The sequence below is a fragment of the Scomber japonicus genome, chromosome 1 (genome assembly GCF_027409825.1).
Source record: "Scomber japonicus isolate fScoJap1 chromosome 1, fScoJap1.pri, whole genome shotgun sequence".
NCBI lineage: Eukaryota > Metazoa > Chordata > Actinopteri > Scombriformes > Scombridae > Scomber > Scomber japonicus.
Window position 1 is genome coordinate 19,319,963 of NC_070578.1, and position 144,179 is coordinate 19,464,141.

At 39.1% G+C, this 144,179-nt stretch overlaps 2 protein-coding genes across 4 annotated transcripts; both read left to right on the forward strand.

The window, feature by feature from the left end:
* The first annotated feature begins 10,452 nt into the window (after nucleotides 1–10,452).
* syt9a (synaptotagmin IXa) lies at nucleotides 10,453–32,030 on the forward strand. 3 transcript variants are annotated; one of them, XM_053318043.1, is made up of 8 exons: nucleotides 10,453–10,600; nucleotides 16,184–16,417; nucleotides 16,478–16,667; nucleotides 16,806–17,361; nucleotides 28,868–28,988; nucleotides 29,087–29,258; nucleotides 29,492–29,621; nucleotides 31,962–32,030. In XM_053318043.1, the coding sequence occupies exons 1-8, from the start codon at nucleotides 10,453–10,455 to the stop codon at nucleotides 32,028–32,030; spliced, it is 1,620 nt and encodes a 539-aa protein (XP_053174018.1). The 3 variants fall into 3 exon arrangements, with proteins under 3 accessions (XP_053174018.1, XP_053174024.1, XP_053174010.1); XM_053318049.1 differs by having other exon boundaries at nucleotides 16,184–16,325; nucleotides 16,446–16,667; XM_053318035.1 differs by having other exon boundaries at nucleotides 16,184–16,679.
* A 25,093-nt stretch (nucleotides 32,031–57,123) lies between these two features.
* Nucleotides 57,124–73,244, forward strand: ppfibp2a (PPFIA binding protein 2a). Its single transcript, XM_053318413.1, has 22 exons — nucleotides 57,124–57,273; nucleotides 59,069–59,155; nucleotides 59,875–59,988; nucleotides 61,787–61,918; nucleotides 64,221–64,517; nucleotides 64,840–64,932; nucleotides 66,336–66,447; nucleotides 67,328–67,389; nucleotides 68,054–68,132; nucleotides 68,300–68,424; nucleotides 68,521–68,588; nucleotides 68,676–68,747; nucleotides 68,970–69,097; nucleotides 69,947–70,088; nucleotides 70,621–70,749; nucleotides 71,071–71,221; nucleotides 71,332–71,443; nucleotides 71,755–71,843; nucleotides 72,023–72,145; nucleotides 72,504–72,629; nucleotides 72,738–72,926; nucleotides 73,023–73,244. Exons 1-22 carry the CDS (start codon nucleotides 57,226–57,228, stop codon nucleotides 73,242–73,244), a joined length of 2,700 nt encoding a protein of 899 aa, XP_053174388.1. The 5' UTR covers nucleotides 57,124–57,225.
* Nucleotides 73,245–144,179: the final 70,935 nt, after the last annotated feature.

Consider the following 144,179-nt stretch of genomic DNA (forward strand, 5'->3'; position numbering starts at 1 on the left):
GAACATAGAATGCTCATTCAGTTGCAGATCTATTATTAAGACGGTTTGATGCATTTTTTTCACTTTCAGGACTTATGAATTGATTACAGCTCAGTTACCTCATAGATTTGCTGTTAATAAATTGTTCAAATTATGTCTTTAGACACATATTTCTCTGACATTTATTATTCTAAGAAAGCCCACCATGAGACCCCTCGAGGGACATTTTACATGGGGGCCTCTTAAGTTACATTGGCTGTAACTGCAGATTAAGTTAGCTAATTGGTCCCATCCAGGGCTAGTTTAAACCAGTGTTGTTTGTGGTGTTGTTGGACTGCTATTTGGTACACCTCCTAATGTATATGTTCACTGAATTGCCAGTGTAGTGAACTGCATCATCTTGTGAAGCATTCATCTGATTTTTACAATTACAATTGAAAAACTACTATCCCTTGGAGTTTTGCCCATACATAGTCTTAACATGTGACAAGAGATTTGACACCCAAATTATCTCACTTTTTGCTCCTGCTCGCTTTTGAGCAACAATACTCACCCAAATAACTGTATGCATGTATATATTTGTGAGTATGGTTGTCAAAAATGTGTTTCAGCCTTAAAACTGTGTCAGCTACCTTTCTTGTCATTGTTTGACAACTGTGGTAATGATGGTTAATAAGGTTCTTGTACCTCTTTTCACTTTCTTGGGAGTCTTGGGAGTTTGTCCTTATTTACAGATTGTATCATGTGCACATAAAGTAAAACAAATCAGTGCTGTGGAAAGGAATACAGCTAAACGGCAATCTTTCTTCACAGCATATGAACTAATTTCATGTCATCAAACCTACATGAACAATCACAGTCGAGCTACTGTAAATGGAAAATGTCTCCACGATGAAAATCAGTACATAGATTTGGTGCATCACTGGAAGATAATGAAATTCAAAAAGCAGATGGTGAAAGAGTAATATCTAATATCTAATTCTATTTAATTCAATTCTCTCTGGTTACAGAGACAGGGATGGGCCTCTGTGGCTATGTTTAGCATCATTCAGACGCTTTGAATTCAGACATGCAGAGATGTATGTGGCTATTCATACATTCAGTTATTACTGATTTGATGCGTTTGCTGAAATTAATTGCCAATTTTGAATTAGCAGATGTTTTGTATGTCCTTCCCTTATACTTCACCCCCACTTATCTTCAGATGATTAGATTTTTTAAAAACATTTTTAATGGGCCCTTTGTTGCACACTTGGGAGTACACACATCCGATTGATGTACACATAATGGCACAGAGCTGTGGACATGATGTGGCTGATGCTGCTTCGACAACTCTTGGCCTGTTTTACAACTCTGCATTTTCCATGTACCATTAGTGGACTATTGTAAATAATGGCCACACGTCATATAGATATCAAGTCAAAATACACATCCGTCAGTCATTTCTAAAGTCTCTTAAGCAAGTGTCCATAATTAGACAGGCCCCAGTATGTGAGCACAGCAACAGAAATATATACAAAGGCATTTCAACAAATATTATGCATAAATGTGACACAATTCAACAATTAAAAGAAAAAAAAACAAATTACTGTGTGTGCCTCTTGAACCGTGCAGAATATTGTTAATTAGCCATACACTTTTCCTCTGCAGCCACATTGGCTCTTTTCTCTGCAGGTATGTGGTTTCTCTCTCTGCTGTCATATTGGTTCTGACCCATAATGCAACAGGTGCGCCCTTCACTGAACTCATTTGGCCTGTGACACTCAACATCAAATACACTTGCAATCAAGAGCACTGGATTTTTAACAAAAAGTTAAGTTAGTCAAATTCTAAATCAAAGTTACCCCTTTAAACACCTTATTTATTACATTTTAACCCCTTTTTAATTACTGTATGAATTCAAATATTGATGATATCATCACTAAAAATATAAAATAAACATCTTAATTAAATCAGTCCCTCTAACAGTTACAGTAGCACTACTGTAGGTAGCATTACATTGGACAGTCTTCTGGGATAAAAAAAAACTGTATGCCAAAGAAATGGCACAAAAATAACCTTTAACTCAGTAAGTGTTGTCATACATTATGAAAATACAACATTTCATCAAATGTGATAAGTATTTGAGCACCTGTTTGAACAATAGTCTTTAATCATTACTACTTGAGTACTAATACAATAATTAATAACTTCTGTAAAATTCAGGGTCAATAACATAATTACCTTTTGCTGATTAATTCCTAGACAGTTTGATACTTACAGCACAGTGGTCACTCTGGAGACTCAGTACCTGTATTCTGAAAACATCAGACCAGCCTGATTGCCAGTGGCTATTTATCTTTTCTTAACCCCAGGATGACCACAAAAAGATTAGAAATGAATAGAAACTTGATTCATTTAGTCAACTGCTTTGCATTATACAGAATAGTGCAACATGCCCACTGACACAATTTTTGCAATGTACAAATCACAGCTGAGAGTAGTACTGCTATCACTGTTTTTTGCTCTCGATTGATTTGTCATCATCTTTGCTTAATTTCAGAGGGCAAATACTGCAGCACAATAACCCGAAGCACTCGTATCCAATGCAAATTACTCACTTTGTGGGCCAGCACGGCACATCAGCCCATTACACGTAATTGTCAGAAAGAAATGTATGTCTTTGTGTTTTGCCCTGTACAAGTTAGTTGGATAATTTAGTCACTAGCAATTGGCTACCACCTGGAAAAAGCTGAGCTCAGTCTTATATTTCTCGCTTTATCTGCAGGCCTTAGCAAGCCACAAAACAAAAGAAAAAACTGAGACTTTTTGTCTTAACTCAGCAGTATGCCAAGGGATAGTAAGCTGATACCTGGAGGCTAAGTGTAGGAGTGTCATATCACTGAATACCAGATGGTGGAAAGCTCTTTGTTTCGGAGCAAACTGAGGTATCTTTATAAAGCATCCTGCTTTACAGCCATGATCTCTGGGTCACAATCCGGTCACAGACAATTTCTACACAGTCACTCTTATACCTCTCTATAAACAAACAGAGTGAAGACACACAACTGTTCAATTTGTGTCACATACAAAACTAAAATATGCTTTAAATTGGGTCAAAGCCATTGAAACAATTTGGGCATGTTAATCAAAGGGCCAGAGCAGATTGCTTGTCTATAAAATATCCAATTAAAATGATTTTCATGCTTTTGGAAGATGGAAGGAAACCAGAGCACACAATTCACTTGGAGACATGAACATAATTGAGGAAACAAAAACAAATTAATCCTGTATTTGGAAATACAGCTACATTGTCACACATGAGAATCACTTTTTTTCCTGCTGTTCGAATTACTTTTCTGTAAAGCTCAACATTATGGTTATAGTAAACCAAGAAAGTTAAATTAGCGATTTCTCCAGTGAAATGTAGTAGGCTGTTCACTACCAAAGAAAAATGCCTTAAGGCAGTCATATTAACTAATGCTGAAGTGTGACTGAAATTAATGTTAGCTTTGCCAGAACAAGTTTTCTGGATTGGATGAAAAGCAGAAATTATATGGTCATACTGTGGAGGCAAGCAATGTTTTGTCCTTACTGTCCAGTTCTCTTCATTTAACTGCTAAGCCAAAATGAATGAATATATATGGGCCTTTGAAAAAGGGAATAATTACAAAGCTTAGGGTATAAACCTGCTAGCCCCACAAGATTGGGAATGGAAGACTTTACACTCAGTGCCGGTACTGATGAAGTCTGTCTTGTGTTCCCATCACAGCTGGAGTGCGTTTTCTTCTCATCTTCCCTCTAGATAGACATCACATTTATAAAGCATTTGGGGGGCTCATTTGGGATACTTTCTTTTTATCTCCCTCTGCAGCATCCACGTGTCCATGCACCATGAGTTTTCTTGTCACTTCAGAATTTGTGTCTTCTTGTAAATCAGTTCTATGCATTCTACATTTTTAACCATGCCATAAGTTTGATGATGATAAAGAGGGTGCTTAACTTATAGTTTAGCAGATAATGATGAGTAACTAGAGAATATACTGGAAGATATTATATAATGGTCTTAGATCGAACTGTAAAAACGTGTGCTGACAACTCGTGGAGCTTTGGTGACCAAAGATAGCCAAAGGCTGATAGTGTCAGAAATCTAAAATCAAATTCTCATAATGTGCCTGCTGCCAAGACCCAGTATGACACAAAATGACACAGAATACAATGGCTGGCATGACATTTTGTAAGATGATTTTTAAGAAAATAAAGTTTAGGGATAAAACCCATTCATCCATTTTAATATGTTCATGGTACACAAAAAACAAATTGATGGAGGTGAAACAAAAAATAACTTAGTGGGACTTCAGTGCAGATGGATGATGCAAGCTAATGCCATGTCTCAACAAAGATTTTATCATAGGCATCTTGTACAACATGACACGCAACGTACACAATTGTTGTTGTCGCACAGCCTGATAGCACCTTACGTCTGTTTTGTGTTATTTTCAGGTTTGGCTTCCTCTCTCTTGCCCACTAGGCCTCTATGGAAAGTTTTCTGCTCACACACACCTGCTTCCCATCACCTGATTACCCCTGTGATCTGCTGCTTCCTTACACAGCTGTGCCTCACCAGCTCATTATGTTGCCTCTAACTTTATACAGACATCTCTTTCCTGAGGGAATTGTCACATCATCTAAGCTGCCTTAGTGTTTGAGCCATTCTAATTACCTTGCATGTTATCTGCTTATGTGATTGCATGTTGCCTGTGGTCTGCTTTCCTGCTGAATTGACTGAGCTATGTTTGTCTCATCCTGCCCACTGTTTCACTGCAAACCTGCCAACTGATAGATGAGTCAAGTGCCATTTAACTTGCCATTATTTTTCCTGTCTCACAAGTCTGATTTTGGATCCAATTTTTACCTTTCTGTATTGCCTAATGTGTGTTATTCTACTGTATTAGCATCTAAACAGCTCTATATAAGTTTGATATACATAATAAAAAGTACCATGAGAATGTTTTATGTATTACTACTATAAACATATAGTAGTGAAAGGGTCATGTTGGAAGGCAGAGAAAAACAGACAACAAAAATATCTTCATATGAGCTTTTCCTGTTTTTCTGGTGTACAAATCCCCTCTCTCAGTCTAGCTCAGATGTTAAAGCACTGTACAACTATGAAACTATGCTTCGAGTCTGGTTCAGCCACTGAAAGAGGAGCATAATGCACTGATACCACAGACCTGAGGTTTTTAATAGGGTCAAGATGACCAACTTTTAAAAAACTGATTGACATGTTTTACTCACTCATAAAAAGAGAACAATTGGTAAGCATACAAATTAAAGTCTAATTTTGGAATGCGTTTGTGATATATTAAGAGGGAAAATCCTAAAAGACTTTGTGGTTCCAGGACCAAATGATAACAGAATCCCCCAACTAAACTCTGCCTGAGCTTTTAAAGACCAATTAAACATCAACTTATTGATTTGTGATTAATGTTTGCCTACATCAGGGTAAAACAATATAAAGGATGCAATTTACCGGTTTCTGTCTGACTTGTAAAGAAACCATGTGAATATGCCAAAAATCTCCCCAATGTATCCAAATGCACTGTACGATTCCTTAGTTCTAACATTTCAAGTTGTTGGAGCAGCATTGTCATCCATGGATGGTAAATGTATAGCACATGAATCTGCATCTGTGAAACCTCAATTTGCTGTACAATGAATATGTCACTCTATATTGCCTGAGTGCATTTTTTTCTCTTACATACATTTTTTCCTTCTTATCCCCTCCCCCTACACACAATAACACCCTACATTATTCTGTGTTCTGTTCTTCAGACACAGCTAGATCTTTCTCTTGTGCCCTCACTATCTCTTACCCACTCTGTCTCTTGCACACAAACACATACCAAAATATCTTGCATTGGCTTTGCCTTTGTGTCTTTGTATTTTGAGACCCGTTGCTCATGCCCTCAAGGCCTCTCTTATTTGCCATAGAGGAAAAAAAGAGGCAGAGAAAGAGCAATTGAGATGAGAGAGAATTCCATTCCAGCCTCCGCCTCCTCCTCTCTGCACAGTTCCCCTACGAAACCACACTTTGTTTGATTCAAAGAATGCTGGAGAAGGCCCGGACAGCAGATGTGAGATTTTGCAGGAAATAAGCAGTAATGAATCTTTTCAATCAGCTGTCCTCACAAGAAAAATTACAGTATGGGTCTAAAAATCAGCTGGCAAAACTGTCCTTACATTTATGCCATCTAGCGGCTGTAGTAACTATGGCCTAGGGAAGTGAGACAGTTCAAATGTCACCAACATCTAATTTGCCTTATTAGGAGGAAGCAGAGTTAATGGCTACATAGCTAGATGGCAAAGAGGGGACTTAGCTACAGGAGACTGCTGTTCACTTCCTGTTTCCAACTATGAGAATCATGTTTTGAAACTTCGAGTTGGGACATTTTTAAAAACCGTAATGATTATCATGGTGTTTAGTATTTCAAGTTGGTATTTTAACCCAAACCCTGATAATTCCCTAACCAAGTGGTTTTTGTGCGTAAACCACAACCACAGTGTTGTCACACCATAAAACATCATTATTTTTAACAGTGATTTGTGACAGTTTTGGAAAGTGGCATATTACACTCCTATTTTGGAAAGTGGCATATTACACTCCTATGAGTCGTTCTGGAGTGCAGGTACAATCCACCTGTGTCGTTGTTTAATTATGAGGATGTGATGCTTCAACACTCATCTAATCACATACTGTATGTGCTGGTCTCCCCTGACTGTGGTTGATGGATCCATTTGTCAAAGTGATGCCTCTCAGTTTCCCTCTTATGTATGCCCTTAAAAAGACAATTCAGAAAGCTGCATCTATACCTTTTTTTTATAATCATAACACATGCTTCACATTTATAAAGCTTTTGACTTTGTATTTTAAGAGAATTCTGTTTACAGTCTGATTTGAACAGGAGTGAATTCACACAATGGAATTGGGAGATTAATTGTTTTACATGATAGTGTTCCTCTTTATGTTGAACATATAAAAAAGAAAAAGGACACATGTTTAATATCTCCATCTTGGGAGTGAAACACATGTTAGGCCCTGAAACAAATGAATTGAATTCTGCAGCAGCAGATACAAGCCATAGTTGTATTGAGATAATCTCTTCAGCATTGCAAAGCCAGAGGCAGAAACTCCTACCATTCATATAGCCACAGAAAAAGGGGATGAAAGAGAGATCAATAAAACAATAACTACTTCTCATTACAGAAGGTCCTCAGTCAATTAGGATTTATTTAGGCATAAGCCAAGGGAACCAGCTAATTTACATATAAACGAACATTGATGCAAACTGGAGGTCCCCAAATCCCTTTTCCAACCTGTAACTGAATATACAGTAACAAAAAACTGAAAACACCTCCTTACCACATCTTGTTAATAACGTTTTAGTTTTTATTTAATTTTTGTAGACATGTGTTTAATATTTGATCAAACTCTATTTCTATAAAATCAATTAAGCCTTTACAAAAGTAGGTTTTGGGAGATACTGCATAAAAAACCCTTGTTCACCATGTGTAGATATGTGTGCACACTTTGAGTCTTGAGTCCTGAAATTACAAATGTAGTCTCAAGGGTCCAAACCAATCATGGTTCAAGACAGCACACTGACAGAAACAGCCAGACACAGCTGGAACAGCTGGCCTATTCTCAGTTCTGATACTGATTGAACTCACAGTCTTTGACACACTGAACAATCAGACTTTTCTACCTGTATTAGGTATCAGCATGGCATCACTTGCTCATGACAGGTGATATGATAAGGACCCAGTCCAGCCTCACAGCTGTCCAGCTGTCAGTTGGATATTTCCTTTTCTACACCTGTATGTTATAATTTTATATGGTTTCTATAACACAGACTTACAGTATTTCTTCTTTTCCTTTTGAAACTGAGGTGGCATTGTAACTGTCTACATGTCTGGAAGATGTTGATTAGACTACTGGATGACAGCTCACCACCAAACCAAGAATAAACTACTTCTCATCCCAGGAAAGGGCTTTGTTGTCTCTAATGTCTATAATTCACAGGAGAAAGGCATGGGCTCCAAATGATTAATTAATTGATTGCCTGTTTAACTGTTGAATCAAATTAGGCAGTTGATTGGGAATACACTCTGTCTTGGGCACAATAAATGAATGATTTAATGTCTGATGGCAATTCAGAAAAGAACGTATCACCTTTGGATCCCCATTCCACTGAACCAGGGTTAGGAGTAGTGGCAGTGTCAAGAGTGTCTGCAGGCATTTTTCTTAATGGCTTTTTATCACCCTGGGAGCACTGCCTGAATTGCAGTTGATCTGATGAGCCACTAGCACGGGAAAAAAACCCAAAACAACAACAACAAAAAACCAAAACAACCAAACCTAAATGAAAAAAAGCCCATGAGTTTATGACCAAAAGAAAATGAGTTGGCGAGAATGAGAAACTGAAAAATGTAGAAGAAACAAGAAGTACTCTACAATGAAATAAGTATAGGCAGAAATATTTTAAAATTAGAAAGGGGGGTTGTAAAAATGCTGGAACATTAAAGAGCGATATGGTTGTGTGGTATAGGGCTTCCTGTCTTTTCAGTTGCCATGGACACCAAGACAGCTGACTTACTGCTGTGTGAAAATTTTGAATGGAAAATACACACACACACACACACACACACATCACTGCCATCATAGCTGCATCATCTACTTCTCTCTCCACTCACAAAACTCCCACTTCCGTGATTGTTTGTGAATGTGGTTTGAATGCTAGTCATGTAAAACACACTTAGACAAGTGCGTACTCTTATGTGATGATAAAGTTTTTCAGGATGCCTGCCAGGCATCTCGTTATTACAAGGTGGGAAAGCACGACGTACGCTGTTTGTAAGACAGCAGAGCGACAAGATAAACGCACGCAGGGCACAGCTCATTAGAAGTGGTGTTTATCTTTGATGGTAGATGACTGCTGGGCTCTTTATTCTTGGTGGAACAAGCATGAAAATCACTAACACAGCAGGCCCATTTATCTGTCATTTCTTTGCTATCCTTCATCGCCTCTGTCTTAGTAACGCTCCTGCTTGTCTCTTTTGAAATTACAAGTGACTGTAGAATACCCTGAAGCTCTGATATATTAATTAAAAGTATTTAGATGAGGAATTTCTTTATGGCATTCCCTCTATTGGCACCGTCTTTGAACTTTCATCTCCAATAATCGTATTAATGATTGCTACAAATCCTTGTTACATCAAAGTATACATTGTAAGTCATCATATAAGAGGTTATTTCTCAGTGAATATATATATATATATATATATATATATATATATATATATATATATATATTATACCATTTGGTGCCGCTTTTAATGTGAATAAACACTAAATCTGTGGTATAATTACTATTACTTGTCAGTCACTGAAATTAATTCAGTGAAGGTGAAATTGACTGTGTGCCTTCAAAAAGACTACTGATCCGTTGAGTACGTGCATAACAAAAGTGACAGCACAACAGTAACGTCCATTGAAATATTGACATTGATTGTCCCTTGAAAAATATACGGAGCTGTTGATTATAATTATGCCCCGGGCACTGTAGAAACGATTAGGAGCGATAAAAAAAGACAAGAAGATAGGCTAGATATACGCCTACTCTCGATCTCCAATTAATTAAGTCTACGGCAAGACAATTTCATTGTAAATGAATCCAAAGCTGCAGGTTATAAAGAGCCTGCTGGGGGAAAAAATGGCATTTACACAGAACCCAGGCTACGTAATAAGTATATGTGGCTTATAAGGGTTACCTTGCTTGTTGCACATTGAAAAAATAAACTAATATAACAAAAAAGAAGGGTTAGGATTAGAAAAATCACGTAATTCCCTGATTGGCCACGTGCAGGCACGTAAAACCACACCACGTCCGCCGTAGCGGAGAAGTGATCAGCGATTGCCACAGGTAGTGCTCTCAAAAAACTGCCTTTTCTTCTTATAGTAAAATGCTACTCAACTTTCCAGAGCTTTTCGTTGCCTGAACGCGTAGAGACATTAAGCAAAAAGACAACGGAGCCTCGTGAGAAGACTCCCTGTAGAAAGAGTCCGGCTTTGACGCGCGCGCGCATTTCAGCACCTTGGACAGCGCGCGGCGCCGCAGTGGCAATGCGTGAATTCAACCGGTGGCTTTCAACCAGAGCAGCAGTGTGAGGGGACCAATTGACTGAATGTTACATAAAACTCTTTGTGTTGCAAATGTGGGAAAGGCAATATGCTCACTGAATCACTTGGACTTGTGTTTTTTCGATCTTTCTAATACACGTCGTTTCCATCGTACGGGTAGGCGTGCCGCTGGAAGAGTGGTTGACTCCAGGAACCGTGCTGAGCAGCGTGGAATAACTCACAGGCGGGCGCACTGGTGTAGTGGTGGTGGTGCCTAAGATACCCTCCATTTATAAGGATGCTGGTGGGAAATGCCTGGAGACAGAGATGACGAGATTTGTCAAAAGGCACTTGAACTCCTGTCAGATCTTTGTTCGAAAGGGGAAGTGCAGAACGATAACTGCCTGGATTTTATCTACTATTTCCGAGACCTTGCCAGGCCACGATACACGGATTCAGGTGAGGCATCATTTGATTCAAACATTACATTGAATTCAGAGAAAGGGAGACTTCTTTCATTAAACAGTTTGCGTCTAACATTTGTGTTTTTCCAGCAGCCTTCCAGTGTTTTAAAATTCGGCAAGCCAGCACCATTTCCCCTAATTATTTAATTGTGTAAAATGCACTTGCACTGACACAGCCTCTCATTCTCACTGAAAGCCAAATGCGAGGTAAGAAATTCTAAATTCTGATTTACAATCTGAACAGCCCAGTTCATTCTTGACTCTCGTACATACAGGTGCTGGTATAGTGTCATCGCGAAGTCACACAACGACACACATCATTGTGCATTGCATTCTCTCCCCTGAATGAGTTTTGAGCCTGCGCCCGTGCTCACCAGTGACAGTTAGTTGAACGCTTTTTTTACATTCTGCTTCTGCAAAAGTTTACTTCAGATTACATTTTATCGTTTAACACAAAACCTGTATCTGAAACATTCACCAAATTGACTTATTGAACTTGCTGAGGTACTGCAGAAAAGGGATTTGTGTATTATCTAAAAACCAGCCACATGAAAAATGAATGTGAAAATGAATCAAAATGAATGTGACACCATATAGAGTCACGCTTCCTCATTACCAATACGCAGGCTCGTCACCTTCATGCGATTCGCTTGTGTGTGTGTGTGTGTGTGTGTGTGTGTGTGTGTGTGTGTGTGTGTGTGTGTGTGTGTGTGTGTGTGTGAAGAAGGCAGATAAAAGCGCATGACATAATGTGAAGGAGTGCGAAAGCATAGTATGTGCAGTTCTCCACATACCAGTCCATTCATTCTTCTTTCATTAGTTTGAATTATTATTCATTTGTATTCAACACACAAAGCCCTTTGAATGTTTCCTTCAGCATTTTCCTACTTATTTTCCCCATTCCCTAATCTACTCCAATCCTCTCTCCCCTCATTCATCATACAACCAGTCTTGTCTTTTTCATTGTAGTGACACTTCCAAAAGTGGAACTGCTATTGTAGGTAGTGGGGTTAGCCATCAGGATGGCTTGCCTATGACGTTTAATTTCACTTCTAGCTGGCATGTGTCATCCAGCATGATGGCAGCACCCATAATAGAATGTCAAGGGAAGTAGATAAAAGAGAAAAGGCGGGTCCAATACCTTGTGCCCGAGAGTTCAGGGTTAAATACAGAACAGAGCTGTTTGGGGTTCAGTGTCTTCCCTCTGGAGGGACAATATAGGTTTTTAATGGAATTGTTTGTTGATGGGGTTTACGCCCTGGAATATTTCTTGGCTGGGTGCAATGATTTCTCAGCCAATTCTTGGCTGGGTGCAATGATTTCTCAGCCAAGAAATCATCCTGACCACTGTAAAAACAACTTGACATTTTCACAGTTCATTTTTATATAGATTAAACAAACAATATAATGTGTTAATCCATATGCTTTAGGTGGACTGTGTTACTGCTGTACAAAACCAAGCTGTTTCCCCGTTGATATGTTAAGCTAAGCTAACCGGCTGCAGGTATCCGCTTTGTATTTGCCATAAAGGCTTGATAGTGGTATTGATCTTCTCTTTTAACTCTTGGCAAGCAAGCAAACTATTCTTTTGAGGGTTTAGCATGTGCACACTTAGAGGTGGTTCTGAAATCAGAACTCTGTAATTGCCCATAAGGGACAAAATAATTGTTTTGACTAGAATTGAACATAAAATATAATGTGGTGAACTCTTTCTTGGCCAGTTTCTGCAGTCTCTGCTGGTTGCCTGGCCACCACACAATGACCCAGAATAAGACCCAAAGTGCAACAGTTTTTAATTGTAGCCATTTAATTAGTGAAACATCAAACACCAGGTCCTATGAGGATAGAAACTGGCATTCTGGGCCGTTGAGAACTACAGTACCAATCGCAGCCACTCACTTGTGTATTATGCTATGTTGTGTTCTGTGTATGGGTATTAACTTTACTAAACGAGGAGAAGTGTGCAATTTCCAATAATTGTTTGCTTTGTTTCATAAAGAGGTATGTTTGAGGCAAATACCATCTAATGAGGTCCATATATTGCTTTTTCAGCACTTGCTTGCCTCCTACAGTATTGCACCTTTGAAGGTCCTGCGCTCTAAAATTGGCCTGCTCTCTTTGTTGTGATACAGTCTCTGAATCCTTCCAGATGTCTATAGATTTTTCTCTGCCAGGCAGCACTCTGGCGGCCTGCCAACCTGACTGTGGGCTCAGTGTCCTCAGATGGCAAGTCACTCAGTTTCTCCACATTATTCTCCCAAATCACACATACTCTGGTATTCACAGAATCTCAGAGCACAGAAAGGACAGTTTGTCTGAGTTCCTGTGTGAGGTCTCATGACAGCACCCACACACTGTGTTAGTGTGGTTCTCTATTAGGCTGTCCCTTTGGTTTTGAAGGCAAAATGTCAAAATATAATGCAAAGCTATTATTGTCAAACCTATGATGGAAATATATACCACATTTTACAGCTCTTTTTAGTTGATATTTACAGTGTTATCTTTAAGCAACTAATAGCGTGTCAGCACAAAAACTGGGCATGAGTCTGTATCATTGCCCTCGCACAGAACGAGGCACAGCGAGCCAATAATAAGCATAGTCAGGATGATACAGCAGACTGAAGCTATTATAAAAACCCTACAAGAGACTGCACTCAAAAATAGATTTACCTCAAGTAATGCCTCAAACTAAAACATTTCAATACAGTAAATTAAAGCAAACATTACAGCAGGTATAGGCGTGGCTGAGAAATTAATCAGCAAAGTAACTACCTCTAGATAAGTATACACAGAATGATTAGAAGAGGTCTGCAGTGCACACAGAAGTGTCTCATTATGTACTGCATCAACAAATTACACATGCCACAGTAAGACTTAGTTATGTAGATCAGCAATATATAAACTGGACATCTTTTTTTCTACAAATGGGATGCACTCTAACATAAAATGTCTGTCTTCCATCTTTACAACAGTTTTTGCTGGGCAACAGTTCACTCTGGCACATATAAATGAACATTATAGTAAAGCAGTATCAATTGTTAATGAACAGGGTAATTTCTAATGTAATTGTATGTAACATTATAACAGAGTATAGAAAAACTACCAATATGTTATTTAAGTAACAATATGCAACATTTTCACTATAGGTCAATACGTCAATACATGTGACAATTTAACAGTAATTCTGTATGTCAAAATGTAACTTAGTAATGCACCGCGACACTGGTCATGTTTGAACAAGTATTATGTGAACATCTACCATAAACGGCAGATGTATTGGTATTAGTATTAATTTCAGGTTTCTGATATGAGATTATTAATGAATTTGACTGTGGGGGGACTGATAGATATTAAAGAAAAGGTTCACATTTTAAAAAAAGTCTATCTTAACACAGTACTTACATGCTTCGTGTTGTTTGGATTGGAAGTGAAGTGATCACGCCCTAGCACAACTCTATTGTAAGAAATTAAGTTAAAAATCCACTGTCCTCTGTGCAAACCTGCATTAAATAGATCAGACAAAGCTAATATGAGAGTTCAGCAGGCTGACTTAGTGTCTTTAGTTAGAGCCTTTATAAGGGATAATTGCCTCTTTGTGTTTCTAACCTTCTGCCACAGCTCTTAGAGGAAGCACAGTCTTGGGAAACCCAAAGACGGAATGAAAGACTGTAATTTTGGAAGATGCAATATTCTATTTGATTAACTCAGACTGGTGAGGTGTTAATATTAATATCACCTGAACTTTCAGTTGCATTATGCACAGAATGAGGAACACTTTACAGCCAGTTTGGAGAGGTGGTGTACATATGAACATGTAAGTAACATATACTTGAGGAAAATTGGGACCTTGGGAGTTAAGAGAAGAAGAAGGCAAAATTTTACTTCCATCAATTGCTCTATTTTTATATATCAAGCACTGAGATTGCAGGACGAGGCAATTCATCTAAGCTTTGCTCCCAAAGGCTATCAAATGGACTGGAATGGTATTAAAGCACTTTAAAGTTTAGATGTAAGCTAGTATTTTACCACTATCCATTTACTTTACAATTATCACCATCTGCTAATTGCAACACGTCCTGTCTTTTATATGTTACCCTCCACTGGATACATACTATATGACAGGTACTGTGCAGATATTAGATTTAATTAAGATGCATTGAGTGGAAATCTCTAAGATACCATATCATTCATGTGCAGACTACGTTTTGAATAAGATAACAATTAATTATGTTGTGAACTGCATTCAGTTATGTTTTTGTTGAGTGATTAAGGTAATCTTCACTTAAACTTCTTTTTTTTTTTGCTTCATAAAAATCCAAGCTTGGGTGCACAGAGAATGAGTGGGTGCAGTACAGTAGATTGTGAATACCTGTGATCACAGAAATGCATTCAACCCTCAATGTAACTAACTTTAACTTCTACTGATAGAACACACACTACAATCAACATCAAAATATTTTAAAGCAAAATTTCACAGCAAAGCACAGTGAAGACTTTATTTTTGTGGCTCTAATTAGTGGGATTTATTTCCCATCATATTCTCTGTTCAGGCTGTTTTGTAAACCAAAGAGCTTATGTTAAATGCTTTGTGTGTTCACTTATATAAAGAGTATAAAGTAGTACAAAGAGTATAAAGCTATGAAGCCAAGATGATTCAGAAATCCCTTGATGACTCTGTCAGTTCATTCCTCACCTCCCTTTCCATGGTGACTCGTCATCCTTTCAAACCCTAACTCTTACTTGACAGACAGTTTGGTGTGATGCTCCTGTGAAACCTTTATGCAACTACTGCTTATTTACTGGAACATGTTAAGCTACACCTACAGAAGACTTTGTGGGTCTGGGTGGGTTGTATTACATGGTCAAACAATAACAACCAAACTGTTATCTTTAAATGGAAGTTGAAGTAGACTCTGTAATTTGCTGTTTCATTGGCAGGAGAGATAGAGCTGCAGTTTATAAAGCAGGCAGGGATTTTTGATTGGTTTCAATTCTTCTACTTTAACATTTTAAATGGTTGTAACTAGCTGTTCAAACCTTGACAGTGCCATAGTATAACAATGTGAGTTTATGAACAAGCATTGCAGCTGCTTTTGTTTTTCAACACATGCTATTACTCCTCTGTTATCAGCAAAGGACTGGAAATTACAGCTTAGGGTACATCCCACTTGGGGGAGGTGCAGACATGAGGCCCCAGAGAATAATTAATTAATCCTAATTAATTTTGTCGAGGGTTCTTAGCAACAATGTAGAAAACAAAAGCAGTAAATTCCATTGAAAAATAACTCCACTGTTGAAGGTTTTCATAAAGTAGTGCTTAGTAGCGTGATTTGTTCAAAGACATTCTAAAGAAAAACGATCTACCTTAAACATCACATAACCTGAGTAATGTTTTAGTAACATTATTATTACAGTACATTATTACAGTAATATTTTGAGATTCAAAACTACTTAATACATAAAGGATGCTAATGATGGTGATGGTTAATGAAGAAAAGAATGGTGTGCCTGTAATAAAACTTCAGAGAGCAAACAGAACTCACTGTCTGATTCTCATTTTGTTTTCTCAAATTCTCAGATATATCGGTGAGTCTGCTGTCACTGGTAGTGACTGCCTGTGGCTTAGCCCTGTTTGGGGTGTCCCTCTTTGTCTCCTGGAAACTCTGCTGGATACCATGGAGGGAGCGTGGGCTGTCCCCCACAATCAAGGAAGTCCATGGGCACCTCAACCCCACCATGAGCCCTCTGCCATCACAGCTCGCACCCAGACAGCCAGTTTATACCGCCGTGGACCCCCCCTCACACAACCGCCGTGAGTCATCGCAATGCTCCATCGCCAGAGAGCCCACTCCAGTGGCGTCTGTGGTCTCAGTGGAGGCTCCAGTGACACCCGTATCGCCACCACCTGTGGTTATGGCCACACCAGAGGCAGCTATGAAGATCAGTCACACATCTCCAGACATTCCACTGGATGCCCAGAAAAAAAGCAGGGAAAATGGGGTTCATACTAACCCTCGTATGCAGAGACAGACGACTGAACCCCCACCCTCTGGCCGCTCAATGTCTGAAATTGGGTCAGTTTGAAACCCTTGCTAATTTTTTTCGTTTTTTTACCTAATTACTTATTTTCCTTGCAAAATTGTGATTATGCCTGTTGATGTTTTGCTGTGATATTGGTTGTTGATTTCTTTTATTTACAGACAAGGGACCATTCGCAGACATATGAACCTGTCCAACCCAGACTTCAATGTGGCCCAATTCCAAAGGCAGGATTCCCTCACTGGAATGGGGCTGGGCCTTGGCCGCCTCAAACCTGAGCTCTACAAACAGCGCTCCCTTGAAGGGGATGAAGGTGGTCGCAGGGGTGGAGGCTGTGGACGTCTCCACTTCATCCTAAAATTTGACTGTGACCTGGAACAGTTGATTGTTAAGATTCACAAAGCAGAGGACCTCCCAGCCAAGGACTTCTCTGGTACCTCTGACCCTTACGTTAAGATCTATCTGCTGCCTGATCGGAAGACCAAGCACCAGACCAAGGTGCACCGCAAGACGCTGAACCCTGTATTTGATGAGGTCTTCCTATTTCCTGTGGCCTACTCAGAGCTTCCCACACGTAAGCTGCACTTCAGTGTCTATGACTTTGATCGCTTTTCACGCCATGACATTATTGGCCAAGTGGTTGTGGACAACTTCCTGGATCTGGCAGATTTCCCCAGGGAGACAAAACTCTGCCGGCAAATCCAGTACGTCTCGTCGGTGAGTCAACATTATTTAAATCATAGATGTAAAACAGAAGAGAGTTTTATTAGTTTACATTGCAGATTTTTTACAACTTCACTGGGAGATGAACATTTAGATGTTTTTGTTTCAGCATAGTGTGTCTCACAAAGACAGTATAAAGAGTGAAATAAAAATGAGTTGTCAACTTTGAATAAACGGGAGAAGAATCAGTTGGTAGATAAGGTGAATAGGTCTCACTTTGAAAAATATTTCTCTTGACTTTTCTCTTCCTCTTCCCCCTAATGAAATTCAGTCTTGTAGCATTTAGTAAAGTAGTTGATCAATAACAGACATGGTATTTTGGAGACAAGGCTTAAAAACAAAAAAAGAAGCTTCTTTAGTGTATTTTTCCCCCATTATGCAGTAGATGCCTATTTTATGCCTTACTTGACTAACAATACATCTCAGGCATCTGTGCTGATATGTTGTGCTTTTATACACTTGCTTCATTGCCTTATCATTTTTGAAGAACACTTTATAACACTTTTAAAAAAAGAAGAGATTAAGCATTTTTCCTCTAACAAAATGTGTATTCCTTTCTGTCATAACATTCATTATAATTGTACACAGCCACTTGACATGGGTGAAGGACAGTTAGGCATTTTCATTAGGAAACACATTTACTGCATCTACCACCACTTATCTAAATTCACTGTCCTCTGCTGGGAACACCCATTTTTCAAACAGATGTAAATGAAATGCGACGTGAGACTGCCTAAGGTCAATGGGATTTACAGTCCCTTGCCATGTTAAATTACTAACACTGTGTGTGTGTGTGTGTGTGTGTGTGTGTGTGTTTGTGTGTATGAGTGAGTCTGTCTATGTAAAACCGGACTTGCACATGAGGGTCATACTTATGTATTAGGTCACCCATGCTTTACCAGCTCTCTTACATGTTGTCATTGTATGCACAAGTCAGAGATATTAATCATGATTTTGACTGCTCTCTGTTAGTGATGCCCTGATGAAATATATATCTGACAATCTATAGTGTCATAAACAATATATGCAAATATTAATGGGTATAAGCCTCTAGTGATTGCTTCATTGACAAGCTTTAGTTGCATTCATAAAATTGCCATTGATTGCTCAAAGTCAGTGATGAAAGATCAATGAGGCACAGATATTTAAAGACAGATTCAAGTTTTAGCTCTGGTCTTCAGTTGTACTCATCAAAGTAACAGATGAGATCTTGGAATGAGGCGACGTTGCTAAAAATAGATCCGGCAGGTCAAGAAACAAGGTTGGGCGGTCTGTAAACTGAGGGGGATGTTTGCAGGAGTTAGTTTGGATCATAATTTTAGTGTTCACATTTGTCTTTCAAATAATTTGACTGACCTGGACCTGGAGGTCTGAATACAGCTGTCTGCCCCATCATGTTTGTTGCCCAGCTAGATCTGTTTTCAGGGAGGTTGCAGATTTTCAAGATCTCAGCAATTATTTTGTTGAGTGCGATGTTACCAATAGCATGAGCCTGTCTCTTGTGCCTGCCTCCGCTGGTATCCAGGTTTGTCTCCTGCAGCTCTACTCCTCACAGCATATGCAAATGACTTATCTGCACTGCAGCCATTTCAGTTTAATGAGCTTTGTATCTGTGTGCCTTGCTGATCCATTGATCCCCCAGTCAATCCAGGCTAAATACAATAGAATAATGTGGTGTATGAAATTGAGCCAGGTAAAGCAAACAAACAAACAAACAAACAAAAAATGTTTTCAAATCTTGAAACTTATTAACATGTTTCTCTGCTTTGACTTCACACATGAGAGATCTGAATAATTCAATTTTCATATGAATTTTGAAAATTGCATGTGCTGTAACCACTCAGCTACAATTGTTAAGTATTTTTGTGTAGGTATCTTATATCTGCCAGTTGGTAGTCTTGTTTTACAAGAATGTGAATGCACCTGAAAAGCATCTGTTGAAAATGTATTATTGTTGGCGAATCAATGTAAAAGCCATATTATCATCTAAGATAGGAATAAGTTATTTTTCCTATAAATATAGTTCCCATATTAAATGTATATTAAACTAGGAAATGCATTTCCTGTGGAAAATGCATGTGAATGCTGACAGCTGCAATAAGTCACAAAGCATTGTGGAAAATGCTACAGACTTGTTCAGCATCAACATCTGTACAGCTTTGCAGAATTTGGTTATCATGGAATATGGTGGCTAATAAGCAGTATGGTAATATTCCACTAATGACATAAGGCGGGGCTATTGGTGCCGTGATTCAGTATGTCATGCAGATTCTCATGGAGAAGTTGTGTACCAAGTTACATTTTATTAAAGACAACAGAATTGCAGACATATTAGGTTATGATGTTACTTCAGCATTCCCTGTGGGTAGAATTATATGGAATGTTACATACTTGTACATTGAGGCTGTATGTACAACATTAACAAATTTGGTTGCAATGCAATAAAGTGTTGAAGAGTTATGGCCCATTAAGTGCATCAGGCCACACTTTCTAAATTGTGGTAACCATAACATACCAACGGTAAGTGATACCCCAAAACAAACTCATATAATAATAATAATAATAATAATAATCATCATAATAATACATTTTATTTGTATAGCTCTTTTTTGACACTCAAAGATGCTTTACAGAAGCACAATGTATGTATGTATTGTTTGGGGTCATCTAAATGTAAAGTTGAAGATTAGATGGAATATGTGCCAACAGAAACAAAATATGTGTTTACAAAAAAATTCAAAATGGTGGAAAAGGTGCAAATGGCGTGGTCTATATTAGTCGAATTGGCATCGTCCAAAGAACACGCTATGCAAATATTGTTTTGATTGGCCTCAGGGTTTGTGGGTTATTAGCCAAAATGTAAAACATGTTATAAGTGATCAAATGGTGGCGCTATTGATACCATGTTTCATATAGGACACCTTTTCATGAAGTATGAATACTTTTAGTTTTTGAGATATAAACTTTTAAACATTCTTCCCATAGAGTTTCCCATGTACATTTTTAACATTAAAGAAAAACTATATAAAATCACTGAAATATTCTAGAAAGACCTAAAGTTATGACAATCATGTCTTTAAAGAGCTGAACGTTTTGATATCAGAAGAAGTTAGTGATCAAAAACGTATTGAAGAAGAAAAGATTTCATTGATGAAACAAATTACATTGTGACAATTTCTTTCCACAAGCTGACAGGCTTAAAACATCAACCACAATCATAATAAGACTGATGTGGTTTTATTTATTTATTTTTGTACTTGAATATTCAATGGGGATGAGATGTGCACTAACTGACAATTTGAATTATTCATTTATATTTAAATGCAATCATAGAGTTTGGAACTGGAGTTTGAGTTTGTAATAGATAGAAAAACTTGATTACCTCTACCCAACGTAGAAAAAAGTCTGAAATCAAATTTAAATCTGAAGGGTCATGGAAATAACTGGCACAGGGAAATTGTGTTCCCTTTTGTTCTCTCAGGCTGCACCTCACTAGCACACCCCTGGAAACAACAAGTTATGTGTAAGCTTCACTTGTATAGGTCAGTTTAAATGAACAGCTTGCTAACCTTGCAGTGGATTCTCTTATTGATTAAATGTAACATATTTGTCCTATGGTACTCTATGACAGAGAAACACATCCATAGAGAATATACCCCTTACATTTGGCCATTTCACTAGACGTGCTAGAGGCATTCTTTTCAAAAATGCTCTGTGGTAGATTGTACGTTTTTGTTTTAAAAGCACACAATGAAATGTTATACAGTTTAACAAATGTCAAATTATAATAAAGGTAGATGATAGGTCAAACTTGCTGCCCACTTTTATGGGCAGAAAGTCCATATATATGTATGTATGTATGTATATATAGGGAGCTAAGGAGTAGTAGGCAACTGCAGGTAAGCCACAGATCAGACAGGCAGCTGTGACGGCAGTCAAGCACAAAATATTCCCTGTTTATGTGGTACATAAAGCTATGACAAATATACAGTGTATCTCAGTTGGTACAATAACAAGTGGTGGTACAAAAAATGTCTAATAATAATCTCAATATCACTGATATTGTGCAAGGTTCAACACACATATATATATACATATATATATATATATATATATATATATATATATGTATATATATATTTATCTGAAACTTTTTTGTGTGTGTGACTTCAATGAGGTGCACAATTTGGGGCTATCTGTCGATTCTCTTTTACCAATTACAACAGATATCAGTTTGCTAAAATATGGCAACTGTTTAAAGTAATGGCAATGGTTTACTGCAGAAAGTCTTATTCCATTCACTTATATGACCATTAACAGCTTCCTACTCATGCCCTCTAAAAATACTTATGCTTCTCTCTCTCTCTCTCTATCTCTCACGCGCACACACACACACGCACACACACACACACACACACACACACACACACACACACACACACACACACACACACACACACACACACACACACACACACACACACAGTGTACACCTGCTATCGTCTTCGTGGGCTTGACCATACTAACTGTAGAACAGTGCACTGAAATTCTGATACATAGTTGCTTGGCTAAACAGGAAAAGAGTGGCTCTTCACACCATACAAGCTGTATGTAAGGCCCTCATTACCCTACTTGGCATCCACAAATACGCCAGCTGTGCTCCACTTTCATGATACATTTAAATTCTAACTGGGTTTTGAGTATGTAAAAGAGACAAAAATATTAAGCAACCCTAGATTTTTGAGTAGTGTTAATATACATGACTGCCTCACAATACACAACACAGTTGATGCAAAATACATTACAGGTAAAATCATGGTTTGTTACCTGGCTGTATGTGCTGATAAAAAAAATCCAGTGTTCATACACAGCACTGGCTCTGCAAATGGGCATGTAAACCCAGTGGCTTGGAGCAAACCACACAACATTATTCTGGCCAATCAGCAGCAGGGGGCGTTCATGCTCATGCACAGGACAGGAGTCATCAGAGCAGCTGTCTGTGTGAGGACAGTCTTCCATCTCCAGCACCTGTTGAATGATAAAGGAGGGCTGGTGAACTGGAAAGCAAAGGGCCGTGGCCAGGAATCGTACAAAAGACACCCTGCACACGTTTCAGGTGGACTACACCTGACATTCACATCTCAATTTTCAAAAGCCCTGATTTGCCGCTGCAAGCACAGACCTGGAAAACTGTTATGTCAAGAGATAGAACCTTTCAAACTGACAAGGCATAGACCAGGACACTGCCGCGCATATGTCCTCAACACTCATCCCACTGAATAAAGCTGTTGATGCTGCTCAACACGTGTGAACTGCTTTTGGGCCATGGTGAGGGGGGTCCTTACCCACCTGCCTGTGGGCTTCGGAAATGCACTCACAAAGCCAACCAGCTGGGCACATCTTGGATAGGGCTTTACCAGCCACTCCCTCTCAAGAGTGCATGCACAGTTTTTCAGTATGCCTAAAGGGGGCTGTATGTTCAACCTAACATGCCAATGTACATGCTGGGCACAATAGATTCAATTCTGCCTCCTTTACATTTGCATAGGGTGAAGGACAAAATGCTTCTAGCTAAATAATTCTTGACCTAATTGAGCTCCTTGTGTTCTTAGGAACAAAGGAGTAGATTGGTCTGAGAGTAGCACTGCTGAAGTCACAACAAAGCAGCAGGCAGCTGGGGAGAACCAACAGGGCACACAGCTTGGACATTGTCTCATAACCCCCTGTAACCCCCCTCATGATAGGAGAAAATCGTTATTGCATACAGTAACAGTGGAAGGAGACCGCTCCTTTTTCACCAGATACTATAGAATATGACAGGGGGTCTAATAAGTTACCCTTAGCCCAGGGCTGGGATGCCAACATCTGGGTCATCTCTGTTTACCACAGTGCTGAATAGTGGACAGGAGCTGTCAGGATGACCAACAACCACTCACAACATGTCAACACCCCTGTTTTTCAGACTCAGAATGTGAAGGGCACTTATAGACAGGACGTGTCCTGAAACCCACAACAACAGGTATCTGCCATCTTCAACTGGGCTGCAGATTGTACTTGCCAAGCCTGGTGATGCTGTTGACGAGTTGTCTGTTCTCATCAACATGACTCCCCTGAAGTTGGATCAGGAAGTGTTGGACAACCAAGAGCACCACCTGAAGTTCAAGGAAGCTGATGTGTTCCAGAACCCTTGCCTGCTCCAGTAGATACTCTGGCTATAGAACACTGTTCTTCCAGCTGTAGTGAAACTGAACCAGATTAGATGCATCACCAACTTGGCTGTGTGGGAAAATGGTCTATCCCCTGAGTTTATGAGGTCATCTAAGTAGAACAAGACCCTCATACTCTGGTTGAAATGGTAGCCTGTTGTACATGTAGGGTGTCCCCTGAAAGACAAAATGCAGGAACTTCCTGTGTGTCGGTGCTACCTTGACATGAAAATATTAGGGATGCAACGTTAGTCTGTAAAATATTGAACTGTTCGGTCCGCTCTGCACGGAACAATATGACCTTATGGACCGCAGACTTTCGGTTTTGCAATTCATTTAGCATTGATGCTTTACAGGCCACTGTGTGTGTGTGCCTGTCCAGGCAGGTAAAAAGCCCTCCCCACGAGTTAATGTCCAATCACTGTTGTGCCTCCACACACTCACCCCTTCTCACACTGTTGTAACTGGTGCTGGGTTCAAAGGGCAGCTCGCACACAGAAGCGGAAAAAAGAAAGCAAAGAGGCATGGCTAGCACTAGCAGAGGAGTTGAGAGAGAGAGAAAAGTTTGAAGAAGCACCGGCTTCATACTGGAATTGTTTACTGTGAAATACAGTTTTTGCTGACAAGCAACATATAGAGATCATTTTGGGAGAAAAAAAGTTATTCTCTTTACGCACAAAACATGTACCAAAACCGTGGCCCAAAAACCGAGGTACAGACCGTACAGTGTACCGTACCGTTGCACCCCTAGAAAATATACATCTTTCAAGTGATGGTGGAGAAGAGTTCAAAAGTTCAAGCACTGTTTCAGAATGTGGACAACCAAAATGGATTTAAAACCTCCCATCTTCTTTGGAATCAGGAAGTACAGAGTACAGCCCCCTCTGTCTCCTGCGAGTGGGAACGATCAAGAAGGCCTGTTGTAGCAACAGATCCTGGATCTCCTGCCTATTAATGCCATTCCTCATAAAACTGTGTCACAGGGTGGACGGTCACTTGGGGGGCAGCAGGAAGAAAGCTGTGGTGCTCCGATTTAGCTCTTCCCACCGTCAAACCTTCCATAAACGGAAGATCGGCCTATGGGGGGCTGAGGCAATGATGTGGTCTGTGAACACGTCACCATTGGCTGACCAACACAACGTTTGATGATGTGTCTGTTCCCCTCCAACAGAAATAACCAGAGTGGAGCAGAGCAGATGTGATGGCTCCTTTCCTTGGCTCGTGGGCAGGCCTGGGCCATTACTCTCTACGGAGGAAGTTATGCTACTGGCTGCAATATCATTAACCAGACAGATAAGCCATGTATACCAGCCCCATGAAAGCTAGCGGCGAAAACAGGTGACAGTAAACAGACATGAAGAGCCCAAGTCAAGTTATTGTGTAGGACTCCTACACAATAACTTGACTTGGGAGAGGACTACAGTAGGAGAAACATTATTCCTCAGTAGGGATAGAATGCTGCTTGCTGCATCACCCATTGCCAGGGAGACGAACTATGCTGGCTGGTCCAATAGATAATGGCACCAGTGACCAGAGACAGATCTGTTGCTATGTTGGGCGGGATGTGTTTTTTTCTCACAACATCGCACCTAACATAACATGAGTGGGTTCAGCACTGAGCTTTTTTTTTGTGGCTAGCACAGACTGCAACTGAATGAGGCTGCCCGCGGTCGGTTTCACTAACTGAGGGAAGTGAAGCAGTGGTGCCAGCCGAGTCATAGAGGCTGCTTTCTGCATTACGCAGTGACCAGCTGGATGAAGAAGTCAGGGTCACTATCATGACAGTGTCATAGAGGGCTGAAGAAGCAGGAGACATTTTTGACGAAAATGTAATTTGTTTTATTACATTATATTACATTTTCAACACAGCAGAAAAAATGAACATGACCAGTGGCAGGAGGGGGCAGTGCCCTATGCCGACACATCCAGGTGGACTGACATGTCGGCATGGGCAAGGTTGCACAGTTGCAAAAGGCTTACAGCCTTAATGTGGCTTGCTACCTGTTTTGGGCGCTATAGGTGGGGCAGTGTGAGCTCAAGCTTCAGGTCACTCTCATCACAGTAGAGAAAGATGTCACATTGCTGAAAATGGTCACACTTTTGCTAGTGTTGAAATGAGGAATTCCTCTGCAGTAAATGCAGGGCATTGGCTACATCATGCCGTTCTCTGTGTGGTCCTGACAGAGGCAAAAGCAGAAGAAATGTCCGTCAGCAGTGGCGTAGAAGCCAGGACGAGTAGGAATGAGTTCGTTGGTGTGGCAAGATCAGTGAGCAGATTCGTCCAGACGCATTCTGATTGGCTAGCTATGTCAATGCAGATTTTAATGGATCATTGTTTGTGTGTGTGATTGGAGGAGAGTATTACTTATAGGACTTATAGGGTCCAGTAGAGGGTGGAGCCTGTATGAAATAGCACATGAAAATGGGCTGAGCAAATACATACATATTTCAGTGTGCTCTGCAGTTAAGAGAGGTCTCACCAGTAAAGTTAATTAAAGGGCAAAAATAAATAAAATATAATGATGTTCAGTTATAGTTGCAGTTGCCATTGAACAACAGAATCCCTTACAAAAAAGTAATTGTCCTGCACTATATATATACTATTCTTAATTGGTCTTTATTTGATCTTTCTACATTTATCATGAGATATTTTTTTGGTTTTGACTGGCAAAAAGTAATAAAAACAGACCAATAATAAGTGAGAAGGAGAGGCTGATAAAAATGACCTTTGTGTCAGTGCATCAGATGGAGACTTCAAGGGAATATTGATATTGACAAAAGTATTGATATTTTTCGTAAACTCTCAACATATGGTTGTTTTCTAGGGCAGTGCTGATACTTCTGCCCTTTTAATATTGATTGTTAATCAGTGTTACCCAGCTAGAATAGAATGTTATGTGACAGGTGGTAATGGGCATCAGAGTTTCACAGCATCTGGCATACTTTATTCTCACACTGTTCAGTTTTGTTTTGGGTTTTTTCCCCCCAATTTTGCACACACAGCCTCTTGCACTCACTTGTTCTCATTTGCGCACATACTCATGCCCCAACACAAACAGCCTCATAAGAAAGCCAATCACCATAGGACACTGGTACAGAGGAAAGACATTTTAAAACTGATACAGTGTAGCCAATTTGTCATAATCACTTTAAAGAGTCATTGCCTCATTTGATAGAAACGACAGGATTATCATTAAGTCATGATTGCTGGTGGGACTGACCATATGGTTCATTTGTTCGTTTGCCAGATTTTTCTTGTTTTGCTATTCAATAAAAGCAGATTGTTTTTTTCATCATTTTAAAATGACAAAGGCAATATACTATTAAATTATGTATGGTACTATTAAACTTTTAGTATGCTACTGTATGACATACACAAGTACAGGGACATAGCCCGATTATCCTAGACTTGCAGTATAACATTCCACCTGACGGTATTAAATGTCATGTTAAGCGCCTAAGAGGGATTCAGGAGCACTTGAAACACGACACAAATCTCTCTATTCCCACCCGTATCTCAATTTGTTCATAGACCATGGTCTATGAAGCAAGCCCATAGGATTCATCTGGGGTGTGGAATGCATTTTCTGGAGGTGTTGTCAGTTAATCCATCACGCAAATTAAAATGGCTTATTCCATAGCCTTGTTGATCCTGATAGTAATAAAAGATCCACATCAAGACACAAGGCAATTTAGTTCTCAGGAGAGGAGACTTGTCTCTCTGTCTCTCTCACACCCTCTCTATTTCTCAGTCTCTCTCCCTTGCGTTCTCTTTCTCACATCCATACACTCACATTCACAGACACACCACAGATAAAAACAAGTGCCATGTCACAGAAAAGGACATTCGTGCTTAGCAGTGCTGACAAATGATAGAGACAAATTGACTCCTTTTTTATAAAGAAAGGAGAGAGTATGTGTTTGGAAGGGAGAAAAAAAATGGAATTGTAATCATTTTGATTATTTTCATTATGAACAATGAAAATATGTACAATAAGATTCAATAATAGAATGTTGGCATTGTGAATTTCTGCAAACCACAGAAATCTTAAATCTCTGCTTTTCAATAAATTTAAAACATAGCACATTAACATTTCTACAATACGTATCAAAGGGAAGTGACAAAGTTCAGATGACATCTATATGAGGTTACTTTATGGGTTGGGTAGTTGGCTAGAGAGTAAGTTGCATGGCAGAAAGTTGCAAAAGCATCAAAGCATCAACTGACATAACTGGGTATTTTCAGTGAGACATCAGGACATTTGCAGCCATTTATCAACAGAACAACAAAACTGAGTTTTCTAACCCAAATCATGATCTTTTCCTAACTCTAACAAAGTGGGTAAGGGGCTTGTGCCTAAACCTAACCAGACCTTAACCACAGCATTGTCATACCATAAAACAGACAACTGACAATAGCCATTTAATGCAGTGTTGAATGACACACCAGAAGCTTAAAATGTGATCAAGATTCAAATGTAGAGATTAAAATGTAGAGATTCAGTTTATCTGATTTGCAGAAAACTACAATACTAATCTTTTAAAGTGGCTATTGTGTCATTGACCAAGCCAAAACCATGTCTCAGAAGGTAACTACATTTTCAGACAGGTGTTTTTCATGATTATTTTTTGTTCAATGAAGCTTAATTGACCAAAATCAACCCTGTTACGGTTAACAGAGCAACTCTACAATTTCAATATGATTTCACAGACTTTCAGGTTTTTTGTTTTCACACACTGATTTAACTCATTGAAGCTTCCTTCACAAATCATTAAACCAAACGTTAACAGCAGATGACACCGGAATCAGCATACTAACACAGTCTTCCTGGCATACCAGCAGATCAGTAAGAGATTGTACTGTAGGAGTTGTTGTCTTCACCAGACACGTTTGTGTGCTTTCGTAGTTCTCACTTCTTTAGCAGAGTTATTTTAAGAGCAAGTGATAAGTGAGCTTCTGCCTTTATGCAGCTGAACAGAAGTCTGTCTCTGGTGAAATGGGGGAGGTTTTTATTAGAGCGATGTGACAGAAGGGAGTATTCCTTAATAGAAACCTGTTTCAATTCTGTAACCAAATGTCAGATGGCCAACCCATTATTCTACACCCCAACTCCAGCAATAAAAGCAGGAGTACTAGAAATAATGTCATTATCACTGACATCAGACATAAAAGTAACATTGCCTTTATAGTAAGATGATAGTGTGACAAAACCTGAATAATATATCTTGAAAACATTTCTTTATTTCACATTAGAGCTTAATGTACCATAAATGTCTTCTGTTTTATCTTATAGGATAATGTGGACCTCGGGGATCTGATGTTTTCACTCTGTTACCTGCCTACTGCAGGCAGATTGACCATTACAATGATAAAGGCTCGCAATCTCAAGGCCATGGATATCACCGGTGCATCTGGTAATTAAACACTGATACTGTGTGGATAACTACAAAGCCTCACTGGTAACCTGAATATAAATGAATGTATTTCACTTCTGGTTCTCCCATCTTCACAGATCCATACGTAAAGGTTTCACTAATGTGTGATGGTCGCAGGCTGAAGAAAAGGAAGACATCAACCAAGAGGAACACTTTGAATCCAGTGTATAATGAGGCCATTGTTTTTGATGTCCCTCCAGAAAACATAGAGCAGATCAGCCTTTTGATTGCAGTGATGGATTACGACCGGTGAGGAACTTCTAACAAGCTTTATAAGTCATACAGTATTTAGCTCTTTTGCATAAATCACTTTTGATTTATACTTGCTGCAGAACATTAAGGAATAAATATTTTTGTGCATTTTAATGATTTTGTAAATGAGGTTGACATTTTAATTTTTCTCAACCCCTTATGCATCATTATTTTCACATTGCAGAGCAGGCTGTGATTAAATGTTTTCTCTTTCCCTATTGCACCTACAGTGTAGGCCATAATGAGGTCATTGGTGTGTGTCGGGTTGGCAATGATGCAGACAGCCTCGGTCGAGACCACTGGAGTGAAATGCTCACATATCCTCGAAAACCTGTCGCCCACTGGCATCCTATAGTTGAGGTGAAGACTTTACTTGGTTCTGACGTGTGTCTCTCCATGCATGTATAAGGAATAACTATATTTGACCAGAGGAATGACTAGGTTTTTAACATGAAGACAATGTTATTTGCCACTAACACTATGAAAAAAGTAAAGTTTTATGTACTGTAGCTTAACAGCAGTAGGTTTCAGAGGCTGAATCTAACTATGATCTACTTTTGTCAGACTCTCAGACTTTTAAAAGACCGGTGTAATAAACTATTTTCAGTCAGGAGATAATTGCTGTATAATTCTAATGTACGCAATTGCATGATGGAATAGCATATGAGGTAGCAATTTCTATGCCAACCACCCCATATAAGATACAGGAAATGAACTCCTGCCAGGTGTGGTGGCTGCTACCAATATCATGTTAAGACATAATGTAATTTCATTTTTTTAGTTCATATAGGGAGGATTTGTTAGATATATTCCAATATGTATAATTTTCTATAGCCTACATTTACAGAAAATTTGATTATGTTAATAAATAAAGCTTTTTAACTTTATTGTATATAGATAATTGCAATAGTAATCAAAATAAAATTAAATATATACAATATAAAATAGTATGCCACCAACGTTATTTGAAGTGAAAAGTAAAGGCAAAATAATAAAACTATGGGGAAATAAACTGATAACTCTTATTATAATGAGAAACATCAAAGGATCTTTCGAGCCCACCGGTATTCTTACTTCTTCACTTTGTGGAAATTTCCACATAAAGTGAAGAAGCAAGAATACCAGTGATCCTTTCAAGTTTAAAGATAATTGCATACTCTTAGAACCTGGAGTAACATGGATAACAGTTGATGTTCAACATTAATAAAAAGTATTCCATGTATGGGAAACATGAACGATTTTAAAGCAAGAAAATTCATGTTTGCTATTAAGCCAAGGCTAAAGAGAGCTGCTGGAAGAAAAAACTTGGAGTAAGTGTAAATGAATAAGCGATTAAGCTTATCACTGCTCTGTCATTAAGGCTCAGTGGGCTCATTAGTATTTACTGATACAGTTTGTTGCTACAATGAGGCTACAAAACGATTTTTGGCCAGCATTAATGCGAAATTGGCTGTAAGCTATTGGATCGAAATTATAAAAAAATAAAATAAAAAATCAATGACAGAGTTTACAAGTCACCTGGAATCATTTATATAAATAAAAAAGCAATAACTAACTTCATAATCTTCAGTGAAAGTAAAGTGGTTCATTCCAAAAAGTCCACAGAGTTTGTCTAAAAGTATATATCTGGATATGATAGCAGAAACATAACTTTCTCTGGATCAGATCTTTAGCCAAAGGTATTAAGGCAATGTACAGTGCCTGGTCTAAAACCCCAACTTATAAGACTGTCAGCTCTCTATAAAGGACAGGCCCTCACCTCTGATAGTGTGCCAGTCCACTCACTCTTAATTGTTAATTGAAACCAGGGAAGGAGAAAGAGTAGACAGCCTTGATGTGATTTGGCCTCAGGCATGAAGGGCTAGATGTGGTTGCAGAGGAGAGCCAATCAGCTCTCTGTGGACAGTTATCATGTGATAAAAGAAAGAAAAGTAAAAGAGAATGGGGAAGGGCCATAGAGCTATATAACTGATATTCTTACAGAGAGGAAAAAGTCTTACTGAGAATTTGAAGGATGCTATTACTGACCTATACACTCAGTCTGGAGTAATGGTTTTATTGTGTGTATTTGTGTGCACATCAAAGGTCTGCACCTGCAAAACACAAAGAGACAGCAAGAGACAGAACATGGGAAATTGAGCTAGTTATGTTTCGTTCGAGGCTATTCGTGTATGTAGTACTTAGAAATCTCCATTGAAGCCTCAAGAAACCACGTTCATTATTTACTTCCTCCCAAGTCATTTCAGTCTAAGTTATTCTGTCTCCTCGAGCCCTTCATCTTCTTCTATGCCACTCCAAAAACTGCAAAGTAGTCCTAATACGCCAATAGGTTTTCAAACACTGGTCTGTTTACATGTTTGCCTGCCAAGTAAGTCACGTTCCTCTTGCAAAAGCTTTTATCATTTTGCTTGCTGTTGGCAAACAAAACAATCACAGCAGCAAAATGTATTCCAATAAAAATAACTGAGTGCATAAATAAACTGACCACAAAAATCTAAAATAAAAAGGGAGACAATAACTCTTTGTTTTTCTGCCCAGTTCATAACCCGGTACCGTGAACAAATGCGTTTGGAGGTTTCCAAGAGTTTCAAAATGTGGCTCTTTTTTTGTTTTTGTTTTAATGACTGTACATCTGCTTATATCACTATATTCAGAACTCTAACTGTTGTTACATTATTTCTGCTTGAATTGTCTTTGCAGTACCAGGGTACCACAGGTAGTAGCCAGGGAGGATCCTGTAATTCTCTGAAGACACCTCCTTCTCCGTAGCCAATAAAAATATTGATCAACCTGGAGCCTTGGCTGACCCTTTGGACAGTGGTGGCACTGAGTGCAACACACACATGGTCCTAAAAGAAGAATACAGACATCCATAATAATATGGAGTATTGAAAAGAGAGACACAAACTGTCTTGAGCTCTGCTCAACTGGATCAGTTGCATGTTGAATGACCGCAAAGATGAATGTTTTTTTTTTAATGATGTTCCATAAGAAAAACAACGGGTGTATGCAGACATTTTACGTCTGTGCTATTCCTGAGTTTATACAGTAGTTCCTGTTTTTTACATAGTCTTGTTACTTGTTTTAATGAGGTGAGTCTGTATTTGCACAATGTACAACCAGTCAAACTGCCATTCTGTTTTTTTTAATATTTGGTGGTGAATTGGTGCATGAGGTCATGATTTGATGGGATATCCACTTCTCTTTCTGTTTCTACTTTGGGAATACGATGTGTTGTTCTGTCAGTTGAAGTGCAGTGGCAGTTAATTTTTAGACAACGTATCTGTAAGTAAATATGTTAAATGTTATCAATAAATATTATTCCATAAAACACAACCATTGTTGATCTTTGCCAAGTTCAGTTTGTGTGCAATATAACTGCTAATCAATTTCTCTCCATTTTCAGTTGTAACTTTATTTTATTTGATCTTTTTCTTATTTTCAAGAATCTTTTTTGAAAATAAATCACTCTTTGTATTTCTGAGTGAGACAACCACAACATCTGTGAAATTATAAAATATGGAAATTAAAACCTAAAAAGAGTTTTAATGATTACATCATGAGAATGTTGTGACTTATTTTGCAGCATGTATTCATGTTAAAGATAAATGTGTAAGAAAAAAAAGGTAGCCAAACAGATTTCTTTAACAGGCAAGAAAGGCTGCTTGTGTAAGCAGATTATGAATGCCTGTAGGCACAGCGCACAAATCAAAGTTTGCCAAATTAGCAACGACTCTAAAGCAGTTCAGGGGCAAAAACTTGGAAATACATTATCACAGCACACATTTGCAATGGTTTCCCTGGTCGTGAGGATTGGATGATCATGGGAAACACTCATATGTATTTCTCATAATTTGGCAAATTGGTGGTCAACAGTGAACTCAATAGCTCAATAGCTGTTGTCTGTATGCAAATGGGCAGTGTTTAAGTTTGATATACTCTTATTGCATCCAGGAGTTTATCTGACTCTGGGTGAGTAAGAAAAGTAGTCTCCCCAAACTGCATTGTCCCCTGTCCACTGTTTTAATACTGTTTTTGAATCATATCCCAAAATCCATTTCTTTTTCTTTCGCCTATTCTTCCAATTTAAAACAGTCAAATCCCTTCATTCTCATTTCTCATTTCACTTGCTTTAAAGGCTTAAGATCAGCACTTCTCTCTACTGTGCCTATTTTGATGTTACATTTAGGCTTATGCTGTTCTATTTGCCTTGTGTATTGAGGAGAGGCCAGTCCTGGTAGTGAGTGGAATTCACAATAATTTTTTGTCACTGCAATAAATGTCTTTTACTTGTTATTACATGCACAAACTATATCCTTCAGGCTACACACATTACAGTGCTGTTTAAATGGAGAATTGAAAACTGCAGGAAGCACAATCTTCAGACCAATTGTGATAATCGTCAAAATAGCCAGAAGGACATTTAAAACTGTAAGCCATTTGACATTTATAATGCCTTTTCATCACAGTATTACACCCATATACACAAATAGCATTCTTTGCGTTAACAATGTGATGCACACCTTTAGTGTAATGCTCTTAGAATCTAGGTTAAAAGCAATTGTTAAAATGTATACAAATTGGAACATTTGGATCTTTCATTCATTTGTATTATGATAACATAAAATATAAGGCCTAGCAAGAAGAGCACCAGTAAAATACAAAATTACAAAATATTAATAAGGGTTTGAGAAAGAGAAGCCAAGAAAAAGCATTGCGTAAAGGGAGTTCCATGTAGAAAAAAAATAAAAATGACATGGCTTATTGAAAGTAACATTCCTTGAAATACCATGTAAAAGAGATATTAAGACTGACAGAAGTGACTGTCTGATTTACATTACCCCAGTGTGGGCTTGGGCTACTGCTGACTTATAATAATATAGGAATCCAGTGCAAGGAAGCTGCACTAAGATGGAGGTGTATTGTCTCTTTTCTTTGCCTCCTTTAAGAGCTGATCTGCTCTACTGTGTGAAAACTGCAACAAGGAGAATGTGACTGGCTCCAGACAGTAACTGTCATCTAAACAAGACAAAATGAAGGCATGATTGGAACTTCAGCTTTGTAGTGCAGTATATAAAAAATATTTTATTCATTCAAAACTTAATTCAAAGGCTATGAAAATAAAATGAAAATCTGCCGGTTAATTTATTTTAACTGTAGAACGTTATATAATTTCTATTACTTGATGTTGTTTAAGTTATATAAGCGGTAGAAAACAAGATTCAAATATGGGATATTACATTTCTGTGCTAGCCAAATTTTCATCATTGTGTTTGATCATTGTTTATCTAGTGTATCTAACAGTATGCATGAACAGAATGTACAATTACAAATACACTTCCATATCATAATATGATTATAGTTAGATAGCCACTTGAAATAAATGTTATTATAATCAGTTAAATACTTTCTTGTCATTGTCATATCAAGCTGATTGAAGTACATGAATCTGCTGCATAGTGCTGTATCAAGCATCCTCATATCTGTAGAGCACAGGATGAACTGTAAGGATCAAGATTTTTTATTTCTCAAAAGCTCATGCTCATGCTGGTATTCTTTGGTCGTACATAAGAAAATTAGTATAAGTAGTACTAGTATTGAATTATTACAATTTCAGTTTTTTACATATGGAGTTTTATATACCTGCTTACAACTACATTGATGTGTTGTAAACCTGTTAATATACTACTAATAAATGCTAAATTGGGTAACAAAACCACCAACATGGAGATATCCAAATTCAATTTGTGTGATTGTTGATTTTTCTAATATGGGTCAAGGTCCAAAAATGCTAAATTAATCAACTCACACAATGCAACTTGACAATGTCTTTTGTTATGTTTGTTGTGTGCGTTATATGTTTTGAAAATGATTGCAAAAGTGTGAACCTAAAATCTAACTGATGGAAAGTGTATGGCAGGAGGACAGTGAAATTTCACAAGGACATTGTATGGATGAATACTGTCAATGATTCTACCAAGTTAAAACACCATCTCCACTGAAAAATATATCTAAAAATATATGTCTTCTTGCTCTGTCAGTTGGATGTTTGAGCTTCTGTGCAGAATGATGTATGTGCAGAGTCTGACACCTGAAGACTGTTCTCACATTCACTGCTGAAAGTGGAAATGCTCTCAGAGCTCACTGAAAATCTGACTGTCAGGGGCTGGCCACATTTAGCTGAATTTACACCAGTGTGATGTGGAAACTTTAAAGGTGAACGAGTATATGCTATTTTAAAGTGGTAATTATACTTTTAGTTGATAAGCCACATCAGACAATTATTATTTAAAGCAGAGTATTTTATATGTCTTAAAACATGTCTGGATGGGGATCTTTAAAGAGGCAATTTTACCTGGAAAACATATATTTCAAATATGAATTATCTACTGGGACATGGAAACAAGCGTCTCCTTAATGGAACTTATTAAGCATTAACAAACTTGTCTTAAGCCATATTTTCTTTTCATGCTATTTACAAAGTCTTTAGGGAGTTTATAATGTGAAGCAAGCAGAGAAGATAATGTTTTTAATGAATCAGCACTCAGCACTGTTTATCACATACACTTGTTTGTGTCCTTGTTCACATAATTAGATGCATTTCAACTGGAAAAGAAACTGAAGATGGGTACAAAGGTGTGTGTGCATGCAGTTTTAATATAAGGTGAACATTTTCATATACCAAACAACAAGTGGATCATTGTTAAAGAAGGCTGTACTCTATCTATGTTGTGTGTTTTGAATTAAGAAATCAACCTTTATTTAGATGAGAATAATATAACATGAAGCGCTGGTCTCATCTTGTCTTGATTTTTTTTTCTTTTATAAACTATGAACAGGTGTGCCATTGTTTTGTAGGCTATGGTCATATTTCAACTTTTGTATGACCTCCTCAGACTCAGTGAGTGTGGTCTACCAACAGCATAAGCCTGTAATGCAGTGACCGGAAAAATGGTACTTCGCTAAAGCAAAAAAATGGCCCCTTTAATCACAGACAATTTCTACACAAGACTGCAGTCCTGGAGTCCAAAATTCACCAGTAAAAAGAACCATGTGGGAATGCCACAACTTTGCCATTTTCTGTAAAAGCTGCTAGAAGCATGTGCAGTCAAAACACCAAAAAAGTCTGTTTTCCACAGGATGCTCTGACATGACAAAGACTCCTGCATATCATGGCTGCACATCCAACTGTGAAAAACATAATCTTGCACAAAGGGACCAATGATATTTTGAAATGATACTTTATTGTTGTGTTGAACCCAGTCAGCTTTCTGAATGCTGAGGTGTTTTTCAGTGGCCCTCAACCTCAAGCCAGAGGAGGAGTTGAGAGATTCAGCAGATTGTTGGCAATTTCAACCTTTTCTGGGATCAAAGACATCTTTTAAAGGTAGATCTATTTTGCCTTAACAAGTCAGGAGTAAAATTGTTCACCTCTAACCTATTTTACTTCCTGCATCACCCATCTATTCCCACAGTCAAGAACAAGAGACAGGAGAAATCAAACAGGAGAAAGAAAGCAGATACTTTATGCAAATTTTGCTTAGTTGCTTCTCGAATATGTGGCTCTTCAGCTGTTCCTCCTCTCAAGCTATATTCCTAAATACCCAGATGCCTCCCTCTTCACTGACAAAATCCAGAAAATTAGACAAGCAGTCAGTGCCTCCATATCAGGTAAAGGACATGTATTGTCCACTGAAATACAATTCAAATAACATGACACAATTTGATCCCATCGACCATAAAAAGTTGGAGGGCATTACACAACATCAACATCCTCCTTCAGTTCTATTCTGCCAACAGTTTTTTCCAAAAATGTTGCTAACTGCATGGCCTCTGATCTTAATTGTCAGCACCTCTCTTCCCTCAGGCCATGTAATGCCCTCATTAAGCTGCTCTTAAGGCAAGGCAAGGCAAGGCAAGGCAAGGCAAGGCAGTTTTATTTATATAGCACATTTCATACACAATGGCAACTCAATGTGCTTTACATAAAACAGAAAAACATGTAATTTGAGAAACATTAAAACAACCCCAACCCTCCACCCCCCACATTAATAATAAAAACAAAGTACAGAAAAATAGAAAGAGAGAAATAAAATACTAGAATAGAGCATTAAATATAAGATTGCCGCATAAAATTATGATTTGCTTTAAAATTATTAAAAGGACATAGAGTGCAAATGAAATATTAAAATGTAAAGTGCTTTAAAAGAGCTCAATCATAAGCACAGGAGAAGAGAAGAGTTTTTAACCTTGATTTAAAAATGTTCACAGTTGGGGCTGATTTCAGTTCTGCTGGTAGTTTGTTCCAGTTGTGTGCAGCATAACTTAACTGCTTAATAAAGAATATTCTAGACACATCACTAACAATTATAGACCCATGTCAAACCTCCCATTTTTAAGACAAATCATTGAAAAAGCTACTTTTCAACAGCTGAACAACTTCTTGGCAGTAAGCAGCTGTTTTTATTTCTCCAGCCAGGATTTCTTAGACAGCTCTTGTTAAGATATTCAATGACATTCTTTCAATGACACTTAAACACAGACTGTGGCAAACTGTGTGGGGACTTTCTGGCACTGTACTAAATTGCTCTGCATCCTAATTAAAGAACAGCCACTACTTTGTATCTATGGATAATTACACATCTGAGTGGACAAAATGACCTGTGGAGTTTCTCAAGGCTCAATTTTGGGGCCTCTTCTATTCGACATCTACATTCATCCACTGGTTGAAATTATATAAAACTAAATATGTTACCATAATTATGCAGATGACACACAAATCTACATAACCATGTTGCCAGGGGACTATTGTCAAATCAAGCACAGAGTAAGTGCATTAAATAAATCACAGATTAGATCTGCCTGGATTTTGTTCAATTAAACCAAGACAAAACTGAGAAAATAGTTTTTGGAGCTAAGGAACAATGATTAAAAGTCAGCTCAGCTTCAGTCTCATCAATGTTAAAAAACACAAACCAAGCCAGAAATCTTGGTGCAGTCAACAGCCACATTAAGACAATTACAAATTCAGCATCTTATCACTTTAAGAATATATCAAATATTAAAGGGCCTACTGTATGTCTCAGTAGGATTTTGAAAAATGTGTCCAATCATTTATCTTCAGTAGACTGAACTACTGAAACAGTGTTTTTACGGGTCTCTCTAAAAAAATCAATAAGATAGCTGCAGCTGATTTAGAATGCTGCTACTCGAGTCCTCACCTAGATCAAGAAAGTGAATCACATCACTCCAGTTCTCAGATCTTTAAACTGGCCTCCTGTCTGTCAAAGAATTGATTTCAAACTACAGTTGTTGGTTTATAAAGCATTGAATGGTTCAGGGACAAAATACATTTCTGATCTTCTGCTACATTATGAACCATCCAGATCATCTGGGACAGGTTTGCTTTCTGTTCCCAGAGTCAAAAGTAAACATGGAGAAGCAGAATTCAGTTTTAATGCACACACATCAGAATAAACTCCCAGAACAATGCAGGTCTGCTGCAACTCTGTTATTTTAAATGAAGACTGAAGACGTTTCAGTTTGCTTTTACTTTGATTAAATCAATATATTATGAATTTCTTACACAACACTGTTACTTTTAATAAAAGCACTTTGAGTTCCCTTGCAGCTGAAATGTGCTTTATAAATAGACCTGCTTTGCCTTGCCTTCCCTTGCCTAAGATATGTCGCACTCTCCTGCAAACAGCTCTGGGACACAAGGCTCTTATGACATACAACATCAGTACCTCTGAGCTGCAACTGCCATGTGTCTACAGCAATTATATTAATACTAATGTAAGATAGGAGGCATTGAAAAAAACTAAAACCATTCAGCAGGCTTGTTAATGCAACTGTAACTGCCTCTGTGAATCCAATGTACTATAAACTATACAACATGAATTAAACACTCTCTTATTAAGAACGGTATTAAATTACATTATCCAAAAATACAAGATGAAGGCTCAAAATCTAGATAAGATGGTTTGCACATGCAGAAGAACTTAAAATGAAACTGAGAGATCAGGTCAAAGTTATTCACTGATGTGAATAACTATTAATTGCAAATGATCTATATTAAAAGCAACAGAAGGCCTATATGTATTTTGAATTGCTTGCTAAGGCAAACACTTCTACTTGCTCTGTTTCATTTTGATGAGTTGTTCTTAGCATTAATACTTTTTTTAGTTTTTCAATGATGTGTAGCGTGATGCTGGTCTAATTACTTTTGTTAAATGGAGACTGTGGACACACAATATTCCGACTGATATGGTTCACATCAAAAAAACACTTGACATATTCTGTCTGTGTGCAGGTACCTTAAGACTTACTTGAAAGCAGTCTAAAATGAAAATCATCTGAAAGTCAGTAAATTGTTGACACATCTTCTCTTTTGTGTGAATGTTATGCAAAGCTGGTTCATGTGATCTCTGGCTGTGTGGCTCCAGACGCTACACATTCCAGTTTCCCACTGTACGTACACATATAATAAATATATGCTTCTATGACATAGACATATACATTGCACATAATTATTCTACACCAAGCTTAGAAAAACATCAGTGTTTCACATCATCACTTCAACACAGTCTCTGACCTTAATCCTTTTACTTAATCACAACTGTACTGAGACTTAGTTACTTAAAGAATAAATGAGTGAACAGAAAGAGGATTTAAAAAACAAATATATAGAGGTAGGATGTTGGAGAGACTGAGGGAACGTGATTTGATCCTCAGGAAAAGTTATCTTCTATTTTCTAGTGTCTTGCAGTGATATTGGTGTTGTGTGAGTGTGAGGGATATAACACCAACACTATGAAGGTCATTGTGTGTCTTTATTATTTAATCAACAAATATATTTTCAATCAAAAAAACCTTCACTTTAATTAAAACAAATATTTTTCAATCAAAGGAAAAAGTGTTTGAAGGCAAACAAATATTTGAGACCCAAAAAAATGCATTAAAACACTTTTTTTCTTTGATTGAAAAAGTTTTTTTTGATTAAAGTGAACTTTTTTTAATTGAAAATATATTTTTGATTTAAGTAATCTTTTTTGTGTTTGGGCCATATTATGGGTAGGACATTTGCTTCAATCAAAGAAAACATTTTCAATCCAAAAAGAAAAGTGTTCAAATGCAAAAATAAAATAAAAATCATTTGAACACTTTTTTCTTTGATTGAATTTTTTGAAGTGAAAAAAGTTTTGAAGTCGTTTTTTGAGAACCCTTCTTCTTTGTGTAATGTAATGCTTTTTCAGCGTCCATAATACATCCATGGTCCACATCGATTAGTGGTGAGCACATTATTTAAATATTGCACAGTGATGGTGATAATGGGGATAATGCAGTGAGTAATGATGATATTGCACAGTTCGCAGACATTGCACAGTATTAAATTACATTAAATATTAAATATTGATAAGTTAATATTCATGTGAAAGTAAGTATGACATTTGTTGTGACTGTGGGTGCGTGTTGCAACTGCTGCCTAATCTGAAAGTGCTCAATTAATTTATTGGTTTTTTAAATATTTAATCTGAGAACTCTATTCAATCTTAGTTATTATTCAGTCCTATTGTGAGTATGTGTGAGAGTGAACCCCCCTACCACCACCACCACCACCACCAAAGTTATATCCATGAAATGTTAACATTATAACTTGATTACTGTAGGCATCTAACTAACTTCTGAGTTTTACAGTAGCCTATAAACTTGTGGAGTCAATTAACTAGTCAATTATACAGTCACGATAATAAACATGTAACTGCAACAAAGTTCATAGAATCATGTGTAAACGACGTATGTGGAGTTTTTTAGGCTTTTATTCTTGTTTTCGCTCAGAGCAGCAATTAACTTCCGCCTGACACTTCCGGCAAGGACTGGCAATATATGAGCGGCGATTGACTAACTACCGCTTGGGACTTCCGGCAAGGATTGGATTTATGGAGGTGTCTTGTCCACCATCTTTACTGCAAGAAGGTACTTTTTTTTTTTTTTCCTTTTGGCTTGACCGGTGTATCAGGGGCAGATATTGGCAGAGGTATAAGATCAGCATCTTGATCACAAGCATGAATTTCAGGGTAGGGGTGCAACGGTATAGGTAACCCACGGTACGGTCCGTACCTCGGTTTTTGGGCCACGGTTTTGGTACTTTTTTTCTCCCAAAATTATCTCTTTATTTAACTACATTTAACAGTAAACAATTCCAGTATCACTGGTGTACTGAATAATATAACACTTTCCTTTCAAGTTAACAGTTACCAAACACAGCACTTTCAAATGGTAAACTTTCTCTTATTCCTTGACTACTTGTATACGCTATACAGTACACTGTAAACCTTTTATGTAAATTTACAGTGAAATCTGAACAGTATTTTTCTGTATTACTGTCATACAGTATCATACTGTAAACTGCAACGCAATCTGGGAGAAAAAAATGTGATTACAGCACTTCAAGAGAATGCAGAATACAGGATTATACTGTAAACTTTATTGTAAACAGCTGAGCATCATGGGAAGGTGAAAGGAAAGTGTGGGAAAACTGGACAATCAAGCAAAACCTTCATGGGCAAAAGTTTGTTTTTGCAGCTTTTGGTGCAAGTCTGCCAGCCAGTCTGTCTCTATCACAGGACAACCTGCTTTTGTCACAGATGTCCGGAGCTGCCTGAAGTCCTCCACTGAGTAAGTCAACATTAATTCACCTTTTTTTCTGACTTAAGAGGAGGATTTGAGGATTTCTCCAGTTGAATTTTCTGCCATTTAGAACAGTGCTATAACTAAGCTATTGAAAAATTTCGTTTTTGCAAGCTAGCTAAAATTAGAACATGTTAGCATTTTGTCTCAATTTATATCAACATTAAAACAACACTGTTGCTTTTGCTGGAAGATAACATATAGCAAGTCTAACCTATAGTGCTTGTGTGCTTGTTTCCACATGGATAAAAAGAGCCACAAAAAGTTTTGTGTTTGCAATGTTCTAGTTAGCTAAAATTAGCGAGTCTCAGCATTGTATATCGGTTTACATTAACGTTAAATCAACACTGTTGCTTTTGCCGGTAGATATTTTAACTACTAATTTAGAAAGGTAGTACAGTAAGTCTAAGTTAGTCCTCCTTTGTGTTTTCTGCATGGGCAACACAAGTCTTTACAGACTTTTTTTTCCTTCTAAGAGTTTTCTAGAACCTTGTTCTAAATTCACTGCTTTTGTTATTTGTGCCAAACTGTTGCAAAGATTAGCTATTGAATTTTATGAGTTTTCATTGTCAGTTTTATTAGCCTCATAATTAAATAAAAACAGAAAAGAAATTACAATTATTATTATTTTTTGGGACAAATTAGCTCACTTAAATCTTGGTTTTCATTTCATTTGACAAAATGTTTCCTTGTGAACTTTGTGGTCATAGCTGTGAAACAAAATTTGCATTTGTGGTCCAATGACGCAGACAAACCAACGTTGTATGTTGAGCATAGAAAAAGAGGTGCTATGTGAAGGAACGTCCTTTGTGCTTGGGCTTGCTGTAGTCTTCTCCTCCTACTACATCTTCAACCTTCAGTACCAACATGATGCAGCGTGCACGCTGGAATTCATTCAGAGGTAGCTTCTTTTTCACATTTACTGCACCACAAAGCTTGACTTGATTGACTTTTCTTCGCACAACACCATTGTCCATTAACCTGTAGTGATAGCCAATGGTGCCTCTGACACAAGAACAGCAACTACAAACATAACTACTGCCTCTAGTAATATTGTTATGGCTGATACTCCTTCTTTTTAACGTGGTTCAACATTCTGCATCACTACATTGTACTGAACATGCTCTTATTTGATATGTCACATTCATAGACCGATATCACCTGAAAGAAAAATATTTTTGTCTTTCTATGTTGTTTTTCAGAAGCTGCATTGACATCAATCCTGAGAGGGGCACAAAAGCAAGCCGTGAGAAGGTACCAAGCAAGAAGAGCGGCAAGATGGTCCAAAAGAAGCCAACATCAGTGAATCCACATGTCAGCACACTCATCAAGAAGATCAGTGACTTCAAGTGGGACTGATCTAGCGCACACACACACACGACCCCCTATCTCACCCATCCACTCATTTAAACACTGCGTTACTACTTAAACGCTTACTTAAATACTTACTTACTCACTCACTCAGTGACTAAAAGTTTAAACCTCAGTGTATTTTCTTATTCAAACTGTTGGAACTCAAGATGTTTAGAAAAACTGTTGCATAATTGTTTACTGTTCACTTCCCTATGCTACACTTATGCAAACTATACTGCTGCTGTTCTGCAGCATGTTTATTAAAACAGTTTGGTGTTCTTTTCTCACAAAAAACAACGAAAAGAAAATAGACAGGCAGTTAAGGTTTTTTAATGTCTAGTTTTACTTGTGTTGCACTGTTTTTATTTTAATAAATATTTGAAAAGGAACTGCATAATGAATATTGTCCTGCTGTCATTTCTTTATTATTATTATTATTATTATTAGTAGTAGTAGTGTTACAGTAACATTCTGTAATTATCATTAAATACAGGACACATACTGTAGATTCAAATACAGTTCAAATACTTTATTTCCAGTAATATACTGTAATTCTAAAATATTGAGGTGCTGTAAAAAATACATTAGTTTGCTTGCGAAGCTGCTGCCAATAAATTACTGTGGGTGGGAGGTCGGTGTCGGTTCGGGGGTGGGGGGTTATAGGTAGGGCTGGGAATCGATCCGAATTTCCTGGATCGATCCGATTCCGATTCATAAGGTCACGATCCGATTCGATCCACGATTCGATCCGATTCGATATCGATCTATTTACAGACATAATGCAAATAAATACTGTCCCATGTGCTCCATGTGTTTGTGATTGTGTACGTGTAAGAGGGACACAGAGAGAGAAGAGTCCAGAATCAAGTATTTATTTTAGACAAAAATCCAAGTATTATTTGAAATTTCAGTAACATATCCATGGCATTAAAACAATGACCAGAACTAAACAACAATGACCAAATAAAATATAAATAAATTAAAATTAAGTGGCCCTCTATATTGGAAAACTACAAGAACCCCCTGTACCCAGTCTTTGACAACCAGATACTTGTGAAATGCCATTTACAGGTTGTTCATGTAACATATGGCTTGATTGAATATAAATAAAACGCCAAAATACTGCCATTACGATCAGCTGACTATCAGCTGATCGTAATGGCAGCATTTTGGACGGAGGGAAAGGGAACCGTTTTCTCCGTTTCATGTTTTTATGTATTTAATAGGTAAAGATACAGTATGCATAGACAGGCTAGTGTTGCCAAACATCAGCCTTCATTCCAGAAGGTGATTTTAGTGGTGCCGCTTCAGCCATCTCGCTATCTTAAGTTTCGGTTTCGTTTAGCCGGCACTCGCTTTTTATAGTGCGCCTTGCGCGTCAAAGAAAATAGTGCCTTTAGTCACCTGGAAAAGATCGATCCAGACATTTTTGGATCGATATCGTGCTTTTTCAGCGTGAATCGATATCGGATCGCGGATCGATTTTTTGACCACAGCCCTAGTTATAGGTACTCCAAAAATCATACCTTCTTTGTGGACAGGAGATTCTTTCTCTTTACATTTCTTTCCTTGTTCATTTGGCTTCATGATAACGGATGTTGAGGCTCCACACACAGTAGCGACGTCTGTAAATAATTTGGAATTGTAATATTGTATTTAATAGTAAATGTTTTTATTAATAGTTGTAAATTGTAGGCCCCTACATCATTTTCTAATAATAATCTATAAATAGTTATTTTTGATGTAATTTTGTAAATAGTTAAATGTTAAGACCTTAGTTATAAAGTTCCCTTGATAATAAAAGAAAACATTAAATCCCTTGTTGTTCCTGAACAGTAGCACTTTATGCCGTTAGCTAACCCTGTTATAAATTGTACGTAAGTTGTAAATACTAAATGGAATAGTACGGAATCCGAGAACGGCCATGCCCCTTTTTTATTTTTGCACAGTTTTTTTCTTTTTTTTGGCACTGTTTTCTCTACTTATTATTTCGTTATCTCGATATAACAAAGATCGTTTTCTAGTGATAACGAATTAATTATTTCGTTATCACAAGATAACAAAGATTGTTTCATCGAGATAACGAAATAATGAATTTGTTATCATGAGATAACAGATTGTTTTCTCAAGATAACAAATTAATTATTTCGTTATCTCGATATAACGAAGGTCAGGTGTGATGATGAAGCATACCTGTCTGCAGCCTGCGGAACGGGGCGGGCAGACGGGTACACTTGGTGATGATTTAGTGATGGGAACGGCAGTTCTTTTTACTGTACTGAATCTTTAGAATCCGTTCATTAAAATGATTCGTTCAAAAGATTCGTTCACCGAATCGTTCAGTGCTCTCCAACTCCCTGAACTGATAAACAGCCAAACAATCCGTCATTCAGTTCATGATTCAGCCCTGAGGTTCACGTTCACTTACTGAGGGACGGTGCGTTCAAGGACTATATTATACAATCATTCGCGGGAGACGCAGCGCTGCTTATACATGCACTAAAAATATTACACAGTGAAAGTGTCCTCTGTGCACAGTAAAATAACATAACATGATGCTACACTGATGTTAGCAACACAGCGCTAATGTTAGCAGTACATGTACTGAACGTGAAGCAGTACATGTACTGAACGTGAATCAACTCAGTGCCCTGAGTCAGTGAGTGACTGACACAGCGCCACTTTCAGCATGAATAAAACAGTCAGATAAAGACTCCATCTAGTTACGTAGCCTACTGACAGATGGGATAAGCACATAAATCAAAGAAAATTATCAAATCAACCAAAATTGAGCAAGTTAACAAAACCGGGCCATTTAGTTGTGCTGCTACTACAGTAATTACTGTAGACTAAAGGCAGGCTCGTTCGGGTTTGATTGGGCTGCCGTAATTACTGTATTAACAGTGCAACGTCATTTTAAAAGGCAGCTTTCTCTACCAGAGCATGCTCCGGTCCGCTGCTGTAACGCTCCCGGTGTGAGTTGACACCGGGCAGAGGACGGAGCTAAACCGTAGCACAGCCGTTCCGCGCCGCTGACGGACCCAGTGGAAATCCCCAGTCAATCTCTATTTCTTCCTCAATCGCAGGCTCTGGTTCAGCATCAAGGTCTTCCCCTTTTGAACAGCAACGAAAAGCATGCACTTAGAAAATAGCTGACTTCATGCACTTTACAGACACCTCTAGTCCCCAAACAGAAATACACATAATGACACGCACTCATGCACACACACACACACACACACATATACAGAAATGCATTATAACATGTGTCTTCTCCATACACGCACAAACGCACGCACGCACACAAATCCATAAAGCAGACACGTCACTTGATTAACTGACTGACCCTTAACTGACCCTTGACCTGATAAATGTTTCTCAAACCTGTTTCTGGAGTCATCTCCTGAATCTCATTCTCATTCTGCTCAAGTGCATTATCTGGCGTCCACTCCTCATCACTCTCACTGTCAACAGCACTATCCTCGCTGTCTGAAGGAATGGCCCTAACTGCAACTTCATGCTCAATCCTCCCATAAAAAGTTCTCGTATCCATTTCCTGTAAGTTTATACAAGTTCTTATTACATGCATAGTCTTTCTTCACTATTGTCACAATCACTCAATGATCAATCCTGGTGCTAAAACTCCAGTGGTTCTCAACTCCGGTGGGGTCCATTTTTACCTGTTCTGAACCTAATTTATTTATTTATTTGTATTTTAAGTATTTTGTAGCAGGGAGGTCTCAAACATGCAGAATATATGGTCCCAAAGACCAGAGTTGAGAAGGACTGCTTTATCATTATTGCCTTTAGCAAAGTGACTTAACTGCACAATGTTGCCCTCAGGCAACGTACAAAAAAGATCTGTTTTAGTAAATAAATAAAAACTAATTTAGTATTTAAACAACTAAATATGGTTATTTACATGTTCATGCACATGCATACATTTTTGTTTATTAAATTATTTCATATAAAATAAGTAAAAAAAACATTTTTATCTTACCTCTTGTGGGTGCAGCCAACCATGCAGCTTCACTTCCTGAAAGACTTGACCCACCCCCTAGACAAAGGCGAAGCCCACTTCTACTCATGATTTTATTGGACAGATGCATGTCATGTGACATAGTATTTTTAAAAAAATGAAATAAAATTTAAAGGGCCACTGTAATGACCAAAAAAGTGGTGCGTTGCCTGAGGGCAACACCATGCCATAGAGGGTTAACACATTACTTTAGCTGTAGAAAACTGAGCAACAGATTTGTAAACTTGTATACACCAAAAAAGTGTAGTAACAAAAACCTTTGCATTCTCAGGGCCATGTTTGAACCATTGTTATCAACATGTGTGGCAGTTAAGCCTAAGCCAAATGGAAAGATTTGAAACAATTTCTTTCCTCAGTGAAGCAAAGACGCACGTCGCATTTCTCAGAGGTTGGTGGTTGCATTGATTTTGCAGAATTTGCAACGGCCACGCTCGTCACATTTCACTGGCCAGTGTGCAACCCGGTCCATGCGAACATCATCTGGAACTCCAACACGAACTCTCTTGGGAGGTGGTGTTGGAGATGTGGTGTTGGGTGATGGGCAGCCCCTTTGTGAATACAGGAGAATGAGGCAGGTTGCAACCTCTGCCTGGAAGCTTCTCTGTTTCAGTGGCTTGTGGACACCAAGTAGTTTACAGTTTTGGCGGTAGATCAGCCATGCGTTAACAAGGCCTAGCATTATGGTTTGCCAGAATAGGTAGAGGTACCACCTCCGTGACCTCATGTGGTACTTGTACCTTGCAATGCATGCATCTAGGAGGTCTACCCCTGCCATGAATGTGTTGTACTTCTTCACAATGTATGGCCTGTTGAATTCCACAAATGCTTTGTGTGATTTGCTCCAGCGTTGAACTTGAGGTTCAATGGCACAGTAGGATGAGATCAGGGTAACAGATCTGTTGTCATACCACTTGACAATGGCCATGCGTTCTTCTTTCTCCACCCTGACATCAACAGATCCTCTGCCTCTTTTGGCAAGACTTTTCTCATCTTCAAGCTGACAACCAGCCAAGCGATTGGTGCGGAGTGTTCTTACAAAGTAGATCTGATGTTGAAGAAGCTTGAGCACCAGTGGTGCTGAAGAAAACAAGTTGTCTGCAAATACTGAACAATGTCTCAAGTAACGCGCAATCCAGCCAATCTGCACCTCTCGTGCATCATTCGATAACCATGAAGACGTCCCAGTCCATTTATGTGGTTACTAATGAAGTTAACGATCTCAGCAGGATCACTCAACCGTCGCCTGTAAGGTTTTAGCCGGGCTAGTTTTCTCCTTAGATGACGGGCACTAATATGAAATCTATCTCTGACAGAAAGACACAATGCAATTTCTGCCTGTGTTAGACCTTGAAGGAAGTACATCCTGATGCGTTGATCAATAATAAATGCTGTTCGATCTGCCTTTTGTGGCCAGCCAGTGGTAGCTGTTGTTATCACATTAACGTTTTCTCACCAGCCGGTGGCAGCTCGATGGCTGAAATCAGGATGGTCTGATCCAATACACAATCATCACACCTGACCTTTGTTATCTCGTGATAACAAAATAATTAATTCATTATCACGAGAAAACGATCTTTGTTATATCGAGATAATGAAATAATAAGTCATTATAACGAGAAAACAATGCAAAAAAAAGAAAAGAACAGGGATGGCCGTTCTCGGCTTCCGTAGAATAGACAACGTGTAACAATTAACAATATTTTTATTTTATAACAATAACATATAAAAACATCAAATATTATTAATAACAATCAATAAAATAAAATATAAAGAAAATTTATAAATTAACTAAATTAAACCGTAAATAAAAGAAAAAAAATTCTCGAGCAGAGAGAAGAGCCTCTCCATTCTCCCTCTGCAGCCTCATGTCCTCTTTAATTAAGTTGAAGAAGTCATCCTCCCTCCTCCTCTTCCTGCTTGGTCCTGGCTGGCTCTCCTCCTCCTCCTCATCGTCCTCCTGGTGGTCACGCACTGCGGCAGTTGGCCCCGGTGTGTCTTCAGGGATGGAAGTAATTAGGACAGGTGGGGGCAATAGAAGGCCTCTGCCCCAGTACCTCATCCATGAGGACAAACCAGGGCCAAGTAGCAGCAGTGGGCCTCCTGTAAGGCAGTTGGAAACTACTTCCTACTGCCTCTCTGCTCGAAAGGTCCCAGGGTTCTGTGCGTGACGTCAGTCGGGAGCACGGTGACAGCAGCAGACGCAGCTGGAGCCAGCAGTGGCGCTGAAGTTGAAGTTTGAAGAAGACAGCTGGAGCGGGATTTTTTATTTTTTTTTGAAGTTGGCAGCAGACATCCATGTCACGTGGGAAGGACTGGATGCTGAGCAAAGCGCAGAGAAACGGAGTCTTGTCTGAGGCTCGGTGTGTGGACGGAGTCTTGCCCGTTTAGCCGGGATGCTAACGCTAGAGCTAGTGGAGGCAGGTGTATGCACATTTACAGATGTGTGAGGGCAGTTCTTCTTTGACATGCAACATTGACGCAAGAGTGAGGATCTTAACCACCATCAAGTATTCAGGAAGTGACGTGACGACCTATCATACCTTGGAGCAATGGTTAAGCTAGAACAGATACATAGGAGTACTATTTAAAGGGGCCTCACCGCCTTGTGGTAAGAATGGCTGTGATTGGTATGTGACTGATAAGGTGTGCTGATTCAATCAGTGGCTGATTACAGCTGGGGCGTATGACTTCCGTGTCCTGCGTGAACTAATGCGTTGCTTCATTTTTAGTTGGCCTTGATCAGGGGTCTTCAACGTTTTCCAGGCCAAGGACCCCCAAACTGATAGAGATGGAGCGGGGACCCCCTACTTGTATATATTGTATAAAATTGTGTTTTATATTAAGCTGGTCCTATAGTGCCGTGTATAAATGTACCTTGTTATTGTGTATTTAACACAAAGATATTCAAATAATACCAGACATTCCAACCTGCAAAAAGTAATTTCAGGGAGGTCCATTCCGGGGTGGGGGGTGGGATTGCTGTTACACTTGGTGTCGGTCCGGGGTGGGGGGTTGCGATCGGTGCTGGTCCGGGTGGGGTTTGGGTGTGATCGGTCTAACAAGTGGCAACACAGAGCTATAAGGACACTTTGCTTTCACACACGCTCGTCCAGTCACTCTCTAGTTCGCACTGTTGCTCGCTCCAGATTCCGGTTGATTGGATCTCATTTGCGACCGTCAGGGAGCCGCTGTCAATATGCGGGAGACTCGCTGAACTTCCAGGAGAGTTTAGATGTCTATAATACACAGGTTCATATATTCATGTTTTTATTTTTTTTATTTTTGTAATTGGCACAGCAGCGATAGGGGCGGGTCCTCCTCGTTGGCAGGACAGGTGTTGTGAATGTACCGGTGCCCAGCTTGAAAGAGCTCCTGTGTGTCACTGAATGTGTGCATTGCTGACTGAAAGACGACTTCTGCCTCCATTTATCTGTTCACTACAGTGTGTTGGATTCATGTTGATGTGTATTTAAAGACATTTCAATTTGTGGAAAAAATTGCGAAACTTTTGCGACCCCCCCTGCAGTACCTCCGCAGACCTCCTAGGGGTTGCGGACCCCCGTTGAAGACCTCTGGCCTAGATGACATTCAGTATCCCACATACTACTATATCACTTTGAATATTAAGTGTTAATCAACCCCAGGCTGCTCTTGTAGCTGAATTTGCTACCATTTCAGATTAAAAACCATATATGGGTAAACATGCCAGGCTGCTCTTTGAGGTTTTATGTATTGATTCTCTGTGTGACTAGTAGGGGGGGGGGTTTTGACTTTACCAAATATTAATTGAAAGATTTTTCTGTAAATTTGCAAATCTGGTGTCTGCTTCCATGGCATTAATCACTGTGGATTGCGATCTAACTACAAAAAAAAGTTCTCACATTTAGTTTTACAAGTGTATTCGTAATGACAGAGTAGAATAAGTAGAATATGTCTATAGAAGGTGTGTGAATGATCAATAATCATTATTATTGGCAGTAATAGAGGGCCCCAAAATCACATTTTGCTTAGGGCGCCATGGAGGCCTGGGCCGGCCCTGCTGTGACTTACCCCATGGTAATTCAGGCTCACAGCCTGACATCAAGTTAGTTCTGTGACTCTGAAACCTGAGTCAAACATCCAGAACTCATCCCTTATTATAGGCATTTTGAAAAAACTGGCATAAACAAATGCACCTGATCACAGTGCTTCAGGTAGCTCTCTCTTTCACTTTCTGTCTTTGTTTTTTGAACAAACGCCCTCATACATACACACATTGGCACACAAATGCAGAGATCCAGTGTTAATTTGCTTTATTGGAATGACATGAATAGAACTGAGTTACCAAATCACATACAGGGGAAAAATGGATAAAATTAAAGGAAAAAAATTAATTAACTAACATTTGATAGTGAGTGTATACTAAAATATGAATAGGAAATCAATTATTAAAGAAGATATACGTGGGCTGGGTTTAAAATGTTGTATTTGTATAAAGGAACAGTGTAGCTGAATGCTAAAATTAAAAGGAAAGTACAAAAAAAGGGAAAATAGGAAAAAAATAGTTTTCACTTATTTTGTCTTGTATTGTCGCAGGATTAGACTTACTTCAAAGCTTGCCAAGTGATTCTTTTATCCTCCATCAATAGAAAACAAAGCTTTTTATTATTTGGCAATATCATGCAGCCATTTGAAAACTTTAAAAATACTCAATTCTCAAGTGTTTGTATTCAGAATAGGTCCATGGGAAAAGTATGTCTTAATATCCATGTTCATGGCAGACTATAAACATCTTCCTATTTGGTCCATGCCATGATTATATTTCTTTTTTCTGATTATCTCTCCCTGTCCTCTGGATTTGGATGGTGGTACTTGCTTTTGACCAGGGTTTGCTTTTGACCAGCATTCTGACCTCCTAGCACCGAACATCTGTCTGTGCTCTGGCAATTTAAAGACTAACACTGCAGTGTGAATAGTGAAACAAAAGTATAGTGTACATTTGTACATTTCTCTGAATGAATATTAATGTAAATGTCATTGCTCTTAGCCAAAACATGACTCAATTGGACATGATGAATAAGTAAAGAGATGAATAATAAACATAAAATTAATTCTAAGTCATAAAGTAACAAAATCTCTTATTTTAGGCAATAATGATTACAGGTGTTGTTCATTGAAACTAATCACTTCCCAGTAAAGATCTGATAATTTCATAACGTCTGTATTCTGAGAATGTAGAAATAATTTTAAAAATGTTTCCCATCTGCACTAAAAGCACTGGCAACTGGTCCTACACCATATTTTCTGTCACCGCACCCATTTATTTAGTCAAAACATATCTTAACAAGCATTGTAACTATAATGTTTTACTTTTCACCCATAGCTTCACAATATGACAGAAGGTATGATATGTTTCCTTGAATAGTGATGCACCCTGTTGGCCATAAATGGTATAGCACAGTTCATAGACTCAAATGAAAAATGAAACAACAGCAGGTGATAAATGCTTCAACAAACTTTAACACATAGATAATTAAGTAAATACATGACTGAAACCGAATATACACTGGAGTAGATCCTGAATAATCATCAATCAGCAGCAGTAATGATTAAAGTAATATTAATTAATATTACTTAAGTCATTGTGTATTTTTACCTGCCTTATATGCAATGCCAATTGAGCGAAACCTATTTATTTTGTTGTACTGAGAAGGTTTTGTTAGAGCAGATGTTACAGAAATACATTATAGTAGTGTGCTGTGTGGAAGTTTGTTATTTTCATGCTATGTAAGTAAAAAATCTGACAATGACATCAAAAAAGTGAATGAAGAATGACCAAACCGCTCTCATGGGAGAAACTGCTCGGTCAGCTGCTGCTATTTCCAGCTTCATTGTGCATTGCTTATTCTCTATATCATCAACGTCAATCAAAATCTGTTTACAATGGTCCAGTGTTCTGGAGTGACTTCTTTGGTTCCAGCAAAATGCTGACTCTCAGCTATAGAAATACCTGGGGGGCGGGGGTTGTTTTAGCACCAGCAGGTCAAAATTCAAATGTAGTTGGACTGAAAATATGTACAACAAACTACAGATATAACTGAATCAAACTATTCTAAATATGTACTATAGTCTCATGTGGATAACAGTGTTGACAATGGGTAAGACTCTGGCCACAAAATTAGAGGAGAATTTAAAGCCGAAAGCCACATTCAGGAGGTTTTTTTAGTTGGAACTTGGAAGTCACTCAGATGTCAGTACAGCTGTTGTAGCTTTGCTGTAAAAAAAAAAAGAAAAGAAAAAGAGTTCAGAGCAACAAGAAAGGGGAGTAGTCTGCGATGCACTGTCTTTCTGTGGAGAATATCACACTCTCTCAACTTCCATCAGCCAGCACTGTGCCTTCTTCATACCAGTGAATGAGGATTTACTAGTACTACTGCCTTATAAGACAGTGTGTTGCCATGGAGTCAAATGCCAGCCATATGTTGGAGGCTGCCTTGGAGCAAATGGATGACATTATTGCTGGTAAGAGTTTCTGTTTCATTATCAGACCATAGACTGCCCAGTTTCTAATTGCAGGCCTCCATAAAACCGGCACTGCCCATGTGCTTTCACTTTGGGGGATTCACATATATATAGTACATAAAAAAAACATTGGTGGTCATTTAAATTGTGATTGATGAATATATTTATAACAAGCTAGAAAAAGACAGAGTTAGTAAAGCATAGGGGACTAGTATGTTTCAGTAGGGGATGATTGGCTTTTCTGTGATCTCTCTTATAATTCACCAGCACTCTTCACAAGTAATCATGTTTAAAACTTTTCTTATTTCCCTTTGTGCTTATATCTCTTACTATGCACTAATTGTATGAAGGCCATGTTACTTGTCAAATTTGTGTCTTCTCTTGCATATTTTCTAGCAGAGGTGATACATTTTAGGCAGTGCTGTTTGTCACAACCTCAGGAGTGTTTTTGCACAGGGTCAGAAGACAAAGTGCTATTAATAGAGATGACACACTGTGCTGAGAAAGACTGCTGATAACACATATGGTTTACATGACAAATGTATACATCTGTTCATTGGTCTACATTGTGTGCTTATTGCTTTACTGTAACTTTGATTTAACTTTAGATAGTAGCCATCCAAAATATCCTCTGCTACTTAGACATGATGATTACAGTAACCTACAAATTGAACCTGTAATCTGTGGATTTCAGAAGCCACAGTACAAAACTTACTTAAAGATATTTTCGTCCAGTAAGTTATGGTTGCACAATAGTGCCCTCAAGAGATGATTTCAGGAACTTTTCTTATTGGAGTCACTGTTGTGAAAAAAAACAATATAGAATAATAAATAAATCATAAAACAATGAAAACAACAACAAAGTCAAATATTTGGAAGCAACAACTGAAAAGCAGAAACAAAAAGAAAAATACATTTACAGAATATTTCATTAAATATTTTGTAAACACTGTTATTTTACAGGTATTTCCTGAATTACCACCATAAAACACCTCAGTAAGTGTCAGGGCTAAGGTTTCAGTGGAGACACACTGTTATTTTGCAGGTTTGGTGCATTTGGCACAACAGGACTTATTGTACAGCTTAGACTCAAGAACAGCATAGATGAAATAGGTCATATCTGACTATATCAAGCTAACCAGTATGGGATAGCGGACAGACAAACATACCAGTTGTCTCTCTTTCTATCTGTCTCTCACACATGCACATGATGCAATCATAAATGTAAGTCAGGCTACATTATAACTTTTTAGTGAATATTTTCAGATTTCCATCATTACTGGCTGAAACGATTTATTGGCAAACAGAACAAATACAGCCTTTATATAATGACCTACATATTTAATTACATTTAATTATTGCCACTTTACATATGCTTGTATATAATTTAAGAAAGTAGAAAAAATACTATAATTATTAGAGTAACCTTTTCTGTACAAAAATGTGAAATAAATGTAATTTGTCATTATTGGCATAACACTTAGAAGAACAGTTGGATTGTTAATTTATAGATAAAGTCTGTACTTTTAAGTTTGGTATACAATTTAAAAAAATGAAAACTAGTCAAATTTCCATATAATTAAGTATTTTTTAAGTATTATTTTCAGTTCTATCTAAATCATATCTATCAGCCAGAATTTGTTCCTCTGGTATTTCATGACAAACAATTATAAATGCAACCTCATTCAGGTGAAATAAATGATATAGTGTTGCAACTAAATCTTACACCAAAGGAACAGTCAATTTAGGCTTAAAATGTGTGTATTGGACCACACTACCAGACTACCAGCTGTTTATTAGCATGTTGATCTCACCAGCACAATCTCTGTCAATTATGAATTATATATCTTATTGTTTTTCTGCATGTGAAAACAAATAAGTTGACAGTTACATTGTTCTGATACCCAAAAATATAAGGTGCTATTAAGTTATCTCAGTTATTTATCTGTTGTGCAATTTCCTTCTTCTAGGCAAAATTGGTGAAGGGCTGCTCAATGCCCTGATGAGGCTGGATGTTCCAGATTACCAATCCTCACAGAATACCCCAAAATTGACCCTTCCCCCACCAGTGGACCCCACACTCAAGGTTCTTCAGCTCACTGATGCCCTCAGGGCAGTGCTGGAGGGCCAGGGGAGTGAAGAAGAACAGGACTCTCTCAGGAAACAGGTCTCCCTTGATACAGCACACATTATACTAAAATGGCTAGAGAGAGGTGAGGTGAGTACTGTGTCACTTACACCTTAAAAACTTCAGCACTCAGACAGGCACCATAATAACATTTCATAAAACTAAATCTGAAATATTCAAACTACATGAGAAAAAAGTTCAGTTAGAGTATTGATGCTAAAGCAAAACAAAAGTCAGTTGGCTATTACGGAGGCCATGGGTTTTATTAGTTATGTGATCTCGTGGTCTTTGATCCTGGTCAACATCTGGAGGGCTTTTTCCTGTCTGCTAAGAAGGAGCGAGCTGGAAGCTGGATCCATTGCAAACTGCATTGGTAATGAGATCCAGAGCTCCCGTTTAAAGCACAAGCAGTCGCACCCCCCTTTCACTGTCCCATTCTCCCTTATTTCCTTCATCTTTACACTCCTGTAACTCTCCTGACTTATATCTCTGCAGCAATTGTGTGTTAGTCTGATCCACATTCACTAGTGTTTGCCAGTATCTTCTCCTCCTTAAGAATTGATGTTGTTAACTTTACACTCACATTCCCACATTCAGTTTCCCTCACTGCCTCCTCCTTCTCCACTTCTCTGTACCACATCTGACAAGCATGTGCTGCAGAAAGTTTCCTCTCCCCTGTGCCCCTTTAGGAAGCCCCGCAAAATTAGCTATAGACTATAAGAGGAACTTCAGACAAAAAGAGAGAACAGTCTAGAGACAGACAGAGAGAAGTACAGGACAAGGAGAGGGAGAACAGAAAAAGGTGAGAGCACAAGATGCAGCAAAAAACAGACAGATGTTTGTAAATAATGAAGCAGTTTAACTGTTTGAGAGAGAGCAAAAGTAGGAGAAAGTAGGAGAAAGTAAGAGGTGGAGTTAGAAAGAGGTACTGTAGGAAAAGTGAGGAGAAGAAAGAAAGGGAGTAGAGCCAGTTGGCATAGTTTAAGTTATTCAGCTCAGCTCTAAAAGTCTCCGGCTGCCCAGACTCCAAACCACACGGACCAAGGTCCTCTCTGCACTCTCTACAACAGTAACATGGAGGGTCTATGAGAGAAGGGTAGGATTCAAGGAGGTTGAGAATGTAGCACAGTTAAGATCCAGGTCTTGCTGTAGATTTTAGTCTCTGTTCATGCTGCTTGGCACTTTGTAGAACCAGCTTCTGTTAGTATCTAACGTCAAGAATCAGATTAACTGTACAATGGGCCTGCAGAATGGAGTATGATATTGATTTCTACAAACATTTTGCTTGGCTTAAAAAGGTAAGACAGTCTCCACTTGCATGCCTACTCTTGATACCTTTATGCACTAGAATTGCACGAAAGGTCATGGTTGTTTGTTTTCCTCCTGCAGTGTTGTTGCTTTACAACATAGCTGTGGTTGACATGGTAGATAATTTGGGAGGAGCATATGCTTTGTGAGTTGAAGAGGTGTGTTGCAGATTATGCAAAGATCAACAAGCTACTAGTGGGCTGTTGGGCAAAAAGGAGCAGCTACCTGAACCATGGGTATTTCAGCTTTAAGTTGCATTTCTTATTTTAGGGTAGATGTGAAGAAAAAAGTCACATCTTAATGACTAATTTTACTGTTCGACTGAAAAGACCGACATGAGCCTAGCAGAAGTGTAAGTAACTAACTATTCAAACTACTAACATATGTTGTATTAAAGCTGAAATGACTTATTTTGACAGATAAGGCGATACAGTGTTTGTTTTTGTTTATCATGTTTTTAATCTAACCTTTGCATCAAATGAGATAATATGTGGCTAAATTGTCAAATGCACAAGTCTGCCAAACTGGTCGTTAGGTTGAAGTATTTCAGGGGAAAGATAAATGCATGTCAGCTGGGCTCTTTCCCTGCCACTTGAACCTATAGGGAGCCTTCAAACATCACATACCATCACGCTGCCATTAAGGAGACATTAGTCTTGACTGCATCCACTAGGTTATAATTCTTACTGGCTGTTAGAGCCATAGAAAAGCCTTTTTACACATATGCCTATCAATCATTGTGAACTACAACAGTGCCACTAGTTTGCTCATATGAGCCTCAAATCTATGATATACAGTATGGAGGATATATGATATCATATGATATCATATGATGAATCATCGTGACAGTGTTGCACAATACAGAAAGCGTTGTACAAGAAAGACTGGTATGTAATATGAAGAGATAAGTAAATACTTCCATGATATAATGCAATGCAATATAATAGCCACTTTTTTGTGGACTCAACTCTGTGGTACTTCTCGGTAACTCGTCTTTGACAACATTATAATAAATGCTGTTTCTAATATTTTGCCATTACACTTAATTTACATATTTAAGAGAAACATTTCTTTGGGCTGAATTACATGTATTGGTATATATATTTGTATTTTTATGGTATCTCTGTGCAACTGTGGAAGCTTGGTTTAAATGATGTTGCTTAGACACAAGTCTCACTGGATTTTATCCACATCATTGAAACTGTCGGAACTGTTAGTGAAACTTTTTGGTGAATAATTTGTCAAGAATTTTGGAAGTAAATTGAATTAACACTGTACATTTAAATATAACAGTGTTTAAAAAACCCACGACTTCTGTGTTTTTAAGAACTGAAGCAAAATGTCTATTAAAGGCTTAATGGTATTTTTAAAATTATTGTAAACCACTTGAGCTAGCTGGCTCAGGATACTGGGCTACATAATGTTTCCATGATTGTGGTTGAAAGCCTGGATTTCTGAGAAATTTGAGCTCATTTGGTTGCTATTCTATTTCCCTTGCACACTGATCCCTCTGAAATACCCCTTAGAACACAGGCAGCCCTGAGCTAAGCTAAGACTTCATCAACATTTTTGTTTTGTTTTGTTTTGTTTTGAGAGACAGAGAGAGAGAGAGAGAGAGAGAGAGAGAGAGAGAGAGAGAGAGAGAGAGAGAGAGAGAGAGAGAGAGAGAGAGAGAGAGAGAGAGAGAGAGAGAGAGAATTAAGGAAAAACAGTTTTGACCCACTGAGCAACTGTTCAGTATTACAATGTATTAAGTGAACTTAATAGCTGAGTTTTATTCTAAAGGGTAACCTGCATTCATCTGGCAACAGTGAGTCCTACCAGGAGCGATTATCACGTCTGGAAGGAGATAAAGAGTCACTAATTCTGCAGGTGAGATTAGTCACTCGTTTAGATATACTCTGCATATTGTTTCATACAAAATAATATTATCTCTGCCTGTCTCTTTTTGTACACATTAAATCTTAAGCATACCTTCATATTAATTTACAGTATAAAAGTGAATCGGTTGTTATTGGATATGAGCCTGCTCAAATCAAAAAGGTGATATGACACCAAACTGTCAGTGGGAACTGATTCTAAACAATGCCCATGTCACATAACAGTGTTAGAGAGGAGAGCCAAGGAAGACAAGGTGAAAGGGCAAAGGTAGATGAGAGTATTATGTTGTAAATGTTGCGTAATCACTGTGCCAGTGGATGAGTGAAGCAGCGGTACTAAAGCTGGGCTTGGTGATGTTACAACATTCAAATGTAGGTGTGTGTAGCTCCCAGGACTGCTGAGCACGTGCTTATCTCAGGCAGGTTTAGACTAGCACCACCATGAGCTGTAGCACATAGGTGTGTATGAGAGCAGGTGCCCTGTTTGTTTCCTCAGGTCTCACATATAACATTCTTTTGAAAAATCCTCTTCTTTAGCTGATATTCAATAATGTATATTGTGAGAAATTCTGTAGTGGGCTCTAACACAGAAAATGTTATGTTAGGCTTAGGCTGCAAATACAAAACTAAATTATGATTACACAGTTTTGGTGTAGAAAAATGAATCTAATTTCCAACTATCTTTCTGTCCACACACACAAACACACACAGGTGAGTGTGCTGACAGACCAGGTGGAAGCTCAGGGGGTGAAAATCAGCGATCTAGAGAGTTCTCTGGTGGAACATCAACACAAACTCAACTCCACAGAGGAGATGCTGCAGCAGGTACACAGCTTTGCAGACCTCGGCTCACACTGTCTTTTGAATGCTTGATTACTGGACCAAAATTAGGAAACTATGACTTTTACCAGGAATCATCCATGTTTTTTTTATATCTTATTCTTCCATTTAATGAGATGTGACAGGGCCAGACCGTCCATCTATCTTTTAAATATGACTCTTCTGCAAATTCAGTCTCAGTTCATAAGCTGTAGAATGTAACTCTGGATGAGTTCTGCTTCCTGGGAAGAAATTCCTCGCTAAGATTCCAGTGTATCTGGCTGCACATTACCTTGACAACCAAAATATTTAGGATGCTCAGACTCATTCCACGACAATGTCTCAGAGTGTATGCCTGGTTTACAAAGGGCCAGACTGGTCTGTCTGGGCAGGTGATTACAGCGCCAGTAGCCACACCCCAACCTGCAACCACCAGAACTGAGTCCTTGTATTCTCTCTCTCTCTCTCTCTCTCTCTCTCTCTCTCTCTCTCTCTCTCTCTCTCTCTCTCTCTCTCTCTCTCTCTCTCTCTCTCTCCCTCTCTCCCTCCCTCTCTCCCTCTCTCTCTCTCTCTCTCTCTCTCTCTCAGAGGAGAGACTGACTAATGAGGAAGGGAGGAAGGTGGAGAGATGGGAGGGAGAAAAAAATAGGGGTGGTGCTCTTTAAGAGTTACTGTAGAAGTATGTCCGCAACTTTCAGTTTGCTCAAACTTCAAATAGACAGCTGAGACTTTGCTAAATCCTCCAAATACCACTGAATGGAATGGATGTATGAAACTTATTACTGCTGAAACCACAAGATACTGGAAACCGTTGCGTCTATGGGGGAAATACTCTTACCTTTACTCTGCTGCAAGCAGACACTAGAGTAGGATAAACCAGGTAATACACAGAATAAATGTATCTCTTGTAAAATTCCTATTCAAAGTAGATAGTTTCAACTTATTCTAGGTATGTGTCTTTCAGCAATCTGATGCACTGTAATGCTCAGTATTTAAATCTAAGTGCAGTGCTGTATGTGTGCAGTGTACCAAAGGGCAGCCAGGACTTGCTTCTTGGAGACGTGGTCATTATGAGGCTTTGGACCTGAGCCGTAAATCTCTTCCTGGTGACAAAGCTCTAATATTTTCCATGTGCACTTGAGAAGAAGCCCAGATATTTTCCAAAGCCGGAGTTTTAAATTGATGTATCCATATGTACTGTATGCCTGCTTCTGATGCTAATTTTTTTACTTTAAGTAATTTAGCACCTGCTTTACATGAACTAAATTAGTAATACATCTGCCTGCATATTCTTAACTCTTAAGGCTGGCAGCAATTCTTTATATATGAGATCGTCACAGAACGGTGGTACAGTAGGTCTGCAGTCTCTCGCACACCAGGTTTGATTGGCAGCAGTTCACACTGACAGGATCATACACCTGTTACAGTTATTTTAATGTTCTTTCTAAAAATGTTTGCATGCTTTTGGTCTCACTCTCTCTCTCTCTGTCCTTTACTCTCCCTCTCTCTTTCTCTCCCCCTCTGCTGTGTACTTTGAGTGAGCTGTGAAATAGGCATTATAAATAGTGGTCATGGGTTGTGTATATTTAGCCACTCAAACAGCGTTTGAAACCAGTGGGTTTGTGAGGGGACTGTTATTACAGAACACGTAGCTTGCTGTGCCTCATACTTAAAGCTGCATTTGTTCAGTAAGTGTTGACTGTTGTGTATTATTGAATGGATTATGTACTCATGTATGTTTTCTTATCCACATGTATGCCTGCTCATGGTGCCTCATGCTCTTCCTGTACGTTGTTGATGACAGGAGCTCCTGCATAGGACGTCACTGGAGAACCAGAAGCTGAGTCTTATGGGGGAGGTGTCCTACCTGAAACTAAAGCTGGCAGACATGGAGGGAAAACAGAGCCATGGGGCTGAAAGGCAGCACAAAGCAGAGGTAGGGCTTCTTACAGAGCCCAGTATGACAATCCCCCGTGATCAGAAAGGTTATTGTCAATCATTAAAATAATTATTACATTAATATGAATACTCTATGGGAAAGTAAGACTGTAGTTTGCCAGAATTTATTCAAAATAATACTTATCCATCAAAACAAAGTTGTCTTGTTGAGTAACTTTTAATTAATTTTCAGTGTAGTTTTTTAAAGTTGAAGCTATCCATCTTTTCACTCTGTAGATAATTGAATTTTGTGATTATATATTTGTTTTGTACATTTGTGAAGGACTTTATCTTTTTTTTATTAAGCAATGTTTTAAGGAGGAATTAGTTTTGGTTGAATGCTCAGGAACACATTTGACTTGCACAATTTGAACCTAACCCTGCCAGGAACTAAGAGGGTCCACATAAAAATCTGTCTTATGTTCTGATGGTTCTAACCTTTAAGTCAGCTGCTGATTTTATGGAAGTCCATCAACACTTTTTGGATGGATGGAGAGGAACATTCACCAAAACCCTAGCTGTGTTGTTCCTGGGTAAAATCTACAGGAAAAAGAGGTCTCTAGGGGTTTAAATTTTTTGTCATTTCAAAATGAATTATGTATTTGCTTAAGATTGATGTGTTAGGTTACTAGCAGACATCATGGCCATTCAGTGACCATATAAATAGGAGAAAGGGAAAGTTTCTATGCAGCACTATTACCAGACAGGATACTGTAATGGATGTAGTTACTGTCAAAACACGGCTGGTCAAAGAGTCTTTGTGTCCTCAGGTTAAAAGAGTTCAGGCATAGCAGAGCTGGCATGATGGATGGCGGGCCAAATGTGAGTGTGTGTAGGCTTCAGCCCAGAGAATTTTGTTCTTGGGCTGGCAAGGATTGACTAGGCCATTCTGAAAAAGACCCCACTTACTTACTAAAGGCATAAGCCCCACAACATTTGACATTTATTGAAAAAAAGAAGATTTATTTGAATATTGTTTACTATCTCTGGGGGTTTTTGAACTGTATTTCTAGGCAGAAATGAAGGGTGTAGGTTTGTTATAGTAAACGGCAGAGTTTAAACACTTCAGTTCTGCTTTCATCACATGCACAAACAGCAGCTGTTTGGACTTAAGAAGAATAGGGAAAATCTACTTTGAACACTTTACGGGCCTCCCACGTGCTGCTCCTACTGCACAAACATGTACACACACACACACACACACACAAACACACACACACACACACACACACACACACACACACACACACACACACCTTGCCATGGAGCCAGTAAGCTCATAGTTAAATTTAGCCATGGAGGCACTCCATATCATCTGTCATATCCGCTGTGCCGGTCCCCAAGTGAGACTTCCTCTGTCCACAGTCCTAGCATAACTCTGCTGCTGTTTACAGTCTTTCTGCAGGGACATGGGCACAGATCACCTCTAAACATGTAAAACCTATTTATCCCTGTTGCAATTCATCATCTCCAGCTACCTATTTGATAAATTGAACATGTATGAATCTAGGAATCAGAAAAAGCACAATGTTAATCCAGTTATGGTCAAAGGAAGAGGGTAGATCAGGTTCTTGAACAAATAAATATGTGTGTCTGCCTAGATCAGATGAGGCTTTAATAGGGCCCTATAAAATCTGTTTTATTTTTTCCCAAATTCCGTTTTATTTTTTCCTAAAATCCGTTTTTTCCGTTTTAATTTTTGTGAATTCCATTTTTCTGTTTAAATTTTTGTGAAACCTGTTTTTTTACCTTTTACTGTTATTTTACTAATAAAAACAACAGTTCACCTGACATATAGAAGTCCTTCGGGAACTGCTCGACTCTGTACTGAGGGGTTGCTATCGAGTTTTCGAAGTTTTTTCGCCGGCGAAGACAGAGCCGTGGCCAGCCGCTTCGCCATGCTTACATTATTTTGAAGGGGGATGGGCTCAGTTTGTGGAGGGGGCTTGTTGTGCCACCCAGATTTGCTTCCCTTCGTGCAGTTTTCCCCAGACATACGTTCCTCTTCCACATGAAAACAGCATTTCAGTCCAATTATGTCAAATTCCACAATATTCCGCATTAAAAATAAATTCTGTTTTAATCGGCCAATTCCACGATTCCGTGATCGCGGAAATCATAGGGCCCTACTTTAACTGGCTCAGTGTTTTTGTGTATGGACACCAGACAAGGACACACACACACACACACACACACACACACACACACACACACACACACACAGGCGTATACTTCCAGTATTTCCGCTTCACTCTCTGAACGTTTCTCTCAATTTTCTTTCTCCCCCACACATCTGTCAGAGCGTAGTGAATTTCATTAGTGAGCTGCAGGAGCAGATGTGTAGGTTTCAGAAAGAGATCAATAGCAAGATCCAGGAGAAAAAGGCCTCAGAGATCCAAGCTGACAGCGACTCTCCAGTGGCATGGCCCACTGGCTCCATTGAGGGCCAGGGCTCAAATCCTGGCCCCTCATGTGACAGAGCTACAGGGGTGACACACAAACTAGACGAGGCTCCAGAAGGGCCTGATGGGAACACACACAGCCTGGGAGAGAGTAGCTCAGATGCAGAGCACCAGTGCCACTGTGGAGGAGAAAATGTAGGCACAGCCTGTTGCATGACTTCTGTCCTTGTGTACAGCATGGGTTGACTCACTTGAGTGTGTGCAATCCTTAGGCTCAGATGCAAATTAAACATGCACTCCCCAAACACCTTCAGCAGGGCTCTATGTCCATTAACTGTATCAAACTGTTTTCATCGAGTGTCAAAACTAATTGATGCATTTTTCATTTACTGATTTCATTGAGTGTGTTATGAAAGAACAGATTTACTAACATCACTGTTTAATGTAGCTGTTAGAGTGAAATTGTAGCTTACAACTGACATTAATTGGGCACATTTTATCACACACTCTATTGTAGGGTTTGCTGAAGGAGCTCAGGATTCTCAAGGACAAGGTGGAACACCTGGAGGATCAGAAGTTACAGTACGAAAAGAAACTTAAAGCAACAAAGGTAAAATAATGTTTTTTCATGGTGTCTAGACTTTGCAACACAGCTTCAGTGCCCAAATTCCACTGCTAACTGTCTACTCAACTTTCCTAAATGCTGTCCAATCCAATGTTCCAGCCAGTTAAGTGAGTCATTCTGTTTTTGAACACACATTCTCATTCGTGGACACCTATGTTTTTTTCAGAAGGTCAAGAACTATTTTAAAGATGTGCCATAGAAACTGACTTAATAATGGCTTAGACCTTTTTTAATTCTAGTTTTATACTTTAGCATGATCCCAGTGCATGGACTTCTGAGGCTAGCTTGAGCTCTTTACTTGCACTTGGACTCTTTGTCCTCTTTTACGACAGAATCACTTTCTTTCCCATTTCATCATCTGTCTCTCTGCCTATGTTGCTGTCTTTCCCATCATGCACAATAGCTGTCTGTGTCCCTGCATTAGATAAGTTTCATGGTGCTGCTACTCTTCTACCTGCCCACACAAATAGTACATTGATTTTAAAAGACACATCTGCTACTTCATTTTTAATTCCATTTGTTATTAACAAATTAACCCCTGAACGTGTTGCCCGGTCAACTTTCAGTCTCAACTTGGTTGCCATTACGGTCAGATGTCAGAATTATTCACATATTGCAATCATTTCTGGTAGTTTCCAAAATAAGTCTGCTGTCCCTCATTACACTAGTTGGAAGTTCATTAAATATCTTATTGGCACATCTCCAACAACAAGATGTTTATCCAAAATTACAAACTGAACAAATGCTACGTTTCATTACGAGATTGTTAGACAAATATGTTTAGAATCCAGCCAAAATCTTCAAAATCTTAATGCACAATTGAATAATTGGCTTTTGATGTTGACATGGAAGATATTCAGCTACATAAAAATGTTTTGTGTGTGTGATCAACTCTTACTTTTTCTCCTACCTTTTGAAATAAACCAGTGAAAAGAAATGAATTGAGTTAAGGTGAACATGGGTGTGATGTGGGATATGAGACATAAAGTGTCATTTGCTGCTTTCTTCTATACAACATGCAGCGCACTGGCAAACAAACCAGTCTGAAGTTTAACTTTATAGCCATCTGTTTTTTTCCTAATACTTGCTTCAAAACAGACGTGTTTAGTCTGCTAAATGTTAGAGAGGAAAAAAATCATGTGCTTTGCTGTGGGAGTTTTATATATGGTCTTTGAAATTTACAGGTAATTGTGGAAAAGTCATCATCATTATCTGACAAACATGTTTCAAAAGAAGGCATGTGCTATCATTATTCCTTGCAGCTAAAAAGCATGTACACATGTCTTTGTGACTATGAAAGAGCTGATATCTGTGTGTAGGTGCACTGACTCATGCAGAACTGCTTGTTCTTTCTAAGTTAAAGATTCCTCATTGTGTGGCACCCACAGGCAGAGATCACCAGCCTTCAGCAGCTTCTGCTCAGTAAGAATGCTGAGATTGAGAGCTTGCACACTCAGCTGCTGGCCAGGCCCTCTCTTTCCACCGACAGCTCAGAGAGAGGTAAGCAAAGCATCCAGCTTCAAACCCTCGACCAAGCTACCAACAGACTCTCACTCTGACAGAGTTGCCCTGCCTGATAGGTGACACAGTTAATGACTCCCTTTTGCATTCATCAACTTGCAGTAACTGCTGTGGGAAAACTCTGTCTTGACCCTTAATAAACTGTCTCATCACGGGTCTCTGTCTCTCTACCTTCTCTCTCAGAGGAGATGTACAGGAAGAGGCTAAACACCAAATGTAAGCCTTAACAGTACTTAATGAAAATCATTTTAACCCCATGGGCCATGTCAACTTTGATCTTTCATTTATTTCCTTTCTCCCAAAATGTCCCCTTCGTTTATTATCTTTTGACTTCTTCTGCTCCAAAGAGCGCCTTTTGACAATCACCAACTGGTTTTCAGAATTACTTGATGCGCTATCACTCCTCTCTTTGGCTTCTGTGTTGTCTTAATGGATTCCTGAAGTCATAATGCCTTGTGTTTTCATAATTTCATAGTTAAATCCATGTGGGGTGCTTAGTATACTCACTGTCACTCACCAGCAATGCTCCCTGTATGCTTGCAAGTGTTACAAAGAAAGTGACTATGGGCTGTGTGCCCAAATATGAGAAAGCTGACATGACTAAAGCTATGATTGGTGGATACAAAAAGGTTTGGATGAATCTAAAAATAAATGGTTTAGATGGCACTCAAGTGAGGATTAAATCTACTTCATGCTAGCATGTGTTTTCTCCCTTCCTTCCTTTCTACATAACCCATGCACCACTGTATATGTCTATACAAAATGGTTTATATGACATGTGTGCCAATACAAAACAATAATTTATATGACATAAGCTGCCCTTACATATTAATAATCAGAGGGGGGTTTGTCTTTATAGATCAGGAGCTGCAGAGGCTTAGGAGTGGAATGAAATCGCTGGTAGCTGCCAATGATGAAAAGGTAAGTTATCGTTTTTCTCTCTGGTAAACACAGCTGTATGTGATTATACAGCATGGGGCAACATGTGTTTTGTCATCAGTTCACTACAATGTAAAGTGTCTTACAGGCATGTATATAGCAGCGCCACAATTACTAGAAGGTAACTGTTTTTAGATGTTGTCATTTCCCAGAGGCACCACCCTCCAACCATTTATAGTACAGAGGGGCCTTTTGTATTCTCTCTCCCAGAGAATTTTGGACTTTAAAGACTTACAGACATGGGTCTACATGTGGCATACTAGTGAAGACACACACGTACACACACCCCAAGGCGAGCCATTTCAGGCAAAGCCACACTTAAGTAGGCCTCGATCTGCCAAGTGTAATTTTGGAGTGAGCTGCTAAAGAGAACCATGGCAAAACCAGGCATGGGCACCACTTCAAAAAACACACATAACATGCAGCTGGTCACCACAGCTAAGATTCTGGGCCAGGCCTGTGTTAATCCTCTCCCTGGCCACTACTTTGATGTAAAGGCCATATGGTGAAAGAGGGACGTTTATGTGGCATATCGGTCAGTAGTAGAGAAAAGCAGATAGTCCATACATATGTCTTCTAACCTTAGATAAAACATCTTAATTGGGTTTTGTTGACCTTGAAATCTCCCTTCTCTTCTTTTCTGCAGGACCGGCGTATAGAGGAGCTCACTCTGCTCCTGAATCAGTGCAAGCAAATTAGAGAGGTCAATCACATCACAAGGCAAGGTAATCAGTTTATTACCTCTTTTATCCTTGCTGCTATTCCTGCTATTTTTTTGGTATTTGTTTAGCCATGTTTGAGCAAAATGAAAGCCACCATACTTTTTCTTAACAGTAACATTTGCCACTGGTTGAGTTGTGGACAAAACTGATTTTTCCTTTTGTTACTGTAGTGCCACCTGCTGTTCGTTCATTGTCAAATGGTAGGACTCCTTCAAGCAGCAGTGAGGAAGAAGAACAGATGCTGATGAAGAATGCTGACTCTGCCAGTGCAAAGTCTGAGGATGTAAAGTCTGAAGTGGGTGCAAACAATTTAAACAGATACTTATTGTTCAATTGCTGAATGAACATGATATAAATTTCCCTTTATCTATGTTTTCTAACCATTTTCCAGGTGTCCACAAACAGTTCTTCCTCCCAGCAAGCATATATTTCATCAGACCAGAAGGACAGTGATTGCAGGTAATGAAGCTTTTTTTTTCTGTCAATGAACCTTTTCAGTATATTGTAATTGGATTTCACTGGGATAATTGTGTTTTCTGTTCTCAGAACGGAAGTGCAGACTTTATCAAGTAGCTTGAATGACTTAACAAATGGACCATCACAAAAGGTATCTTTACTGTTGTAATATATCATATTCATAAAAATTTAATTCATCTCTTACTGAATATAGCAAACTCTGGATGCTTCTCTCAATTTTTAAAATAAAATATACCCATCTACTGTGACTGATGGATGACAGGATTTAGAATATGATTACAGCTGATTTGTTAATTTACCATCCCTTTACTTTAAACCATATGAATACTGTTTTATTTTTATCTGTGTGGGGTTTATCCAGAGTGACACAAGAAGTCAGACGCTGCCTGTGAATTCCTGTCTGACAGAGGAGAATGTGATCGGAGACAGTGGCAGTGAAATCCAGAGTGAAAGGTCTCCAGATGGGAGTGAAGATGGAGACTCCAGCCAACGTAAATCCAGAGTTATTAACTCAGCCTATATATGGTGTCATTTATGATGTGATGAATAGCGTGTAGTACGAATACTGATATAGACTTCTTTTACTGTGGAATAGTCCGTGGCCTGGTAATTCCCATGAGCAGGCAGTGCTCGTATTTGAAACAAACCACTCTCCTTTGACCAGACAACCACTGCACCTTTGATCACGAGAGGGATCACGGGATAGACTTTCTCACCAGACACACCCTGTCTCTTCCTCTGATTGACCACATTCATCCCAGCTCCACCCTACCTCAACTTCACTGGCTAGTTTTAACTTGAGCTCCACCCTGAGTTCTTCTGCAGCTACCATCTGCTGTAAAGCAGAGATTGCCTGTGCAGCCTATATCATAATATCACCTAGTTAATTTTAGTTTAGCATATCTTTTCCTTTTCATGGGGCATTAACTGATGAATTGTTTGCTCAAGTCAATGGTCTATAACCTGTGCTTCCTCTCCTGAATAGAGCTCTGTCAAAAGGCAGTCCACCACTCATGCGGCACTTAGCTCTTAGTGTTTTCTTTGGTACAGGCTTTTTACTCCGTCATCAAGATTTTGCCTTCAGCAGCTTTACAACTATGAAAAAGATATATTTAGACAGTCTTTTCTAAGATACCATTATTGAAATGTGTGTGCTTGGCAAAGTTATAGTGGGGCTTTGTCTGCTGTAATTCCTGTGATACAAGTACACTTCAATTATTAGACGTAATCAAATGCATCTATAAAATATTACATAATACAACCCTCTACAGTACAGTTATACAATTTCAATTGTATTTGTACTTTGTATTTTACTGACTGGTTTTTGTAACCTCTTTCAGGAAAGTTGGAGAAAGTTGACGACAGCACTTCAAGTGATAATTCTCCTGTTCATTCTGGGGCAAATACACAGCCTGGCCAGAGAGCTGTGGGATCACCAGAATACATGAAGAATAATCGCAGCTTAAAGAGACTCTGGGGAAAGTGAGTGAGGGAAAATATCCTACCTTAAAACATTAACATTAAATTAACACAGATGATTACCAAAGTAAGCCAATGAATAAATAGACCTCACTTAATTGACACTATTGAATAATGTTTAATATGATGTATATATAACAGGTATAGGTTATTGTGTGTAAATGATATACACAGGTTTATGTGAAGTAAGAGAAACAATTATACATTATATATTTTCCATTTATGAAAAATACATAAAAATATAACTTTCCTTTTGCCACTATATTTGCCAAGCATAAAAAACACTTAATTTTAAACTATTGCAAAACTGTAAGAATTGTAATAAATCCCCATTTGTGTTTCAGTAACAAAACAGTCATTATAATAAATAATTCACAATATTTTACATGATCTCTATTGTCTTTTGTGTTACTATTTATTTTTATTCGTCACTGAGTGAGTTTATACTGAATGTGTCAAATCTGATTATTTAACTCAAGAGAATGAAAGTAGCTTTGAGCATCTTTATCCACAGAGTTTGATCTTGTCCATTCAGACTTCGAAGAACCCAGTCTGGAGGGCTCCAGGCAGCAGATCCAGACGCTGGTCAGTTTAGAAGAGGGGGGCTGCGTGCAACAGCAGGACCCAGACTGACCCGTACCCCTGAATCTTATGACCCTTCACGGTAAGAGTCAGTGTACCTCTACATAACTACCTGTAATATTCACTCGCACTAAAATGATTTTGTTTCATTATTAATTTGTTGCTTCGAAATTATCTGATTTGGTTCTCTCCCATTATCTGCACCCCTACCATTTCCTATATGGACAACATTAGAAGACTGTCTAGGGCCTCTCTTAGAAATACAAATTTAGTTTTTAGTGTACTGTATGTATATATGCTATATTTTATAATATTCTTTAAAAAAAGTTTAGTTTAGTTTTTTAGATACTTATAATTAATTAATTAATTAATTAATTTGCTGATTTGTGCCCTTTTCTCTCAGTGATATGAATATTCCATTCAGTCAGTGGACCAAGGAGCAGGTGTGTGGCTGGTTAGAAGACTATGGACTGGGCCAGTATGTCAATCTCACTAGACAGTGGGTTGAAAATGGGCAGACGCTGCTGGCTGCCACACCTCAGGACTTTGAGAAGGTTGAAGAAAGTTTGAATCCATTTTATACTAAACACTGCTAAAATATCTTTATGTTAAAACTCAGTGATTATGCAAAAATTACTGATATATTTTGCCTTTATATCCACAGGAGATGGGTATGAAGAACCCTTTACACAGGAAGAAGCTGCAGCTAGCTCTGAGGGCATTCACCACTAAAGTTATAGAGAAGTCGGCAGAGCTGGACTACATCTGGGTCACCCGTAAGGCTTTCTACATGGAACATATTGAACATTGCATGTCGTGCTGTATCATTTCAATCATATTATTAGTCCTGCTATTAGTAGAGAGTGGCACCTCTCATGTAACAAACAAACCAAACAAGGAAAGCAATGTGTATGATGTTAATATATTTGACAAAAATGCAAATGTAGTCAGCATTCAAAACAACTGTAATTTAAATGAACTAGAGTTAGAATAAACATCTTTTGGCAACTGACTGATGAAGCTTTTATGAGCACTAAACGTGCTGTGAGTAGTGATGTGAATTAACTTGAGATTTTTACCCATGTAGGCTGGTTGGATGATATTGGTTTGCCCCAGTATAAGGACCAATTCCACGAGGCCCGTGTAGATGGTCGGATGATACAGTACCTCACAGTGGTAAGACTTAATCCTGCATACTGTCACATTTTCTGCCTGCAAAACACATCTGTTTACATTTCAAATTTGATTTGAAAAACACATGTACAAATAATATACCAATAATGTACATAATAATATAAATGTATGAACTTGCATATTTGCAAAAAGCTCACTGATGTTCTTTTTTAATTCCTCAGAATGACCTCTTGACTCTAAAGGTGACCAGCCAGCTTCATCATCTCAGTATTAAATGTGCCATCCATGTCCTTCATGCCAACAAGTTCAACCCTAACTGCCTTCGACGCAGGCCTGGAGAAGAGGTAGGCCAAGATAAAAGGAAGTGGATGTTAGTTTAAAGGATGGATGTGTGTAAATTAGAGATGCCAAGCCAACACTCAGAACTGATAGAAGCATGTAACTCATTCAAACAGAGGGGCATTTTAGAGTGTTTTACTAGCATAATGCTCTTAGACGATGAGCAGAGGTTGTTACAACAGTTGCCCACAAGATGGCAACAAATAGACAATTCCTCCTAATACAGAGACTTTTTCCTTTAATACAATTGCTTTCAAACATGTACTGTGTAGCTAGTGTAATTAGAAGTGGAGTTGCTCAGCTACGAGTGAGATGGAGGGGGATTGAATGCCAATAAGTATTTCTATTTTTTATATTCTTCAGAAACAGCCCTCTCCTTCAGAGGTGGTACAGTGGTCTAACCATCGTGTAATGGAGTGGCTTCGAGCAGTTGATCTTGCTGAATATGCTCCTAATCTACGGGGCAGCGGTGTTCATGGTGGGCTGATTGTGAGTAAACTAAGCTTTTCTGGAAGATTAACAAGTAATTACAAATCATTATGTGCATACAATACATGCTTGTAGACCTACATTTGTTTCCAATATGTTCTTTCACAGATCCTGGAGCCTCGCTTCAGCTCAGAGACTTTGGCCTTGCTGTTAAATATTCCTCCACAGAAGACTTTGCTCCGCCGTCACCTCGCCACAGCCTTCTCTGCCCTTGTGGGGACTCAGGCCACACAGGAGAAGCGAGAATATGGCAATGCCACAGGCCATGTTCCCCTCACTACTACAGCTAAAGTGAAGGTAATAACACAATCTGAGAATCACAATGTTCTGTGGTTGTTGCAGAATAAAATCATAATGATCTATTGATTGGTTTTACTTTTTTTGTGTTTTCAGCCAAAGAAGCTGGGCTTCACACAATTCAGTCATCTCAGAAAGAGGAAACCTGATGAATCTGCGGACTATATCTGCCCAATAGACAGTGGAGCTCTGACAGTGAATGGGGTCTCACGCTTGCCCTCTGCAGCACTCAGGGGCCTTAGCCCCAACTTGGACAGACATGCTGAGAATCAAGAGCAAGTGGAGATAAAAGCCCAGTCTAATGGCCACAAAGAATAAAAAAACTGTTCTGAACTCCAGCTTATTCAACAAACTCCCCTCTCTCTCCCCAAGTGACTTAATGAATCGTCCATATCATGTCCTCGGCAGATGATGTTAATTATTGTTAATGTATTTTTGAACCATATATATTGCTTATACAGTATTCTCTAAAATGGTAATGTGTGAAATGTTATGTGAAAGCTGCTCTCTGCATTCCTTATACGATTGGATTCCAAAGCTTCGGCTTTTTCTTTAAAACAATGCATTTTACTGACTGATTTTGTATCTAAACATCTGTAGATTTAGTTAGAAAATGAATGGTCTTTTCTTGTTCTATATCTGGATTTACTGTACAATATAATACTTGACATCAGTTACTTTACGCATGAATGTTTCTTATTAATTTGTGTGACTCACAAAAACATCAAGCTAAATAATTTTGATGCTTGTTGATATACTTACACTAACTGCACCTTCAAATAGGGCTAGTTGGTATAAAAGATTATCCTATCAGAATGTTGCCCATGTTTCTTAAGATTATTGTGAATGCATATAAACACAATAAACATCAGGTTAACAGTTAGTCTTGTTGGAATATTTTGAGAATTAAAAAAGCCTAATTATCATAATTGTCTCCATCAAAGTAAATTGTTTTGCTGCCATCTGGTGTTTAGATCTTTACCACTGTCTCTGAACACTATGCTTAAATTTAAACTTTAAAATAGTATGCTATACTCACATGAGCAACAGAGGAAGTTTTCATGTCTAGGTTTTGAATTCTTCTAATCACAATTATTAATATTGCTGCAGTAAATTCATTACAGTGTATCTTCAATGGTAAATGTTAGGCTGGATAAGCTAGAGGGACAAATTCTTGTATGTACCGTTAGGGTTAATGTTAGGATTACATGCACAATAAAGAAACACAATACAAATCTTGCAAGAGTTTTATAAATTGTCCTCTGGCTGATCCAATCTAGCACCAACCCTCTTTATTGACCCACGACTGATCCAAGACTGCCCACTACTGCTCAAGCTTTAAAAATGCAAGAATACTTGGCATCCCACTAATTCACAGTGGGTTTTTAGTCTGTTCTAGTGCAGGTTTTAGTAATATGAGGAACTTGGAAACCTGCTTTAATGTTGCTGGTCAGACTGCAATAGAGTCTGTTTTAATTTGTTTGGATAAATTAGTCAGAAGAAAAGAATCATAACAATCAATGATCCTTTTGTTGGTTTATACTTAGTGCTTCTATATGTAAATGCATAATTTAAACATGATATATTCACAAATTCAGAGAAATATGATGTGGTGCTTAGGAGGTTTGTCTGCGTATAAACCAACAGTTTCTTTGTCTAATGAGTTTATAATGTACAGCTCATTTAAAGTTTTTAGAAACAATGATCTCAGAAAAAATGGATCATAGTACAAAATAAACAGTGATTAAAAAGTGCCATGTTGTGTTGCACTGCACTTTATAACTAATATGTCTAGTGATTTGGACCAAGTGAATCATAGTGGTGATATGGCATCCCTAGACAAATGTAGCTCACAGGCCAAATGAAATATAGCAGACATGAATGCCTTGATTAGAGCTGACTGCTTACTTACTGCTTACATGCTTTAAACTCATGTTCACTTCTCTTGTAATTGTTATGTTCAGCAATACATGTTATTAACAAAATGAAACTGACAGTTAGGTAGCAATATTCCATTTTACATACACTGAGTGCTATCATGAAACAAAATCTCAACAAGTGTCACTATGTGCAGGTATTTTTCATCAATGTTAGTGCTAGTGAATGTAAAAGTATTCTGCTGGCGTGTCTGGTACTGTGGCAGACAGGCCAGCAGTGAGCTCCCCTCTGAACCCTGCTGCTGAAGCACACAGCCTCAATTAGACCAAACACAATAATTAGGGAATCTTTTACCTCTGCATATCATTAGTCCCCTAACGAAGAACATCCTGATCAATGATTACAAATGACAGGTTCATAAATAAATTAGTCCTGCTGATAAGTATGTAACACTACTCAATTGATCCATGTTAAATGGAAATTAGAGGGGTTGCAGTGGTGGGAATTGAGATGGGCTTTTTGGAAATGTCTTTCAAAGGAGGTGACTGTAATCTATGAATATTATAACTGATATACTCTATATATAATTAAAAGCAATATATACGTTCTGAAAATGATGGATTAAAATCAAGTTGTGTAAAAAAAATTAAACAAAAACAATCCTCATCTACAACCAGCAGATGTCAGTGTGGATACATCTTGTGCCATTAAGACCAGCAGCGCTGAACCTGCAGAGTTGACTCAGTGTCACACTGGATGTCTTTAACTCATTTTGTATTATTGTTTAATTTTTTTATTTTGTAACTGTTGACATTTATCAGTCAAGACTAAGCTGTTGTAATATTGTTTTTTTGATTCACAGTGATGCTGCTTCAGGCCTTACTTGACCATAAGAGACTGCTGCCTTTCAAACTGCAGCACTACATTTGTAATTACAGTTTCAGCCAGATAGATTTGTACATGGGTATCATGCCAACGCAAAGCACATGAGAGGATGTCACATCATTAATCTAATACTGGGCTCAGGCACATTCTCATGTGGTTTCAAATGAGAATGCTGGAGTTGGGTTGTGCATTGGCCAAGTGGGTGACAGACAGTCCAGGATTAGAAAAAGAAATGAATGATCTTATATGCACTTTTAACTCCACCACGTACACAAATAGTCAAAACACAAACTATCTCAAAAATACAGACATACATGCATAAACAAAAGCTTCAATATAATGTATACATGAGGTGAATTTATCAAGATCTTCTCTATTTTATACTGCTTTTTCCATTCTGTTGTGTGTGTTGTTGGTTTATATGAGTGTATGTATGGATGTGTTAAAAGATGATGGCATTGTTTATAACAGTGCATCTTAGCTAATTTCAGTAATGTGATCCGGCCTCCACTAGCTGACAGTTTAATAGCTATTATTTGTGTCACCCTCTCTCATAACGCTTTAACAGTAAATTGCTATGTGCAGGAGGCTGTGGTATGACTGACATCTTACCTTGCAATATGATTTCTAGTGTTTTAATTAAGTGGAAGCCATTGTGACATTTATTGGTTTCCAAGTTACTTGTTAATGGCAGTATAAGAAAAAAAAGTGGGAGTAAATTATCAGGGTTTACATTACATAAATAATTTGCAAACCCTTTGCTAATGATTACACATTATTCTCCCACTGTGACTGTCAATTCATTTGAATACATCACAAATAAAAACACTGCACCGGTGATGCAATGTAAACCCTTCTTGGCATTGCCTGAGCCATCTGTGTGTGTGTGTGTGTGTGTGTGTGTGCGTGTGTGTGTGTGTGTATGTGCATGTGTCTGGGACAGAGAGAGAAAGAGTGAGAATGATATTTATTTATTCTGTATTACTTTTGTGGTGAAAGTTTCCAATAAAATTATAGCGGCAGACTTTTATTCTGTTACCAACCCTCATGTTTAAAGTGATGCCAGTCGCCAATGTGTTAGTGCTTTAAGTCATCACCCTGTCTGTTTGATCTATGGACTCACTCAGATGTCTTTAGTGGAGCGTAATCATGTTTTTATATGATGTCACTGGTCGTTCCTGTCATTAACTTGCCACCAGCTTGCCAGTTTGGGGAACATATTCGATGTTAGGGTGGTGCATGTGTTGCATACTCCCCATCCAGCCACTAAAGCTGTATCTGTCTTCAGCACACCAGTTTGTTCTGACAGGCCTGCCACAATGATGACTGCATCACCCAGATGCGGCAGAGCAGCTTGCGAGCCAACCCTGACACGCCGTCAAAAGGAGCAGCCAGCCGTCTGGATGAGCCTTCTTCTGCCCCATCAAACCTCAGAGCCTATCTCATCCTGTACAGCCAGCCACCATTAACCAGGCTGTTTCTCTTTTCATTCTCTGCTTAGCGCATCACATGTAACAGCCTTTTCTGGCTTGGATGTTGTTTTATAATATTTATTCAGATTCAGTGGCTATAACTCTCCTTGAATTAGACGATCTGAACTCACCACATTGAAATTGTGACAGTGGCGGTCCAAAACAAGCATGATGGGACGTGATCTGGGGAACTGAAGTGGAAGAGCTCAGTTATGATCAGCGTCCTTGGCACCAATGGCCCTTACTGGTAGCCAAGGCAAATCCCTCTCTGTCATACTGTTTCTGGACTGGCTTTTTCATTCCCTGAAAATGTGGCCAGTCCATTGACAGATAGAAGAGAGCTCAGTCACTGGGAGATACTAGAAAAACATTTCATAGAACTCTCCAACCCTCTTAAGATTGAAAATTGTGTCACCACTCCAATCATTTAGACAACATTACATTTGACAGTTTGTTAACAGGGTGACAGACCACACATTTACAAGTTACTAAATATAATGTGAAAATCTACACTGGACAGCTAATACTGCTGTATTGCACTATCGAGCTTTGAGTTATTCTGACAAAGTTAAATAACTCTTATACTATTCAAATATCAGGAAGGTGCATTTCTTACATTTTACTACAGAGATTCACTCACATGTGAAAACAAATAAACAAAGAAAGAAAAACCCTCAAAATCCAAAGTGAATGCATTGTTTTTTAAAATGTATTTTATACATACATACATACATTTAACCATCTGGAGCTAATCTCAGCGGCCATTGGTATCTCCCCAATGGATTTCTTCAGTTGTTAGGGATCCAAACCAAATTTCTGTGAGATATAACATACTGCATTGGTATTCAATTTACAACAACTAACAGTAAGGCTGTGTGCCGTCCATCTTGAACAATATATGCAAAACAAGAAAAATGCCAGGACAAAAAGGACTTCAGTTCTTGACAATAGACAATAATAAAACAATAGAGAGGTCAAATGACTAGCACAAAGGTCAAACTTAAGGGTCAAGTGGTGCACTGCTGGGATAGAGAGGGAGAGCTTTTGAAAGTGGTCTGAGACACAGAGAGAGCACAATGACAAGTTATATCATAGTCAAGGAAAAGGACCTAGAAATTAAAGGATGAACTACTGATAAGGGAGTTACAACTGTCTACCTCCATCAATCTGTGTATGTGCAAGTCTTAATCACGAGAGCCCCCTCTGACGGGGGCAAGACCGACCTGCATAAGTAAACACGTCTAAGGGCAGTTAAACACACAAGAATATAGTCATAAGAAGAATATGCTCAGCTAGTAAGCTAGCACAACCAATTACAGTGAAACAAAACGCAAGTCAAACACCAAGCAACTGACTGTGTGAGTAGCAACAAGAGAGAGCACAATGACAAGTTATATCATAGCCAAGGAAAAGGACCTAGAAATTGAAGGATGAACTACTGATAAAAAGGGAGTTACAACTGTCTAACTCAATGTCCAAATGGTTGTTCTGGCTGCCAAAACTATCATAAAAGTGCTGAAACAGTTCCCATGTCAGAGGTTTCCTTACCTCAGGCCATCATCATGGGTGATCAAGACTGACATGCATCACCAGAGGCTTTCATGTCAGTAAGAACACCTGTTTGACTCTCTGAGTGAAACAGGACAGAGGGATGCCATTGCAAATAATATTTCATATGTGCCACACTGCCTCAGAATAAATGGTGGCTTTGTGCCCCACAGAAAGGTGAAGATACAGATAAGAATTCTTGAGAATTAAGATTTTTATTGAGTATGTTGATAAATTCACGTGGGAATTACAAAACTGGCCCTTGTCAAAAAGTTCAGTGATGCATACATTTAAAAGGAGTACTCAGTGCCAGAAAAATATTTAAATATAGTACACAGATCCAGCAATAAATCCCCATGGTCCCTGGATTTCATTTAATAAGATATTTAATAATATTAGAGCTTTGTGCAATGTCCAATAGAGAAACAAGAGTAAAAGAGCTTTGCATCAATGGTGTAATGCTGATAGATAGCCTACTTTGTTTTAGGCAGCTATTTAAGAGGATGTACACATAGACTGTGGTTCTTTATATGAGTAGGTTTATTCTTATTCTTCAGGGCCTATTACATGGACACAAATAAAAGTCAATCAGTAGAGATTAATGTGAACAATCTGTACATACAATGAATGCAAAACACTCTTAAACAGTTTCTTAAATAGTAAATCTCAGGCTGACCCCAAGACCACCAAAGATCACAGAAGAGTGCAAAGATGTCTGGGTCTTATTCAAAGTGAGCAATGATGAAATATGTAATATTGCATTTTTGTAAATGTGTATAATGTGTGTCAGAATATTTTGTTTTTTCTAAAACTGTAACATGAAAATGAAAAATATAATATAATCATATGCTTGTATGGGTGTTTTGTTAATTGAAAAGTGCAGACATTAAGTAATGCTAATAAGTGTCCAAATCAATTTAAACATGTAAAAACACATTTCTAGTGGGTCAGCAAAGCACATACAGAGAAAAAGAAGTCCTATTGTTAGGAATGGCATGGTGGGCTATGGATTAATTTGTCCTTGTCCAGAGGCTAAAAAGTCAAGACGTGGACAATGTGAAGACTAACATATTGATAGTAACAGGTCCCTGATATTGTGAACAAGGTTTGGTCTTTGGAAGAAAGGAAGGTTAATATCAAGGAAATATAGTTTTCTACAGGCCTAATATGATTTGTTGCACCTGTGTGTGACAAGACAAAATGTCATTGGATTGAGTTTCATAATTGACTCTGCATTCTCTTTACTCTGGTTTATGCTGGAGAGGGTACTCTATCATTTAACTATCTAATATACAAGAAAGATCCCTTCTTGTCATGAGGGTTAAAGAGTAACTCCAAAAACTTGAAATTTAGTGTCTTCACAATTGTCTATAAATTGCCCCTACTGAACAGTGTTGTATGTGTAACAGTATTTTATGATACCTAAAATAGAAGCGTTGGTCATTTGTTTAAATGCATAAAACAACCTACTGCATACTTGCATTTTCCTGACAAGGACCATTTACTTTGTAACCCCTGTCTCTATTCATACATGGTCATGGGGTGTCATGTGGCTTCCTTCTTTAGCCATCCACAGACTTTTGATCAATAACCATCTTACTGGTCACTTGTGAATTTGATATGTGTGTTGTTGGATACTTTACAGTACAATGACCGTGTCACCACAGTACCTCTTCCAGTTATCAGGTGGGATAAGCTGTTGACTGGGCAAGCTGTTTAAAATGCTCTATATACAAATGACTTTTCATAGGACAGACCCTCCAAATTCAACCAATCCCTGTGAATTATGCGTAATCTTGCAATTTTAACCTATGACCGCAACCTTACTATACATTGTTAGTGATAATGTTGATATAGTTTATCATGTAGTGACAGGTGTTCTCTTTGCATGACAATCTAATCTGTGTATGTGTGTGCATGTGCAACTGTTAAGCACGAGAGCCCCCTCCGACGGGGGCAAGACCCATCCGGATTAGTAAACATGTCTAAGCGCAGTTAAACACACAAGAATATAGTCATAAGAAGAAGAAGCTCAGCTAGTAAGCTAGCACAACCAATTACAGCGATACAAAACGCAAGTCAAACATCGAGCAACTGACTGTTGTGAGTAGCAACAAGCGTCCTCGATCTAAGCACGGTGCATGCCCACAGTCACAGCAGTCCTCGTATCTTTAATTTCATGATATCCACACAAACAACACGTCAAATAAATCCCAAGATCTCACAGATTCCAGCAGTGTAACTCCCCTTACTGTCCGACCAATTCACATTGCATAAACCGTCAGAGAAAAATCAAAACAAACTTCCCATTGTAAATTTATAACTACAAATTATTTTTGTGGTTAAAAGTTGTGACTGGTCGCATAATATATCTAGTAACAACTACTCCAATGTCTCAATGAGTCATTTTGAGTTGATTCAAGCCATTTTCCCTTCATTTACATGGCATGGGGGAAAAATTGCGGTTAGCACTGCCTCATCGTCTTCGAAGTGAAACACAGTCTTTGTCTCCATCTAGTGGTTGAATTGTGCTATTTAACAGAATAAGTTTCCCTTAATTACTTATTTTTTAATGAATTATTCAATTATAGTTATAAAGAGGGAAAATGGCAACAACCTTTTGCAATTTGCATTAGCTCCCGCAACAAATGCCTAAAACACCACAAGTTTCATCACAATTTTTTTTGAAAAGCTGCCGCGAAATCAGGCTTTTTAGGCAGCAAAACTCATAAAAAAAAGGCCTGTAACCATAAAGGTTAAAATTCTAATAACATACAAACACGACTGCACCGTATACTTAGGGAGAGATCAGAAAACACTCATTTATTTTGGAGATACCATACTTAAATAAAATTGGTTTTGAATTAATTGTTATTATTCATGAATGTACCACATGAGCCTGTTGTATGAACACAGTGTTGAAAAGGGATGCGTTACATCCTATATCTAGTACATCCTGTTATAAACTTGAAAAACATACAGCAAAGGGGCTGTTAGATGAAAAGAGAGCACCTCATTTGGGCAATATTGTATAAAGAAATATGCAAGAAAAAAAAACTAACCCCAACAGCCATGCTTGATGAAATTGCAGACAAAAAATGGTCTCTGATGAATTGGCACTTAATTACTGCTTGATTAGCATAATTATGCATGTTAATAGCATCTCAAATGAATTGCAGTTGTCAGGAGGGAGGAAACATCTGTAGTGGTGGCAGCCTGATACATATTTTCTCCTATCCAACAGCGTTGTCTAACTCTTCCCCTTAAGTGTTCACCATTAATCACTAACACACTCCTTTCCTTTGGAGTGAAATTTGGCATTTTGGGATAATTGGGCTATTATGGTGTGCTTGTCACATCTGTAATAGTAGGCTAACGAGCCCCCTCATGCGCTAGCATTCAGAGATGATGCAGAGCATGGGCACTGCTACTGAGTGGCATGGCAGGTAAAGAAAGATAAGGCCTAGTCATGCTGAGACATATGATCATATTGTTTTAGCTATTACTGTATATCATCACACTAAAGCCCCATTTAGGTTATAGATTACATTTAATGTACACCACCAGTCTGACTGATACAGATTGATGTGTGTGTATACTACAAAATTGAGAGTGTGTGATTTAAAAAATGCTAAAAGCGTATGTTTGTAAAGAGAACTAAAAGTTCCTTCAAACAAAAAACTGAGTGCAATGTGTGTACATACCATATACAGAGAGAGAGCATGAGGGAGTGGTTCATACTGCATATGACTGTGACAGCTTTAAAAGTGCAGTAGAGTTAGGATTGAGGTTACTGTATTCTACTGTGTCTAGCTACACTATACTGTGCTATTGTCTACAAACAGCAACTTTTTGCAGACTTTTATTGTCTTAATAACCTTTAGGTGGTGAATTTGAATCCTCTCTCCTGCAAGAATCAATGGTTTGATGGATTACATTGATATACCTCTCTTTGGCTTGCATCACAGATTCTAAAGATGACACAACTAATTTCATGGTAAACATTTCCTCCCGCTAACACTTTATCTGACTTCTTATTATTGGCAGCCATGGAGAAGAGTGGAGGGAGACAGGGGAGAGATGGGGCAGTCTCAAGGTTGCAGGTGTTAGCCAGGAGCAGTTATGGATTGAGGCAAAGGGCATAGCCTGAGATGGGCTTTGACTGCTTCATTGGGAATTCTCCTTGGGAGCATATGGTATTTGTAATCATCACTAATCACTTTTTGTTTGGAATAGTGTATCAGACAAGAGAACACCATAAATAAACTAAGGAATTTAAGATATTGAAAATGGGTGAATTCATATCAAAAGAGTGAACAACTTCTGTGAATCAATGTCACACTTTAGGATGCATTTGGTCATCTGAAAATCAACATCAAGCAGAAAAAGCATATTTGAACTTACCATGTTTAAAAAGGGGCCACGCTTTAGGTAGGTGTACTGTGTGTCTACAAACAGCTTTGCCATTGGCCTGTGTGGGAGGGAGTGCTGTATTGGATATTAACTCACTGATACCTGGTGGTCTGTCATTACCACAGACAGCCTCTTAATGCCCAAATGGCTCATTTACATTATTGATGAGCCAATCCTGTGTCACCTCAAACACAGACTATTTAAAGGAAATAATTTTATGCAAACTACATATTGATGTACTAATGATCAATTGGCCCTTGTTTTGTGTGTTAATAATATGCAACTGTTGCAGTGTGATGTACATCTTCAATTAGAGAGCTAACTCTACTCTGCTGGCTGACTCAAACAAGTGGCAAGACTGCATTATTCGTTCTGCCGACTGGTGGGAGAACTGAGGGGGTGGCTTGGCTGAGTAGCGAAACGTCTTTAACTCTACAACTTCAGTCCACTGGACAATTCATTTTGACTAGTCTTTGTGCTACCTGTGTAACTGTGGTTCTACCCGTCTACCTAGCATTGCACTGTACTGCCTCAAAGCATGATCCAACATACTTCAAATACACAGGTGCCAGGAGGATGGAGTCCAGAACTACTCTTATCTCTATCGCCAATGTTGTCTTGATCGCTACATGATCATGGTGGAGTCATGTTGTTGATTACAGCACTTAATGGTTGTGGAAGTAAAGATTGTAAATTGGTGACCAATTCCCTTTATTAGTTTAGTAAGATAAGATAAACAATGTTACAGGCAGTCAGCTGTGTACCATTATGAAATCTCTTTTCTTCATCTTTAGTTAATAAGTAATTAATAATTAGTTAATAATATAGCCGAAGATATCAAGAATCTATTCATGAATATTTTGAATATTTTTTTGTATATATTGCCTTACCTCAGGAGCAGGGTTAGGAAGGTTACTTTAAAAATGTTATAGGTTACAGATTACTAGTTAGCCTATTTAAAACATAAGTAATGTGAAATATTTCAATTACTTAATCAAAGTAATGTAACTTATTACATTTGATTACTTTTCTAACAAATATTTTCAACTGCTTAGGTAAGTGTACCCATCAAGAAGGGGTGAAGCAGTGCTTTTTAAAGTGTGGGGTTTTTTGTGGTCGGACATGAGTACCGCAACCCCTCGCCTACGTTCCAGTCTCGCTAACATGCCAAATCAAAATGAATTCATTTTTTCTACTACTATAGTTGTAACCACTGCTTAGGGTCTGGTAGTTTACAACCTATATCCAGTTATTTGTATGAATTGCTGGACTGGAGCATAACTATCCTTATTATACTTGCATTAGAATGAGAGAGATAGGTATACATGCTAAACACACTGAACCCTGGTTTGGTAACAAATCACTATCTTCAAATAATTGCCTTAATAACAATAATTTTAGGTTACAACAAATTTCAAGTTCAAGCTGGACCTGTATTGCCCTTAAACAAAAGTTATTTCTGAGTCCATGGATTAGTAAAACTAAACACACTTTTACTATTTAAAACAAATGTGTCTCTTTTATTAGGAATCCAAAGAGTTCCATTAAATGTCTTGGGAAATGACATCCTGAAAGTTGTCCAGGAGGTTGTGTATCAGCAACTGTCAGTTCCTCTCCAATAGCCACAGAAAAGCAGTCCCTCTTCATTCGAAGTTAACAAGATTTGAGGCTAGCAAGTGCGAAGTTTGCAACTCGCTCCCACAGGCTAACTCCTGCAGTTACAACCATTTCAGTCCCTTTTAAGCTTAATAGTAAAGAGTACTGTGCTCTAGATTTAATACACAATACAAACTACAGCTCACTGTAACTTAAATTAAATGCAAAACACACATTACTCACTAAAATATGTGAAACTATGAAATGTAAAGCAACATACAACATACTCCTTTGGCATTTGGCTTAAAATGGCATAAACCATGTTAGTTAGCTTTCTGGACACAGAGCGTAGCATGGTGGCTAATTAGTGATTTGCTATAATGATTAGCGATTAGCATGCTCAATTAGTATGAATCTGGTTAAAACTGCCATAAGACAGGCAATACATTACCATAAGACAGACAGTATTACACATCTTAAATATGAACACACATTTTTGTCCATGACAATCTAAACAACATAACAGTAGTGACTTTACAAACTAGCTTGCATTTAGGATAGCCTGTTTGAGTTTATGTGTCACAACGTGGTGAGGTTTAGTTTGGGGTTTCTGTTGTCTTGTCTCAATGTTGTCTTGTCAGTTCCTGTTTTATTTTGAAAATTAACTCTCCTCTCGTTTCAGGTCACTTGCCCTTCCTCATGTGTCCCAGTCTGATTGCCCTGAGTGTTTTCACCTGTTCCCCTTACCCAGTGTATTTATTGTCTGCGTCTTCCCTTGTCTTGTGCCAGTGTGTTTTGTGTCATGGACGACGTCAGTCAGGTATTGTCTTGTTTTTTCCGTCTGTAGTGGTTTTTCTTGCTCGTTGGATTTCTTTGTTTTTCGGTCCTTTTTCCTCCCTTGTGGAGAGATTTTTGTTTCATTGAATAAAGTCATTGGAAACTCTGCTTCTGCGTCCAGAAGTCATTGCCGGTCCCTGACAGTACACACTGGCCAGAATGGACGCAGCAGAGTCTAACCAGTTTTCCTCAGCCCTTCATGCTCAGGAAGAACGCCTCACTTGTCAAGAGGAACAGGTGGTCATGCTAAGCCGGGGCGTTCAGAGCCTTGCCCATAGCCAGGAGGACTTTAAGGCTGCAATTGCTACACAGGTTTCTCAGCTCACTGAACAAATGCAGCAGTTTCTAAGTCACCAGCAGAAGCCCGATTCTGCACCCACTGCCCCCCAGCCTCAGCCTGCCCCAACAGTTCCGGTTTCTCCCATTTCTTACGCCGGATCTGGAGCCCGACTGGCTCCTCCTGACTTTTTCTCAGGGGACCCAGGACAATGTAAGTTTTTTATCATAGACTGTGAAATGCATTTTGAACTGTCACCCCATGCATTTCCCACAGATCGAGCCAAAGTGTGCTTCATGATGTCCTACCTGAAAGAAAGGGCAAGAGCGTGGGCCAGGGCTGAATGGGCGAGGAATTCTCCCATCTGCAGCTCCCTTAAGGATTTTACTGAGGCCCTCCTTAAGACTTTCGACCCTGTCTCTTCGGAGCGGGAAAAGGCAAGGGAACTGAGTGGGCTGCGGCAAGGTGGAGAATCGGTCTCGGATTATGCTGTTCGCTTCCGGACCTTGGCTACAGAGAGTGGTTGGAATGAAGTGGCGCTCTATGATGTCTTCCTGAAGGGCTTGGCAGGCCATGTTCAGGAACGACTGTTGCCCCTAGATCTACCCTCGGACCTGGACTCCCTCATCGCCCTCGCTACCCGAACGGATAACCGTCTTCGGGAATTCAAGGTATCCAGGGGGGGTTACCAGCAGAGGTCGGACCACCCACAGCAGCCCCCAGCCTTCCCTGGATTTGCTCCCTGCCTATCATCATCGGCGCTGCCTCTCCCTCCTCGTCCTGCAGGGAGTGAGGAGCCCATGCAGCTGGGCATGGCCCAGCTGACTCAGGCGGAACGTCAGCGACGCCTCAAGGAAGGACGCTGCTTCTACTGCGGTGAATCCGGACACCTAGTGGCCACCTGCCCTACCAAGGCAGCTCGGGTGGAGAGACAGTCCTCAACCTCAGGTTCTACTGCACGCAATCTGACCTCCATCAAGGTAACACACAACACCACAGTTACTGAACTGAAGGTTCTAATTGACTCAGGGGCGGATGAGAGCTTAATGGATTGGGGGTTAGCCAGAAGGTTGAGGGTGAAAACTGAAACAGTCTCTCGTCCCATCAGAGCCAGAGCGCTTAATGGGAACCTGCTGTTCACAATCACCCATATCACAGAACCTATTGCTCTCACCATAGACAATCACAATGAACTAATGAGCTTTTACCTGTTTCATTCACCTGCACACACCATGATACTGGGACATCCATGGCTCATCCGCCACAACCCTCACATAGACTGGCCGACAGGCAGAATTCTGGGGTGGGGGGAGGACTGTGGCAGAGAGTGTTTCCAGTCTAGGACCCAGGGGATGACTACCACTGCTATAAACTCTGTTTCTGCTCATCTTGCCACAGAATCCCAGTACCCGGATTTGACCTCTGTTCCCACCTGCTACCACCATCTCAAGGAGGTCTTTAATAAGGTCAAGGCAACGTCTCTCCCACCGCATCGACCATATGATTGTGCAATCAATCTCGTTCCCGGATACACCATTCCTAAGGGGCGGTTGTATTCGGTGTCAGGGCCTGAAAGACAAGCTATGAAAGACTACATTGAGTCGTCACTGAAGGCGGGGCTCATTCGCCCGTCTTCATCGCCAGCTGGTGCAGGTTTCTTTTTTGTAGGTAAAAAAGATGGATCTCTTAGACCATGTATTGATTACAGCCCCCTCAATGACATTACAATAAAGAATCGCTATCCACTCCCATTGATGTCGTCAGTGTTTGATCAGCTCCAGCAGGCCAAGATTTTCACAAAGTTAGACTTGAGAAATGCTTACCATCTCATTCGGATCAGGGAGGGGGATGAGTGGAAAACAGGGTTTAATACACCCAGTGGCCACTACGAGTACCTAGTCATGCCTTTTGGCCTTACAAATGCTCCTGCTATATTTCAGGCCATGATCAATGACGTACTCAGGGACTTTCTTGACCAGTTTGTGTATGTTTATCTAGATGACATACTGATCTACTCTCCAAACCTGGACACGCACAGGTACCATGTCAGCCAGGTCCTTCAGCGGCTCCTAGATAATCACTTATATGTAAAGGCAGAAAAGAGTGAGTTCCATGCCAACACCATCTCCTTCCTTGGCTTCATTGTGGCCCCTGGAAGTGTGAAGATGGACCCGGCTAAAGTGAGCGCGGTGGCAGGGTGGCCAACTCCTGATAATCGTAAAAAGGTTCAGCAATTTCTTGGTTTTGCAAACTTCTACAGACGCTTTATCAGAGGGTTTAGCGCTATTGCTGCTCCCCTCCATGCTCTGACCTCTCCCCAGGTTCGCTTTAACTGGTCTTCAGCGGCAGAGGAGGCGTTCCAGGCCCTCAAGCGTCGCTTCACATCTGCACCCATCCTCACCCTACCAGACCCAAAGCGCCAATTTGTGGTGGAGGTGGATGCATCGAATGAAGGAATCGGGGCTATCCTGTCTCAGCGATCAGAAGTGGATGGTAAGATGCACCCCTGTGCCTTTCTGTCCCGCCGGCTAAGCTCTGCAGAAAGGAATTATGATGTGGGCAATCGGGAGCTCCTGGCTGTCAAGGTCGCGTTGGAGGAATGGAGACACTGGCTGGAGGGGGCACAGCATCCATTCATTGTTTGGACCGACCATAAGAATCTTGAGTACATCCGACAAGCCAAGAGACTCAACTCACGCCAGGCCAGGTGGGCTTTGTTCTTTAACCGTTTTTGTTTCACTATGTCTTACAGGCCAGGGTCCCGCAACATCAAGCCAGACGCCTTGTCAAGGATCTATGACCCTGAGCCTGGTGCCAAGGTACCAGAACCCATCCTCCCACTGAACCGTGTGGTTGGAGCGGTCTCTTGGCAGATAGAACAAGAGGTGGTGCAAGCGAATGGTGAGACGCCCCCACCTAGTGGGTGCCCAGAAAATCGTCTGTTTGTCCCTGTTAGTCTGCGCCCACAGGTGATACATTGGGCCCACACCTCGCTGCTCACCTGCCATCCGGGGGTCCGGAGAACCATGTTTGCCATCGCTCAACGGTTCTGGTGGCCATCCATGGAGGTGGAGGTCCGGGAATACATCAGTGCATGTCCAGTCTGTGCTCGCAACAAGACTTCCTCCAGGTCACGTGTGGGACTCCTGCAGCCGCTGCCGATTCCCTCCAGGCCGTGGTCAGATATATCTATGGATTTTGTCACGGGGCTCCCGCTCTCAAGAGGTAACACCACAGTTCTCACTGTGGTGGACCGTTTTTCTAAAATGGCACATTTCATTGCTTTGGCTAAGCTACCCTCAGCCAAAGAAACTGCCAAGATAATGATGCAGAATATTTTCAGGATCCATGGATTTCCTAAAGACATTGTTTCAGATCGGGGGCCCCAGTTCATATCTCGGTTCTGGAGGGAGTTCTGTCGGCTCATCGGTGCCACTGCCAGTCTGACATCGGGATATCACCCGGAGGCAAATGGCCAGACTGAGCGCCTTAACCAACAGCTAGAAACCGGCCTCCGATGTTTGGTGTCTCAGAACCCAACCACATGGAGCACTCACCTGGTCTGGGTGGAATATGCCCACAATTCCCTGCCCACGTCCGCCACAGGATTCTCCCCCTTCAAGTGTGTCTATGGCTACCAACCTCCAGTGTTTGCTGACTCGGAGACAGAGGTGTCTGTTCCCTCTGCCCACGCCCTGGTTCGTCGCTGCCGCCGCATCTGGGCCGCAGCCCATCAAGTGCTCACCCAGCAGGGGGACAGGGTCAAAAGGGTGGCCGATCGTAAACGCCGTCCTGCACCGGACTATCGGCCTGGGCAGAGAGTGTGGCTGTCAGCTAAAGATCTCCGTCTCAAGGTTCCCTCCAAGAAGTTGGCTCCACGGTTTGTTGGTCCCTTTCCGATCACCAAGGTCATCGGTCCAGCGGCTGTTCGTCTGCGCCTGCCCAGGTCCCTGCGCGTTCACCCCACATTCCATGTCAGCCAGGTCAAGCCTGCAATGGATAGTCCTATGGTTCCGGCCACCAAACCCCCCCCGCCACTGGAAGCGGCTGATGGAGGTCTCCTCTATAGGGTTAAGAAATTGTTGGCTGTACGCAACAGAGGCCGGGGTAAGCAGTTTTTGGTGGACTGGGAGGGATATGGGCCAGAAGAGAGACAGTGGGTTCCTCAGAGTCATATTGATGACCCATCCCTTATTCAGGACTTCTATAGGGACCATCCTGAGGGCCCTGGGCCGTCAGGAGTCGGCCCTAGAAGGGGGGGTTCTGTCACAACGTGGTGAGGTTTAGTTTGGGGTTTCTGTTGTCTTGTCTCAATGTTGTCTTGTCAGTTCCTGTTTTATTTTGAAAATTAACTCTCCTCTCGTTTCAGGTCACTTGCCCTTCCTCATGTGTCCCAGTCTGATTGCCCTGAGTGTTTTCACCTGTTCCCCTTACCCAGTGTATTTATTGTCTGCGTCTTCCCTTGTCTTGTGCCAGTGTGTTTTGTGTCATGGACGACGTCAGTCAGGTATTGTCTTGTTTTTTCCGTCTGTAGTGGTTTTTCTTGCTCGTTGGATTTCTTTGTTTTTCGGTCCTTTTTCCTCCCTTGTGGAGAGATTTTTGTTTCATTGAATAAAGTCATTGGAAACTCTGCTTCTGCGTCCAGAAGTCATTGCCGGTCCCTGACATTATGTTTAGTGACCAATGTTAGCTGATGTTATAGTCTTTCCATACCTGTGATTTGTTATTCCCTGAACTGTTATGACAGCAAAAGTTGTAAGTAACAGAAGCATCATGTCTGAATGCACTCACAAAACTGTGCGGTATATTACTTCAACTGTTTATGCCTACCTGACATGGTGGGTTTCTCAACTGGCTGTGAATGGGTGGAATACCGTTCAATTAATCTAACTTGACCAACCGGGCTTCATGTATGGGGGAACTTGGTTTGATTTTATCAATGACCACCTCAGGAAAAAGTGTGGGGGATGAAAATGTTTTTCTGTGAAAGTGCGGGTGTTGCAACACGCACCTGGCCCTCGCTTTTTATATAAAATATTCAGATGTAATCCCACTTGTACTCTTCAACAGTTTGATAAGTAACTGTAATTTAATTGCACATTGTAACATTTATTTTGTCAGGAGTCACAGGAGTCAGGACCAGGAGGGAATTCTTTCTATATCTTTACTCACAGAAATTTAAGACATCTTCAGAAAGGTCAAAGAAGATACATTTAAGGATCTGATTGTTCAACTGTTTCATCTTCTCCCTAGGAACATCTCTTTTCTCCAAAATACAATAATCAATATTGTGATCAATTACATTTTGTTGTTCACACAATGATGCAAATGGCATCTGCCAGGGATGTTATTGTGTCCCTGACAAATTGGGGACATTGTTTGCATGCATAGAGAATGCCTGTCTTACATAGAATAGAGCGCAGCACAGAGTGACAGAGGATTTGTCTTACTGATTGATTGGTGTCATGCTTAAATGCTCATCAATCTCTTGATTTCAAAGAGGCATTCTTGAAGGAATCAACCCCTTATAGACCTACTGATTGGCGCAACAAGGTAGTGCTGTTAACTTGAGATCTGTTCAGCAACAGCCACTTTTTCATAGAGTCTGTGGCAGAAAGATTGATTATTATTCCCCATAAGGACTGTGAGGAGACATTGGGGACATGCTTGTCTGTTTATCATAATTTATATCTATGACCTAGAAGGTATATGGATGTCACCACTTCCCCATCCAATCAAAGATAGATAGCCAATATAAATCATTTAAGACTATGAATACACCTACATGGCTCACAGTTCCTTAACCTAGGAATAGATTATTTCCTTTTGTGTGAAATGTCCCACTATTGAATGCATCAGTCACTCCTTATTTCCCTGAAGATATTAACACATTTTCATACATAGAGAGCTAAGATTGTTCACACTGTGGTCAATCAATGTCCCCCTTGGAGGTCAGTCCCAAGTGCCCCTTTGCCCCTTTCCTTCACTGACAAGGCATCTATGGTAGTGCCTGCCTCTCTAAATTAAGAAGCCCATAAAACAGCTCCACTTTCAGGATCTCAATCATAGGGTGAGGACCCATCACCACCCCTTAGGGCCCCTTGTAGCCCATTGAGCCCCTTTTAAAATGAATTATCACCTTCTTCACTCATGTCCACAGATCCCAGCCTGATTGATGGCCAAGAATAAAATGTCCCTCTTCACTTTTGGCCCTTCCACATATATCAGCCAGAAGGCCCATCGTTTTTCAGGCCCAATATGAGTATTAAAGGGAAACTTTGGGATTTTTCAACCTGGACCCCATTTTCCCATCATTTTGTATCGAAGTAATTAATGGGGAGAGCAATTTCTGGAAATGGTCCTGTATTGAGCAAGAGAAAGCCTTCAATGTAATCCCATGTGGCAATAATGCCCTGTCAATATACGTCTATTAAAAGAAATTGTTTTTGCCATTCCAACATTATGGAAAGAATGGATTATTCATATTTGTAAAGTACTTTTATCCAAAGCACTTTACAATGTACCACACACACACTGATAGGAGCAAGCTACCTTGAAATTTGGGTTTCACTGTCTTGCTTAGGGACACTACAACACATGGACAAGAAGAGCAGAGGATCAAACCACCAATCTTACAATTGGGCCCGAGCCTCTCTTCCCGCTTAGCATACATATAGGGCCTGATTTACTAAAGGTTTGTGTGTGTAAAAACGTGTGCAAACTTGACATCACCCACAAAAAATGTGCGAGCTGATCTACATGTATGTACATGTACAATTGACCATCAACTGTATCATATCTGTTTCATATGTCCAGTAATTGTGCAGCTTTCTATCAAATTCTGAGAAGGGTAAAATGGAAGGTTAACAAAAGTCAGGATGAGCAATAACTCTGGAACTGGGGTGAACAAAGTGGATTACATTAAAACAAAATAGGTGGCATGGACTTGCAACATGTGGCGTCAACATGAGTTAAGTTGAGGTGAAGTAAAGTGACAGGGGTTGTGACTGGAGTGAATGTGTCCTGGATGACAAAACTGTCACTCACACACTCTCTCAGAGTAGCAATCAACATACAGCCTGTCTGCCAGTCAGAGACGTTTTCTTAGGTGTGAGACAGCCGCTGTCACAACTAAAGAGACCATCGTTTCTGTGTTGGCCACCCTCTGAAGGAATCCATGGCTGAAATAATGTTTAACTATCAACTTTTACTTTTTGTCTAATTTAAAATTGTAAATTAAATTTTTGTGTTAAAGATAGCTTGGAAATGGGAAAGACAGACTGCAAAAAATGACCATCAACGGCAGGACAGTGTAAGATGCATTTGAGGTTTGCGCATTTCCTAGGTAACATCCGTGACTTGGAAGCCTCAACTTGTTTGCTTCCGTTACATATAAGACAAAATTACAGGAGCAGGTGAGCTTAACAAATATATATAATATAATATAATATAATATAATTTATTTTAAAAAAAGGAATAATGAAAACTTAATTTGGCTTAGTTGGGTTAAAACTGTACAAGACTAGTGGCCAAGACAGTTCTAATATCTACAAAACTGAGACACACAAAGAGTAATGCATGTCACTTATTTTGTGTATCTGTGTGTCTGCATTCCCAGTGTGTGTGCATAATGTATTATATATTCTACATTTTTACAGAAGAACCCAATTGTCACACAAGCCTGTCCATATTGGAGTATATTGGCATTGGACATAAATTGTGAGTCAAATTGTCCAAAATGGGATACTGGACTGAAAAAAATCTGTGTGTGCGTATTGCTACTTCCCATACCTCACTGTGAAAGCCACCTGATAAAAAAGAAACAATAAAGTAAGGGGACAATGGGGTCCACAATGTTTTGGTATGCACAGAGATGGTGTAGATATTCTGCCAGCCAAGCTGCCAGCCCGGCTGATGGCAGAGGAGAAAAGGGACTCCATATAAATGGGAAATTAGCGGGGAGCGTCGTCAAAAGTAATTAACTCCCCTCCTTACCACTGTCCATTAGCCCTGACACGATGACACAAGAGGAAAAAAACATCCATGTCAACTCTGGCAGCCGCCTGCACTGATCAGATAAACATTTTTTGTTTTGTTTTGACGCCTGATTACAAAATGATTAGCCAGCGTGCCTGTCTCCTCCTTACCCTTCACCTCCCCTGTTGTTTGATTGACACACGAGGTGATATGCTGTTGGGTCGTTGTAAGTTGTCTACCACCCTCTCTGCCACAAACACACAACCACATGCTTGCTCTTTATTGGTTTACATGGCTTTCACTCCCAGCTGTGTAGACATAAAAATGCAGTATGAGCTATATTCTCTTGTCTCTAAGTGTGATTATTCCCTCTCTTTTGGTAGGAAACTAAAAATTATTTAAAAATGTTTTTAAAGAAAAGAAAACATCAACAGTGAGTGTTACACACCCACTCAGACATTTAACGGGGGGAATCTATTGATGGTTTTGCATTTACAACTTCAGTGGGAGTCAGTGGGTGCCAACAGTGGTGGTAAAGCTGTATGGGCTGTGTTTTCATCACTTAGTAAAAGGCCTATATGAAAAGTATAGTACATTTTGAGGTTTCATTATTAAAATAACTGGTAACACTTCTTAAATACTTCTCACAAAATACAGCATAATTCTTGCTAATTTAAAATATAACTGTATACTGTACCAGTACAATATGTGCTGATACAGATGTATGTACAAGGGAACAAGATGTGAAGTCAAGGAATACCAACCAGTATAACCTGAGATTGGGATACATTTTTAAAAAACGCTTAAAGCACAAGCATTATTAACTACCGGCTGATTCATATGCCTATTCTGAAACATAGAAGTAAGAGAGGGACATTATGAATAATTTTACAGGGCGGGCAAATTTTGTCTTCTGATGGCAGGTGGGCTGAGCTGGGTGTGACCGTTTTTAAAAGACATAGAAAAGTCATGAACAACTGGCCACCATCAATGCTTTCTAGTAAAGTGGGTGGAAGATGAGACTGTCTCATGTGTAGCTCTCATCCAGGGACGCTATAGAAATGTTTTGTATTGCCAGTAGTTTTGGCATTGGGCCTGCTCAAATTATTATTTTTTTTTAAGATTTCTTCTGGCATAGATGCCTTTATTTAGCAGTGCAGAGACAGGAAACACGGGAGAGAGAGGGGGGTGTGACATGCAGCAAATGACCCCCAGCCGGGACCCGAACCGGGGTTGGCTGTGTATATGCGTACATAGTATGCGCTCTAACCACTCGACCACCTGCGCGCCACGCAGGTCTGCTCAATTTTGGATAATTTTTGGATTTTGGAATTTAAAATTGTTTGACATTAATTTTCCGTTAGAAGATACATGCTCGTCATAGCTCATCATGTCATATTTTAATTGTGTTATTGTGCAATTAAAATGGATCATTCTATAACTCTTTTCAGTTCGCTGTATTTACTGTAGAAACCTCATCATAAAAAAAGGGGATTTGCTGCTGATATACTTGCTTTTTAACACTGTGTATGCATTGATAACAGCTGTAACAGTAGTGCTTACATACTTTCTTGTTTACTCTGTGTATCCCTGGACAGTTGTAAAGTGTATCCATTTAGGAGCAGATTAGGGCCTAATCATCCAAGGATCTACCTTGCGAACATTTGCTTTTTTGAGATCATGTAAGAAAAAGTGGTGCCGCAAGCCAGCTTTACTGGCATGCATTTGGTATGCATGAAGACATTATACAAATGTTAAAAGTTGTGGAGAAGCTCAGTGGACAAGAGTTTCTCTTCCAAACTTTCTGCCATTGCTATAGTGATCCTAGTCTGCTGCTGACCTTACTTTGTGATGCTGCCCCCATCTGTCATGTGCCGAATTGCATGTAGCAGATGCAAAGTGCTAAATGTTGAGGACATGCACAACTAATATTCCCAAGGAATTCAGGACACATGAGCTAACCATGATGCTCATTTATAGTTAGAGCAATCAGCGGCATATGTTGCTGTATGACAAAGTAACCTGATTTCCCTCTTTGTTCCCTGCATTATTATGCTATGGACACTAGAGGGCTTTTTCGCTTGAATGTAATAATATGTCATCCCAAGGCACTGGCTGAAATGACGCAGCTGTACACTTTTTTTATGGGTGTGTACCAGGATAACCATACTGTCATATCCCTGCAGCTGATCATTTACTTGCATCTCATGTTTGACACCAGCTTTACACAGCTTGACTGTAGATAAGACACAATAACTTATTTGTAAAACAGTGTCATAGAGTACATTCAGGCATGATATAGTAACATGCTCTACAGTGGCCCTGTGTGTTTTGATCAGTATATGTATATCCATTAAAAGCAACAAGATTTGTTTTTCACATATGATTTTGATGATTGAATATGAGTGGTCATTTATATTTTCCTACTTACATTTATTTTGAAAAAGCTTTACTGAAGTGGCTGAAGTGAGGAACATTCAAAGAAAATATTGTCTGATTTTGATCACTGATTAAATAATAGATGATGGTCGTGTGATTACTTGTTTAGATTAGAATCGATAGAACACAGGATGCCCTTGTCTTTGTTTCAGTAGCAGGAATGTTCATTGATCACCTATAAGGCTGTAGGAGCTCATATTTTGATAAGGATGTGATAAAAGCATGATAAGGACAGTATCTTAAATCTTTGGCTATATTGATTTACGGCTGCTATGTGTACAAATGGCATACCACAACCTCCTTCCTCCCTAAGACATTTCTTAGAAATTGTAAAACGAGACTTAGTCTATAATGTTGGATGTGTAAACATCCAACATTATTCTTGTATAATGTAATTATGTTTGAAATATACTCAGTGCATAATTTTCACATACATATTGTGAATGTAGGCTGTAGGCAAAATATGCATTCTCTCAATTTACAGTGTGATACAATGGTCCTCAATGTTTTACATTTTGCTTTTACAGTATGCTTTTCATTGTAAACCTGGTAAGTCTCTCTAAATATAAAACCAAGCTCGCTGTTAAACAATAAAGTCAGGTAACCATTGCCTGTCCCTGCACTGCTGTAAATGTCTATCTTAATATTCCGCCAATCAAAGTAATAAAAACGGAATGTTTCAACTTTGGACCTAATTCACAGAAACAGTATCCTCTTGGAGTACTACCAAGATTATTGACAGGATTGTATTACTGTGCCATAATAGAAAGCAATTGCTGTTAAGCAATTACTTGCATTCATTTAAATAAATATAATCTAAACAACAAAGTGGTTGTCAACTAGAAAATAACTCTCAGTAGCCATGTTCAGAAACATTGGATGAGATGAAAAGTATGATTTTCACAAGCTCAAGGATAATATTTCTAACCTCAGTCACTGAAAATGTAATGCCACTGCTGTGGTTTCATCTGCATTAATCAAGACTGACAAGTGCCTGTCTTGCCCAAAAAGAACATTAAGGACATTGGTTTCCTCTTCCGAAACATCATCCAACAATCATCTATGATAACTGTTGTGCAATCAAACAGATGTTTATGCTCTTCACACCCTAACCTGAGACAGAATCATGTGCTCCTGCACATGGTGCTGTGCCTTGGCCTTTGATCTCTGGAACAGCAGTCACATTTTAGAGCATGCTCTTAGCCTTGCTAAAAAATAATTAACCAAGTCAATGCAGAACATAAAAACATTGAAACAAGAATCTGCCCATTAACAGAATATGATGAACTGAAAAGTAATACAGTATATCATGAATAAACTAACAGCATGTTCCTTTGAGTGAACAGATATGGTGCTGGTTAATGTTATTTGCTTAGTGAATCACTTTCATTTAAAATTCACAAGAGAAAATGATTACATTTTATTGTCAATGAAACAGAAACTCACATTTTTGGTGATTTGATTACACATAATTTCCTGCAGTCACCTCTGGTAAGAACATAACCCATGACAAAATAATTGTACCCTGTGATAACATTTGAGCTATTTTGGGTGTAGGCAGGTTACTATATTTATCTGCAAGACTAAGAATGGCAAGAATGACACTAACCCCTGATTGATTATTACAAAATTACTCAGGATTTGTTCATTATACTGACTTAAAAGACAAATATGAAGAGTTAGATACATATTCGAATGCACAATTTATAAGGGTTCTCCTTCAGAGACTCCCTGAAATCTTCAGTATTTATGTTGAAATGTGATGAAGTCATAGTTTGGTTCAAGACCTTCCATTATGCCACAATAGAGACTGGATGCTTGGCTGATTATAAATCACCTTGGAAACACACGGTGATGCAAAATCCATAATGTGAACATCATGCTTAGAACCATATTTAAGCATTCAGGAGCACTACTACAATTGCCTGTTAGCATGCATTTTGCATTTATTTACCAATTAAAAATGCATTTGGTATGGATTTGAAAGTACTATGCAAAGCTGCAGTGCTCCTGTAAACAGATTATGGTCCTGGGGGACAGTATGGTATTGAATGACTAAATAGGCCTACTATGATTTATGATAATGCATAAGAGAACAGGGCTCCTACCCTCAGTCCCTTCACTCCAATTTGGGATTGGAATATTAGCATATTACCAGTACTATTATATTTCTTCAGTTCACAGTAAGCATGACTTATCTGTAATATCTTATTTTAGTTCATTTTAGTTTTAGGTTTTTTAGTTTTTTTCATTTTGCATATTTTAAACTTTTAGTAGAATGGTTTTATTGCAGTGATGGTGTTGAAAAAAGTAAAACATACTCATAGCCTACTCAGTGAGAGTGTACTTGCTGTCTCTCTCTCTCACACACAAACACATATTATACACACACAATAGACACAAGAGTGCAAGTTTTCCTTTCTTTAAAGGAATATGAGAATCAAGCTCACCCTGCACCTCAATGCACTCTGATCTCTCGGCTTTAGCGTACACGCCATCAGCAGGGGCTACATAGCCCATGTTAAACAGTAAGCGGATGTGAATGCTCCATGAGTGGGAGAGGTGTTCGTTAAGGCTTCTTTCATTTCATTTGACGGGTTGAATGCTCCTCAGAGCAAGGGGAGATTTGGGGCATCACTGTATGTGACAGAGGAGATTAGAGGTAATCCCGCCTGCTCATCGGGGAATCATCTAGTCTTCAACTTGCTTTTATTAACTGCTTCGCACTCACAGTCGGTGTAATTAACCAATCTCTTAATTTACACCTATTTGATTTAGTTTCTGTATTCAGCAGAGCAATCAGACTAAATATCTTTTATTCCGTGGCTCAGCTATGTTTCACTCTAAGGCTGAGCTATTATCCTTTTAGCTCTGGGTTTGCAAGACTTTAGAATAAGTAGTCATGTAGTTTTGTATTACAATAGGCCTCTCCAGTAGTACACCTCATTACAAGGGTTCCTGGCTAAGTCTAGTAGTTGTTTTTTTTGTTTTTTTACCCCAAAGCAGTGTTATAGGGAGCCCTGGGACAAATTATTTCAATTAGATTTTTATATATTAGGTTTGAGGTTAAGTTTACATTATGTGAATGAATGCTGTTTTTTCCATTTTGGCCTTCAGTCCACAAACAGTTTTCTTTTTTTTTATATTTCAAACGACTGACCCCACATTCTAGTGTGCAAATGCCTGTTCATTCAAAATAAATAGATTGTCAATTGCCAATACTGGATTGCAGTACAGTACATACATGGCTTAGGATTTCCACCACACCAAGCCCCCAGTGATTTCTCCACTTAATAGCTGGAGTAGCTTACTCTACTAACAGAGGAAGACCAGTAATACACAGTGTCATAACATGACAGCAATCTGTTTCCTACTGCTTGTCCTGCTTTAGGAACCTTTGAAATGTAATTAGATTTTATCTGTCAGTAAAAAAAAAGAAAACTCGTGTCGGGGTCAACTGTGTGTGTCATGTGATTACAACATTGTACTCTGATAAGGGAGGCATTTCAGAATGAATGAACATGTGGCCTTTAGCCTTGTATGATTCTTTCACTATGAGAGTTTCATTAGGTGCTGTTTAGAGTAGCCTACAGGCAAGCTGTTTGAAATGACCTGAGACAGGATAATAATTATAATTGATTACAGCCACAAAACTGCTAAGAAATCCTTGTTGTATACTAATCCTTCATGTTTCCTCCACTTATAATGCTGTCTAAATTCCTGTTGTGAAACTTTTTTTGGTAAGCATATGTATAAAAATATCTATAATAATTGGGTAAACAGATGCTTGTGGTTAACAAATCTCTTTAGCTTTGTTTAGACTGAAAACAAGACCTACCTTACTCATTTCAATGAGACCATTGCATTGGTATAGCAGAGGCACTGCTGCAGAGGGCCCTGGTAAACACATTGATCTTGGCATGGTTAGGCACCACTAAGGATAGTCTAACTCATTATCTCTTCAAACTCAGTAAAAGAGTATTGCTATAGAAAATGACTTTTGGGATATACTGTGACTGTTTTGCTGGCTCCCTGCAATCAGAGTCAAAGGGTTGACTACATTATCCACAAACTCAACATCATAGGCCTTTATAAGAAGCATGTGCATGTGGACTTTTTTCTTGTGTGTGCGTTGATTTAGAGACAGGAATACATTGAGAAAAATACCAATGAGACAGTCAAATAACCAAAACAAGGGAACTATAGGTCTGTGGTCTGATGTTAACAGGAGCTAAATCCATCATATAGAGATGAAGCTGCCCAGCTGTCATTCTGTGATTGGATTACAGTTGGTCTGGTATTGCTGCCAACTCTAAGACAACCCCAGGTGCTTCCTGTTGCTTGGCCTTGAAGGCCTTTGACAGTTTACCCAAGTTCAAAATTGCCCCAAGACACTCTCAATTAGATATTGGGTTGAGGGATTCATCCTGGGAAAACGCACTGAAAAAAACACATAACTGTCCTTAAAATGTTTTATACATTTAATATGTGTTAATGTGAATAACTAAAAGAAATAAAAAAAGAAAATGTTTTAAAGAAATAACAAGCCAAGCCTGTCTTTTTGCTAGCACCGCACACTCATGAAAGGCTAATATACATCTGGACAGGAATATTGCTAGATTAATAACATTCCAATTATTCTGTAAGTGATATTGATTGTCTACACAGAAATGAATGTTTTCCAACTAAACTGAATGTAAATTGGAGATGAGATTGTTTACTTCTCTCTCGTTCTCTGTCTTTCTTCAGTCTACTTCCTATAGAGCAATGCATGTATGGAGACTCCAAGGTTTTTATGTTTTAATAACCATATTCACCAAAATCAATAGCACGGGAGAGGAGGCAATAATGCAGGCTAACTGAAGGAAATGAAATCAGACAGAATAAGAGGGGACAGACAAAGTAAATAAGGTAATTTGTATTGAAGTGTTGGCTTTTCATTAAGAACAGACCCCGTGAGTGTTGCCATGCGACATTCAATTTTTGAACTGTTTTTTTTAATCCCCAAAGACAAATTAAATATTCTGTGTCAGCTCTATTTCATGATTGCTATTGTCTTAGTAAACCATTATGTATTTAGCTGTATACTTTACATTTACAGGAAGCTTTATACAGTCATACTGTACATAGATATTATGTAAAAAACTCACTACTGTGTAGTGTTTTCTCTTACACATGCCTTTTTTCTCAAGTTTCACCAATTACTTCAGTTTCTCTTCTCTGTTCATCAATGTTATTGCCCCCTTTTCTGGTCTTAATTAAAGCATACTACCCCACCCCACTTTCCACCCCAGTTCTGAGACCCCTGTGCAGTAGGATTATGGGATTATACCAGTAGGGTCCATGCCTGTGAAAGCCCTCTGTAGCAACCAGTGTAGAGCTTGGAGCCCCGTGGCACAATGGAATTCTAGGTGGAATTCTTCAGGAGGGCTAACAGAGCCACGGCCTTTGTAAGCAGCACAGCGGGTCTCTGCCAGCATCTAACGGCATGTTTCCATACTGACCCTCTTGCGAGAGCTATAGCAAGAGAGTATAAAAAATGATTATCCATGTATTCAGTGAATCGGAATTCCATTAAGGCGGAATGCTGAAATTGCCCCTGAAGAGGTATGTGTGGGAGGTTTGGAGTTGCTGTTTGCCCCTTTAAGTGTGGCAGAATTAATAAGACTATTACCTCAACAATTACCGCTCTGCGCAGCACCCAGGATTCATTTCTGTGGAAATTCGATGCCACTAATTAAAACTGTTGCCATCACTCTGGCCTGAGAGTGATTGTCTCAGAAGATACATTCCCCACCGAATTACAAAGGCAATTTTATGAGTTGGAAAACTGAGAGCAATTATTTTAACAAGCATAAAGCATTTTCTATCGAGCAGCAGTCCCAGTTGATCTAATATTAGTGCTTGTGCTATAAGCAGAAAAATAAAGAGTGAAGCCAACACCAAGAGAAAGTGAGGCTCCTTCCTCAGAAGGCTGTAAACCAGGGAGGTGTCGACCTCCCGCTGATACTCTCTGTGTGGTCACAGACTGTCTGGCCATGGCCAATGTAGCAACCATTTTTACAGGATGCACATATACAAACACACACACACACACACACACACACACACACACACACACACACACACACACACACACACACACACACACACTTTATGTCAAGTACATAATATATCATGCACAGCATACTCACACCAGACAGAATGACACTGCTTACATGCTTGAATGTATGTGTGTGTGTGTGTGTGTGTGTGTGTGTGTGGTGTGTGTGTGGTCAAGGTTTTATTTCACCACATTTCTCTGTTTCAACAGAATCTCTAATGGATTGCTTCTAACAGTATTATGACTCACCTACAGTACACAAAACTGTAAAAATAATTCCTCTTCCACCTTGATTTGTTTGGTGTAGTATAAGTTTGCAATTAAATTTAAAACTGAAAGACCACCAGCAGTTTTGAACACTGGTGTCCTGAAATTTTTACATCTGGGATGTAAAACTAACTCCATCCAAATCCCCACTAATTCAAAGATGTTTGCAACACAAATGTCATGTTTTGTGTTTCTTATTCAGTAACCTAAACTATGCTATACACACAGCTTCACACACTGTGGTAACTTATTCACTTCGGTAAACTTAAAAGTAAATGTACCTTTTCTTATGACAATGGGGGCGAAATGGTGTGTCCAATATGTGGCATTGTCATAATCTACTTTGACATTTCAGAATATGACATTTATATAATTTACGTACACAACACAAAACAGTGTGGAATTTACAGTTTTGTGATACCAGGTTGGATATAGGAGGATAAAGACATAGACTTGATTTCTGAATGCTTTCTGTCTGTGTATGTGGGTACATTGCATGTGTATGTGAACGTGTTTTCTGTGTCTCTCTACATCTGTAATTACGCTGGCATTAACAACCAGTGCTATAAATCCCTGCTGAAATTAAATATGTTTTGACACAAGGGACCTCCCGAAACTTATCATTACTGATGCACAAATTACACATATACCTCTGACATGTGCCCCCAATTAGTCACTTTGTGCTCTTAATTAAGCAGCATTAATCTTGTGTGCATGTAGAAGCTGTGAGCTGAAACTGGCAACGCCACAGGATGAAATGAAATGTGAGGGGGTGGGGTGGGGGACATGCTGGAATGTGCATATTGGGCTCAGACCTGGTATAGGTCATGCTTCAATGCACACAGACAAAGATGTGATTAGGAATACAGTTGACTGAATAGATGTACGTAGTAATATCTTATCACTTTGGCTATTGATAACATTCTGATATGCCAATTATACAATCATTTTTTTAAAATAAGTTAGAATTAAAGAATGAGGAATCCTTTATGATCATGATTCACTTTTGTACATTATTCCACTTTCATTCAGTATCAACACCTGTCTGCTGAATGAATTTGCACTGCTCTTTGTTAGTTCGCTCAAAACTACAGTCCATTGTGACCTACAGCACTACGTCCTGACCTGATCACTCTAACTTATAAAGTGTGACTTTTCACACAAGGCCTGAGCAGTATACTGCCCCTCCTTGCCAAAACACATGAGAGATTCCTCTACATATCCAGTCCACACACATTCACCAGGCCTCCCACCTAGTCCAGCAGTGTCCCTTCATCCTCCATTATATTTCCAATTAGCGTGGATTTTCAGGATTTAACATCATTTTCCCTGGTAGAACCCGCTGTTTACACTGCCAATGTCTCTATGGGAGCCAGTGTGAATTTATCAAGCAGAGGAAACTTGGACCATTAGTGACAACGGAATATATGAAAGTATTTATGACAAGGTGATGTGTTAGTGAAAACTTGTGCATTTCTGTTATTGAAATGAGGAGAATGTGATTTAAGGCACGAGGAGCTGTGTATTATTTTATCCTGTGTATGTATTTGCAACCATGTTAAAATGTATTATATATGCACACATACAAACACAAAAATAACACCTCTTAAAATGTGTGTTAATATGTGTTTTGGTTTCTAAAAAGAAATTACTCTGGACATGAAGTTATAAAGTATAATGCAGTGCAAATAAAGCATAAATTGTATAGCAGTCTGGTCTAGTTTATCAACATCAGATTTAGACAGAAAAGAATTTGCTTTGACCAAAGAGTGCGATGAATGGATATCCATGTACCGTAGTATGTATGGAAAAGAAATATGTAACAAGCTGTTTATCTGACTCCGTCCTCAGTCTCCTGCACATCTGGCCCTTAAATTACAGCTGCTGGAAACGAGGAGAAATTTACAGTGATCTTGACAGGGTTTCAGACTGGGCATGGAGCCCAGTCCCCCTGCCTCACACAGCCTTGGAGCCCTGAACACACATGGGGGCCATTATTTGTAAAGTAGCTGCAGTGGCACCAGGGAATGATTTTGAAAGGAGTGTGTGGTGTGTGTGTGTGTGTGTGCTGGAACATGCAGCCCGAGTATGTTTACTCTCTGTTATCACATCCACACATCTCCAGTAAGTGGCGGGGAGAGAGTGTGCCATGTCGAGGAGGAGATATGGGGAGATTATTGTGCTGTTTAAACCCCAAACTCTCCCACCCACCCCTCTCTCCTTGAAAATGGATTATCTTTTCAAGTATTATACAGCACTTGAGTGAAATGTTCACACACACATTTATCTCACTTGTCATTTGGCAGTGAAACCCCGCCACATGTGTTTATTATAGCGGTAGATAAAGCACAACTTATCAAGTCTAAATGGTTGGTGAGGAAATCTGAAGGCTAATAAGTGATACTAGAGTGCATTTAAAAATAGAGCATTAAATAACATGTTAACCTGAGGGAATACAGTAGGGAACACGTGTAAGCAAAACACCAAAAACTCAACAGACATGAAAGACAGAAAAACTAAACAGACCAGAGCCAAAAAAGGGAGAGGGGAGATACAGTAATAAGGGAAAAGGCAATAATATGTCTGGCGTGCAGCCCCACAGTAAAGCCACTGGTTGGTCATGGCTCTGGGCTGTAGACGGACCGTCTCCTCACAGTGCTGGGTGAATTAGGCTGTGGTTCCTCAACGAACCTCAGCCAGCCTCAGCTATGTGCTAAACCCAGACGTGACTTATGGCTACCCACCAGAGATTTGGCCTCTGGACCCAGGACTTACACCACAGAGCGGAAAGGCAAGAGAAGTTTCATCACAAGCACCACAAAAAGAAAGTCAGACAACACATGACATATGTACTGTCACATTGAGCTTCATATAATTGTGCTAACCTCTCTATTCTCTAGAAAGAGCATGGTAGAGCCTTTGCCAAAAGGCACAGCTCTGTCCGGTGGTTGCCTGGCTGTATTCACATTCGTGGTCTACTGGTCAGTGCGCAGCCACAGGGCCGAGATGTTCCTCTGAGGTCTCATGACCGCAGCTCCAAGGGATACTCCCAAGTAGGACGGTGATGAGCAACAGTGGTTGGAATGGGTAAGAGAACATGATCTTCTTTTAATGTAATGCTTGCTGTTCCAATTTTTCCCAAATAACAGATTCACTTTTACCAAATCCTTGAGAGGGAAATAATGTGTATTTCTAAGAAGAGTGAAGACTGGATTACACCCAGGCCATCTCACCATGCATGTTAATGTGCCACAATGAGAGAGTGTTATGTGTCTGTACTTTATATATACATTACCAAAAGTATAGTGGAAACAAAGAAAAAACATATTTTTTTCTTTTCTAGCCACAATTAAGTCATTACATAACAAGAAAATCCACAATGTCAGTGTTGTCTTCAGCCAACGCTGCAAGTTCTCCAGAGTGGCTTTAATGCGCTCTCCTTGTTAAAACATGTTCTGATAGTTTAATACACAACATTGAATGTAATTTGATAGAGGACTTGGGCTATTTTCTCAGTGCCACTCATATCACACAGGGTAGTGCACAGTTAATCAGAGTCTGTTTGTGCATCGTGCTTTCCAGCTTGCCATAGAATCTGGTTTTCATGCTTCAGTTATTAGACGCCATGCCCTGTTATCATGCTAGCATTTACTCCAAAAGAGACATAAAGTGACTACTCATTTGTTGGCCAAGTCCTTCCTGAGAAGGATACTATACATAAACACGTACTGTGCTAAGCTGTACAATCTGTAGCTTTGGCCCATTCTTAATAAATGTAAGGTTATTATTTTCAGTCTATCTCCAGAGGCAACAAACACATTTGTTAAACCTTGTGCTTGACATAAGAATTATTCACCATCTCTGATGAGATTTACAGTTTAATTTGCAGCATGCAGTCATTTATTGATCTAGAAAAGCTTATTAGCAATCCTTTCCACATACTCTCTCAACAACATGTATCTGTCATCCCTCACATAAGCAGCAGGTTCCTTTGAGAAATCTATGGCTTTGTCAGTTACACTGTGGGGAGTTAAATAATGCCCTGTCACAATACACAGCTGTCTAGTCTATACAATGCACTTATTGACACTAAAAGCTTCAGGGTACACTCAGTGAATTTAGGAGAAAGTACATTTTTTATCTCATATTGTGAACTTCATTTCAGAAAGTGAGGTATTCTTGCAATAACATCTAGCAGCTAAAGCCACTGTAATCAAGCTGTGCTTTAAAAAAAAAGTGACATATTGAGTGTGCTTTACAGTAGTCAGAGTGAAATTAACAACCTACCTGTACTACTTTAACTTTCTCTCTCATTACTATTAATGTAGACTCACAGGTCAGTTCCTAAATTGTAACCTTCAATGCCAAAGTCTTTAGAGCAGTATTGGTGCAGTGACACACAGTTCATCACAGAGCAGAATGGGGTGGAGAGCATCATTTCCAGTAAGGCATGTCCTTGACTAAATGTAAGGGGCGTAGGTCTGTTAGTGTCCATTTTTGCCGCTGTTCAAGCAACCACAGTGCATTAAGAAATCCCTAGACTCCAGTAGGCGGAGATCTGTGATAGACTGGTATCACAAGACTACTGTTAATGAATCTTGTTTAAAACTGCCACTTGTGCACATGCCCACATTGCCCATATTAAGGTACAACCCTTGAATTTAACAATTCTTGAAAAGGCGACAGTGTATGTCGCAGTGTCTGTATAAAGTTCATATTTAATGTACTGTGTAGTGTGTGAGTGTAGGGTAGTGACATAAAATATATATATATATAAATGCTAACTTTGAACAAGCACATCATGGATTGGAAGCAAGAACAATTTTGTCTTCATATATCCTAAAGTTCTCTTTTGGTTTGACATGAAGTTAGGTGCTGAAAATATCTTCCTTAAGCAAAGCGGTCAATGAGATGATTCTGGAAAAGAGACCTGCAGAAAGACCCTCAGGCAGCTGTCAGAGTGAGAGAAGTTTCCTAACAACTACTATCTGTATTTGTGTCAAAATATGTAAAAAATTTAAAAATAAATAAAAATCATCAAATCTAAAAGAAAACAATGGCAAACAATGATGATAATGATGATATGGTGAATTTGTCTTAATTTTGTTTAGTGTAGTTTCTTTTAGTATCATATTTAAACTCAAAATGAATTGGCATTGGGCATCGTCATTCAACATGTCTGAACAACTTGTGAATTTAGTTTAAACCACAAGACAACTAAGGAAATTGGTGAATGCCACATATTATCTTGCATCAGTTGCATGTACCACATAAAACAAATCTGTTGTCAGTGGTTATTGTATTAGGCCCACTGACTAGAAACTTAAAAACTTAAAAAGCAACAGCTGAAGAGAAAGAGAAGAAGAAACTAAATGACCCTGCTACATATTTCATTTTCATATTTAGAAAACACATTTTTTGAATTTTGAATGAACCCAGCACAAGCAAAGGCAAGCCATCACTGGTAATATTGTGTATAATTTAGAAAAGCAGCATTTCAAATGTATTTATCATAATCTGCATAAGAACTGTGGAAGAAACTTGAAGTACTCTGAAGTTGATTAACGTCTGATTAATCATACATCGGAGATCCCACCTATGTCTAGGCTGATTCAGCATCCAGAGCTTAACCCAATATAACTGGAAGACATGTAAAGTCATTCACTTCAAGCTGTCACAGACCCATCCTCGCTTCCTATTTGGATTTCAAAACACCCATTTATTCCCAGATCATTTATACATCTTCACTATAACACTTTTATTGGCTATCATCAGTCTTGCTTAAAGCAACCATGCATTAGAGATAGGGTTGCTGCGGGGAAATTGCCCCAGTTTGATAATGAGGTCTGCAAAAGGAAGGTAGGCTGATAGTGGTGGGTGGACTTGGGGAAAGAGACTCAGTAATTAAACTGTACAGGTGATTCATTCAAAGAGAAGGCAACGCATGAGAATTTGACAACATTGCAGTGAAGATGAAGCTTAATTGCAAACACTGGCTGCAGCTGAAATTGATTGTTCTTACTGGGGTGTCTGTCTTAGCAGGGGGCTTGCTGTGTTTATCTATGAGACCCTCCTTCATTGTATATGTGCTTATATATGTAAATAAAGATATTTACATTACACATTGTAACATATTTTACTATACATTCTTAGTACCAACGCCACATGTTAAGGAAATGAAAAAAAGGTCACACACTCTAATATTTCGTTGGACCGTTTTTAGCTTTGATTACAGCATGCATTCACTGTGGCATTGTTTCGATAAGCTTCTGCAATGTCACAAGATTTATTTCTGTCCACTGTTGCATTAATTTTTCACCAAGATCTTGTATTGATGAAGGGAGAGTCAAACCACTGTACAAAGCCTTCTCCAGCACATCCCAAAGACTCTCAATGGGGTTAAGGTCTGGACTCTGTGGTGGACAATCCATGTGTGAACATGATGTATCATTTTTTTCACTTTTTTTGGCCAGGCAGTGTATCTTTTCTTGATCTCAAGATGGGTCATATATGCACATAAAAATGACTGATCTGAAATTAATCAGATTCATTCACTGACCTATTTGATGATATAAGATCATAAAATATAATGTCAGGATGATCCTCTCTTTATTGTCAGTCACAAACTGCACATCCTCACGATTGGTTATTACGGACCTGTTAAACTGAACTCAAGTACACAGCCAGTCATGAGGAAATTAACAATGCAGCAGAAATATCACTTAAGTTAACAATTACATTATTTAACAAATTATTTAGCAAGTTCTTCAAGCATGCTTTTGAGGATTTTGAGATCCTTTTTGGTGTTTATTAAGAAAGAAATGTGTAACCCATCTGAATGTCTCTTCAGTATTCCAGTTGTGCAGTTTGCCAGTTCTTTATGAACAATGACATTATTATGAGATCCTCAGAGTTATGCTCGATGTATTTCATGAATAGTATTCATCAGGAAGAATGTCTTACTTAATGCTGTAATAGCATGACCTAAGCCTGTACAATTTGAGAGGTACTGAACCTTGATCTTAAATGGCTTAATATCATTAACTTGACTGCTCATTCTGTTTACAACCTGAGAACCACAATCTTGTGACCAGTGAAGATGGGAAGATGCCATTGTAAATAGCTAATGGCTCAACATTTTTTAACTGTCCTCATCTTGTGTCTCAGTTATTTTGCTCTAAAGCATGGGAAGCGTACTTCTTCCTAGAAATACCTGGATGTGTTGATACATGTGTCTATTACTTTGGCCTGTGTAGATAGTGACAAAATGTTTTAAAAGTAATTGCACTTTTCTGTCAATTATGTTATACAATGTTTTCCAGCCTACGGCAATACAAGAAAGTCATATTTAAACCAGTTCTCTGCTGTCAAAATGAAAAATAGCAGAAAAGTGAGAAAGAGGAGAATAACAGCTCTAAAATGCAGAGGATAACTCAAACACGGAGTCCCATATGAAGTAACGGATTTACTGAGTTTAATCCTTTATCAAACAGACTATACAATGAAACTAGGCCCTAATCTAGGGGAATTCATAGGCTATTTCCAATGTTTGGGCAGAGTGGATCCACAGGGGTGTCCTGGTCTATCGCTGCTATAACCTTGAGTAGGAATCCGGATATTCTATCCACAATAATTGCTCTTATTACCAAGAAATAAATCTGGTCTATACTTATTTCATGCTCAGGTGAAGACTTCTCTCACACAACCATGTTGAATTAGTTTGTTCTTTACTCCGGTTGAACACCAAATCAGTTCTTTGAACAGCAGGCTGGAGGTGAATATTGGATTTCAAACTTCCATGCTATGTTAGCTCTTTCCAGATCTTCACAGAACTTTCTGCAAGTGATAGATTTCATCAAATTGGTTTATCCACCATGTCCCCTGTATGCATTTTTAATCATTTGGCACTAAAAGAGAAAGAAAATAGAATCCCAAACACAAAATAAATACATCAGAAAATGACTAACGTTTAGTTATGTTTGATTCAAAGATCACACATTTGAAAGTGGTTGAATATATTCTGGACAAACAGATTAGCACTGCTAACATGTTTCAGAGAGAACCCTCATTTGCTTTTTATCTGTGAATAATTAATTCAAGAGGATGATTTTTTTTAGCTATTCATGACCTTGATAGTGGGCACATTAAAGAGGGGAGCGTTTGCTAAACGTGAAATTATATGCGACTAGAAAGGCATAGCTACATCACCAGAGTCACCCCAGAGTAAACAAACGAGTTCAGCAAGCAGAGGAGGGATTACCATATCTCTACTTAACTTATTTTATCCTGTGAGAATCATCAATATTAAAGGGTAAGGAGAGGGAGAGAAAATGCTGAGGTTGGCTTTTAACAGCAGGGTGAACCACTGTGTTTAAGGAGAGAGATAAATGAGAGATCTCCCTGGAATCTACAAAGAGCGTAAACATAGTCTTTTTATCTTTTCTGTTCACCACACAAGGTTGCTTCATTTTGAAATGGTTGAACACTTTTTTTTCCTTTTTTTAAGTTACAGCCACCGCCTTTTCTATCCTACCGTGTTGTTGAGATGGTTGTGATAGTTTACTTCTGTGTCAGTTGTCTGTGTCTTGTTTTTGTGATACGGTGCAGAAATGGACACGTAAATATTGACTAGACAGTTTTTACATATTTGCTACTCTGCTAATGTTTTCATTAATTCAATCATGGCTGTATTTTGCAGCTCATTGCAGTTTTGGCACTTAATGAGGGTAATTCTAACTGAGGAGTGACCTGTGTGTATGTGCCTTTGGGCTAAAAGCTAGTGAATGTGCTGTGTTTGCCTGTCATGCCACTGTACACCATATGGAGGTAGGCTACTGCCTCAGGGCTGTCAGAATCAGCACGGTGTCTTTGTCAGGTAAGTGACCCTGCAGGGCAAGCAGTAGACTGCTGATCTGTGGACTTCTATTACCTCACCTGTCAGTCAAAAACAAAACAAAACAAAACAAAACTGTAAGATTAGAAATTCTCAAACAAAAGAATGACAACACAACATAGTACCTTTACATACTGTATATAGCATCACTCACTGTCTCTTCACTGAATATTAGGGTCCTACATACAGTACATCTGTACACCCTTAAGCTCCTGGACACATGCCAGTTAGGGCAGACACAGCCCAGAATGGGGCCTCCTGCTACCTGCCAAATACTCAGCACAGCCTCCAGCTGATATTAGTTATCGATATTTTACTGGCTTCCATTAAAACTTTAAGAGGCTGCGATTAGACGCAAAAACAAAGGAGATCCTTCATGAAGTAGGGTCACGTGGGGTTGTAAAAGATGGCTTTAAAAGGGTTTATTTAATGATATAAAACTCTCCCTGGTGTGTGAAGCTGTGGGGTCGGACAGCTATAAGGAAGGAGCTTCTGTGCTGTGGTCTTCTGCCAGCTCTTGCAGCTTTAAACCACAAGAATTACAATAAGGGAGAGAATCGTTTGTTGCATGACTGCAACCGGGGGGACCTTGGCATTTAATATTTTATCCTGTATAATTTTCAAATATAACATTCATAATGTCTGGATGTACTGTATACATCTGCAGTGTGAAAATCAACCTCACCTTTTGTGTTATTTGTGATTTTGTCATGAGGTAAACCACAGATTATGTTTAAGGTGTGGAGAGGGAGTTTCTGCCACTATACTGTGCAATTAAGATACAGCACAAAGCAAATTTTCATCTCTATTTCATGGAAATTTGATAACTGAAGTGTCTTTGTAGTTTACCTTTTGTGTACAAAAAACATTGTGGAGTGTGTATGTTAATATGTTTTTGAGCCCAGACAGTCTGACTTCAAATCTTAACAGATGCTCCAGTTGTTGCTTTTGTTTCTCTCTCTGTTTTACTTCAGACCTCTGATGTTTTTCTTGGCTCAGTACATTACTGAAGTGGAGACTAGTCACAGTGGGTTAAAAATTAACCATTAACTAACCCTAACGTATGTTTTTGCATAAACTTGCACCAGCTACAGTAGACATGCATATGTGCCACCACAATTTTTCAAATTTAGCAACAGTGGAAAAGGTCATAAATGGAAAGAGTGAGAGAGAGAGAGTGAGAGAGAGAGAGAGAGAGAGAGAGAGGGAGAGAGAGAGAGAGAGAGAGAGAGAGAGAGAGAGAGAGAGAGAGAGAGAGAGAGAGAGAGAGAGGTGAAAATAAGAGTTTGGTAGCCAAGGTTACAACTGTTTTACGAACAAGCATTATATGGCCAAAAATAATGTCACCACCGCGTCTGTACAAAATCCTTCTCTTATTTCAGCTCACTCTGCCTAGGAAGAGCCTCATATATATTTACACAATGTCTATGTTTAGTTTCCCTCATTTTATATTACAGTATAGGTTTTTTCTGATCAGTTGCATCTCTTCACTAGAGTGTTGTGTCACATTGGTCTATTTCAGCTGCCTGTAATTTAAATAAATATATAATTTCTTATGATTTATACATTTTAGATCAATATAAAACATTTTCATGAAGAACTCATGTATTATTACTTTATTAGCTGTTATGCTGAATGACTATGTGTTGTTATATATATATATGTATGTATATATTGTAAAGGTGTGTGTGTCTATACGTATACATGTGTGTGTGTGTTTATGCCTGATCACATCCCGTCTGGACTACTGTAACTCTCTCTTCTGTAGTGGTTAGTTCATAACTATGCAATCTTCATTCTTGTTTATTTATTGTACTAATGCAATAGTAGTAGTTTGTAGTCACATTCATATTTATTCTTTATCTTGTCAGTAAATGTTACCTGATTTATATTGTTTGATGTACTGTTGTTGTGTTATATGTGCCTTGTACCTTACAAGGCCTAACCCTATGTGCCTTGTACCTTACAAGGCACATAGGGTTAGGCCCTGAGTGCTTTGAAAGGCGCCTTTAAATAAAATGCATTATTATTATTATTATTATTGTTATCTGTGTCTGTATATTTGTTTCCATGTACATGTTTATGGATGCTTGTGTGCATTATTTTTGTTGACAGTGCATGGGCCAAGGTTGGCATGGACATTGTGGAGTAGGAGGTCTCTTCTGGCATCATTTCCATGTCCTCTGACCACTGTCATGACAGGGAAACCACAATGATGAGGAATTTTAGCATTGTGGTTACAGTAAGAAGAGAAGGCCACAAACAACGCCCCTCAGTCTCCATTCCTCCCCCCATCCAACTCTCCTTATTGTTTTTCCCATTATATGTTCTCTTACTCACTTAATATTCTTTCCTTCCTCTGTCTCTCTTGTCTTATGGTGTCTCCTTTCTCTGCAACACCCACTGAAGCCCTTGAGGCTCTGGGTAGTCTGAACATTATCATCAGAGGTCATGTGAGGTTGAGGTGAAAAATGAGCTTTACACAAAACAAGTATGACAAAGCTGTCTAATGTAGTTTGGAAACAATAGCTCTCTGTAGTTTCACTGACATTAAATTCTGAATAGCTGCAAGAAAAACTTTGTTTCTTTTTTTCTTATTAAAGAAGATCAGATCCCCCTAGATAACTTAAGTATTTAAGTGCTAATTCTATCTGAAGGAAAATATTTTAAAGTGTAAGAATCAGAAATGCCTTTTCATTAGTGACACTAGTGGCCATAAGCAAACTGCAGCCAGCATCCCATTGCTCAAGCTTGTGTGTGTGCTCACACTCCATCAGTGGCAGCGAGCAGCAGAGCGAGACTATTGCAGGTGATGTTTTCCTTACTTATGCTTCTCAAAAGATCTCTAACTTTGTATTTGTATCAGTAAAGCATCTCTCACTCCCAGTCAGCTAGCCCCTTTCCGTCCCCCCACTGTACATATGCATGCTTGTTCACACACAAACACACACACATAACAAACACACAGAGGCACCTGCTGCGCTGTAGTTAGTAATGTGCAGGTCAAGCTTTTTAAATACTGCACACACCTGACCTTATATGAGAGCCAATACAAACTGCCTAACCTGCAAAAATATGTGTCAATCAACCATCTGAACCCGGCCTGCAAATCACCAACTTCGTTTACCAACCATGTTCACTAAACTTGCATAGGCTCAGAAAACTGTAGCTAGGGAGCAACAAGCTGTTGCTCGGAAGCAATGTGCTGTAGCCGGGGAGTATTTGTGGTGGGTACTGGTCATTTGGTCATGTTAGCAGGAGAGAGGCAAGGTACTCTGGTGTGCACAAAAATACACATCTTTTGGATTTTCATGGAAAAAAGTCCACAGTCTGTTATGAGCAACCAAGAAAGTCAGGGAAGGTCTCATTCTTTAAGTTGCGCTACAGCTTGTTCAAATATTGGCAATAGACAACAATTAATGCATGTAAGTCGCTTCACAATTCTTACATATTGAATCTTTAAAGTAGGTCAAAAGTCAGTTTGCATATGTTTATATGTGAAAATGTGAGAGCATGTGCACATGTGTTTATTATCTAGGGACTGAAGTATCAGCTTGTTTTTGTGACAACACACATACACATGCCTCCATATACATACAGATACATAGATACATAGAATACTGTACATCTAATAATATTATCTCATCAAGGCTCAATTTACTGTGGGCGGCTGTGGCTCGGGAGGTAGAGTGGTCGTCCTCCCATTGAAAGATTGGCGGTTCGATTGGGCAAGACACTTAACCCCGTTGCTGTTGCTGCGCCAACGGGTGCAATATGAATGTGAATGAATGGTTAAATTCCCCCTGATGAGGTAGCTCCTGCCATCAGTGTATGAATGTGTGTGAATGGGTGAATGGGCGCTTTGAGTAGTCACAAAGACTAGAAAGGCGCATTTACCATTTACTTACCATCAACTGGTAAATAAGTCAATGGAGGATTTATTTCCTTGGCTCGAATAAGTCCAATGAGAAAATGTTAATATTGGAAAAGCACATTTCTTTGAACTTAGGCTTTCTGCCTTTTTAGCTGTTTCCTTGTCAGTTTGCCAACAATTTACTTAAAAGCACTTATTTCATCACCATGCTGTTAAAGAAAATATGGGTATTAGAACTGTTATGCTTTTAGAGCTAGTATGGAAGCAAAAAATCAAGTTGTATTGTAATTAAATGTACTACATATTCATTAAATCCATTTTAACTGCTTAAAAGTAATTTTGGTCAACACTTTTATGGCTTCTCCTTGTCTCATGCCAGTGGATCCCAGACATTGAAGTGGCTTTCAGACACCAATTTGCTCTGTCCCTCATCGTTCTGTTCAACATCCCCTGAAGTTCTGTCTTTATATCATCTTTCTCTCTGTCTTCCTCTCTTTCTCAGTTTTGCTCCCCCTCTTTTTACTTCCTTCACCCTTCCTGCTGCCTTTCATTAGTTGCACAGTTCCTCTTGTGCTGTTACCATTCCTGAGGGAGGTTCTACTATGAATAGCCAGCCTTCGAGGTTGGTCTTTGGCCCAGCACCACGTCCCATTTGGCCCAGCTATGGTGGAAAAGCCGAGTGGCGACCACATAATGACCAGGGTCTGAGGGCCTGGCTAATTTTTCATGTTCAAACAGGCGGCTGACTCCTAGGCCCAGACTAGGGCTAATGTAAGGTTTGTCAGTGCCCTCCAGGGGTCATAAAACACGGCAACCTGAGCCTCTCATCTCCTTCTACACCAAGAACTGTGTGACAGATTAACTTGTGGCAATGACAGATTTACCAAATCACATAAAACTGTCAGACACATTTTCCAAACAACCTTTATATATTATGACCCAGCTAGTATACTGTATGCTTTCTAGACAGCTAAAATTGAATATCCAAGTGATTTTTTTTTTCAGTATTCTTATTTAGTTTTACATAGAAAGCAAGGCCACATTATTTTCTCTCCTGCTACCTCTTCTTGTGGTTAACACTTGTCCATGTTATCTGATGCCCAGGGCTGTCACTCTAGTGTCTTGCTCTAGATCCTGGTCTGTTCCCTTAAATTCACCTTTGGGAGTTTATTTATATTTTCATCTGACCTGAGCACCCAACAGAGCTTTTCTCACTCTGTAGGCCTCTTTCTCCCACTCCAGCCTGGTGACACTGCTGTTGGCTGTGGTTTTCACTCCTTAAAACTGCATGCAAATCATGCCTCCAACAGGCAGAAAGATAAACATCCTAAATATAATAACAAGATCCTGCTCAGTGCAGTATGGCAAAGAAGGGGAAATATGGTTTTGGAAGGCAGTGCATCCTGATTGTTTGTTAAACGCAGAGTTGGCTACACTGTGTCTGGGTGAGTTCAGACTTTAAATAGGTTAGTGGGAAGAGAGTAGCTAACACAAATGTGTTGCGATGTCTAGATACACTAATTATTTGTAGGTATAAAAAAAATAAAGCACACAGATGAGCTAGAGTAAGAAAAATAGACCACCTCTGTGATGACCCACATAATTCATTATGTAGATGAAGGCAATATTCACTGCATGTGTTGTGCGGGTTCCTGGGAACTTCACAACACAGCTGTCTAGATTCACTTCCTGTGTGTGACTGTCCCTTTATATCCTCATGCATGCATGCATGTATTAAAACAGAAGGTGTACCATAAATCCATAATGAAGCATTGCCACTTTACTTATACCATCTATCTATCTATCTATCTATCTATCTATCTATCTATCTATCTGTCTGTCTGTCTGTCTGTCTGTCTGTCTGTCTGTCTGTCTGTCTATCTATACACACACACACACACACACACACCAGTTTTTGATGTTCTTTTGATGTCACCTGCAGACTCAGTTTGCCATTCAAATATAAGTTCAGGAAATGTACTTTTTTTGTGGCGGCAGAATAAATTGTAAAATGTTTTAAAATGTTTTACTCATTTCCAGAAGCACATATAATTTGAGAAATCATCACAAAGGTTTCAGTTTTATGTATGTTAGGCGTGTACTATCCCCCACAATGCTATTACTTGCCTAAATAATTACATTTTGGCTTGGAATTTAATAAATATTTCATATTTGTAATGATCTGTGGTTGTATTTTCTCCCATATCTGTTTAAATAAACTTGATTTGGCAACACAAAAGGGGATGAAGATGCATGCATTCCTGTTGACTTAATTGCTGGTAAAAGGCTTCAGCATACTGATGTGGTACTTTCCTAATCGCCTCAGTATGTTGTTCAATTCAGAGTTCTGCAACGGTTTGTTTTTTGACCATAATGTGTACATGCTTCACAGCGTTTACTGTATCAGGAGGACTGTTGAGTATAACATTGAAAAGAACTTCATCTCTTTCTCGAAATGCTTCTCTGTGGCTTTCCTGTGTGACCAGTTTACAGCTTCTCAGTGAACCTGGAATTTTTTCTTGAGGTCTTCTTAAGAAAGCCTGTTGTTACTGCTACACAGGATGTAGAGCTTTGGTATATTCACGTACAACTTACACTTAACCTCAGTGAAACTACCTTGTGGCCTCCTGGAATGCCTGTCATTGATTGAATAAACAACATACACTGCTTGTAGCAAAGATGCTTGAGACAGTATTTTTTCTTGCATTGCTTAACATGAAATGGAGGTCACGTGAATTTTGCATGTTCAGGGCTGACTTCTACACTTCAGGAAATAATGTGATGTCTGTGTTTATTAATCTGATTGTTCTTTTGGGCATGTTTTATTGCTGCAAATAACTGTCCATCCTACATATTAGTAAAATTGTAAATGAGTGGTTCAAGTCTTTAATAATCCTACCAAAAGTGTGAGACATATAAATTCAACTTCAAAGTTGCTTGAGTTTTTAGAATAAAAAAGTTTCATTATTATTATTTTTGACAAAAAAACAAGATGGTATAACAAAAGAAAAAAAAAGTTTAGTTTTCTATTATCAAGAAAATAACAATTGATCTTGATCAGGTTGTAGTGCGATGGAGTTACACTTATGTGAGGTAACAAATAAACACACTAATTTAAACAATGACAAATATTATTAAGAATATTAGCGATTCAACATTTAAAGTCTCTCAGAGAAATGAGTGACAACTTGACATGGGCTGTATGGTCCCGAACAGTGTTTGCTGTTGGGGAGCATTAAAGGACGCTTGAGCAGGGCAGGTGCTTGATAGTGCAGTGTACTCCATATAAAAGCCTGTTTCCACACTGCTACTCAAAACTTCATGTAGGAAAGGGACACCCTTCAAGAATCAAACCCTACAATTTGACATTGCTTTGTTCATGATAAACAAATATTGGGTATAACACAGAGATATGATTATTTAGATATGTGGTTTAAAGAAATGTTGGAAATGCACGTGGATATGATATAAGCAGCTGTACCAAGGGGAGTGTGGGTTTCTCATTGGCCATTGCTGGTACATAGAGACCAGATGATGGAGTTGTGTTTACACCAGTGGCTGGAAATCTAATGCAAATGTGACGCAAAAGAGGGCAACCTAAAGAGGAGGTTGGAAAAAGAAAGGATAGCTACACCACTTCTGGGTTTGTGGCTATACGGTAACTGCCAAAGCTGAGACAAACCCAGTAATTCACCCAAATTTTAGTCTGCTAATTCATGGTATCTATAACAGATAGCTGCAACACACATGCATGCACACAGGCATATGTCAATCCAGTCTCACATCAAAATGTGCAATAGCTGGGTTGGTCCACAACACAAAATGTATTTGTTTTTGGGTTGTTGTTTTTTTAAATTTATCAATTGGCCTGAAACTACATCACGTGACTGTTAAGTTTCTATCTGTGCAACCGAAACAAAACCAAAAAAATAATTGTTAAGGCATTAAAATGTATTTTGATCACATTTTGTATTTTATCATTTGTTGAGTTTTACTTTTTATTTTTATACTGCATATTTTTATCAAAAAGACTGCAGGAAGCTGGAAGAAGCTCATTATCATCTTGCAACATAGCAAGCTACCAAGCTACATCAATGAAAAATATCAACAGAAAAATGGCCCTTAAAATGGTGACATGCATGGATGAGATTGATACAGCTGTGGGAACTTATTGAAATGGATGGATCTTCTATAAATAGTGACAACGATGGAGACAGGCAGACATAGACATAGATACCTCTAACCTTAAAGGACAAATATGTGTGTTTATGTCTGAATGTGCATGCAGTTTTTGAGAATGGGAGGAGGAAGAGCTGTCAATGGCTTGTCTCATCTGCAAGCGAGCCCTCCATCCGTCAGGGCTTAAGTAGTTTTCCAACAGTACATTGACCTTGAGTGCCTTGTATCGATTTCCTGTGGTGTCGCACTGAGAGGGGTCGTTACCACATGGCCCCTGCTGTGGGGTGTGATCAGGAACAGATTCCTGAAATCCCGATGCGATGGTGATGGATCGCCAGCCTCTGCAGACCATCAATCCTCACCTACCATAACCAGGGTGACACCTACACTGAATTTATCATCATACAAGCCACAGACATGGCAAAGACTGGGTTGCGGCATTAGCGTAAAATAAACTTTCACACAGGAACTACTAATACACACTTATTCATATGTACTAAATCTGACCTTAGCAAAGAGCCAACACAGTGCATTACCTCCCTCAACGCATCCTTGACAATTCCATTGCTATCTACCAGGGACTTGCAATTACAGCTGGGATAACATTTAGATTGCTGATGTGACAAAATGATCTATGACTAGATAAGAATGTCCATATGTAGTTGTTCAGTAACATATAAAAGACACTGATCATCATTCACAAACAGCAGGCAATGATTTAAGCACAAAGCTTTGCTTAAATTGTGCATACAAATGTTACAAACACATGTTACAATGGATTCATTAATATTTCTTACCTGAATTTGTACAAACTCTGCAAGCAAATTTAGAACTGCCTCAGACCATATGTACAAAAGATGAAGGCCCAGCTATCTTAGAAAATGTAAAGAAAATCCTTTAATTGAATGCGTAACATATTTAGACCACAATTTACCAATGCTTTGGCCAGATGTATTAAATATACATGAAACTGATTATCCTCATCAATTATTGTCATAATTAAAATATTCAACTATAACTATAACTATACTATTGAAATGTACCATTTTGGTTTTCATGGTTTGTATTGACTTGGCCTATGATGATCGGCTACTTTCACCAGTTTCTACTTCCATACAATTGCACATATGTATGCAAGGTTAATTGTTAGCCAATTAAAAGGCATGCAGGGTATATAAAAAACTCAGGGCAAGTATTAGGATGGCATATCAAACCTTGCTAGTTTCCTGGCTACAGGGAAATTTCAGAAGGAAATAGCAGATTGGGCTGCCATTCCACAACCTTCTCTGAGCCGTGCCTTCCCAAAGGTTTTAAATGGCCTCATAAGGCTAATGCTTGACCATATTAAAATCCCTTATGATGACCAACGTCAGAGTAATGTTATTAGTGTTTAGGTGATCTGGGAATACGGCTTAAAAACATGGCTGAAGACCCCATTTGTCAATCCCATAACCCCTCAAGAGGTGCACTACAACTACCTCAATGCCTACATGTGTGCCATAATAGAGTGCACCTTTGGGCTGCTCAAGGAATGTGTTTGGGCACAGCTGGGGACAAGCTCCTTTTTATCACTGAGAAGGTGTGCAGGATCATTCTGGCATGCAATGTCCTTCCCAACATTGCAATGGCTCATAGCATTCCTCTACTATTTAATGTAGCTTATCTTATTTTCAAATGGCAAACTGAATAATACTGTCAGGAAATCACCAGCATTTCCACGTTGGGCACTTAAATATGTTCCAAAATTTGAGCCACTAATGCATCTTTGTAGACTGCCATACTGTATTTGAGGCATATCTATATTTTACTGAGGCAAATGAAACAAACAATACTACAAAACATGCACTTACTTATGAGTGAAGATGTCCAATAATTGTTTTAACATTTCATTAATGTATTTTATGCCTATCATGATGTCATTCATGCTGCATGCTTTCTGGCTTCCACCTCGGATACTATTGTTTCAATTTCTTTAATTGTGAAATGATTTTGCTTTAGGAACTATGCTTCTCTTTCACAACAACTTCAAATAGCAAGTAGCATAATAAGAATGATTTTGATTCATTAAGATGTGTGTGATGGTAAGAGCAAAATTGGCCAGTGTGCACGTGTCATGATGGTAATTTTGCATGTGCTCTTATTTTGTGTGCAAATTAAGAACAGTTCTACACAAATATTAGTGAATAAGGCCCATTGACACGTTTAAATTCTGACTGTGACATTGTAAGGGGAAGAAACTATGACTAAAGACCAACACTTTGTTTTGAAGGGGGGGAAAAGGACCTTATATGACCTTAACATAATATTTAACTTAACCTGAATGTAAAACCTTTATGAAAAAACTGATTACATTTACAACATATAGCCATCAGTGATAGTAACAAAAGCATTTGAGAGGAAATATACTCACGCTGTGCAAAGATTAAAAAAAACAAACAAAAAACAACTGGTCTATACATGCAGCGATCCTACCCTTGACTCTCTTTTTATCTTAGTCTCCGTTTCCCTTATTTCTCTTTCCACATCTTTGTCTTTTGTATCATATCTGTATGACATATTTTCTGTGCCCCTCATCTTCTCTCTGGGCAACAAGCATGGTTATTACGGTTATTGTCTCAGAGGGAGGAGTCTCTGGTGCCATCCAGACCGCAGCTCTGAGCCTCGACTGCAGGCCCCATGTGGAGGAGAGCGGCTTACAAGCTTTACCCACCAGGAGAACTCTCCCTCAGCACAATGCTCCTTTTCACTGAGTTCCTCCATAGGCGTCACACAAACCCACCATGAGACTGAGGTTTAAGGACACAAACAAGAGGCCAGACCATGGACACACAAACATCCACACACAAATACAACTAGTCCAAGATCCTACATACATTTATTTCCCTATTTCATTAACTTTGACATCTGAAGAGATTAATGAAATGCATCACTAATAGCAAAAAGCAGCAACTAGAGCCCATACTTCTCAATATGCAGATGCTTTACTCCCAACATCCTCACACTAAGACATGGATTAGGTTGCATCAAAGGATGAAGACTGTAATCAATCGATTTCTTTTTTTTCCACTTCTTCCTGTAAAAGTAAAACTTCAAATTCTTCTTTCTTACTCGTAATAAAAGTTACAAAAATATATTACTAACATATTACTATTACTTGTCTACTGTATGTCTATTGCATCTGTGCCCTAAAATGAAATTATCCACATCATCATGTCAAGCCTTTCAGCAGTTCACCAAATAAACTAATAACACTGTTCAACTGTTGATTACATACATAGTATGTTGCCATGATAATTGTACAAAACAAATCTCTCTTTGTTTGCTAATTCCCATATTTCTTTTTTCAAAGTTGTTCTTAAAAAAGACACTTTGAAATGTCCCCCTTTGATCCACTCTGTTTCACACTGGACTGGCCCCAATCTCACCAGTTTGATGGAGAGCTACAGAAGACAGGACTAATCTATCCACACTTAAAGGATGGTCCAGACCCTGCTCCAGAGCAACACTCTTTGATAAGGAATGGCTTTGAATGATTCCTTAAACTACTGATTGGCTTGGAAAGGACATTTGACAGCAGAAGAGAAAAGACAAAAGAGAAAGATAAAATCAAGGGATTACTAATTATAATACTTTAAAGGAAAGGTCTGTGGACGTGACTATCGTAGTATTTTTTTTCATTGGAACTCAGACATGTTTGTTCTTTTTTATTTGAATATCACAAATTGCTTTTATGCCCATACAAATTCATTTAGTTACAAACCTGCACAGTGTTTGGTATATTATGCGAAATGAGGTACCAATTAAAAAAAATGCTAAGATTTAAATAAATATAAGAAAGCACAACACAAATGGTAAAGGATTGCACTTAAAAATAGACCTATCCTGGCATCAGTTTGCATATTTTCCTTCATATTTGTGGTTTCAGTGTGGTACAGTAAATACATAAATAAAGGCATGGGGTTGGAGGGGTTGCAGTGGTTCTTCCTGTTTCCACTTGTGGTGTCCTTGTCCGTGGTCTGCTTCTGGCTGTGCTGGCTGTTGTAGGAACAGCCTCCTTCTACCAGTTATTCACTCTGCACACCACATAATTCAGCCTGGGAGGTACAGCTCACCCCTATAACAAACTAGTGACAAGATGTTACTCATTTCCTCCACTCTGTGACTACTTGTGTTTCTCTTCCTGAATTATGATTAAGAAGGGTTGTGGGGTCTTGAGGTTCAAACTGATTAATTTTTAGTTAATTAATAAATTTTTTTAAATGGAAAGATACAGTTGGCCTTGATGCATTATCTTCAAAAAAAGGATAGCGACAGCTATGCAGGACATCTTCAGTACTCTATAATCCTTTGTTCGTATCTCAGTGCCCTTTTTACCCCTGTGCTCTCTTTGTCTGTCTTTCTCTCTGCTCTCAACATTGACAACAGTATAATTTGAACTGCTTTTCCCAGGGGCCTAATCGTTTACTCCCTGCTCACAGAATATGCAGCTATTGATTAGTTATCAGACGGGGTGCAATCTCTCTCACCCTCAGATGTTCAAATCTATGATGGAAATGGCATAAAGTAAATAAGCTAATAATACTTGTAAATAGTTTTGGCAACTTGCCCTGCCACCCATAACAACACTCAATGCATTTTTATTCTTGTCTTATTAGAAATGAAATAACCTACATATTAGAAAGACAGAATAGATGATAAATACTTTCATATTATAATTCAAAACCAAAAGATCAGAGGGGAACATAAGCTCGGTACACCATTTGTTTATTAGATCCATGTAAGTGCTGGATCTCCCACTTTCTTTCTGACCTACATGTCTTTTAGCACCAGGAAGTCTGCGCAGCTTTCTGTGCCTCTCCGTCTCTCTGCCTCGCTCAGCTCTCAGCTCAGTCTGGCCTCCCTGAAATATCGTGGGCGGCTCTGGCCACAGCTCCGACTGTGCTGTAGCACGGTGTAGAGCGCAGCTGGAATGGGAATGGGTATAGACAGTTAATGGGCACTTAGAAGATGGTGAAAACATTTTCCTCTGGAGACGTAGTGGTTTGGAGATTTCTCAGTGGGACATGGCCTAGCCAGCGCCCTGATGCTCTGTCTCTTTTCGCGTCTATGTCTATGTCTATTTTTCAGCTAGCTTACCCGCTCTGTCTTTCTTCATTTCACTGTGATTACCCAACGCTTGTCATGCCTCATATTCTGCTTCTGCCAACCAAGGCATTTTCTATCCTTTATTTATATATGATAGAATACTACTCAACTGTTCATGTACCTCAGGGGAGAGTTGCAGGCTCGCCATTCATACCAACAACTTCCCAAGTGCCTTTTCTATGAATAATTCTACTACTACAGACCATTCACTGATGTTTCCTCATTACTACCTGCACCCCCATTAGCTCCTCATCTCATTCTATTTTTCCTTCGTCCATTCCATGTCACTTTGTATGGACAGTTGAAGTTGGCAGACACCTAAACTAGTCTGCTCACCGACGTCTGTGAACCTCTGAGTTCAGACTGGAGCCTTTAGCCTCATGCCCAGCAGCAGTGTCTGGTGATGGGTACTGGCTGCGCCCCAAGCCTCACGTCCAGTAAGGACATATGAGAATGCTGTCTGAGTCTGGTGTCACCTCAGGATAAGCTGGAGTCAGCTGCACATTTTCCGAACCTTTTGCTTTGCTCACATTGCTACCTCGCTGTCTTGTTTCCATTCAATCAACACCTTATATGAGTCTGGATTTAACTGTGTTTATTTTATAGATTTTCCTACTTATGTGTCTAAAATGTGTATTTTCTTAGTTAAAAGTCAAATAAGAAGCATACTGAAAAACAGGCTTGAAGTTGATAAACTCTTAGTAGAGTTTAAGCTACACATATTTTTTTTTTGTTTTTTTTAGCCCACTGTGTTATAATTTTTTTAAATAAAAATGCTCAAAGCCAGCTAATGGCTCCTGACTTCTTTGACCTTGTGCACTGGGTATTTTCTGCCATTTTACAGAATGTGCATAGAGGATTGTTGAAGTGGTAGATGCTTGAGAGTGAAGGATATGTGCGCCTGTGGGAGAGAGGAAATCTGCAATGGGAGGCAGAAGTGTCCAAATGTGACCCCCTCAGCAGAACCATCCAACTCTAAAGGCTATCTAATTGACTGGTGCTGGTGCTCTCCTGCCTCCCACTATCCTCCCCCAGTCCCTGTAGATAACCATCAGATGGATTGTGTGAACTTGCCCCTAATCAAGACCCATTCACCACTAATGAGAATACACTTAATGACCAAATAATGTGTGTGTGCGCCTGTATTCATAGGTCAGTATGTCAGTAAGACAGGGGACACATGAAGCTCTAGATGGAGAAGCCTGGAAAAATAAACTAAACTAAGTTGAAAACCAGTTTCTGAAAAGTGCAAAACATTGCTGATTAACTAAAATTGAAGGGAAAAATGAACTTGCAGCCAAAACTGTGGTTTGGATGGAATAAACTTGGATGAATGATTCAGGAGCAATGGCAAACTGATTTTAAATAAATGTTTTGAGATTGTGTGTGCATGTATGAATTGTCACATTAGAGGGATGTTAAATGGAAAGAAACATGAAAAAGTAACAATTTTGGTCAAGAGGTCAAGTTTTGTTACTGCAAAACTGAACTATCCAAAATATGATACAAACATCCAAGTTGCAGTTTTTAGTCCTACATGTCTGCAAATTGTAATGTATTATTTTTATGTAGTACTCCAGCTGGATTTTTAAGAGGGCTTTGAGTTTAACATGGTGACGTGATGATTTTTTACTAACACATTTATAAGCCAATATAAGAGATTGCTCACACCAGAAAAACTGTCTGTCTAAAAGGTGACCAGACTATGACTGTGATCTTTAAGCCATGACACAGATCTTTCCTGAACCGTATTTAAGTAGTTGTACATGCCTAAACTTCACCATAACTTAATCATAGATGTGACAGATCACAAAAATTCTTTTACGTGAATTTTTTTTTTTTCATTTTTACATACGTTTGTTTTGAAAGAAAAATCAAATGTAACTTTATTTGTTGTGCATGGTGATTAACAGCAAAATATAATTAAGTCTTGTTGCAGTTGGTTTGTTTCAGAGCCTCTTTAAAACTACTTGATCATATATTTTTCATGATAAGATCAAAGTGACGATTATTCACTCAGGCTTTACTTGAACTTTACGTTCATAACTAACAAGACATGCCTCCTATTGCTTCTATCTATCTATCTATACATGTATATGTACATATATATATATATATATATATATATATACACATATATGTATTATCTATTGCTTAAGGTTTGACATACATATTATCATTGCAGTTTCATATAGGAACAGACTGGTGAATGCTTTATAGTTTGTTTGTACCATCCTGCGATCTGTAAGACCAACTGTCACACTGCTGTCTGATGTGGTTGTGTGTGGTGCTTTCATGTGCTGCTGTGAAATGACAGGAATCCAAAACTTCAGTGTTAGCTACAAAACAGTAACTTACATGTCTAATGTCAGAAAATGAAACCAATAAAACAAGCAATAAGAAAATATGTTGTTGCGAATTTGACAACCAGATTTGTAAAAAACAAAAACAAAAAAAAGGTTTCAATGCCTTGGAGAACCAGACTGGTTGGCAAAATACATGCTGCACAGTCCGTAGTCCATTGAGCTTCAGGGAAAGACAGGAAGATGGACTGATAGACTGTGCGTGAAAAAAAGTCTTAAATATTTACCATATATCAGCCTTAAAACCCAAATGACAATGAAAAGTGATTGTGGGTGCATGTGTGCAACCCCTGAAATTACATTTATATTTATAAATAATACTAATAATAATTTGTATTCTAGAAATCATAATGCTGGGTGGATTATGTTTACGAACCATCCATCCATCCATCCATCCATCCAGCTACGTTTGAAAAGCTGACTTTTACTTTTTTTGGAAACTTAGATACAATCTTGCCATCTTGAAACATCCTGTTAAAATCTCAGCTGAGCAATAGCAGATTCTTCCTCTTTCCATTCAGGATCAGAAACCGGTTTGTAGACCACTATGTACCGTCTTATGTCTCCACAGCTGCAGCCATTACTCGAGGTAAACATGCAGCATAATGGAGCTTGCGTTATTCATTAGGTACTATTCTGATTAGCTGGGGGTGAGAGGCCACACCTCCAGCTAGTCAGAGTACGTGGTCATAAATAATGCCAAATTTATGTAAATAACTTCTGAAACAGTGATGGAGAACAAGGGGAATTTAAGCTTTAAGAAAAGATGGATTAAAAGACATCTAAACAACTTTTGGTGGGTAAAATGTCACAGATATTGTTAAAATAGACTCAGTATTTTTAAATATGTGAAAAAGACCATAATACCAGACATTTAAAATTTAACCTCAGTCTCTGATATCAGATTCCTGTACTGTTTGCCACCATCCACCCCAACTACCTCTCTACACCCCTAGTGCACCATGTAAATGTAAATGTTACCCTTCTCTCAAAAATCATTGATCGACACATAATCCAGGCAATGATTATGTTTACCAACACAATGTAACTGAGAAAATAATTTAGTAATATATTAAGTAATTTCTAAAAGAGAAGGTGGGTGTTGGTGGTTAGTGTGTGTGCGTACGTGTGTGTGCATGTGTAAAGGATAGTGGATGTGGGGTACAGGGTAACACGCTCTGATCTCATACTGCCTCTTTATCACTCCACAATCTGTATCTCATCCCCAGAGGATCTTTTTAGATCTGTTTAAAATTGGAAACATGGAAGTCATTCTTTGACCTGAACTTAAATAGACCCCCAGGAACCTCCTTCCCTTACTCTTTAGTGTGCTTGGTGTCCTCAGGAGAGCGAAGAACTAGACACCCATTAAAAAGGCCCTGGACGACCATTTGCCAGTCTCCGATACCCCTCTAAGAGCACAGGATAGTGCTTTAAATGGGCTCTTTCCTAGCTGATTGCATGTCATTTCTGGAGCAGATTAGACAGCAGGCAGAAGGGTCTTTGGTGGAGCAGCATACTCCCTTTTGCCACAGGAGAGACACCTGAGGGGAGTCATCCATCACTGCTTTTGTGAAGCCCTTCTGTAAGGGGAAGAGCAGCTAATGACTGCTTTGCTCAGGCTAGGAATGGAGTCCTGGAGGTGTACATGGGCCTTCTCTTGGGGTACGGACTGAGATTTGGGGGATTGGACATGATTTTGATTGCAGGATTGAAAATGTGGCTAAATGTGAATTAGTTTGAAACAAAGTTGACTAGAGAAAAAAGTCTGTATGAAAGAGTGTTACTTTCTTGTTGTGCACCACAGTGTAGGGTTAGGCAGAGAGCTGCTCTGGCTGGATTGTATTCTCTTCCTCCACACTGTGCAGGGCCAGGGAGGGGGAAGGGAAAGAGGAGATTTATGTCCCTCTATGACACACGCTGCTCTAGGTCTCATGTTAATGGAAAATGAGATGTTTAAGAGTCTGGCAGAGAAATACAGCTCTCTTTAAATCCTCTGCTTGTCAGCCAGTGTAACAGCATTATAACTATAGTCCACCATGATAATGCTGTTAATGACAGTAATATGTCAAATTTTCAGCAGACTTTCATGCTTCTTTTACTCTGTGTCCCATTGCAGTCTTCAGCTGTTTCAAATACAGTTTACTGACAGTTTACTGTACGCTGTGTGAATGGGTGTGTCAGGCTGAAAGCTGTATTTACATGAAGAAAAAAAAAAAAGACCCGAGGAGGCCCATGAAGTGAAAGAAAAAGTGTGACTGTGAACTGATTACTATGCAGACAGCAAGTTCATTCACAATGGACGTCCAGTTTATCAACATGTCTTCCCACTCTCTGCTTGTACACTGAAAGGTCTGTCAGTGAAATGGGCTCACAATGTTTTACCTAAGGTCTGTGGGAAAATGACTTGGGTCATAATCTTGTAATCTTTTCCAAACAAGGAGGGACCATTCCATACTTTCCAGCCATCACAGTTAGCCTTTGTCCATCCAATCTGACATTCCCATAATGCCCACATGTTTCAGATGCCTCCTTCTTCCTTGTTTCTTCAATTCTGTGTCTGTTTACTTTCTAAAGGGCTTTTTCTGCCCTCTGTTCTGAGCCCTGCTGCCCACTGCTCCGTAGGAGAGGAATTGAGACAGTAGTAGCTGCTGGACTTCTCCATGGCACTGACAACTATGGTTTAAGATATAAACAAGATATACATAATATATTGTATCAGGGAAGCAAAAATGTCCAGGACTCCCTAATCAAGTACTGACTCTGAAAAGGACTCTGGCATTAGCTTCATAATTAGTTATAACAAGAAAAACAGATTTATCTATACAAGATAGCGCATAAGTAGCAAAAGTAGACATCAAGAACAACTTTTATTTATGTTTTAATTCTCTAGTGCATGATTTTTAACAACCCCGAAAAAAATAAAACTACTTTGCAGTCTTTGTTTTTATCAAAACTAAAAGCAAATACTGCTCAGCAAAAACTCTATTGTTTATGCCCCCATTCAGACCTTACGTTACTGCAGTATGACATCTGTGTACATGTGGATGCAAAGTGCATTCTAGCTCTTTAAATCTGTATCTGAATTATCTGTATTATTATATATATATTTGTTGTTGTACCATGAGAGACATGTGATCTCATCTGTAATGGCCTTCATAACACTTAGCAATATACTGCCTAGAGATGGCTATCACTGCCGGACATCCCTGTTCAATACTTCAACCCCAGCTCACCCTCATCAACCAACCAATCCCTAAAGCAACAATAGGGGAGATAAAAACAGCACTGTGTAAACCACAGCAGCCTCTCTTCCTCCTGAGCACAAAACCCATGGCCACCGCTTCCCCTGTCAGAGATTGCAGCAGGATATCATCCAGGAAAGGATGAGTATTCTCGTAGCTAATCCTAGTTCTTTGGTCTTAGTGTAATGAGCCTGACAATGTGGTAAAAGAGAGCGATAGGACTGTCATGAAAAGAGCAGAAATAAACAGCAGCTAAACTGACAATGTGAATAACTATTAATTTGGCTTTTTGAATAGAAAGAGAATTTTGTGCAGTTACCAGACCTCTTGTTATTTGAACTATGAAGTGGAATACAGTGGAACAATAGTCTTCAGATGGCACTTAGTAAGTGATTTGTAACATTATAGCCTACAGATTATGCTGTTTGTACACCACACAAGGCCACCCTATTAAATCTCATCAAACATAACAGCCCATATCATGTCTTCTCTGCCTGGCACTCCTTAGAGATACACACTGCCTCATCTATCAGGTCTGGACTATGTCCAAAATCCTCCAGCAAACCTAAATTTGTGTAACAAGATCTGGACCTTGAGACGCATGCCTGCCATAACAAATTGGCCTCATGTAGAGAGAGAGAAAAGAGGGGAGGTAGGGGGAGGGCTGCAAAGCTAGTGAAGATGTAAGCTAGTAAAGGGAGGTAATCTTAGAGCCTGCATGGCCTGGAGGGGCCCTGCCCCCTGATGCTCAGCATTTGGCCCCAGCCCAAATCGTGAAGACAAACATCATGTCTTCTTCAATTAGACACACTTCTCTCTGGGTAGGCTGTACGTGGTGCTACACAGAACAAGAGTCGAAGAAGGTGTTTACTCAACTTTGACCATGAATTATTTCTTTCCCTAAACCTTTCTGGACATTTTAGTTGAAGTCTGGAAGTTTAAAAGATTAGTAGATTTAGTAGTAGTAGCAATGAACTGTGAATTTAATTTAATAGTGAAGTTAATTTAGTTTATGTGTGGTTGGAGGCGCAGTGGTTTTGAGTGTTCCATGTTTTGGACAACACAAGGCAAAAAGAAAACTTTACGCTCAATTTCAAAAGGGACTGTTAGAAAAATCAAATATAGTCTCAATTATTCTTTCTATGTAATATTTCTGTCCTCCCTCTTTTTCTGTTTTCCTGTTTCTGCCCAGAAGCAGGTGTAGGTGTGAGATGAATGTGTCCCAGTGGTGTGTAGCACGGCTGGTTGCAAATTTAATGCATATCCTTGTAAATCAGAACTTTCTCGTGTCTAGCATCCACTTCACATCCACTGCCTCTGTATAATGTTTTCATTTCTCTAGCCATTTTTCTTGCAATAAAGGTACAAAAGATTTACAGTTGCATAGAATTGACACAGAACACAGAATTGATTATATGTATAACTTGGATTCATTTGTTTTTGTTTTATTTCAGACCTCTTTATTTAATAAATATGTAGAGTTAATTAGCACCAGCTTCCTCTCCTTCTCTGTTAATCAGAAATAAAAATGAAAATTCTGTCGTTGTGGAACTATAGTTAAAAATTGAGAATGGGTATATACAACTGATAATGACCAAAACACTTAAAGTTATAAAACCTCAAATGTTTTATATTTTAAAGTTATAAATCAGCGAGGGTCTCACACGTGTATGCCTTGAGACAAACAAGTAGACAACATGTGCAGAATTAAAATGATTCCTGTGCATCTCTTTGGTATAAATTATGGTGTAAAGTTGTTGACATGCCTCTTCATTGCATTGATAGGAGAGTATTCATGGACGGCACATAAAATGTGAATTGATGGTCTGTACAGTAGCTAAATGTGATGATGAAAATTAGAATCAACACCTTCAAGATTGATGCCAGAGAGGCCTGGAATCCCCTCGGTGGAGCAAGAGTTACTTGACAGCTGTGCTGATTTTTCACCCCTATTCTCACAGAAAACCTGATTCCGTTACATGGTTTAAAATGAGTGGATGGATGAAAGTTTGTCAAAATCTACTGTATCTATTTATTAACATTGACCAGTTTAACCACTTAACACACGCCCCTGTTTTTTATGCTGTTAGCCTAAACGACATGCCCAAGTTGTGAGCAGCACAGATCCCACATAGTTTGAGACTCAGAGATGTGTCTGGTATCATTGGAAAGGAAACACTCTCAGGATTCTTGTAAAAGTGTCTGTGTGATTCTGTGACTTACTGACAAAGAGTGGCAGAGGTTACAATGATGGGGTTGTTTACTCGCCCATGACATGTGTACAGACATTCAGGGACCTCTCAGCAGGATATAGACACAATGAGGCCACAGCCACATGTCTTGGCTTCATGCAGTCCAAATTTGGAGTCAAAAGACCAAAAGATGAATTTTTCAGAATTATTTTTCAACAGGTATGTCCATGCGTTTTCCTCAGGTCCTTTTTGGAGACTCCAAATGGACACTTGGTTACCAAAGCTGTATAGCCGCAATCAAACACCTATAACTTCACATCCCCTTTGCCTACAATCAAAATCTTGGTCTCTAATGAAAGCTGACGCCATATTATTATTATTATTAAAGGTTGAATATGTAGAATATTTATTAAAAGCTACATTCTTAAAAAAATAATACAGCCACGGGGCGTTTTGAGGGGTACAGAATGAAAGTATTGCTTTTCCATAAAAAAAATATTTAGTCTGAATTAATATTTTTAAAATTTTTTGACGGGTTCGACAATGACGTTCTGACACGTTCTGTGTACATTGTACCAGTCATTTAGCGGCCGGAATTGCGGGTTGCCAGGGTTGTCTGTTGTTCCTGCGCAGCTACTGTAGGCTGGCACTGGGTGAAATGGAGTTGTAAACAAACAGAGCCGTGTTGGACTTACTAAAACCAGCGTTTTTTGCTCTCAAGTACAACTTTTCATCACAAAACTTCGAAGATAAGACAGAATATCAGTTAGTCGCTGTAAATAAGTGGTTGTTTACCTTTGTATTCTTTGGCTGCTGGTTCACTGAGTTTTTAGCGCAATAATAGTGGTACTGTTGAACTCGCCAGGGTCTTAGCTTTCATATGAGATGCTATTTGTTTGTGTACCATGAAGTATCAAAACGGTAGAAATGGAAATGTGGAGAGTGGGTTGACTTTCTGACGCTATTCGGATTTTGATATTTGATCATTAACCTCTTAACGCACGCTGTTCCATTCACGGGACGGATGTTAGGAGGTAGCCACACGTTCTTCTGAATGTTTTAAACACCAACCCTTAAACATATATACTCATGCCGTACATTGTTGGAAAGCTTAGATTGTTCTGATTCATTCTTGGCTAGCCACTCAGCTAAGTGAGAAAAGCTATAATGCTACATACCTTCAAAGTCTTCCCTTTATCCACAACGATCATCTTATGACACAGGACTTTATGTACAGCTCGCCAAGTATCCATTCTTGTGAAATATGAAATCCGTTTCCATAAAACCGGAATATTTTCCTCAATATGTCCATGTATTTAGTCCAACACGTAATGTAATAACTCGAATAACAAACCATATACGGTCCGTTTACGTCATTTCCTGACCTGCGCGTCCATCTCACAGTACACGTGACTAGATGTTTACGACCGTGACCCTCTTCTGCTTCTGACGACACCACACACAAGCCAATCGGTGTTTAGGATTAGGCAGTACATGCAGAGACATTGCTGCTACTCCCACTGGCGTGTTACAATGTAATGTACCTCGGTGGTTTCAAGCAAGTCAGTTACAGCGAGGGTATGTTCGCTTCCTGTTTTCAAAATAAAAGCACCAACTCTATCGTTATGGTTTTCTTAATAATAAAAGGCAACGGGTGGTTTATTTTGTGAAAATGACCGGAAGTGCGTTACTCGCTACGGCTAACTTGAGTGGCTCCGAATTCGCAGGAACAAAACTTTAAGCAGATGTTATTTGGACAAATTAGCGTCACATTGTGGATCTAAAGGGCTACTTTCTCGCCTAAAAGGTTAGACATGTGGATAAAGTGGTATATTTACAGAGTTAGAGCTAAAATAAAATCCGGCACCGGACCTGGCAACCCGACTGCTGGAATTACTTTTTGGTTGTCTATGGTTGCGACTACGATCTCGAGACATTAGATGGCGTTGTTCTGCTCATTCTACATATTCTACCTTTAATATTATTATTATTATTATTATTACATATAACCATATTTTTTGTTTGGCCATATCTATCTATCTATCTATCAGTTTATTTTGCTATAAGTCATATGTCAAGTCGAAGAAGAACCAACCGTGTACCAAAATGCCGTGTGCGTAATGATATATGGTTCAACTCTTTTACGCACAGGGCGCACGCCGGTTACGCTTGGAGTTTGTTTATGGACAGCCAAACCTGATAGCTTAGTGTCATACACCGTTGGAAACCTCTGACTATTGGCTAAAAGGTTATCAACTTCATTTCACCGAATATTTCCATAGGCTAGAACAGCAGTCAATCAAAGCCATGTCGTCATTGTTGTCGGTCACATGTCCTCATTGGCTTTGGAGACATGTACTGCCTAATCCTAAACACCGATTGGCTTGTGTGTGGTGTCGTCAGAAGCAGAAGAGGCTCACGGTCGTAAACATCTAGTCACGTGTACTCTGAGATGGACGCGCAGGTCAGGAAATGACGTAAACGGACAGTATATGGTTTGTTATTTGTGTTATTACATTACGTGTTGGACTAAATACATGGACATATTGAGGAAAATATTCCGGTTTTATGGAAACGGATTTCATATTTCACAAGAATGGATACTTGGCGAGCTGTACATAAAGTCCTGTGTCATAAGATGATCGTTGTGGATAAAGGGAAGACTTTGAAGGTATGTAGGCATTATAGCTTTTCTTACTTAGCTCAGGGGCTAGCCGAGCTAATCGTTAATACTATTACGGCTGTGAGCAACCATATAAGTCGTGAGTGGTCTTGAATGAATCGGGACAATCTAAGCTTTCCAACGATGTACGGCATGAATATATATGTTTAAGGGTTGGTGTTTAAAACATCCAGAAGAACTTGTGGCTACCTCCTAACATCCGTCCCGTTCCGTAGACGGAACAGCGTGCGTTAAGTGGTTAAGGCTGAATTTGCTGTGACAATGACATCGTTTTAGATAACTTCCTAAATTCTTGGTCTTCAAGCTGTTCTGTGAGCAGGGCGTGACAGGTGGACAGGAAAGTGCAGTTACTTGGACAGGTGTGAGGACATTAGATGTGAAAGATTTAAGGTAACAACTTAGCCTGTGTACGTCAACGTGAATGTTCCCCAGTGCAGTTTATTTTTGTCAGTGAGAAACTCAGGTGGAAATGTTCCAGCCAGTTAAGATAATGCACATCCCAACAGAAAAATAACACAATAACACATACTGTATAAATAGAAGTGTTTAATATAGCACCACTCTGTTTCACGTTGTGAAATTGTGATCGGTACAATTACACTTGTGTTAAGGTACTTTTGTTGTACTGCTTTTAGAAAACTATACCGATTACAAACATTTACAGGCCATCATATCCAATGTATTGTTATATGCAGCCTGTTTAAAGCTCTCATTGTATTCTTCAATACTGGAGTTGGGGGCAGTTCATGCAACTGGCTGCAGAAAGCAAAGAAACATCAGTTCAGTGGATGCAGTGGTTACTGTAAAATTAACCCTTCCCTCTCCCATTGGAAACGTCTTTTCCCTGACACTTCCTCCTTGAAGAGTTACTGGATGTATCCCTCTTCTTAGCACTGCCAGAACACAATGGGTTAACATACAGACTTCCTGTCTTGGCAGCAATCCCAGACTAGGACATGCCTCTGCACGTAGAGGTGCAGACTGTGAAACATCTGTGTGGCAGCATCGTGACACATGCACACACACTAACACACTTAAACACAGTTTTGTAATACTGTAAGTACAAAAACACCCACACAAATCCTCTTTTCTTTGCTTACATTTTCTCAAATTTCAAGATGCTATCAGAATGCTGTTTGTGTGACTCATCAATTTATATCAAATCTGATGCAAGAACACTCAACCTTGCACACTGCAAACTGTCGAGTCATGTGAAACTAGAGACAAGAGAAGCTACTCTAAATGTCACTAAAAATCAGTCTTTGTACTGGATGAGGTCTGATTGAAGTGGCCAAGTTAAATACCTATTTGTACTTCACACTTCTCTCACTTCTCTCAGTAATCATTTCATGTTTGCAGGTCAACAAGCCACCTGTATTTTTGGAAAGCCACATATTGCAACCCCCAACCCCCCCTTTTCTTAGAATACCATTTTCTCTTTAACAGCTAACAGTTTTATAGCTAGTTCCAAGTTGCAGTAGTTGTAGTAACCACCAGTAGTTTTGAGAAAGACATTATAAAAGTAATCAATTACTCATTACGTACTGCTTATTTTAAAATTGCTATACTAATTACTCAACTGTAAAAGTAATTTTAAGCCTGTTATATTACTGTCTCATTTTAGCTATGTCAAAGATGCCTTTACACAATACACCACATCCACATATCATATCTGTATTTAACACATGTAAATACAAAATGAGACCATGTGGTTTAACAATCAGTACAGATTAGAGGTATTTATTAACTTAGTTGCAAGCACCCCAGAAGGCTCAACCTCACAAAATGAGTGGCTAGCCAGCTGCTAAAATGACATAACTCTGCACCCAGCTGACACGTCTCAGACCAGTCTTTTCACTGAATGCACAGAGACAAAATGAAAAACTACCTCCCATCCAACTTCTGGAAAGACTACAAACAAGCTGGCCACACAAGATAATAGAGCATTATTTGGTTTTGTTACTGTAGTATAATTACTAACATTAAAATTGTAATCTCTTTCACAATTAGTCACTCAACAAAGACATCCCATTTACGGAGGAATCTTTGACTGAGCTAAACGCTTTGTTACAACTTGTGGGTGTGAAAACAGCAGTAGTAGAAGTTTATATTGTGTTGTTGTATTGTTGTGTGACGCTTTCAATTAAATCTTTAGTCCCAGTCCAGTAATCCATTAATATACAGAGCAGATTGATTTCTTTCCCCTCCTCTCTCTCGTTTTCACTGCCCAAATGTTAACAATGTGTTGGACGGTGTATAACAGGACCTTTTTGTTTATTTAAGGCCGCTATGCCAGACATGCGGTATGCCACACTAGAGGTGCGGTGCCCTGAAGCAGGCAAGTAAATGAAAATCACAACACTTGAAAGCTGCAGTGAGAAACAGCTGTTGTGCATACGCCTTACTGGAGTGAAACTGAGAAAACTGAGACGGGGTAGTAGTTTTCTGGCCTACAATGCAGTATATTTGAGAATACCATGAAGGACTTGTTTGAACTGCATTAATGTTTGCCACTCATGTGATCTCTGACTCTGTCTATGATACTCTGTATCTAAATGCCTGTGTCTCTAACTCATTGCTTCTCCCTGGTGCTGGGTGGATATGTGCCCACAGGCGGAGTACAGGTGGAATTATTACCCTGACCATGCCACTCGACTCGCTCATCTTCTACTACAGGTGTGTTGTCTAATCTGGTTGTCTGAGGGAATCAGTTCTCTCTTTGTTCTCTTCCCCCATTATTTTGTTACTCTTCCAGGAAAGATACGCCTTGCGCTGCCAGTAAAGCATCGTGAAGAGATGTCACACCCCCATCCATTAACCCAGTTCATGTCACTCACTAAACTGAGATTATGGGTTCACTGAGCTACAAAAAAACACTTCCCTGAAAGTGTTTTTGTAAGATCTGCACCACTAAAGAAGGTACAACACAACAAGACAAACATGAGAAAAGCAATTACAGTAGTTTGTCACAAACACAAAGGAAACAGTAGATATGGTTGTGATAAGAGATGATTCAGGTTTATTTAGAAATGCATCTCTTTGCACCCTCCCTGGGATTGCAGGGTAAGTTCTACTGTAGCAGTCCTAGAGCAGGTTCAGTAAATTTCAATGTGTTGCTTAAGGGAACTTGAAAAAAATTGAACACTTCCCACAAATGATTGTTATACACAGTTTGATCAGCACAGGAAATAGTGTAGTGTTAACACACTGCATATAGGTGAAAGACAGTGGGGTTCCCCAGCATCACAGGATGTTACATATGAACATGCGGCATCACATCCTGCCTTCCTCTCACTGCTTTACCACATCACACTGAAGAAAATGCACACAATTATGATATATATACACACACACACACACACACATACAATCAGACACACATGCACGTATACACTTGAGCACATTCCCACACAAAAAATGAGCTGAATAGTTTCTTGTGGTGTTTCAGTTTTGTTTTCTCAGTTTCTGTAATTCACCAACTTTCTAGGCTTTTTTCTTTGTCATCTGTTTGAAGCTTAACCTATTTCTTATCTTCTACAATATCATGTCAATAATGTAGACCATGACCTCAATTCAGCATTTATCTGAAAAACTTAAATGATTGCTCACCAGGGCTGTTCTTGTCTGGTTCCTAAATAGCCCACATTGTAATGCCATAACATTATATTACTGAATTCTGTGAGAAATGTTAAAAAATGGACACCTTTGAGAGGGATCTGTTTTGCTCTGTCTTTGTCTCAATGCCCAGTGTGCAATAATGACAGAAGTAAAGCACACAGCAGCGATCAGTGAGATAAGCTCTCAGACCCTCCGTACACTCCTCTTCACTCTAATTGACGAGTGTAATTTGATGGCACTCGTAACAGAGTTAGAAAGCAATTAGCGTCATGGCCCATCGGCACAAACAGCGCAGAGAGCCCACCTGTGGGTCACTTTTTAATTTGGTGAAGTGCTTAGTGCTTAGCGCAGGACTCTGCCTTTGATATACTCAGTAGATGGTAAATCCTGTTAGCGCTAACTCCACAAACTACCCCACCAACCAATATCCATCTAATCCACTGGTTAGGAGCTCACCAAGCCACACAACAAATTATTAGGGTGTCATCTGGCCTAGGATTTAAATCCAGACTCCTGCACATAAAAAAGAGTAGCAAAAGTAGAGATGAAAGGGAGGGAAGGCAATGGGAGGGAAGAGGGATGAGGCAATGATGGGGAAGGGTGTTTAATTAAAGCGACTGATCCGTGCTGTTTGTTGAAGGACTAATTGTCTTTCCCCCTGAGGAGGCTGTTTCCTCAAGGAGCCTCTCCAAATTACACTCCAGACGGTAAATCCTTGTTGGTGGCGAAGACTACTGCACTAACTGGAAAGAAAATAATAATTCAAGGAAATAAGTTTATTTCAAAACAAGAACAACACGCAAGGAAATTCACTTTGTTCCTTTTATTCTTCAGAGATATGGTTGGTCCCTAGCGTCCACGTTTGCTCTAATTAGGCCACTGTTGTTGATCTTGTCAGACACCGCGGTGTCCCTCTTTTTCCCCAGGGAGTGTGTTTAACATGTAGTCCTCAGGCAAGGTACTTGACCCAGAATGACCTTAGACCTCTCATTAAACCAGCTTGGGTTTCCTTTCTTAGCCATGCTTCTCTGGCCCAAATTTCAGACTCAGTTGCCTTTGACTGTAACCCTGCCCTTGAGCAAATGTCATGGCCCAACCTTTTCAAACATTCATATACAATTTAACTATTTCCACAGTTGCATTGTGTTGACAAACGCAATCACTGCCAGGATTATGTTCACAGATAACTGATGCATTACATTATATATTGTTTCCAAGTTGCAGGGAGGAGGTTGGGGTGAGTGGGGATTATACAAGATGTAGGATTCTGACAAAATCTGGCATCATAACAAATCATGACACATTTAAGAATTTTGTAAACTAAGATAAAGAGATAAAGATAAACTTTGCTTCCCGATTATGGTTAGACTTAAGCAACAAAAGCACCTTGATTAAGGTTAGTGAAAAATAATTGTGGTGTGGTACAAATGTTAATAAAGAGAAGAAAGTCAAATCCAGTCTAAATTATATTCTGTCTATTTGGGTCAGGTAGGGTCCTGTGGTACTGGTGCAAGTATCAAATCTGTGTGTCAGTGTGTCTAATGCCCAAATGGATTCAAACTGGCTGATCATTACCAAGGCAGAAATTGTGTTTTTTGAGGTGAAACACAGATTGTAAACTTTGAAGTGCAAGAAAAATGACATTCAGGGATACTTTTTGACCACGGCTGCTCATTATTGGTGGCATATCATATTATCACCACTGTTGGTATTCTCTTTCTATAGAAATTGGGTTTGACTATCCTTGGGTCTCTTCTAGATAGGAATTATTTTGTTTTTGTTTTTTAATCATTTTTCGAATCAGTTTCGGGTCACAGCCAGTGAAAACTTAAAATACTGACAATAAAATGAACATAGCCTTCCCTTTCATGTCCATGGCTCCTCCTTAAGCAACCTCTGACTGACAAATGGTGACTTACTCTCAACCATGGGTAACCGAGTTCATCATCCAAAGCCTGAGTGATGAAGAGTAATTATGGGAAATTAAAAGGAATTATGCATAATGGGAAGGAAAAGATTCCTTTGACTGAGGAAACTCAGACATGTCAACATCTCTACGGGAGCACAGAGGGTTGGTCATGGGAACTGAGAGATGGAAAAACATTCATACAACTAAGTTTAAAACTACAAATGAGAAAAATTGTGACTTTATTTTAACCACCCCAACAATAACGTAACAACACAATCAAGGAATCTATATATTGCAGTGTGACTGAACTTTGGTTGTTTGCTTTGCTAATTCAGTTATCAGTATACTGATATTTGTATTTTGTAATTGTACAAGCAAGACAAATATATTCCTCTCTTGCTTTTCCAATATGTTGGTGCTGACAGATAAGTATCACTTTTAAATGACTTCATTTGCAGAATCAGAATTACACTGACTTTCAGGCCCATGACAAGATATGTGCTCACTCCCAGCGCAGCCTCCGATTGGTGTATAGCAAACTGTCACTAGGCAGTTTAAACCGGTCAGATTTCTCAAAACCCCACCTACACAGACAAAGCCAAACCTCTGGCCCCGCTTAACCAAACAAAAGAGGAGAGAAAGAAACGAGCTGAGAGATCCCACAGCACTGGACAATGACACAGTGTTGATTGGACATGTGTGAATATGGGTGCACTGAGAGAGAGGAAGCTAACAGACAAGAGGCACGCTTGAGTTAGCTCTCTGTGTTGATGTTACTGCAACATCATACAAGTCTACAATCACGCCCTCTGGTCTGACTTCTAACTAATCACAATAATAGAATACCAACTTCTCTTTACAAACAATTTGCATTGACTCAAACATCGCACAACACTATGTTGTATTGTTTAAAAGACTAAGATTTTTTTAAATGAAGTACTAGACTAAAACATGCTTTGGAATATGTCGAATGTCTGAAAACCGTCTGTGTCCTTTTGTGAATGATGTTGCAAATATGAAGTCAGTTTTGTACTCTATTTGATGTTTAATCACAAACACTCATATTAAAACATGTGGACATGTGAGTCTACCTGGCACCCTTGCAAAATTTCCAGCCTGGGCTAATGCCTTTAACAGCCAGCTGCAGCCTGAATGGGGTGCAACAGGAAACACATAGCTGTCATCAAAACACACTCTACTGGCCAGGGGTCTTGGTGATAAAAAGGCGGTTTAATTTATGTAGTGATTATATTTTCACGATCTTAAAGAAGGCTGGCGATTCACTGTCACGGACAAAGTTGATTTATAGTTTTTGTTTATTTATTTATTTATTTTTGTTTTGTGGGAAGGAGAAGGTTAAAAAAATCCAGCGGCAAAATATTCTACATTGTAAGAGAGTGAGCAGTGCTGCGTCTTTGCTTTGACTCTACATGGAGTGGGAGCAGCAGTCACAGATGGTGAACAAATGTTCTTTTGAGGGAGTGTTGCACAAGACTTGGTGCTTGCACAGCCCAGCAGAGAGCTAGCTTTGCTGCAGATGGTTTGAAAAGCAGCCACTGGCAAACACGCTTGTGGCAAACATGACTTCTTCCATCAATATGTGATGTAATGCAACTGAAAGAATGGGATACGTGTTTGCTTTATTGCTTTTTTTCACTTTGTTTATGGCCAAGCACTTGCCAAACCATTCCACTCATTGATCGGTATTGATCAGAGCAGCTTAAACATGACCTAGTTAATTGTGAACTAATGCATCTCATTATTCAACTTCATCACCCTAAATTCAAATCAATCCAAAATTGTAAGAGCTGTTGTTAAATGATCTTCATCATATGTTTTATACAGTATATTAATCTGCCATAAAACCAGACAATGTGTTATTAGTGGCTATATGAGAGAGCTGCTAGCAGTACTGTTTCTGGTCAAGATGCAGCATTTTCATAGGAAAGGTATAAAAATATTTAAGAAGTCCTCAGTAGGACTAATGTTATTTCCATTACATCTGGGGTTTTTCATCTCACACTGAATTACAAACCAGATTTTACTCACAAAATTGCAGCGCAGGCCATTAACACATAATTACGTGGTGTGAATAATGTTTGTGTGTATGAAATACAAGCATTTGGACAGCATTCACTTTTTCAGTTTTATGAGTCTTAAAGAAACTGAGAATATAAACAGGGTATGTCTGGGAATTGTCAGGAAAGGAATAGGCAGTGTCCAAGAACGTATAAGCTGGCAATTATATTTTGTTTGGACAAAACAGTTGCAATGCCAAATTATTTACACCCTTCACAGACACTAAAATGTTTGATACATTGCTACAGATGTAGCACTCATCATAAATGGGACCTCAGATAAATGGCATGACTAGTCAGATGTGACTTCTGTTCTATGTTGGAAATTATAACACATTAAGCAATGGATGGAGCTGTAGATGGAGTTGATATCACAAAGAAATCTGAAACACACATTAAATGCAACCATGTTCACCCTGAGAACAAACACACTGCCAGGATCCTGGCCTGTTTTCATGGCAATTACATTAATGTGAGAACATGCAATGACTGAGAATTCTTCTAATGAATGAGTTAAGATTAATAAAAAGATTGGACGAGGAGCAGAGGGGAAAAGGGGACAGAGGAATGACAAGGGTCCGAAGAGGGTTGCCCTTGTGTGTGAACAGTGCTGCCCATTGTTTTTTTGAGTAGGTGTTTTGGTCTGGATTGGTGGGCCTGGTGCTGTAATTGCTGGTAGGAATGTCAGTCTGGTTAAAGGATGTGCTCTGACTACTGGGTGTCATTGTCCATGTAAACATCAATTCCAGAAGTCCGGAGTCACGGACCACAATTTAGATTATGAGCTTTTATTAGCCAATTTAGTCCCTGTGTCTCCATGGGAAGTGCATCAGGCATAGAGAGTCATTTGACAAACTGGTCAGACTGGTCTGAATGTATGACAAGCATGTGATGTCTATCTTGAGAATTAAGCTAATTCTCATAGTATACATGCATAGTATACTTGTGTGTAAGTGTTTTATATATATGTGTTTATGTGGATAGGGTCAGGTTATAGGATGCAGAAATATATGAGAATAAGGATTTTTACTTAAATGTAAAGAACTGTTGGCCTTTTTACAAAAGTAATTCAAGTACGGTATTCACAGTACACATAATTGACGATATTGCCTGTGTATGACGTACTTTAAATTTCCTTTTTTAATCCTTAATTTGCATTGAGTGAGATAGGCCACTGTGAATCCATGGATGAGCAGAGACCCAAGTGGTTTGGGGATAAAAGTACACACCTTCCCCATGCTTCAAACTTTGCAATTCTTCACTCTGGCAGTCTGAAAACATAAATCCTTTTTTGGTGCCGAAATTGTTTAACTTTTCAAGTTTATTTTCTTTAAAGGCACAAAAGTACATGTAATGAAATGCCTGTGATATGCAATGTAGAC

Bases quoted from the DNA above. Each gene is read 5' to 3' on its own strand.
- syt9a (XM_053318035.1), top strand. From the start codon at position 10,453: ATGCCTGGAGACAGAGATGACGAGATTTGTCAAAAGGCACTTGAACTC. The intron at 10,601-16,183 runs GTGAGGCATCAT...TCAAATTCTCAG, and splicing joins GCCACGATACACGGATTCAG to ATATATCGGTGAGTCTGCTG. The intron at 16,680-16,805 runs GTCAGTTTGAAA...TTTTATTTACAG, and splicing joins CGCTCAATGTCTGAAATTGG to ACAAGGGACCATTCGCAGAC.
- ppfibp2a (XM_053318413.1), top strand. From the start codon at position 57,226: ATGGAGTATGATATTGATTTCTACAAACATTTTGCTTGGCTTAAAAAG. The intron at 70,750-71,070 runs GTAAGAGTCAGT...CTTTTCTCTCAG, and splicing joins GAATCTTATGACCCTTCACG to TGATATGAATATTCCATTCA. The intron at 71,444-71,754 runs GTAAGGCTTTCT...TTACCCATGTAG, and splicing joins GGACTACATCTGGGTCACCC to GCTGGTTGGATGATATTGGT.